At 41.4% G+C, this 134,985-nt stretch overlaps 2 protein-coding genes across 3 annotated transcripts in view; both read right to left on the bottom strand.

Moving 5' to 3' along the window:
- Nucleotides 1-28,576: 28,576 nt before the first annotated feature.
- On the bottom strand, nt 28,577-106,609 carry ano1b (anoctamin 1, calcium activated chloride channel b). 2 transcript variants are annotated; one of them, XM_079265767.1, is made up of 24 exons: nt 106,303-106,609; nt 85,040-85,432; nt 79,850-79,948; nt 72,880-73,031; nt 72,628-72,682; nt 72,087-72,135; nt 69,379-69,434; nt 69,088-69,129; nt 67,307-67,371; nt 65,449-65,583; nt 61,146-61,306; nt 59,768-59,850; nt 56,541-56,615; nt 56,306-56,374; nt 55,998-56,199; nt 51,486-51,597; nt 51,295-51,352; nt 41,631-41,731; nt 41,070-41,212; nt 39,596-39,748; nt 39,320-39,372; nt 35,642-35,826; nt 32,204-32,309; nt 28,577-31,499 (listed from the first exon to the last, which is right to left on the bottom strand). In XM_079265767.1, the coding sequence occupies exons 1-24, from the start codon at nt 106,405-106,407 to the stop codon at nt 31,242-31,244; spliced, it is 2,910 nt and encodes a 969-aa protein (XP_079121893.1). In that variant the 5' UTR covers nt 106,408-106,609; the 3' UTR covers nt 28,577-31,241. The 2 variants fall into 2 exon arrangements, with proteins under 2 accessions (XP_079121893.1, XP_079121894.1); XM_079265768.1 differs by lacking the exons at nt 28,577-31,499; nt 35,642-35,826 and having other exon boundaries at nt 32,242-32,309.
- A 19,023-nt stretch (nt 106,610-125,632) lies between these two features.
- chka (choline kinase alpha) overlaps nt 125,633-134,985 on the bottom strand; it is a 47,212-nt gene continuing 37,859 nt past the window's right edge. Inside the window, exons 9-12 of the mRNA XM_079277270.1 lie at nt 130,517-130,625; nt 130,331-130,437; nt 130,156-130,237; nt 125,633-128,314 (exon numbers count right to left, since the gene is read on the bottom strand). Of these exons, the coding sequence (XP_079133396.1) occupies nt 128,255-128,314; nt 130,156-130,237; nt 130,331-130,437; nt 130,517-130,625 (358 nt within the window). The 3' untranslated portion in view covers nt 125,633-128,254. The remainder of the gene's footprint in view (nt 128,315-130,155; nt 130,238-130,330; nt 130,438-130,516; nt 130,626-134,985) is intronic.

Below are 134,985 nucleotides of genomic sequence, written 5' to 3' on the forward strand. Positions count from 1 at the left end.
ATATATATAAAGTAATTGTGTAAACACAGAAACACTGAGATAATTAATGAGGACGTTTCTTTATTTACAGATGTTTCCTGGTCATTCTTCTGCAGGATTGTGTGAACTGCTCCGACTCATTTCTCAACTTCACTGGTTTGGTGTTGCATTCAATAAAACACTCGAGTCCTCTAAAGCAGGGGTTCTTAACCTTTTTGACCTCGGGGCCCAACTTTTCAAGTACAAAGTGTCCCGGGGCCCACTCTGACTATATGCATCAAAAGTGTCAGAAAACCTGTAGGTCATACAGAAACAGAGCAGTGGGCCTTTGGAGTCAGTACAAATTCAAGATTTTTGTCCGCATACAATAAAAAAAGTATCTTTCAGTATAAATAACTGTCTGTGGCTGTATCTGTACAGGTAAAGGACAGTATAGGGCTGTAACTACACTATCAGTGAACAACTGCCTCAAATTTGAAGAATTGGACAAAGTATGAACATTCTACAGTGTTTCTTCCATGAAGAGATCCAGGCGGAGCTCTAAAAGGACATTTGGAGACCCAAATGGACACATGGTACCCAAATGTTATCAGTTATCAAGCTCCTCTTCTGTGGAACCAGCTTCCCGTTTCAGTCCGGGGGGCAGACACACTCACCACATGTAAGAGTAGGCTTAAGACTTTCCTCTTTGATAGTGCTTATAGTTAGGGCTGGCTCTGGCTTGCCTTGGACCGGCCCATGGACAAACTGGTATAGGCAAAAACTACAGGGGGACTTCCTACACTGAGCACCTCTCTCCTCCTCTTCTTCACCTCCGTCTGTATGCATTGATGTCCCATTAATGCTCATTACTAACTTTACTTTTTCCCCGGAGTATTTGTGCTTTCTCGCCTCACAGGATGACCGCAGTTTTATCTGGACACTGGTTCTTCAACCAGCCATGGCCCTGCTGACACCTACTACGATCATCATGATTAACATTATTAATCCTATTACCGATACCATTAATGCACAGTACTGATTTTGTCTCTTCCCCGGAGTCCTTGTGCTTCCTCTCCTCACAGGTTTCCATGGAGCATGGTTTCATCTGGACCCTGGTCCTTCCTCCTACCATGGCCCTGCTGACTCCAACTGCTAATATCACTTTTATTATTACTCACATTACTATTTCACATTACCGATACCATTAATGCACATTATTGACCTGCTTCTTCACCAGAGTCTCTGTGCTTTCTGGCCTCACAGGTTCCTGTGTATCCGGGTTTACCTGGACCAGGTCTTGCCTCCTGTCGTGGTTGTGTCATACATTGAATGTGCTGTAATTACATTGAATGTGTTGTAATTCACTGTCCTGTTCTACACATGACGTCATTGCACTTCTGTCCATCCTGGGAGAGGGATCCCTCCTCTATTGCTCTCCCACAGGTTTCTTCCTCTTTCCTCCCCGTTAAAGGGTTTTTTGGGGAGTTTTTCCTGTTCTGATGTGAGGGTTCCGGGACAAGAGGATGTCAAATGTGTACATATTGTAAAGCCCTCTGAGGCAAATTTGTAATTTGTGATTTTGGGCGATTCAAAAATAAATTGAATTGAATTGAATTGAAAATGATATTCTGACACACTAAAGGTGTTTCTCCCTTTATATTTTGATGTTATATTATTTTCCTTTTATTTTTAGCCTTTGCAAATTGCAAAAACTATGTATATATGGTTGAAGACATGGTGTGTGAGTGGCGGACTTGCTGTGCTTAAGGGCTGCGACCGAGCGCACAATCGAGCATGAGAATAGCTCAGTTACGCAAACGTTGGTTGACGGCTTATATAAGAGGAAGATACGGTTTGTACTATAAGTACTAGCGTTTTCTGAAGCTACTAGCTCCATGGTGACATCCGCTAGCGCGTTGTCGGGTCTGTAATGTGTCTTTTTCCGTCGGAATGCTGCAAGATACGACTTGCAGCGGTTATGGCGACTTGGGACAGTGTGTGTGTGGGCTCCTTTTGTGGAGAAACCATGAGAAATGTTTTGTGACGTATTTGCGCAAACAAGCCGTAGGAACGGAAGGGGAGGGGATCGAGGATGCCGGTGTCCTCGCGGAGTTGAACAGGCAAAACCCTTTTTAAATAAATGAGATGATAGAATGTGATGATCACAAAGACATTTATTATCATGTGTATGTAAACCTGCATACGCAACAAGAAGCCCAACAGGTTTTCCCACGAGCGTTGGATGTTTCATCGCTGGGTTTCGCTTTATTTTTGAAGGCTTCAGTGCTCCGTTTGATAGCATTAGCTCACATTCCACACACTGAGCCCTCGGCTCTGCCTCGTTGCCTCCGTTCACAAAGCCGTACTTAAGAAAGTCAGGATTGTACTTGCGCACACATTTAGACTTTGGGGAGGTATGGCACCACTGTCGTCTTCATTTTTTCTTTTTAATAACTTATCCATAACTTTCGCTACAGGCTAGCGGCTAGCTGAGTGTCTTCTTCTGCTTATTGCAGCTTGTTAAACAACTGACTGACGCATTACCGCCACCAGGTGGTGGGAAGCTATATTGTAACTGAGCGTCTCATGGATAACAGTAATATCTCTGGTGTCTTCAATTGATAACCTATGCGGTCCCGCGGCCCTCGCGGCCCACAGGTGCAAAACTGAAAGTTTTTCGCGGCCCTCTAGGTGGCGCTCGCAGCCCAATCATGGGCCCCATGGTTAAGAATCACTGGGCTACATGCAGCGAAAGCAGCTGTCGTAGGTATTATATTTGTTTAGGTTAAGTAATAGAAGACGTAGAATAAAGTAGAATACCACCAAGACATTAAATATGAATTGGCCTAAAGTAGAATACCACATAGTTTCAAAGATTTTCTTCAGAAAAGTGGCTCAGGACAGTTGATTTCACAGTCTGATGTCATTTTCATGAATATCTGCAGCTTTCAGCACTTTACTGGCATTGTCACTTTTTTATACTCTTAAAGGACGTTTCAGGCAGAGAGGAGGCCAAAAGTGGATTTTGTGAAAGTGAACATAGTTTCAAAGATGTTCTAGAAAAAGTGGATTTTGTGAAAGTAAACGGTTTCAAATATTTTCTTCAAAAAAGTGGATTTTGTGAAAGTAAACATAGTTTGAAAGATTTTCTTAAAATAAGTGGATTTTGTGAAAGTAAAGTTTCAAAGGTTTTCTTCAGAAAAGTGATTTTGTGAAAGTAAAGTTTGAAAGATTTTCTTCAAAAAAGTGTCTCAGGACAGTTGATTTCACTCTTTCGTGCTGTTTTCATTAGTATCTGATGCTTTACACACCTTTACGGTACATTCTCAGCCTTTTATGTTCTTAAAAGACGTTTCAGGCTGTTAGGTTCGAGAACCTCTCGAAACTGTGGGAGAACCGCATGTTGTCGATCCGTGCAAAAAAGTCAGTCGGCTCAAATTATAATCAAAAGTATTTAATACTACAGAAGCTAAAACAATTGCAAAGTGAAGTACACTATTTACAGAATCTATAGAAATATTTACAGTATCGATATGGAAATATGATCCACGTGGAAAAGCGGCCATACACACCACAGCCAGGAAGCTGGTTACCTGCCTGGATGAAATGAGATGAACAGGCCGAATTCTCAATCTGAATTTCCTTATATAGTTCGTAAAAGTTCTCAAAATGCCCGTGTTTGGTTAAATCGTCAATTGGTTAAATCCAGCTAGCTCCTCCTCCTCGCATCAGCCAGCTGGAGGACCCTTGGCCTGATGACCCTGGAATGCCTGTCTAAAATCCCTGTCTGTCCCTCGACTATTCTTCAGTTTTATACATTCAATATAAACATATTGAGTGGCTTAACACTTCTATGGTAAACATACTGTAAACATACTATACATTCAATAAGAATTTGCAACTTTGGCAAAGACCTTGACAAGCTTTACAAGCATATTTGGTATAACCCTAGTACTTGCTAACATTTTACCAACCACCTCTAAGGGTGCTATAAATCCTACTCGAAACACTTCTAATTACAAATCGTAAAACACATTTCTAAACCTAAATTTCCTACAAGGCCTGGAAGAGGCCAAAAGTGGAGAAACATAGTTTCAAAGATGTTCTTCATGAAAGTGGCTCAGGACAGTTGATCTCAGTTCCATGATGTTTTCATTAGAATCTGATGCTTACACACAGATTCTTTGAAACCATGTTTACTTTCACAAAATCCACTTTTGGCCTGTTCCCAGCCTGAAACTTATATTGAAAGGGTTTCCTTTCTCACACGCACAAGCACACTTTTCCGATACAGTTCATGCAGTGTGGTCCTGTGCACTGCTAACCTCTCCATCATCTACTGTCTGTCTGTCTGTCCGTCTGATGAAGAGAAATGTATTTCATATTATAAATCTTCTACATAGGTTAACTTCTTACTCTGTGCAGGTGGGTCCACCATTATATTTCTTCCAGGGCAGATATCTATTATTACTGATCAAAGAGGCCAATACCAATATTTGAAAAGAATATGTTTGCAGTAAAAAGAAAACCTTTGTATAAAACTCAGGAATAACACAAACTCCATCACAAAACTTTGTTCAAATGCCTTTAAAGCATGTTTAATTAAATTCTGTAAAAGATAACTTTTCAACATTAACTTAATTTAAAAAGTCACTGCTCTTCCCATGCCGATACCTTCTTTGCATTCCGTGGTGTACGGTTAAGTGAAACACTCCCACACTGCATTTTTAGACTTTCTTTGTGCATCCAGGGAGAGAGAAAGCTTTCTTTGATAATTTTACTGTCCACTTCTAAGGTGTAACAGTGAGGCATATGAACTACACTGCAGACTGAAGTTTCTACTGAGTGAGACAAAAATTGATGGTTGACTTATAAACGGGTCCAACGTAGGTCAAATGTGCATTGGTAGGTCCGTGTAATATACGTATAGTGTATGAATTGTCTTTATAATCACTGCGCTGCAATCTTATTCACAATGATAATCTGGTTATGATTCATATCTGCGGTTGTACGTTCAACTATATCTGCTTGCATGATATATGGTATGATCTCACTAATTTTTAAGTTATCAACTTATCATTCCATATATGGACATGACCTCATCCTTTTTACGATACTGACTTATCGGACATGACCCTAATCATTTTTACATTGTTGTTTTATTGAACAATATTTAGATAGATCTCAATAATATTTACATTATTGACTTATCGTACAATATATGGACATGACATCTAGCGTTTTCGCCTACCTCTGTTGTTGTTTACATGCGTGTTTGTTCACATATGAATGTCACGATCACTTGCCGACATGATGCCACAACGGACTTGGGCATTGTGCAGACATTGCACATTTTTATTAACAGAGCCTGAGAGATCATTATATTTATTGTTTTGGTTGCATTGTTTTATTCTAGTAATGTCCTATTTATCTAGGATATCTATATATTTTTTCACATTCAATTTGCATTAACTGAAGTGCTTTCGTACTAAAAAGTTCATTGCTCTTTTAAAATGGTGTACTTGCATTGTTAAACTAATATATTAGGAATGTATCAGTAAAAATTACAATAATGTTTATTGCAATTATTTCTGAGACATTATATCGTCCAACAACATGAATTTCGGCTACCGCTCACATACTGGAGCAGCTGCATTAGAGGCGAAGTGGCACATTTCTTAAATTGATCTATTATATCTGCAATTGGATAAAATAATAAAGATTCCTATTATCTTAAATATGCTGAATATTGCAGCTAATAATTAGTCGATCATTGGTTTGCAGAATCGTAATTACAAAATGATGCGTTAGTTCTAGTTCTAATTCAAATTAGATCTTTTACAAAATAATTAGCCCAATTGCGTACATATTTCAAATACATTCATGCTGTTCCTACCTTAACCACTTAATCCATATTGGGGGGATAGTAAGACATTCAAAGTGTGAAATTTCTCATCAGAGTTTCATTTACTGCTGCTGCTCTCAGAAAGACACTTATGAATTTTCACACGAGACTGTCTGGTGAATTTTCTACCACAGACACGGCAACTGAATGACTTCTCCCCTGTGTGGAGCGTCATGTGTTGTGTCAGATGTCCTTTCTGAGTGAAATTTTTATCGCAAACTGAGCAGCTGAATGGTTTCTCTCCTGTATGGATCCTCATGTGTTTTAACAGTGACTGACTTAGACTAAAACTTGCATTGCACTCTGAGCAGCTGTAAGGCTTTTCTCCTGTGTGAACTCTCATGTGTCGGTCCAGAACTCCACTCCGGATGAACCGTTTAGGACAGAGCGAGCAGCTGAATGGTTTGTCTCCTGTGTGGGTTCTCATGTGGGAGCTCAAGCCTGTGCTCTGCGTGAATCGTTTGCTGCACACTGAGCAGCTAAAGGGTTTCTCTCCGGTGTGAATTCGTATGTGTCTCACAGCATCTCCTTTGTAGCTAAATTGTCTCTTACAAACTGAACATCTGAAGATGTTGTCCCCTGAATGAGTTCTCTTATTTGTGATTAATCGTGAACTTTGTGTGGATCTTTGAACACAAACTGAGCAAGCTGATGGTTCCATTCCCGGGGCACTTTTTCTGTTGGGTTTAAATGTTTTACCACACTTGGAGCAGCTCAGAGACTTCTTGCTGGTGTTATGGTCTTTATCAACTTCAGCAACGCCATTGTTTGTCAGTGTTTTTAAATCTGACTGAAGTTTCTTTGTCTCCTCCCAGTGCCCATCACTGTCTTCAGTCTCAGGCTCACAAGAGGCTGAAGTCCCGTCGTCCCTAGCTGGTTGACTGACAGAAACACCCGTCTGGGTCCGCTTTGATTTCACAGTGTCCACTTGTTCAGAAGACTCTAGAGTCTCATCATTAGCTGGTTGTGAATAACTATCTGGATCTAAGCTCCTGGTTGGTTCTGATCCTCCATGGTCCTCTCTATCACTCTCCATATCGCTCTGTTGAGCTGAGCTGCTAGCTGGAGGCTCTGCCTCGCTGTTCTCTTCTTGCATTTGATGAAGCTGTGAGGACTGAGCTTCGTCATTTTCACTCTTTACAGGAAATGGTCCTTGAAGCTGCTCTTCCTCCTGACTGCTCCAGCATTGTTCCTGTTCCTCTTTAATATGTGGGGGTTCTGGGTCCTGCTGAACATCTGCAGATAACACTGAAATAACAAAACAAATGAATGCAGACAAGTTAGGAAAAATTAGATTATATGTTCAACACAGTTTAAACACAGCATTACAGAAGTGAAGTGTGTGTGAGAAGAGGAGACACTACTGGGCATCACAGTACCACCAGCCTGACATCCAGTATGGAGACGTCATCTCAGACTGGAAATTTCCATTTACAGTATATTTATAATTTACCATGACCAGTCATTATCTAACCTTAAGAGAGACAGAGAGAAAAGGCTAGTAAAATAATGTGAGAAATGACATTGTTTTATCTTGCTTTCTTATTGACAACAAAATACAAAACCAAGTGAAAGAGAATCTGATATTATTATTAGGCCTGAGATTCAGATTCTTGATGTATTCTAAAATGTATTGATTTGTACACAATAATTGTGGAATTCCAAAATATGACTTATGAAATGTGACATCGAGACAGTGACACAAACTATTTTAAACAAATTAAAATACCACTTACACTTCTTCCAGCATGTGTGTGTGTGTGTGTGTGTGTGTGTGTGTGTGTGTGTGTGTGTGTGTGTGTTGGTGGGCTGACAGAGAGACCAGACACTCTCAGTTTTAGTTAGACTTTGGATGGATTCAGTGTTCTCACGACAATGGCTTTTGGGGTCTGTTTTTGTGCAATGACGGGGTCGGATTAAAAAGCACAAGTGGCATTGAAGTTAAAACGTCAACTTAATCTATGTTGTTCTGGAGATGATCAGGCCAGAACTCTGGACGGCTTCAGTCAGGGAGGGAAGAGACATTCTATATACAGATATTATTACAAAAAAATAGAATGAAATAATAGGTGAAAAGGGCTGGCCTGTTTTCCACATTACCAAATGTTCAACTGCGTAGAACATTTGCTATTGGAGGGGTTTCCTACATGCTCTCTCCAAAATCTTGTTATTGTGGCTGACATAAAGGAGGAAGCTGCTTCACAAAGTGTGTGATCAGGGAGGCCAGTAAAGTTCTTCACTGCATTCAGGCTGTGCAAAAATATCGATACAGCTTACTTTCACGATATGTTTTTTAACAATAGTGCATCGATATGTCGTTGACTACGATTGATACATTTTTGTAGACGATGTTAGACAATTAGAACACAGAGTTGAATGTTATGATTACGTCACACCACATCACGAGAGCTGTACAGGCAGTAACATCACAACTGAACCTGGAGGAATGGGGCATAAATGGAAAGGACCCAGGTATCGTGCCAGATAACTTTATTTAATGCACTTTATGCAATAGTCGGGTGCGACTACACATTCAGTGACAGTGAAGGGTTAAGTTCGTACACAAGGCTACTACATACAGTTTCATTACGCACATATGCACAAGTAATCACAGACGACTGCTCCTTAAAGTATAACAGAGTTTATTAAATCAAAATAGTAAATGATCAAATCAATTAATATTGCAACCAACAAACGTTATCACACAATCTTATATGCCTAATACCTAAAGTCAAATGAATAAAATGGATGAGGATGTGTGTGTGTGTGTGTGTGAGCAAAAGGGGGGGGGAACGAGGGAACAGCTCAGCGACGTGTGACGTAGTTAGGACGTGGTGACGTCTCTCATGCGTGCGACTCAAAATGGCGGTTAGCCAACAGGGGACCCGGCGTCTACATGTGGTGGCTGTTCAGCACGTAGCTAGATTAGCTCAAAGCTATATGTGTGTGTGAGGCACCCGAGGGCACGGGGTTACCCAAGGGCTGCTGACTATGTGTGTGCAGGTTAGTGAGAGAGAGGGAGCGAAGAGAGAGAGAGAGAGAGAGGAGGGGGGTCATGGATCAAACTCTGTGTGCGGTCCACGTTGTAGTGTAAATAAAAATATACATTCATTCAATGTTAAACACAGCTTATACGCGGATATGTGTGTTCTAGTACACGAAGGTCAAAAACGCCAGGTGGGGCACTCTCGTACTCGCCTGAACAAAGTGGAAAATACTAGAACTCTGAAGGATAGCTTTTGCCCCAGTTAAATGTCACATAGTCTTACAGAGAACCAGTCTCAACTGCCTGCTCCATCTTAGAGATAGAAAGAGGCGCCCTTGCATATCTAGCGCCTAGCTTATCTAGTTGGCCGAACATAACAATATGCTGCTGAATCAACATCTCACACACACTGACGTTCCAGAGAAGGCGGATCCCGGACGTGAGCCAGTGTGGGCGGAGATGCTCAGAGCTCCAACAGGTCATCTTAATGCTAAAAACAGATCCACCTCCTACTTTGCTTTGACCAATAGGCTCCAAAAGGAGGACCTAATATATGAACGCATGCGCACTCTGTCTAAGCGCCTTTTAGCTTTTCATTCACTCCTACAGAGTGAACTTTTTAGGTCCGTGCACGTTTAACTGCTGGACATAATACTTCTGTCACAAATAAACCTTATTTGCTTGAATTGAGCTAAACGCCTCGACCTAAGTCTGTTCACCTGAGTTTTCTCCTCAACATGAGATTTATTCTCAACATGGTAGCAGCGATGGTTTTAACGATCAGTAGGAGATAAATCTCGTGACGGACTTTTTCTTCTGTCCACAGACAAAACAACAGGTGTTTTCCCGAGAGGCTGGGGAGGCCGGAGGCCTGCCGGAACGATTCTTATCACCTCGGGAAACTGATCAAACAGCGCTGAATCAAAAGGTAAGAGCAGAGCCTATTTAAATGAAATCTGCAGAATTGTATGTAGGACAAAAAACCAAATTGAATTGATCAGGAGTACCGGGTGTGAGTAATGAATTGCATTGACTAAATTTTTAAAAGATAAATTGCCGAGCATTGTGACAGGATTGTTATGACAGCAGTGGGTTTTTTTTAGCATAGCATGTACATGTGTGTGAGTGGATCTAACAGAAATTAAGGATTGTTAACATTGCATAAACTGGCATCGTGTTCACCGTGTAAGTTTTGATAACTGTTCGGAGGTTACACAGCCGTGGCGAAAGCTTCGGTTCGCTGACCAATGACGGTCTGAAAGACTGAATTCCGGGCCACACTGTTGATTTATGCGAAGTTGCAAACTGAGGTTTGGATCAAGTATATAGAAATTGTTGTTGAAATACGCTGATGTGAAAGTAGTGTGTCTGGAGACTGCAAAACGCCATTTCCTAAAGGGACCACGTTCATGCATGTTGTACACTGTAAAACGAAGATCCATCCAGAGAATTTTAATTGAGAAAAATAAATTGATGAGGTCAAATTGATGAGGTAATTGATGAGGTTTGTGTACCAGTATTGCAGAAGTGGCAGTGTATGGGTTTGCATGCAGCATAGATGATCTCAGGGAGACATCGATTCAATTGTAGCACAAGATATCGCCACTTTCTTAGGAACCGTGCTCGCACAAGGCGTACACTGTAAACAAAAAGGTCAATAGACCTTTCCTGATGAGGTCTGTGTGTGATTATTTGTGGAATCACGGCTGTGTATGGTCGATTGAGTGTTGAGTAATGCCTATTAGGTATCCATTTCCTTCGGGGACCGTGCTCGTGAAAACGCTATAAGAACAGATCTATATGTGATTTGTGCGTATTTCAGTGACGGCAGTGTATGGTTTCAATTTGGTATGGATGAGAGTGATTGTGTGAAGCGTACATGTGTGAGAGACAGCTGAGATTTGGAATTGAGGTGTTGCACAGGCTCGTGTGCTTTTCAGAGATTGACGGTCAGTGGAGCAGAAAACACGCATGAGACACAAACTTTGCACTCAAACACAGAAACACAAAACACTAGGATAGACTGAGGGAAGCTGAGGGTTAATATACGTGTCAGTTTTACTGGTAGAGTTAGGACGATTACAGATTTATTGGGAATTTTGTTCCTTAGGGACCGTGAACAAATTTAGGAGCGAAGACACAGCAGGCAAAAGCACAGAGGCAAGGGAGTGAACATCTTAGATAAGGAAGACAGCTGCAGCCAGCCAAAGCAGGGAGAGATAACAACTAGGACAGAGGGCACAAGAACATTTGACAGGAGCTTTGGCTCCCTCTGTTGGTACTTCAGGAACTGCACAAGAACATTTCACAGGAGCTTTGGCTCCCTCTGTTGGACATTCGGGAGTACAGCATCTAAAACATTTTGAAAAGAAAAAAAGAGGATTGGAACTGGAAAAAAGGATTGGAATTGAAAAAGATTGATTGAAAAAAAAAAAAAAAAAAACTTGAACTGAAAAAAAGAAAAGAAGAACACAAGAAGACATGGCTGGAGCTGTGGCTCCATCTGGTGGCTACTCAGGAGCACTGCGTGCAAAACTGAAAAAAGCTGTAACAGACACAAGAGGCAAGACTGCATGGAAAAAAGACAAGATTCATTGGGATAACTGCATGAAACGATGGACAAAGGAGGGATGGTGGAAGGCGGCTAGTCCACTGCCTCCATCAGCCAACAACCTCCGATTCTTTGCCAAAGATTCGACAAAACGAGTGGCTTACGCACAGACAGCAGAGAATAGTCAAACCAAACGACGTGTGTTCGTTAACCCCCTGAAGCAAGCCCGCAAAGACAGAGAAGAGGAACATCGAGTGGCGATGATAGCATTAGAATTGGCCATGACAGATCGGATACAGGTGGACATGCTGACCGGAAAAGAACAAACCAGGCCCCATCAGTTACTCGACATCACCCCCTTCGACATCACCCCCCTCGACACCACCTCTACCACACAAGCCCCGGTAGGTCTGGAAAAGACTGCACAGGAACCGGGCCAGGCATCTCTGGCCTCGGCCCCTCCCCCGCCCTCAACTGGCCTGTATCCAGCACTCCCTCCAGTTGCTCCCCCATACTCCTCCAACAATCCGTTTATACAAGCACCAGTGAGAACAGTGAAAGGAGGAATGCTCACAGGAGCATTCAAGATGGCACTAGATGATGGGTGCACCATCGAGACGAGCTCCACCCCAACAGAGCAAGCAATGAAAGGCATGATGAAGAGGATGGAGATGTTGGAAAGAGTTGTGACAGGAGTCACCAGTGGGGAACACAAGGAGGATCTTCAAGGAGCAGCGGGAGGCCAGTGGTACAATGAGGAGGAAGGAGACGACAAGGGGCAGCGAGATTTCAATCAGGAGTACATTCAGCGACTTCGCGACAAACTCGCTGACACATCACCTCGCCCCATGCACTCAGAAGATACCTATGTGACAAACAACCTGTACCATAATCCTGCAGCTGAAAGACAGCCATCACGAAGAGCCTCAAGCGGACCAACTACATTGGAGCAGCTCTCTGTCGTGCGAACAGAGGCAGAAGAACTAGTACAGACTCTAACCTCAATTATGGGCGGCGGCAGAGAGTCCAGCAACCAAGGAGCACCGGTGGAGCGGTCAACATATGAGGTGGAGGGCACTCTACACGGAAAAGTCACCCCCCTTCTGGCAGGGACTAGAGCTACTCCCCCCCACCATTACCTTCGGTCCCATGGCCCGCCCCCCAAAGCAAAAACAGAGGAGACTGTCAGTGAATATCCCCTGAGAGCAGCCCCCACCCTCACGCAACCACAGCGTGTTCAATTTGTGCCTTTTGGGTTTGCAGACCTGACCAGCATAGTACAACAGCTTCCATCCCTCCATGCAGGAGCCGATCCGTGGATTCAGCTCACGGAAGCTTTGACAGCTGGCCGTCAGCTGGCGGTAGGCGACCTGAGAGCACTTCTCTCCCGCTGTCTGGACCCAATCAAGTGTACCACCCTACTATACATGGCAGGCGCCGATGTGGCACCAGATGCCGACCCCTTTGATCGATATCGTACAGCGTTGTGGCAGGAGCTCAGAACTAAGTTCCCCACTCCAGTGAACCAAGGTGCAGTGGCAGCATTCATCTGGGCCCCGGCAGAGCCCCCGCCCCTGTACTTGGCCAGAGCAGAACGGGTGTGGCGCGAGGCCTTCAGAGAACCACATGATGCAAGCATTACCACAGTGGCACTATGGCGCACAATGGTAAAACGAGGCCTACCTGATGGACCTCGCCAGAGCATGGACGCAGTGGTTGGCCTAGAGGAAATGACACAAGACATGTGGAACGCCCAGCTCCGACATTACCTCTCCAAGCACATTCAAACTGAGGCTGGAAGTGAAACAGAAATTAAGACCTTGCAGAAGGCCCTACTCAAGAAACAACTCAAAGAACACGACGCGGCTGAGGCCGCCGCGAAATCTAAGGCTAAACAGCAACAACAACTGGTAGTCCAACCTGCACCGGCTCCACCTCCAACGGCACCTACTCCCTCTGTCACACTGGAGGCCATGATGGCTATGATGTCAGCAGGCTGTGAACAGTCACGCCCATGGGTCCCTCAGGGCCAATGGGGTGGAAGAGGAGGAGCCAGAAGAAGAGGAGAGCCTGGAGGCAGAGAAGCGTCCTATTTCTGCTACAACTGTGGGAAACCGGGACACTTCGCAAGACACTGCAGGGCAGCGCCACAGCAGACACAGAGAGGAAGAGGACAATACTCCAGAGGAGGAGGCGGACATGGCTATGACGGACAAAGACCACAGCAAGGGGCCCATCAGCCTCCTTGGGACGAGGGACATGGTCCCCAAGGAGGGGCCCATGCCACACAGGCAAGTAGCCAACAACAATGGCCCGGAGGTTACAACAGTCCTCCCTATTGACACGCCCCTCAATCACTGGCGTCACACACTCTACATTTCGGCCTCACCAGCGAACCCTTAATCAGGTGCTCAGTAAATGGACAGGATCACACCTTCCTCGTCGATACTGGAGCCACCTATTCGAGTGTGATGACTACGCAACCGTTGTCGGACCGGTTTGTGTCAGTGGTGGGAGTCTCTGGCACTCCAGTTCGACAATGTTACACCGCCCCTCTCCCCATCACATTTCAAGATGCAACCCTCATGCACAGCTTTCTCTCTGCTCCAAACTGCCCTGTCAACCTGCTAGGACGCGATCTGATGACTCGCCTCAATCTGATCATCTGGATGAACCAAGACGGTGTCCATGTCTCGTCCAACCCACCAACTAGTACGTTGTCCATGCCAGTACGCATTCTCTCCCTTGCTCCCATTACAGAGACAGTGTCCCCCACAGACGAAGAAGTTTACTGGCTACGCTGTCTCCAAACTGGCCCCCAGACCCCTGCCATCCAATATTGGTTCAACATTCTCAAACCAAAAATCACTCAGCTTTTCCCATACAAAACTCCCCTGGACCACGTCCACTGCACTCTAAATGTCACACCAGATCCCGACGACCCCTACACAGAAGACTGGGATGAAAACATGTCTCACCTTAGACCCACCATTCAGTGTCTACACATCTATTGTGGCCAGGAAGGAGTAGCATCAAGAGTCATTCTATCTCCCTTCCTTCGCTCATGGTACCAGCTGGATGCGGACTCATCACCCCATGTCACTTTGGCTGTTGGTTTTGGCCACGAGGCCAGAGGTCTGGGGCCTATGATCAAGAGAGCACTAACTCTCACTTGGGAACCAACCACTACTGAAGGTCTGCTCAAAGCCAAGGAGGAGACCATGTGGAGATGGACAGCCCCTGACACTGTTGAACACACTTTACCGGAGCACCTCCCTTTGCCTCGTCACCATGGCAAATCGTGTTCAGATCATCCAGCTACAACTGCCTGTTTGGCTCAGGTCCCAGGAAGGTTGTGGACCTCAGGGGCCTATGACGTTGGCCGCCTGACCACGGAACCCATCAAAGTCACATTCACAGACCCACAGCAGCTTCCAGTGTACAGACCCCAATATCGCCTGAAACAAGAACAACTGGAAGGCATTTGGCCAACGATTGAAGGCCTGCTCCAAGCCGGAGTCATTTACCCCACCTCATCAGAGTTCAACACTCCCATACTTCCGGTTCCAAAGGCAGGAGGAAAAGGCTGGAGAATGGTCCAGGATTTCCGCCCCGTGAACGAAATCACAGTTCCAACAGGTCATCCGGTTCCAGATCCCCATCTCTCCCTCAGCAACTTGAGCCCTGCACACTCCCACTTCACAGTAGTGGATCTGGCCAACGCTTTCTTCAGTGTCCCACTGCACAAAGACTCTCAGCCCATCTTCGCCTTCACCTTCAATGATCAGCAGTATACGTATGCCTCCCTACCCCAGGGCTACAGGTGCTCCTCAGGCCTATTCAACCACCACTTACGCCTTCATCTTGCTGACCTCGCCCTCCCAGAAGGCGTAGTTCTGATTCAATATGTTGATGATCTGCTTCTGGCAGCAACGTCAGCTGCTCTCTGTCTTGATTCCTCTGTCCGACTCCTCACTCTATTGGCCGAAAAGGGCTACAAGGTCAAACGTTCAAAGGTGCAGTTCACCAGACGCCAAGTGTTGTTTTTGGGTCGCAATGTTTCATCAGACGGGATCGGCCTGTCACACACGCACAGGGCCACCATCTTACAACATCCCCAACCGCTCACTGTTGCCACTCTTCTCTCATTTCTGGGTTTAACAGGCTACTCACGAGCCCATATCCCAGACTACACCAACAACACCACCATTCTCAGAGAGATGTTGAAGGAAGTGGGCACCAGAAATCTTACTGCCACCCTCACATGGACAAAAGAGGCTGAAGCAGCTTTCTCCCACTTGAAGCAAGCACTTGCACATGCCGCCGCACTCATGTCCCCAGACTACTCCCTACCGTTCCACCTTGATGTTTCCGAAAGAGACAGCCTACTCAATGCTGTACTCTTCCAGAAAAAGGGGGGTGAGAGACAGGTACTGATGTATCATTCTTCAAAACTTGACGCTGTGGAAAATGGTCAATCCACGTGCGCAAGATATGTTGCAGCAGTGGCAAAAGCGATTGAAAAGACTTCTCATATTGTCATGGGCCATCCACTGGAAGTACACACGCACCATGGCGTGGCGGCATTCCTGATGAGTAAAGAATTCACGTTCAGTGCCGCAAGGAAAACAAAGATTCAACACACTTGCACCATGCCACACATCACCTTTGTGCCAGCCACAAGAAACATGGCGGCTAACTTCACGGATGGACAACCACATGTGTGCGAGGAAGTTGCAGTACAAGAAAACAAATTGAGATCGGATCTCCAAAACACTCCCCACCTCACAGCTGAGGCCTGGCTGTACACGGATGGTTGCTGCGACAAAGGAGAAGAAGGGAACATTGCATCCTATGCAGTGGTCGAACAGAAGAGTGATGGCTATCACCAAACAGTGGAGTCAGGGATACTGCCACAACCCGCTTCAGCACAACTAGCGGAAGTGGAAGCACTGATTCAGGCTCTGAAGTGGAGCACGGACAAAATTGTAAATATCTTCACAGATTCGGCTTACGCCCATGGAGCGGCCCACATCGATGGCCCTGTATGGCGAAGACGGAACTTCACCACTTCAAATGACCACCCCATAAAACACGAAGCAGCTATGAGAAGGCTGGTAGAAGCAATCCAACTACCAAAGGGGGTGGCCATCATGAAATGCAAAGGACATGACACAATCGGATCACGAATCAGCGCCGGTAATGACGCGGCAGACAGAGCAGCCAAGAAAACTGGAGGCTACACACCTCGTCAAATGGTTATGAAGCCAACATCCGGCCCACCTGAGCTCACAATCGAGCACATCAAAGAACATCAGAAGAAAGCAGGACCTTATGAATGGTCCGAATGGACACGAAAAGGAGCCTCAAAAGACAAAGAAGGTCTGTGGAGAGCCCACGACGGCAGAGTGGTTGCCTCAGCAGAACTGTGTGCAGCACTCCTACCAGGGGCCCACGGACCTACACACGAGGGAAAGAGACGGACATTGGACAATTTAAAACAACTATGGTGGCATCCGCACATGGAAGCGATATCTTTCCTCTTCTGCGATGAATGTCAAATTTGTGGAAAACACAACCCAAGAAAACCATTCAAGACACCGATGGGATCCTATCCCGTGCCCTCTGCCTGTTTCCAAGACATCAGCATAGATTATACAGATATGGGACCAGAGAACAGAGTGCAGGGAAAGAGGTACATCTTGGTAATGGTAGACAGATTTTCAAGATGGGTGGAAGCAATTCCCACCAAGAGAGAAGACGCGCAGACAGTTGTAAAGTGGCTGCAGACAGAACTGATTCCCCGTTACGGAGTGCCGAGATGCATCCGCTCTGATAACGGATCACACTTTAGCAACACCATGCTCGCACAGGTAGAGCAATTTCTGGGAATCACACACCGATTCGGGTCAGTCTATCACCCGCAATCTCAGGGCCTAGTGGAACGAGCGAATCAGACCCTTAAGGCCAAAATTGCCAAAGTTTGCGCGGGCTCCAAATTAACATGGGTTGAGGCCCTGCCCCTGGCCCTTATGGCCATGAGGTCCGGAAAAGGGGGAGAAACATCTCTCCCCACACGAGATCATGACTGGCCGGCCGATGCCAGGTCCACCCAGAGATGGAGGTCATATGCCACCTCTGGATGTACAGCAGATTGAAATGTCTGACTATATGAGTGCCCTAACTTCTCTTGCTGAAGCTCTCTCCAAGCAGATCGAGAGGACTCGAGCAGTACCTGAAGCAGCGGCAGCTGGAAAGCAGATACAAGTAGGTGATTGGGTCAGGGTCAAGGTTCACAACCGCAAGTGGACTGACCCCAGGTGGACTGGGCCGTACGAGGTGAAGGAGGTTACTTCACACTCGGTCCAGGTCAAGGGCAAATCAGGCGCCCCTTGGCACCACCTGACACATTGTGTCCCAGCACCGGTACCAACCAGAACACTAGGAGAAATTCGCACTAATTTGGAAAATGCATCAGGAACTTAGACGCTGTCTAGGGGACCCTTATGCAAACCCCGCCGACCGAGGTCGGCAGCGCTTCACCTGGGAAGGGGTGGGATGTGGGAAGAAAACTATAATGGGGGTGGGAATGGGCATACTAGTTGCCTTACTGATCTGGGGATTAGAAACCAAGTATCAGACACACCAGCACCCATCTCATTCAACTGCCCCTCTTCCCTCACCATCCCCGAATCAGACACACACCCGAACTAGACATAGCACCCCACCAGTTTCCGATCCAGACGATTCAGATGATAGGGACCTAAACATTGAGTTACAGCCATTGAATGAGTAGTTCCAAAACATAGAAGTTCACACCTAGCAGGTGTGAAAAGGGGGATTTGTAAATAAAAATATACATTCATTCAATGTTAAACACAGCTTATACGCGGATATGTGAGTTCTAGTACACGAAGGTCAAAAACGCCAGGTGGGGCACTCTCGCACTCGCCTGAACAAAGTGGAAAATACTAGAACTCTGAAGGATAGCTTTTGCCCCAGTTAAATGTCACATAGTCTTACAGAGAACCAGTCTCAACTGCCTGCTCCATCTTAGAGATAGAAAGAGGCGCCCTTGCATATCTAGCGCCTAGCTTATCTAGTTGGCCGAACATAACAATATGCTGCTGAATCAACATCTCACACACACTGACGTTCCAGAGAAGGCGGATCCCGGACGTGAGCCAGTGTGGGCGGAGATGCTCAGAGCTCCAACAGGTCATCTTAATGCTAAAAACAGATCCACCTTCTACTTTGCTTTGACCAATAGGCTCCAAAAGGAGGACCTAATATATGAACGCATGCGCACTCTGTCTAAGCGCCTTTTAGCTTTTCATTCACTCCTACAGAGTGAACTTTTTAGGTCCGTGCACGTTTAACTGCTGGACATAATACTTCTGTCACAAATAAACCTTATTTGCTTGAATCGAGCTAAACGCCTCGACCTAAGTCTGTTCACCTGAGTTTTCTCCTCAACATGAGATTTATTCTCAACAGTAGTGAGAATGGGGATCGCTGGCCGTATCGTACACAAAGTGCCGCTGTCGGTAGAACTGCCGGCAGTTATGTACGATAGCCGAGATTCCACATTTCACTCACAGAGCTGATTTAATGAGGAGAGAATATCACACGGAGTGTGGTAAAACAAATGAAAATAAATCCCAAATAAAACAGACCCTTATCACTGCGGTGAGATGAGGATTGTTTTCCTATCACCCTGAAACTCTGTCGGCGAGACGAAGGTCCAGCCACCATAGGTTCAGTCTTTCAGTGATAAAACACAAACTCTCCATTCACTAGCAGCGATGGACCTAATTGCAGACAGTTACAGCAGGCAATACACAATATAGCGGGGGTCCGTGGTCCGCGTTGATTGCGCGATGGCGCGGTGTAACAAGACAGTGATTTAACACAACAGGATGCGGGAATAATAACACATAAATGAATAAGCTATGCTATGCTAAGCTAAGCTAAGCTAAGCTAAGCCCAGATGCAATGAACCTTACTGTGAGAAGCTTCATTCGATGGGGCTCGTTCCCGTGATGGGAATCGATCAGTCCTCGAGTGTTGACTCGGGAGCGCGACTCTCGGAGCGGGCGCAGACTGTGAGTAGCTCGGTCCTCAGGAGTCGGTCGCACCCGGTAGCGTGGCTCGCTCTGGAGTGGACGCAGGCTCGGCGGGCATCGGCGCGGCGTTTGAGCTGGCGCGGATGCGGGCTCGGCTGGACATCTGCGCGGCGTTTGAGCTGGCGCGGATGCGGGCTCGGCTGGACATCTGCGCGGCGTTGGAGCTGGCGCGGATGCGGGCTCGGCTGGACATCGGCGCGCCGTTTGAGCTGGCGCGGATGCAGGTCTCCTCGCTGCAGAGGGGAGGCCTGTGGGTTAACGTCGGTGGGGTATGTCGTTCGTACCTCCCGGTAATCATCGGCTGAGGAAGGGGGTTCGTCCTCGTCTTCCTGCCGGAGGATTTGATGAGGCCTGTGGTCCTCAGGGGCCTTCCGTCGTCAGCGTGGTGCTGGGGGGGGGGGGGGGGGGGGGGGGAGAAGGGCCCGGTGCCTCTTCTGGTCCCAGGACGAAGTCCAGAGGGAAGAGAGCGTTTGTGTGCTCCCTAGCTCGACTGAGGTCGAAGGGAAAAAGCATTGAGGTGTGAGCTGCAGGCAGTTTTGTAGAACAGTGGTTGAACCACAGGGGTCCTGGTGCTGTCTTGGCTCTCGGCCAATGAGATTGCAGCGATTCAGGTGACTTCAGGAACCATAGTTTTTTTGGGGGGGGGGGGGGAATTCACACCCTAGTGTGAAATTCCTTCTCGGGAGGTTTGCTCTCATCAAACCACAATCAGGATGAAACCTTTGCTTGCAAAAGGGAAGGCCTGATTCTCTTTGTTCACAGCACATGTTGAAGCCATATGGTCAGACCCCAACACATATTAAACCGTTCGGTACGAGGCTTACGAACCGAACAATGCATTTGAATAATACCAGTGCATTTGGAAAATGCAGAAGCTTAAATTGTGGGAAATATAATGTTTTCGGTGGACTTTGCTCAAACTGGCAACCCACATGACGTAACAGACAGTTGTCTGACACTTGTCAAAAAGAGTTGAGATCCCAGGAGAGCTGCCTTAAATGAGGAATATATAAATTAGGCTAAAGGGACACAAAGCGTAAAATTAAGAGTTAAAAGATGAAATCTAATAATCATTTTAAAGCAAGCATGTATTACATAACAAATGTAAAGTGATTTTAACAAATGTCAACCTGATAATAATAATGACTAAAAAATGCATTTCCTGCTGAAAATGCGTTGGAATGCTGAAAGCTGAAATTAATTGTGAAAACATTGCTGAAAATTAAGAAATGGGAGACGATCTGTCTGAAAAATGTTGAAGCCCGAAAGCATTTAAACTGCACTGCTGAAAAACCTTCTAGTTGAAATGTCTAACTATGGTGTCTGTAGCTGAAAGTATGAGGAAGAAGAAGGCTTTGAAAGTTGAAGTTTAACAGGATTTGAAGATTTTCTCCATAGAGATCCCATTCAAAAGAAAATTGCAAAAAGCTTAATTCACAAAGTTTAAAGATTACAAATATGAAAAGTCACAGCACCCCTCTCCTGAAAGAGCTGAACATTTTGATATTTGAACAATTTCTGTAGCTTAAACAAATTTCAGAAGTAGTGATATTTGTAGTAATAGTCGTAGAAGTTGAAGTAGAAGTATTATTAGTAGTAGAAGTATTAGTAGCATTCGAATAAGTAGTAGTAGTAGTAGTAGTGATATTTGTAAAAGTAGTAGTAGAAGTCGTAGTTGTAGTAGAAGAATCATTCGTAGTAGAAGTATTAGTATTTAGAAGTATTAGTACTTAGAAGAAGTAGCTGCCTAGTAGCAGTAGTAATAGCTGTAGTAGTGGTCGTAGTATTTAATACAACAGTAGTAGTAGTAGTAAAAGTAATGGCAGTATTTGAAGTAGCAGTAGTAGTAGTACTAGTAGCAGTCGTACTAATAGCTGTAGTAGTATTAGTACTGGTAGTAGCATGAATAGCAGTAGTAGCAGTTGTAGTATAAGTAATAGTGGTAGTGGTAGTAATAGCAGTAGTTGTAGTAATAATATTGATGGTAGCAGTAATAGCACTAGTAATAGTAGCAACAGCAAAAGTTGTAGTAGAAGTAGTAGCAGCAGTAGTAGTAATAATACTAGAAATATTAGCAGCAGTAGTAGTTGTCGCAGTATTAGTCAGAGCATTCATTATTTCAACAAAAAAGCCTAATTTTGAGTTTAATGTTTACATACAGTTAATCCATGGGGCTTTTATTTTGAAAGGGTGGGGCTGGGTGGGGGAGGGAGGGGGAGAGGAGACATAATCATGTTTGACACACAGAAACAGAGGTTATTAAATGACAGGCTTCATCACAAACAGTTCAGTTAGAATTCACTCTCTGGGGCTTTTATTTTGAAATGGGGTGTGGGGGAGAAGGGGAGAGGATACAGAATCATAATGTTAGATAAACACAAACCGGTTATTAAATGACAGGCTCATCACAAGCATTTCAGTTAGGATTCATTCTGTGGGGCTTTTATTTTAAAATGGCGTGTGTGTGTGTGTGAGTGGGGGGGGGGGGTGGAGGAGGGTGGAAAGACCTCTAAAGATCCCTAAGACCTGAAAGACTGTATGAGAGAGAGACACAGAGAAGAAAGAATCAGTGAGAGAGAGAGCGAGAAGAAAGAATGAGTGCGAGAGAGTGAGAGAGAGAGAGGGAGGAAAGAATGAGCGAGTGAGTGAGTGAGTGAGTGAGTGAGAGAGAGAGAGAAAAGAATGAGTGAGTGAGTGAGTGAGTGAGAGAGAGAGAAAAGAATGCGTGAGTGAGTGAGAGAGAGAGAGAGAGGGAGGAAAGAATGAGTGAGTGAGAGAGAGAGAGACACCTCTAAAGATCCCTAAGACCTGAATGACTGTATGAGAGACACACAGAGAGAGAGAGGGAGAGGAGTGTATGTGCGCGTGTGTCTGTGAGTCTGTGTGTTTATCAACATCACTAATTGGCTCAATCGCGAACACCTGTGTGCCTGAAGCCATTTGAAAATATTCTCCATAGAGATCCTATTGAAAAAATAAAAAGCTTAATAATTCAAAAAGTTTAAAGGTTAGAAATATGAAAAGTCATAGCACCCCTCTGGTGAAAGAGCTGAACATTTTGATAGTTGAATGGTTTCTGTAGCTTAAAAAATGAAGGAGGAGAAGAGGGGCCCGGAAGAAATAGAAGTTGAATAAAGATTTGAAGAACAATAGTTGGAATGCTTAACAGCATTCCAACAATTAAGAAACAGGATAACAATAGTTGGAATGCTGTTAAGCATTCCAACAATTAGAATGCTTAACAGCATTCCAACAATTATATTGACATTTTCTTACTTCCGGACTACCTGTTTTGCTTTGCTCTTCAAAAGAAAAAACGAATAAACCACAAAACAGACTATCAAAACGTACACGGACCAGGGGGGCACCTACTACATATAAGCAGAGGAAGATATTTTCAGACATGTATTTTTGGATTGGACTTTTTGTGGGTTTTATTTTTAAAACGTTTTTATATCCACATATACACTTTTAAATGATAATAAAACGGATGATTTATTTTCATTATTTTCGCCGATTGTTGTAAATGACTATAAAAGTGACTATGAAAGTAATAATTTGGAAACCAGCAAAATCATATTTAAATAAAAGGAATGAGAAACAAAAAAGTACAACGTGGTTACTCTAAGGATGTATACAGAGAACGGGTGGCTCAGGTGACTCAACTAAAATCCATACTATGATAATAAAACAGATTTACGGCAGCTGACCTATCGTATAATATAACAATGGGTGTTCTCAGAAAATGTGGCTCCGCCCATTCAGCTCGGCAGCCTCTTGACGGTGCCGCTCGAGTGCTGCTCGCTTGCCGCTGTTGTAAGACCTGACTGACCCTTGCCACAGACTAGCCACTGCGGTGCCAGTGCCACAAGGAGGATCTCGGCCTTGCTGTAAAGGTGAGGACACGTCAAGTTTGTTTTTATAGATCACAACGTTTGCGTGGCAAGTGGCGCCTCTTTCAGACCGCAGCGGTTATAAATGAGAGCCCTGGTCTCTTTGAGGAAAGTGTTCTTATTCAAACCAGTAGAACCCGTAAAAGGAGACTCCCTCCTCCACCATGTCACTGTAAAGCCAAACATCATGACTATTATTCAGTCCATGTCTTCAGTATCGGCTAGAACATTGCTTGTTTTCTTTCTTCTGGTGGCTCAGTGTTAGCAAATATTTAGTCCATCTTGACAGTATTGTCTTACTGTTTAAAAGACCACAACGATACATTTGGAGGGGATTAACACCGGTAAAGTCTGTCCCTAGTGTTTTCCATACGAGGTCACGAGGAAGTGCAGTGTGTTGAGTGTTTAGTCATTTGTTGAGATTATTTGACAATATGTGACAATGCATTAAGGTCCTTGAAGGTATGACTGTTGGTAGTTGTAATTGTTTAGTAAAAAAATGCCGCGGGAAGTTGTGGCAGCTGCCACAAACATTGGCACATACTATATACGTATATCCAAGTCAATAGATTGTATGGGTTGTCATCATTCTAAAGAGTACAACGCATCTCATCCATATTTACAATTTGCATTCATTCAGTCCGCTGCATATAGATATTCCGATATCAGCTTAGTTTAATAACGAGTAGCCATACTATTACAATTCAGCATTTTTTTTACTAAACCAATTACAACAACCAACAGTCATACCTTCAAGGAGAAGCAGGTGTTACGGTTCAACTCGGGACCCTGTTAACTGGCGACCTTCAGCCGAATGCGTCTGTTGTTGTCGTAGTTATGGCAGCTGTTGAAAACGAGAAGAGAACACGTAGCTGTCCTCGTGAATGCCACATTGTGTAGTTTTGCAATACAGTGCCAAACCTTCTCATTTACAGTCTGTGGTCAAAACATACCGGATTCGACGTTGGAGTCTTTTGAGGAAACTAGTCCACTCGAGTTTGAAACGTCGCTTGCTTGTTGTTGTGTTTGTGTTGAAACAGGAAGGGAGCAAATTCCCCTTCCTTTGAAATAATAAAGTTGGAAAAAAAAATACATAAACGTTCTTTGGAACCTGTTTTGTGGAAACATCATTGTGTTACGTAGAAGAACTCTGTGGCACAGTTTTAAAAAATTACAATAAAAAAATAATAAATAAATAAAAAGTATATACGGGTTTCGAACTCATATCATTGAGTGGAAAAACAATCAGCGGGCACTGCACCACGATAAGCACGACCTAGTTGTTGGAGGCATACAAGAAAATGTAAAACACAGTCAGCAGTCGCTCCTAAGAGCAGGGGTAACCAGATCAACTTGTGACCGCACTGCTCGTTTACCATGCAGCATTTTGAAGTGTAACACGGATCACTTTTGAACACAGCTGGTTTCCGAAACAAATCTTTGTAGCGCTGCAAATGAACGAGGTCAACGTTTGTGATATTGTCATGAGGTGAAAATACACAATGTGGACAATAACGCATCAGAGCAAACCATAAATGGCAATGCCATAAAATTAAGAATTTCACCAGCCAAGAACACAGAGATATCAAGTTGAGTTCATTTGACTTTAATAAGTCAAAAAATACATAATCACATTCAATTTGTCAAAATGTTTAGATTCATTTTCAATTGCAAGCTGGACACAGCTAGTCTTCGTCTGTGCTGGGCCATGCTACACACCCAGTGGAACACGATATGCATTAAATCTGAAAGATAGAGAAATTAGCTTTTTTGTAAATAGATGCAATCTCCACACAGAACTTTAAGGCTTCCTACCCAATGATCAACAGGTGGCTCTGAGGTGTCTGCAGAGCTCCTTTCACAGTTCTGTCTGATTGTCAATTAAAAGATATTCCAATTTAGTGGGTTAAATTAAATTAACTCAACTTGATATCTCTGTGCTCTTGGCTGGTTAGATTCTTCATTTTATGGCATTGCCATTTATAGTTTGCTCTGATGCATGATTGTCCACATTGTGTATTTTCACCAGTGGTGTATAAAGTACTCAAAAGCCATACTTGAGTAAAAGTAAAGATACCTTACTGGAAAACTATTCCAGTAAAAGTAAAAGGTCACCTATTAGAATACTACTTGAGTAAAAGTCTTAAAGTATCTGATATTTATTGTACTTAAGTACAAAAGTACTTAAGTACAAAAGTAATTTTCTGATATTAAATGTACATCATAACCTGAACATTAAATGAACATCATAACCTGTTCATTGAAAGTAAAAGTACAAGTAAATGCTGTTAATAAAAAAGCAAAGGGTCAGAATTGTGAGAATGATGAAGTTTATTCTTTTAAGTGCTGTGGCCACCATGACCAAGGACATGGAGCTGTGTTGACAATAATTGGGTTGGCTGTGATCCATCCAGGAGCAACAATGTTCAACATAATGTATTGTACATAAGTATACTTTTGCATCTACTATGAACTTATCATCATAATTCTCTGAAAAGAAATATGACACTGAAGGAGTTGTAACAGTGCGTTTATAAGTCTGCTCATTCCGACTAGAGGATGTAGAGGCCAATGCATAATATTATGTTCAGCAAAACATATCCACTTGATGCATCAGGTCAGTGTTTAGAGAAGAGGACTGCCTTGTAAACTCCTATGGGCCTGATTTGAACACAATAGACAAAGGTTTTGCTGAAGCTGAATCTGCAATTGGGCGACTGCTACCAACATAACTCCATCTGATCATCCACAACATGACTCAAATATCAAAACATGATCAATACTAAAGCAGCACCGAAAGTAACAACCCAGTCATTACTTGAAACTGAAAAATGTCCTGTTCATCTTCAAAAGAAGTTGGTTTTCAAAATTGCGAGAATTCAGTCTCGCTCTTCTTGGGCTGAAGACTAGTCCTGCGATGCTAAATAGTCTTTCACAGGCCGCTGAGGCAGGTAGAGGTGTGTTCAGCGTTACACACAGCTTGCGCACAGCTGCGAAGGATTTCCCTAATGCTAACGCTAATGCTCACGCTAATGCTGCGCTCTCTCGGCTCCCGTCAATCCTATGGTGTCACAACTGTCAACACTTCCTCAGCTCACTAACTCGCGAGCGATCCACTGGTGTTGGTCTTCGTCACCACCGTAGTTTGTTGCGGGAGTAGCAGGTGCTTCCATTTCTGCTTCCATCATGAAATCAGTCATCATAGAGTGGAATTATACTCAGGTAGTCGCCCGCTAGCTTATAGCATGTAGCATCCTGGGAATCAAAACACCGCAGCTTTGAGAGCACTTGTTTGCAATTGTGCATTAACGTGACGAACCAATGATTTAACTTGCTGCTAGGACCACTGATTCACCAAACCTGCTTGCATGCAGTCTCTGTTCCACCACAGTCACCGACGCTGCTCTCATGATTCATTTTTTTCTTAAGATAGATTTGATTTTGCAGCGAGTAACGAAGGTTTCAGGGGAAATGTATCAGAGTAAAAGTACCGGTTTTCTTTGCAAAATGTAGTGAAGTAAAAGTCAACAGAAATATAAGTAGTAAAGTAAAGTACAGATACCCAAAAAAACGACTTAAGTACAGTAACGAAGTATTTCTACCACTGATTTTCACCTCATGACAACATCACAAACACTTGCCTCGTTAATTTGCAGCTCTACAAAGATTTGTTTCGGAAACCAGCTGTATTCAAAAGTGCTCTGTGGTACACTTCAAAATGCTGCATGGTAAACGAGCAGTGCGGTCACAAGTTGATCAGGGTTCCCTCTGCGGTAACCAGTTGATCTGGTATCCCCCTGCTCTTACCGGTGCTCGACCGGTGTGAACGCAGCTGACTGTGTTTTACATTTTTCTATATGCTTCCAGCAATTCTGTCTCGTCTGTCGTGGCGGAGCGGCACTGCCTCTGCTTGCCGACTGTTTTTCCATTCAATTACATGAGTTCGAATCCCGTATGTACTTCTTATTTATTTTTTTTATTGTAATTTTTGTAAACTGTGCCACAGAGTTCTTATATGTAACACAATGATGTTTCCACAAAACAGGCTCCAAAGACGTTTATGTATTTTTTTTCCAACTTTATTATCTCAAAGGAAGGGGAATTTGCTCCCTTCCTGTTTCAACACATAACGTTACACAACAAGCAAGCAAGCGACGTTTCAAACTCGAGTGGACTAGTTTCCTCAAAAGACTCAAACGTCGAATCCGGTATGTTTTGACCACAGACTATAAATGAGAAGGTTTGACACTGTATTGCAAAACTACACAATGCGGCATTCACGAGGACAGCTACGTGTTCTCTACCCATTCTCAACAGCTGCCGTAACTACGACAACCGACGCATTCGGCTGAAGGTCGCCAGTTAACAGGGTCCCTAGTTGAACCGTAACACCGGTAAGCTTGCAACAGGAAGTGCCTCGACTAGCTGCCGACCGTTGCCACGATTTGAGCCAGCTCCTACTGAGTTTATTTGAGCGGCTCTTGAGAAAGATAAAAGCAGCTACGCCACAGGGCATTCGGCCCGTTCTGAGCATACAATGAGTGGCAGGACTGAAATAACGTGTAGCTAAATTACGTTTATATGCTACTAACCTACTCTGTGTAACCGAACGTCAGGCTTCAAAACGGCGTCCAGTAGTTTGCGTTGACACTCGTTATCTCGCTTCGAACGACAAAGTTCCTCTTCGTACTCCGCTAAGGTTCTTTCAAAAAGTCCAAATAGCTCCTCGGCAGCCGCGGTGAGACGCTCAGTCACCACTACTCTCAACATTTCCACTTTAGACATATTTAAACTGTCGACTGGACAGCACTGTACAGTTAACTTAGAAGTTTAAACCACTTCCGTGTTTTTGAGCAGTAGCGACGGGGCGACTTCCGGCCCGTCTTTCAGAATAAATCTACATCCCCGTTAATATTAACTGGCTCGAAACTTTTAAGTCTGCACAGGTGAACATTGTTTTTCAAAATTTTTTGAATCATTCATTTAAAGATGTAACTTTTAAGGTAAACACTGAATACTGAAGTTATTTCAAAACCATTTGTAATTATAAATAATATATAACTAATCTCCTGACCTGTTTCAAAGCAAGACAAGTTTATTTATATAGCACATTTCAACATGGAATTTCAAAGTGCTTCAAATAAAAGCATCAAAACATAAGCTAAAAGAAAAGGACATTAAAAAAAATTAAGAACATTCATTGAAACATTAAAAACAGTCATTAAAACACTAAAAATTAGTGTAAGAAATAAAATACAGTTGTGAAATGCAGGAAATTGATTAATATCATTGAATCTGGTTCAATTAAAGGCAGCAGCAAACAGAAAAGTCTCCAATCTTGATTTAAAGTAGCTGAGATGTATAATGATGGAAAAATTATGACTACTTATAATAGCAACAGTAGCAGTCATAGTAGACATTTTTACAAGTACAAGTACAAAAAAATCTTTGTATGTGCACATACTCAGCCAATAAAGCAGATTCTGACACCATATGTGTCAACAACTCTTTCAGATGCTTTCCATATTACAAAAAAAAGTAGACTATTTTAAAGCGCATCAACAGCTGACAGTCATCTTATGAATAAAAACATTCTTATAGAAATTACCGAAATAAATATTTCAAATGTATCAATGCCAATTTATCTCAGATCAACATAATATATAGTAAAAAACAAAATAATCTTAAATCTGTGTTAAATACAAATTTAACAGGTCATTAGTACCCATTTTGGGCTTTGTTGTGTGTCATTTCTACACCACTTTTTGCTTGTAACTCAATGCCACAACGTTTCTGTGAAGCAGTTGGGGGTTATATTTAGGCAACGGCTGCCGTTTTGTTGTTCTGTACTGACTACGTGTACAAGTATACGCTTGTTATTCAAGTACTTTGTAAACCTCACTTTGTCAAAATCCTTCTCTGGCTTTAGCTGCCGTTAGTAGTTTATTCAGTGGTTCAGGTGTTTTTTTGTGGTGGGCCAACATGAATGATTGAAGCAGAGAAACATATGGTCCTCAGTAAAGATGCTATAGAAATACAATATTTATTCAGAGTATACATAGAAACTCACATTCTCCTCCATATATTATATTAAGGAGGAGAGACCGTGTCATTGCTTCACTCACAGTACACAGTACAAGCAATACAAATTCAAAATAGTTAGAAACATTTCTGGAGAGTAAAACAAGTCTTTTAGTTTTCAATGTCAGACAAAAATACCAAGCTACAGCTGATTATAACATCATAATAGAGAACTAATACAGAGCTACACTTATTAGAAAATAAGCAATGTCTGAAGCAACGTCTGCAATAATGAGACATTTTTCATTTTAATCATCTGTTACATGAAAAAGTGCATATGCGTTGTACACATCACATCACGTAGCTACAGACGCTGTACTACACCTTGGAGCCAAATATGTAGCAAAGTAATTCGCTAATGTGTGTTAAGAGTTGTTAAACTGCTTCTTGTTCCTTAAATGTGCTCAGTTCTGGAATGAGTTATCATGTTTGTGAATAGAGAAATTAGTCAGTATTGTTGCACTATTGATGCTAACTTCCTGTTTGCCTACAAAAATACTACATGTAGACACATTTCCAGATATCTGTACTTGTTTGTAAGATTCAGAAAACACGTAAATGGCCTTTTATTAATAAGTGAAACATTAAAGTATTTAACTTCAAGAGCTGGAAAAAACAGCTTTGTGTTCCACCTCAAGAGTGCCTATAAATGTCTTCTGACATGTGACTTTTGTTACTCTCCTGTTGTTACTGAGATATGTAAATGTGAGAGGTGATCCGTCTCACGCTAGTGCTAGGAAGTGTCGCTTCAATTATCTTCAGTGTACTGCCTCTGTATACCCGGGTCCATTCCTCTAAATATATCAAACTTTAGAGTTGTTGTTTTTTTGAGTATTTGGCATTTTCTATCAGGCCACAAGAATGCAGGGCACAGTAACATGATGTGCTGAGTGAAAGCAAAGCATTTTATGTATTTGTGCATTATTTTACAGTAAGTATGTGAGTATCACCTTTGCATATCTCAGAAACTGTTCATCCGATCTACTTCACACTTGGCGGCTGAAACGCAAGGCACTCTGCGTTTCAACTAAAACTCCAACCAAAAATAGACGCCAAGAGATCCTGACCAAGCATCCTTATGTGAAGAGTTGGGAATGAGAATGTGTTGACACGACACAGAGCAGCAATGCTACAAACATGTTATTGTTATGTTTTCTTTTACATGACTTTACCTTTTATGTTTCTGATAGCTGCCTCTTGCAAGATTAATACACAAGTTCCAACTCTGTCTTCTCTTCAACAACAGAAAAACATTTCTTCTGCATTTAGTCAGCAGCACTTTGTGTGACTGCTCTCATTTACATTCTTGGACTTTTCACTGATTAATAAAAATCCATTTACAGTGAGTACACATTCTCAGATTCTTATATATAAATCATAATATGTACATTTAGAGATTCTGAGCTGGCATTATTCTTGTACATATTATTAACTCTGTTTGCTAAATTACAGATTTGTGAATACATTCACAAATGCTGATACACACGCAAAGCTACAGCTTCCTGTGCTCATTCACAAATGTGAGTACTGATTGAGAAACAGGTTCGGAACTCTCCGCACACCTTGCGACATATTTGGCCTCAAACATTCACCTTCTCTAGCACCTTATCAGCCAGCTGCTCTGCCCAGTTGTTGGAATGTTCTGAACAAGGACAAAAACACAGTTTGGGGTGGGCTGCTAGCAAGACTCGCTAAAGGAGAACTGCTCCACTGAAGGAAGAGTTCAATGTTGCTAGCGCTAGAGGCTATTAGTGCTGTTGGTGTGCAGACCCGAGTGTGGCTGAGCGACCGTGCTGCTGTTGTTGTTGTTGCTGCTGCTGCAGTTCTTCTTACCCTCTGTACAGGACCTGCTCTCAAGATTACGGGTCTTGCCTTGCTCCTCTTTCAGGAAGAGGTCCACCAGGAGAATCTTCTCCTGGTGGATCTGGAGGCTGATGTCTTTTGGGATGTCTGGAATCAGCCAGTCCACAATGTCGCTCATGAGCATCACAACGTTCTGGTAGAAATGAATGCAAGAGAATCGTGTGACAATCATTTTCTCTAATTCATTATGAAACATGAGCAATGTTGCAGGAAACATGATTTAAATGATTTTAGATTCAGATTCTTCCAGTGTGTAAAACAAAGTAGTGAGTAGAAGTTACAGAAAACATAAAATAACTAAAAACCACCATTGTTTGTCCTGACTTTACTCGCAGAAGTCGAGAATCGCCACGTGGCAGATTTGGACCCACAGTAAATCCCAAAGCCTGAAGGCCTTTCGCTGGTATATATTTTATTCAAAACTGTTGTTTTTGTCATGAGAAACTAAACCAAATGGAGATACAAACAACCAAAACCCTTATTAATATGATTAAAAAAATGATCACGATAAGAGATCACACCAGCAATCCCCCTGCCATAGTCTACGCACAGGGTTACAGTCCATTAGAGGTGAAAATTAATTTAATTAATACAAATAATTTATCAAAAATAATTCCTCCGTAAGCTCACATTGTAAGAGTTTATAGTCTATCATACACGTTCAGTGTTGTTTGGGTTCATCTGACATGTTGAAATGATTGCTGTATCAGCCAATGATGTAATAGGATTGATGAACAGTTCCTTGTCAGACTTACTGAGTGTCCCTAAATACAATTTCTAAAAATCCACAAACAGTTCGGTTTACCGATTCCTACTTTTCTGCATGATTCATCTTACCTGGAAAACAATGACAAAAGCCAGTCGGACAGCCAGCACTGCCCAGAATTCCTTTGATATCTCATATGGAGTGGTTGACCAAGGGGGTTCTCTGTAGTCCTTATACCTTTAGAGATAAAAATACATGTTCTGGTTTCATCTTAGAGTCTGAAGAAAGATTCTTTCTAATAATATCATCCACCAGTGTGATCCAGTGACACAGAGTTCCACAGAACCTCAGAAACTTCCTTGATGAATTAAATCCCCCAACACAGCGTCAGGACCTCAAGGTTTTGTGTTTTTCTAAATATCAGACTGGCAAGATTTTACCAGCACAGTCGCCAGGAAAAAATGTTTGTACGTTACTGCAAACCGTGGATAAGTTCAAAGCTGTAATTTCTTTTGCGTTTGCGCTGAGCAAGTATTGAAAGCTAGTTACGTGGTATAATAACGAGTATAACAAACACTAAAATCCACTGAAGAAGACTTTCTGTCACGATCAGGCTTTGCCCTGTGTTCTGTGTCTTTCTTTCTGTAGCTCCTCACTCCCTTCACCTGTCCCTGATCTCTAGATCAGGGACAGGTGAAGGGAGACCTCTAGAGACCTGTTCCCCGTCTGATCTCCAGCGTCTAGAGACCTGTTCCCCATCTGGTCTCCAGCCTCTAGAGCCCTGTTCCCCGTCTGGTCTCCAGCCTCTAGAGCCCTGTTCCCCGTCTGGTCTCCAGCCTCTAGAGCCCTGTTTCCCGTCTGGTCTCCAGCCTCTAGAGCCCTGTTCCCCGTCTGGTCTCCAGCCTCTAGAGCCCTGTTTCCCGTCTGGTCTCCAGCCTCTAGAGCCCTGTTCCCCGTCTGGTCTCCAGCCTCTAGAGCCCTGTTTCCCGTCTGGTCTCCAGCCTCTAGAGCCCTGTTTCCCGTCCGGTCCGCAGCTTCTAGAGCCCTGTTCCCCTCTCGATCCGCAGCTTCTAGAGCCCTGTTCCCCTCTCGATCCGCAGCTTCTAGAGCTCTGTTCCCCTCTCGATCCCCAGTCTCTCGAGTGCAGTTCCCCTCTCGATCCCCAGTCTCTCGAGTGCAGTTCCCCTCTTGATCCCCAGTCTCTCGAGTGTAGTCTCCCTGATCTCCAGTCTCTCGAGTGTAGTCTCCCTGATCTCCAGTCTCTCGAGTGCAGTCTCCAGAGTTCCGTCCTCCGGACCCCCAGTCTCCAGAGCTCCGTCCTCCGGATCCCCAGTCTCCAGAGCTCCGTCCTCCGGACCCTCAGTCGCCTCAGTCTGGCAGTCCGGCCGTCCCTCCTCCGGACCCCCCTCCACCCACCCGGTTGTGGACTCTGACTCTCGGCCTCGGAGGAGTTATGTTTTGTTCGTGAGTTATTAAAACCCCTTTTCACTACTCTGACTGTCTGCACTTGAGTCCTCATCATGTCCCGTGACAATTTCACCCAGGAGTATGAGCAGTATGAGGAGATAATCAGTATCTACAAAGTAAATCATCTTCCATCTGTACTGTGGAGGGGGAAATCTAGATTCTTTGCTGTGGTACCAAAATGTAATTGCAGCTATATTGTTATTCTGCTTGTTGATCATTGAGTCCTGTTCTAACCTATAACTAATATTTAGGGATTTTATTAAGTAAGGAAAGGGATACAACTAAGTTGTTGTTGTTATCACTTTCTGTTGTCATGTTTAGACACAGTCTAAGAATATGTCCTAAAGCCATCTACAGAAAATGTGTTCGTCACTGATCTTTACATTCCATATCTTGTAACTTGGGGGTCAACCAAAAGCTTTGTACTTTAGAGTACTTTGTACTAATAAATGATGGATTTTAAAAATTGCAAAAAGCTTAATAATTCAAAAAGTTTAAAGATTCCAACTATGAAAAGTCATATCACCCCTCTCCTGAAAGAGCTGAACATTTTGATATTCTAACAGTTTCTGTGGCGGGGGGAGGGGGGAGGAGGGAGAGGAGACATAATCATAAAGTTTGACACGCATAAACAGAGGTTATTAAATGCCTGGCTTCATCACAAGCATTTCAGTTAGAATTCACTCTTCTGGGCTTTTATTTTGAAATGTGTGTGTGTGTGTGTGTGTGTGTGTGTGTGTGTGTGTGTGGGGGGGGGGGGGGGGGTTCCTCTAAAAGTCTCTAAGACCTGAATGACTGTATGAGAGAGAGGGAGCAAGAGAGAGAGGAAAGAATTAGTGCGAGAGAGAGAGAGAGAGAGAGAGAAGAAAGAATTAGAGAGACTGATATCTCTGGCAAACCTTATCATTTGGAGATTGTACTATGTTTTATCTTTTACAGCTTACATGACTGTTGTCCTGCTCTGCCATGTCTTTCCTTGCCTCTCCCTCTTGTGTCGCAGTGTGTGTAAATGTCACTCGAATCAGGAAACTCATCAGAATACTCATATCTGATTGGCTGAGCTGCAACACGTATATCTCTAAATCATGTGTGTGCAGCTTTTATTTTAAAATGGGGTGTGTGGGGGGGAGTCCTCTAAAAGTCTCCAAGACCTGAATGACTATGAGAGAGAGAGAGAGAGAGAGAGAGGGGAGTGCATGTGTGTCTGTGTTTATAAACATCACTAATTGGCTCAATCGCAAACACCTGTGTGCCTGAAGCCATTTGAAAATATTCTCCATAGAGATCCCATTGAAAATAAAAAGCTTAATAATTCAAAAAGTTTAAAGGTTAGAAATATGAAAAGTCATAGCACCCCTCTGGTGAAAGAGCTGAACATTTGGATAGTTGAATGGTTTCTGTAGCTTAAAAAATGGAGAAAAAGATGTGCGACAGAAGAAATAGAAGAAGTTGAATAAAGATTGTTGGAATGCTTAACAGCATTCCAACAATTGGGTCCATTCTGCCCTTTAACTTTCTTCAAGGAACTTGATTATTTGGCTTAATCCATCCCAAAAAGGCAGCCATTTTAAAAGTTAAACCTCCATAAGTGTAAGTTTGAAGTTAAAACTGGATCACAGTTTTAATTGGATTTTAAAGTTTTGGTACAACAGAATTAAAAATAATGTAGGTTTAGAGTGAAAGCTAAACTAATATTTAAAGAGAAAGTGAATCTTCGTCTAGTTTTAAAGTTTGGTGCAATATGATTTAAAGTTAAACCATGATTTAATCAGGTATAGAAATGTATCCTTGTTGGTGCAGCCCAGCCTTAGTATGGTCAAATTTACAAGCTATGTCAGACTTTGGAAACACCAATAACACTCGTTAGTAGAAATATATTGTTACTTGTTTTTTTTTTTCTTCAAATGAGCTGGTAATAATATAAATTTTAGATGATTATTGTTCTCCCGTCTTAGTTATTCATGACTGCATAGGATTTTTAAACATTGGTTTCACATGATTAATTATATCACATTAGAAATGACAGCGATATGTTGATGTTTAAAATGGCTAAATGTGGTTTTATCGTGAAATTGAAGGTCGTGAACAGACTGATTTCCCACCTGCACATCTCGACGGGGTGGCCAAGGTACAACGGATCCATGGGCTCTTTGCCTTGCTGGAAGTGACTGACGTTAAAGTAGGACAGCGTGTTGTTGACAAATCCATGCATCGAGCCGTCGGGGCTGTACATGTACTGGTAGACCATCCGAGGGATAAAGTCTGAGGTGAAGGAGATGACAAACGCCTGCGTGGATGGGGAGGTGGTGGTGATGGGGGACGGGAGTCAGAGATTAGGGAAGGAAATGGGAGTTAGAATGTGCAAACAAGACAGTGTGGAATGTAACAACATACAGTGTCAGGTTGAAATGAAACAATCCAGTCATGCAAGAGATGATGTCTCTGCTGGCTGAGAGTAGAACCCTCTACTCGTTCACAACCCGCTGAGACACATGACCAGTTTTATATTCGCGCTTGGTGCCGTAGCGTGAGCCTCCACAGACGCTGTGCGAGTTCCGAGTATGTACGGAGGCAATTATACTCTCTGCATTGTGCGCTGCATTATTCTCTGAAATGCCAGAGGGCGAACAAACAAAATTGACTGTGAGGTACAAGTGTAGCCCATAGGTGTAATTGGCAAAAAGCCATAAACCAACCTCCACAGTGCCGAGGAGGGATTATAATTATCTGTAAACTCACATCTCATATTCATGGGCTAGTTTATTGCCTTCAAAGAAAAACAGTCAAGTATTAAATCATCATAAAGAAACAAAGGTTGAATATGATTTGGCTGCAAAATATTTACTCAAATGAAAATTTGTAAGACCTCCTGTTTCTAAAGCATTTAAGAGCCAATCACCCTTCTTTGTATAATCCTTAGACATGTAAATAGTGCTTTATAATAGTCTCATAGTATTCCACAGGCTGTTCTCTATTTTTGCCACCAGCAGTCACAAAGTGGAACCCTCCTCACTACTCTGCAGTAGGGAGTCCTAAAGCAATGTTACTGTAATTATTAACACTCTGCTGTGGTTCGACAAGCAGTTGAACCTCTGATTAATTACACAGTTTAACCATCTGAAATAAAGTTTTACTGCTGATCACTATCGGCTGATATTCAGTGAAGATATACGATCAGAACATTGGCATTAATGCTTCCTAGTCGCCGAACCCTGATGATGCTACATGTTGTGGCAATTTATCATGTTGTTCTTTTTAGATTTAACTTGTACCGCTTAACTTTGAACATTGAGTGCATGCAGATGTTGCAAAAGCAGAACTCGCCATCAAAGAAATCCAAAAAGGGAGTACGCCTGCGAACGGGGGGGGGGGGGGGGTAATGTGCCGTTTGTGGTGAAACATATATACTCTGTAAAACCTTTGACTTTTTGTTAGACCTCCGAACCATCCTTGGGGAAGGAGCTCTATCCATTCAGCTGAATTATTCTAAATGTCTGTTCAATAAAATACTTAGACATTTGAGAGCTTTCTCATCACGTTTATTTCTCACAGGGAAATTAATGAGATCAATTTCCACCACACTACATTGTGAACATCATCCATGTTGAAATCGACAGGAGGATAGCTAGTAATTTAGCAGCACCAGAGCTAACAGCCAACGTATTGAGGTTCTATTGAGTTACAGTATGATGAGTTCACGGTCTATTCAGTAAACATGAGAATTGGGCGAAGGTAAATTATAAAGCTGTCATGATGTTTTCAAATGTAATCTCGTAAAAAAAAGTTTTTGGTGAGAAACTTGAATAAATACAGTTGCTTGAAGGAGATGATTTCACAGCAATATGAAATAGATATTACAAAGGAATTATGACCTGTTTAACTTCCTAACACTAGCTCTAAGGAGCTTATAATACATCATTCAAATTGGTGCTACTCATGCCAAGATTTCTTTTTAATCTAAGCATTTATTCAACTAAAAAAAGCAATCATGTTACAATCCATTTTACCGTAACAATGCAGTACAGTGCTTGAAAAGACAATGCTAGCAAAGTAAAAAATAAAGTAGTTAGCCAGTATTTAGCTGGTGTTTGACTATATCCAACTCTCTCATGAACACACATTTGAAACCATTGCTCTCCTAGCCAGAGTTGAATCACAAACTTTAAACCTTAAACAACTGAACCAAACATGCAAACAAATTTAACATTATTCAACCATTTTAAAGAAGTTCGGAAGAAATCAACGGCACGTAAAGTCATCCAACTTGCATGTGCTACCATGTGACGTGACACAGGATTTCCACAACATAACCACGAGCAGCATATTCAAAATATTCTGGGTCATAAACTTCTATTTAACCTTTTAATATGATCCTGAACATGACTTAGCACATTCAGAAGGTAATGTTATCCGTTTTGCTGAGTTCTGATTGATAGACTAGAGAAGATTTTCCAGGACATCTTGTGTTTTTAATGACTTGAAAATAGTTTTTCAGGTTTTCCAGGTCACGTGGGAATCCTGTTCACTCTGGACAGGTTGTCAGACTAGCATTCACACCTAAAGGCAATTTTTTAGGTGACGTAGTTAAGTACGTAAGGTACATAACAAATGTAAGTCAATGTTAACTTGGTTTCACAGGGGACATGAAAATCTGTCTCCTAGGTGAAAGTCTGTGTTTGTTTGTCCCATCCATTCATCCCGACCTCCTTCCTAAGCGGACTTCCTCACTCTTTATACTAAGGAAGTTGGTGTAACCATCTAATAATAGTGGAGTTAGTTAAAAGCCTGGTGTGTGTCATACAAGAGCTAAAGTGTGCGTCGTATCAGAGACCAAGGTCTGCTGACCGAGCGTCAGCGTTTGACAAGTTAGGAGTGAGGACACGTTGGTTTCAGCTCACACAGTAAATTCAGCCGCAAGATGTATAGGAGCAGATAGAGTTGTGTCTGTCTGTCTTTGGCCAATGTTCAATAGCATTTAAAGTTTACTGTTTTATAGTGCTGGGCAAGTTAACGCATTCATAACAACAAGCGGATGACAAGAACAGTGGGATAAAAGCCAGCAAACATCCTATAGTCAGACTGTCTCATGTTTATCGTTTTGTATTGGAGATATGATGTCCCTTCAGGGTTTCCGTAGAGAAAAGGCGACTTCCGCTGCTCTCCATGGAGACTACTGGACATCGCTGCGGTAAAGTCAGCAGACACTCCGATCTCCGTGGTCAACTCACAGACACTCACATGTTAGTGCACCTATATGCTGAAATTCACGGTAAACGCATTCAAACGGCACAGATCGGCAGCGAGCGAAGGACTTTGAAAGTTAGCGGAAACATTAACGTGAGACAACATCCGGTTTCTTCAGCCGAACATCCGGTTTTCAGAATAAGATGCCAACAAAGTATGAATTATATTCACATTAAGTATAAAACATGCTGCCTGCATCTCCTGAACCAAATGTTGTTGCACTTTTGTTCATATAGCAGTACTTTTAAAATAAAAGTGCACAATACACTACTTTATAATTCATGATTGAACTTTGCCATAATGCGATTAATCGCAAAAAATCCATGCGATTAATCGCTTTTAAATATTTTAATCGTTGCCCAGCACTACTATTTTACTGTACTGATAAACGTTCACACGTGGATGTGAATGTGAACACCCTCAAAGTGTGTTTCAAAATCATTGTGATTTACAGAGCGAAAACAATTGGGAAAACCTTCACAGTACACTACATGCATTACAGTCAATACAATTGAATACATGCATGTTTTACTTACATTAATGATGACGGCCACATTTGCTACCCCTCTTAGTAAGTTGTACCATATACCTGTAGACACAACAATATGTATTAACTGCTGGATTTACACATACACCTTGTTTTTTCTACAGTGAAGGAAAAAGTTTCTTTGCATTTTGTTTGTTGTAATGAATATGTTTTCAGGAACATTTACAGGCACATTTCACCAAGATCTCACCATTACTATCAGATACTTTTATGCATGTTTTTATGTCTTTGTGCAAGAGCTACAGTATGTTGAGTATAACCCCACCAATGTCTTTGGCTCTTGCTGCCACTGGTCTTCGCAGCTCCGTCACAAATTTCTTGGCGTCCAGTCGTATTTCAATGATGTTGTTGAGCAGAGCGAAGAGCGGAGCCAGGGGGAAGGATGCCACGAACAGTGTGACAAAGCCAAACTGGATGACTGGACATAGAGGAAGAGAGAATAATATATCATGTTATATACCGGTACTTTCATTTATCAAAGGCCTGTATAGTAGATAAACAGTATAACACCTTTTTGGCCATAACTCAAGAATTGATATACCAATCATGGAAGTTTCACACAAATGTCTATCAGGATAAAACACTTTCTATGACACCCATGTCTATAAATGCATTATCAACATACTATTAATGTGTTATAATCTGCTTATTACACTGTATACGTACTTCATAATTGCTGGTCAATCACTGACCTTTTTTTGCAAGGATAGTGTATAATAATTTCCATAGTTGTAATATATAATTATCATTTTATAATGTATTATAATGTGATTAGAAGTTACTCTAAGTGCTCATTGTTTGCATTAAGAAAAGTAAAACAATTTTTTATAAATTGTTGTTCTTTCATAGACTTAATTATATATTTTTCCTTTACTTTAAGTCCAAGTGAAACTGAAATTAGACGGAAATTAGAGCGTCTTTAGCTTCTGTACTGTGAGTAGAACGTAAATATGGGAGCATTTGGTGCGTGTTTGTTGTTCCGTCAGGTCATGGTGTTAGATATGTGTCGCTGAAAAGCAGTGGTGGGCCATCAGGGCCTGCAAAGCCTTCTCTGCTGGCCTAAACAGAATCATAAAGTTATAGCTATTTTATAATGACTATCATGAAACAATCACGTGATGCAGCTCAGCCAATCAAATATGGGCATTCTGACAAGTTTCCTGACTCCAGTGAGATGTACACACACCGTGACACAGGGGGCTGAGACGAGGAAAGAGATAGCAGAGCAGTAGATTCCTTATGTCAGTTGTGAAAGTAAAATCATAAGACGGACTCAATTAGAGAAGAACGGGTCATTAAGGTTTGTCATTAAGGGGTGTTGGTGGACCATGCAGCCAGACCAGTTGAGAACCACTTTTCTATTTGAGAGCAGAAAACAATATATTTCCCACAATTTAACATTCTGCATTTTCCAAAATGCAATAGTATTATTCAAAGGTACTGTTCGGTTTGTAAGCTTTGTACCGAACGGTTTAATACGATTACGTAAATGGTTACAGTCCTAGAAATGAATAAAAGGAGAGGATGACTTTATTTTTAACTTGCATGCTGTGGTCTACCGCAGCAGTAGGACACTGGCACATGATCTAATGAGTCATCATTCAGTCTCATGATTCAGACCAGTTAAACATTGGTAGTCTTTGATTCACTCTCAGGTGTCAGCCAGGCATTTATCTATAGAAGATCCCATAACAATCCTATTTTTGTCTTGTGCCGAGGACACAGAGTGTGGTACTGACTCATTTCCATGTATTCCGGTGTTAAGCCGGCAAATGGCTCCAGGAAGTGGTCAGTTTCATATCTCTGCAGTTTCTTCTGTCTTTCGTCTTCTTGAAAGGCCCCTTGCTTTGACCGAATGTAGCGAATCAGCTTCTTCAGCTTGCTGAGGAACACACACACACAAACACATGTCAGACAGACTGTCTCTCTTTCCCTTCGTGGTATGCATCCATGCATAAAGGTTTGGATTCATTTAGTTTTGTTCTGTTTATTATTTTGCTGATAAGTCCTGAGAGTCTGTTTTTGTGTTGAGCTAGGATTCCCCCCTAGGGCGTTGTAACAATTATTACTAGTTCTGTAGTCATGTTAACCTACTGTCAACAATGTTTATTCCTGTTTCTCAAAACTAACATGCTGGTTTCTGTTTTACCAGCTGATTTGTTTCACCATCTTGGAACGGAAAAAGATTTGTTTAGTTGACTATTGGAGGCTCTGTTCCTTTCTTAAAGGAAACAGTGATTTCAGCTTCATGACTGTTATTTGTGATGATAGACGACTAGTTCAAAGTGATGCATACTTACGGTACGCCAATCTCAAAAAGATTGTTCTGAATTAGCTGCTTTCCCAACATGGTGATGCTCAGCTGGATGCAGAGCTCCATCAAACAGCCTCCATGAGCACACTGAAAAAAAGAGACCAAAACATCAGTCCACCATAGCAACAAGGTGTTTTAACAAGTGGCGAATGACAACATACTGTATGTACTGTACTGTATGTGTAAGTTTAAAGGATTGTTGATCAAAGGAAATAGTATATCAGTGACAGCACTTGGCTACGACTTCTGTTCTGAAAAAAATTCTAAACCCAAGTAACACTTCTAAGATTGATTTAAATCTGCAGCTCACAGCTCGAGGAAATAATAAATAGTTTAAGTTTATTTGTAAAGTATAAAATTTCTAAAGCCATGCACGGCAATATATTTTTCAAACTGTTGTTTTTGTCATGAGTACTTTCACACAATATTACGCCGCAAAAAAGTAAAACAAATTCCGAAACAAGGTTGATTTTTGAAGCTTTCATATCGCTAATAAAGGCATCAACCAACCCCGTTGTGCGGAAATACATATTCTATATGTACACAATACTGTACAACAACATGAAAGCTCCATAGTCTGAACCAAGACAGCACACTTTATTACTCCTTTCAACATTGACAAAGGCAGCACAGACCAGATCCACTCCTTCTGTTCGTACATTTTCGCTGAAAGGAAACTCAATAAAATATCTTACAGTTGCTTAGAGTATACAACAGTTTAGCTCAGACAGACTGACAGACGCTGCTCTGAGTCAATAGTGTCCTGCCAGTTGGTTGAACAAATCTATTGCAACCTTTTATTGAAAAAGTGTTGGTGTCGCAAATTGAAATCACTATGAATAGTTTTGATGTGAAATGTTCCCAAGTACGTGTCGTTTATCCATACTCCCACTATTTTGCCTTGATCCAAATGACTTGATTGATGGTTGTTATTTTACTGTCTGGCTGGTGGCAGCTTCAGCCCTGGTAGGTTGTTAGTATGTCAATATATAAAAGTTGACAAGGATGGAGGCGGTGAGAGCTTTAGTCAGTGTCTGAAAGGTTGTACAGCAGGGGTCACCAACCTTTTTGAAGCCGAGAGCTACTTTAAGGGTACCGAGCAGTACGAAGGGCTACTTGTTTGATACAAACTTCCTGAACAACAAAATTGCACAGATCACCTTTTAATAATAATAATATATGTGACGAGACTGTGTGATCATGTTTATGTTAATTATTCCTCACAATAATTAACAATTATTTCCACAACAATGATGGTAGGAACCATATATATTTAAACATGTAACATTGTGGTGGTGGGCGTGGGTGGCTCAGCTGTGGAGGGGGCGGAGTGTGGGAGTGGTTCGGGGAACGGTGCCGGTAAGGGACTTAATTAGGCGCAGCTGGAAGGGATCCTGATTGTCTCACTCACGACTGTATTTAATCCCACAGTAGAGACTGAGGCGAGGAAAACGGACAGGACGAAAAGCTCCTGCGGCGTGTGCTCGGAGGCGAGGCAGGAGAGCACCCGGCCAGGCCCGTTAGGGTTTAAACAATAAAGAAACATTGAAACCGTCATTCCACCGTGTGCTGGCGTCATTGTGCTCCCCAGACCCACCGGGTAGCAGAGAACCTGCTACAGTGGAGCCCAACGTGGGGCCGAGCACCGAGACATGGACGGAGCAGCACCGGAGGCGCCGGCGCAGCCGATTATGATGCTGGGCCAGATGCTGGGAGGGATCGCGGCCATGCAGCGGGACCAGGCTGAGGCGAACCGGCAGTTCCTGGGGGCGCTCCAGGCCCAGGCGGAGCGGCAGGCCCACGCCCTGGAGCAGCTCGCGGTCCGGGCAGCGGCAGGCCCGCCGGTGACTGCCCCCTCGCCATTGGCGGGGGTGGTCCTCCACAAGATGAGTGCCGGCGACGATGTGCAGTCATTTCTGGACACATTCGAGGCGACGGCAGAGGCGTGCGGCTGGCCCGCGGCAGAGTGGGGGGTCCGGCTTCTGCCTCTCCTCATGGGGGAGGCACAAACAGCAGCCCTGGGGCTGCCACCGCTACGAGGACGTGCGTAAAGCTGTCACCGATCGCCTGGGCCTGTCTCCGGAGGACCACCGGCGGAGGTTTCGTGAGGCCAGACTGGGACCACTGGACCGCCATCACCCTGGCAGAGGACCACCTGGCAGTTCATCCCAGCGGCCTGGGAGACAGTGGCCGCCCGCTGCCTCCGCAACTGCTGGCCCCTGCCCCTGGCTCCGCGGGCGGCCCCCTTCCTCCCCTCTCCCGAGGCACCGACCTCCGCGTCTGCCGGCACTCTTCCCAACCCACATGGGGGCCCTCAAGCGCCAGGGCTGGAGTGTTGGAGGCGGGCAGCCCGGTCACTTCCGGAGGGAATGTCCACAGATGGAGGTGGGCCAGGTGGTTCGGGTTGCCGGCCCTCCAACGCCCTCCCCCGGTCCAGGGTCAACGTACCACATTCCGGTAAGGATTCAGGGGGGTATACATCAGGCAATGGTGGATACTGGCGGTACGCAGTCGATGATTCACCAGAGCCTGGTTCGGCCCGGGGCATTGGTGGAGGCATTGTGGGTAAAAATGAAGTGTGTGCATGGGGATATTCACGAATATCCCGTGGTGCCAGTAGAAATTAGACACATGGGGAGAAAACGTAGTCTGAAGGTTGCGGTTAGCTCCCGCCTTACGCACCCCCTGATCTTGGGAACGGATTGGCCAGGGTTTGGGAAATTAATGGGGCGGGGTGCGGGGGTGCGTTCACGACAGACAGGGTCATGCGGTATGTGTGCTGTGCTCAGCGGTGACGCGAGGTTGTCCGACGCTGCAGATGGGGAGGGGGAACCAGCGGAGCCTCCCGTGGAGACTCCGCTGGGTCCCGAACTACACTCCATGGAAGATTTTCCACTTGAGCAGTCTCGGGATGCACTCCGCTCAGTCTCTACGCTCAGCCTTTGACCAAGTGATACGAATTGATGGTCAGTTGGTGTGCCCTGACGCAGCACAGTCATACCCGCACTTTTCATTGATTAGGGACAGACTGTATAGAGTGAGTCGTGACACTCAGTCAGGTCAGGAAAATACCCAGTTGTTGGTGCCGAGAAGCCGCCGTGAAATTATTTTCCAGGCGGCTCACTATAACCCGATGGCTGGCCACATGGGATATGAGAAAACACTGGACCGGATAATGGCCCGATTTTATTGGCCGGGCATTCGGGGTGAGGTGCGCCGTTGGTGTGCATCCTGCCCAGAGTGTCAGTTGGTAAACCAGCCGGCCATTCCGAGGGCGCCTTTGCGTCCTCTGCCGTTAATGGAGGTCCCATTTGAGCGTATCGCCATGGACCTCATCGGGCCATTTCACCGGAGTGCACGCGGATATCGCTTTGTGTTAGTCCTAGTGGATTACGCAACACGATATCCCGAGGCAGTGCCGTTGCGCAACATTTCTGCAAAGAGTGTCGCGCAGGCTCTGTTTCAGGTCATCTCCCGAGTCGGAATCCCGAAAGAGATTCTGACTGACCAGGGCACCTCGTTCATGTCACGCACACTGAGAGAACTTTACGGATTACTGGGCATTAAATCTATTCGGACCAGTGTGTACCACCCACAGACCGACGGTCTGGTGGAGCGTCTGAATAAGACTTTAAAGTCCATGATCCGTAAATTTATTCACGACGATGTCCGTAATTGGGATAAATGGCTTGATCCTCTGTTGTTTGCAGTGCGGGAGGTTCCCCAGGCCTCCACGGGATTTTCTCCCTTTGAACTACTGTTTGGCAGGACACCACGGGGGGGCTCGACCTGATTAAAGAAAACTGGGAGGAGGGTCCGAGCACCGGGAAAAGTGAGATCCAATACGTCCTGGACCTGCGAGCAAAACTCCACACACTGGGTCGACTGTCACGTGATAATTTGCTCCAGGCCCAGGACCGTCAACAGCGGCTGTACAACAGAGGGGCCAAGCTGAGACAATTCGCACCGGGAGAAAAGGTACTTGTATTGCTTCCTTCTTCCAGCTCTAAACTCCTCGCCAAGTGGCAAGGACCCTTTGTGGTCACACGGCAGGTGGGGGATGTCGACTATGAGGTGGTGCGTTCTGACAGGGGCGGAGCTACTCAGATCTACCACCTCAACCTCCTAAAAGCATGGAGAGAGGCGGAGTCTGTGTCTCTGGTGTCCGCGGTTCCTGAGAGGGAGGAGTTGGGGCCGGAGGTTCCAAAATCCTCCGATCCAACCTCGCTCCTTTGTGAAGCCCACCTCTCCGGGACCCAGAGAACAGACATTGCACAGTTGCAGGAACAGTTTGCCGATGTGTTCTCCCTCCTGCCAGGGCACACAAACCTCATAATGCACCACATTGAGACTCCTCCGGGCGTGACGGTGCGGTTACGACCCTACAGGTTACCTGAACACAAAAGAAAAGTGGTTCAGAGGGAATTAGCGGCTATGCTGGAGATGGGGGTAATAGAAGAGTCCAACAGTGCCTGGTGTAGCCCCATTGTTCTGGTTGTCAAGAAGGATGGGTCTATACGGTTCTGTGTGGACTATCGCAGGGTGAATGATGTGTCACGATTTGATGCTTACCCAATGCCCCGGGTCGACGACCTCCTGGACCGACTAGGCACTGCACAGGTTTTTACGACACTGGATTTAACCAAAGGCTACTGGCAGATTCCTTTGTCGCCAGAGTCCAGGGAAAAAACGGCCTTCTCCACTCCGTTTGGGTTATACCAATTCACCACACTTCCCTTTGGGTTGTTCGGTGCCCCAGCCACTTTTCAACGCCTCATGGACCGGGTGCTGCGTCCGCATGCTGCGTATGCTGCCGCCTACTTGGATGATGTGATCATACACAGCACCACCTGGGCGGAGCATGTGCAGCGTGTGGGTGCGGTGCTGGAGTCCCTGAGGCAGGCGGGGCTCACCGCCAACCCGGGGAAGTGTGCGGTTGGACGGAGGGAGGTACGGTATCTGGGGTACCACTTGGGTGGCGGGCAGGTGCGCCCTCAGGTGGACAAGACTGCGGCTATCGCAGCCAGCCCGCTGCCCAAGACTAAAAAAGAGGTTAGGGGGTTTTTGGGGCTGGCGGGTTATTACAGGCGGTTCATCCCCAACTTCGCAGATCTGACCAGCCCCTTGACCGACCTGACCCGGAAAGGTGCCTCAGATCCGGTCCAGCGGTCGGCGCAGTGCCAGTTGGCGTTTGAGCAGGTAAAACACGCCCTCTGTGGGGAACCACTCCTTCTTACACCTAACTTCTCTTTGCCCTTTACTCTGCAGACTGACGCATCGAACAGAGGGCTGGGGGCCGTTTTGTCCCAGCGGGTAGAGGGGGTTGACCGCCCGGTGCTCTACATCAGCCGGAAGCTATCCGAGAGGGAGACCAGGTACAGCACGGTGGAGAAGGAGTGCCTGGCCATCCGGTGGGCAGTCGACTCCCTGCGCTACTACCTCCTGGGATGCTCTTTCACCCTCTGTTCGGACCACGCCCCGCTCCAGTGGCTCCACCGCATGAAGGATACTAACGCCCGGATCACTCGGTGGTATCTGGCTTTGCAGCCGTTTAACTTCAAGGTGGTCCATAGGCCGGGGGCGCAGATGGTCGTGGCCGACTTCCTCTCTCACCCTCAAGGGGGGGGGGGGGGGGGGGGAGTAGGTCAGGCCGGATGGCTCCCCGGCCTAAGTCGGGCGGTGGGGGTATGTGGTGGTGGGCGTGGGTGGCTCAGCTGTGGAGGGGGCGGAGTGTGGGAGTGGTTCGGGGAGCGGTGCCGGTAAGGGACTTAATTAGGCGCAGCTGGAAGGGATCCTGATTGTCTCACTCACGACTGTATTTAATCCCACAGTAGAGACTGAGGCGAGGAGAACCTGCTACAAACATGTATTTGTTAATCTCTTTCAACATTTGAAAGTCAGAGGACTGTAACATTTTTGAACAAATCGTGAACTCTGTCCCATGTTTATACAAATGATAAATAATAACAATAAAAAAATCAACTCTTTCACTTTTTTTAAAATGAATCCTATCACATTAGTACTAATCACCAAATCTGTAGCATTTTTAACAAATCAAAATCTTTGAACACACTTTTTGAACATATTTTTCACATTTTTGTACAATATTTGAGTTTAATGTTGTCATGGTGTTTTCAATGAAAACATTATGTTATCTCTTTCTTTGTCTGTAAATGTTAGTGGGAAGCCTGGCACTGCATACCGTTTACCAACGCACTGTCATCTGGTGTATAATGAGACACTGCAGCTGTGAGTGAGTCTTGTAGATGTGCATCAGTGAGGCGTGTTCTGTGTTTGTTCTTGATGAAGTTCATGTCAGAAAAGGCTGATTCCAGAGAGGTTGAACCAAAAAGGCAGCAACTTTCATAGCTGCTGTGCATACACCTTTGTATTTGTCTGTGTCCACAAGGCACCAACAGTTTGGTGCAGACTGATGGGCTTTGAGGTGGAGGTCATTTTGAAACGTTATGATTTCAATCTCCACCTGTCCAGCCCCCAAGTTGAAAGTAGCACTTAGTTGCTCAGCAATGCATGTCATGTCCACTTGCATGAAAGGATTTGAAACGAATGACACACATGGCTCAAGTTGATCAAAGTCACAAAACCTGTTCTCAACTCTTGCCCGAGTCTGTTTATGACTTGAGAGGACTTTTCTACTGCTTTGTCAAAAGCCACAGATGCTGAAGCATCGTCATTCAACACTGACTGTACGGAGGGAAAGTGCAGCACTTTTTTTCTCTATTCATCTTAGCTTTAAATGCGTTTACAGCACTTATCATGTCAGCAACAGTTTTACCGTTGCCTTGCAGCTCACAGTTCAGATGGTTCAGTTTCCCAGTGATGTCCGTTAAAAAGGAAAGGTCAAGGATCCACTCAGGGTCCTCGAGCAGCAAGTAGTCTTCCCCTTTGGATTGCATGAACTCCTTGATTTCGCCCCAAAAGTGCCAAAAAATGCTGCAAAATCCGTACCCTGCTGAGCCATCGGATTTCTGTGCGTAGTAACAGGTCACCATATTCAGCTGACAGCTCCTCCAATAGCACCTTGCATGTCCTGTGTTGTTTGGCTTTTTATGATCTTCATTTATGCCATTTATGATCTTCACGACAGGAGTCATAACATGATCAAAGCCGGTCACTTTTGCACACAGCGCCTGCTGGTGAATGATGCAGTGGTAATGGATACATTTTGGGAAGTCTGGGTCACCTTTGCATTGTACAATGAAGCCGACATGCCGGCCCGTCATGGCGGGAGCCCCGTCTGTTGTCACAGACACCAGCTTTTCTAACGGGACCTTTTTCTCCACAAAGAAACTCTTCACCGCGTTGTAGATGTCGATTCCCCTCGTTGTTGTCTTCAGGGGCAGAAGTGTCAGGACTTCTTCTTTTGTGGAGAAATCATCGAACACCATTCGGATAAACATCATCAGCTGAGCTGTACTGGTGCTGTCCACGGACTCGTCGCACCGGATGCTAAACCACCTGCACTGAACCAGATCCCGGTCCAGTTGCTCCGTTAAGTTTTCGGATATAGCCGACACTCTTCTTACCATCGTACTCGCCCCCAGTTGCACATCAAAGAAAGCGGAGATGGCATCGGGACCAATCTTCTCGTCTTTGAGCACAGTGTTTGCAACAACTATCATCATTGCTTCTTTCAAGACCTCCCTGTCCGAAAAGGCTTTCTTGTTCTTCATCAAAATGTGCAACTCTAAACGAAGCTTCAGTTGTTTTTTGTGATTTTATGACCGGCCTCGTGAAAGAAGACTGTTGTTTGCCCAAAGCTGCCTTTTAGTCACACGCTTTTTCTGTCCGTAGTGCGCCGCCAGGTGGGTAGTTAGCATGGAAGCTATTGTGACACGTACTGAAGTGTCTCTCCACATTGTGCCGCTTTACCGTCGCAACAGTTTCCCCGCAAATGAGACACACACATTTGTCTTTCACTGTCGTAAAAAAGAACTCTTCCTCCCAATCATTGTGGAAGTAGTATGTTTTCTTTCGCTTTTCTGCCATGTTTTCTTTAGTTTGGGGGGTAAGAACCACATCTAGCGTCGTAGCTTCCCATCGTAGCTGAGCCTGCTTCCTTGTCTCAGCAAAGAGTGAGATGGCCATTTGACATGCGCACAATATTGAACTTTGACTTCAGACAAGGTCAGAGTTCATATACATAAAACATTTTAGTTTTTAAAATGTTATATTAAATAGTGTGATATTACATGAATTACATTAATGCAAGCATTTTTGATTAAAAAAAGAAGAGCGACTACATTTTTTTTAGATGGAGCTCCATGGTGACTGGTGCTATTTTTAGAACATGCCTCGCGGGCGACTCGCATGGCAACAGAGGTAGCCAACACGGTGCCCGCGGGCGCCCAGGCATACAGGTTGTACAGTATGAAAATGTAAAATCCAAATACACACCAGGTGTTTTATGAAATATTTCCAAGAATGTTCACAAAGGTAAGAAAGAACAATGTAAATGTCAACAAAGTGGAGTACAATCCCAGTGAGCACCAACCCAGATTACAACGTTGATTTCTGGTTGAAATTAGATATGAACGTCTAAGATCTATTTTCTCCGTCTTTTCAACCGGCTAAAATGCAGTTACAACATCAACGTGTCACAAAACACCAATTTGCTTTAAAATATTGATGATTTGTTCAGTTGTAGGTTGAAAGAGACACGATATTGGTTACTTTGAACGTATTTCTCCAAAGTTATATTACGCTGCTGTATATATACGTATATATATATATACGTATATATGTATATATATATATACGTATATATATATATATATATATACGTATATACATATATACGTATATACGTATATATATATATATACGTATATATATATACGTATATATATACGTATATATATATATACGTATATATATATATATATACGTATATATATATATACACGTGTATATATATATATACGTATATATATACGTATATATATATACATATATACGTATATATATATACGTATATATACGTATATATATACATATATACGTATATATATACGTATATATATATACATATATACGTATATATATATACGTATATATACGTATATATATACATATATACGTATATATATATATATACGTATATATATACGTATATATATATACACGTATATATATATATATATATATATATGTATATATATATATATATATATATATATATACGTATATATATATATATACGTATATATGTATATATATACATATATACGTATATATATATATATATACGTATATATATATATATATACGTATATATATATATATATATACGTGTATATATATACACGTATATATATATATATATATATATATATACATATATGACTGGTTCTTATGACTTTGCGGTTGTCATTGTGTTAATTACGTTGATTTGACCATGCATTGTCCGTTAATGACGCAGCGTCCCGTCATGCACGGATTCATGTATCTGTACGGTAGCTGTTCAACTGCAGTAGGACAGCACAGCAGGCCTTTTAAACGTATTTTCAACGGAAAAATGCTCCCTGGAAAGGGTGTTAATTGTTGTTCTAAGCAGGTGAAAAAGCACTTCTGTGTGTGGTCACAACAGGTTTTGTTTGCAGATAATTTGTAAAGATTTGTGAATTTACCTCTTCCATTCTGTAGGATTCAAACACATACAGGTAGCTGCCTGGTCTGCCTACCAGTCTAGAGGAAAAATTAATGAGCAGGTTTAAAACTGTTTTCATTTATCATCATGACATTTGTTGAAATTATATAAGAGTGATTAAACATATTACATTGACAAAATTACACTTTAAAATACAATGAGGGGACCAACCTTCCCCTGAAGAAAGCAATGTAGATGATGGGGGTGAACGCGTTGACAAACTTGAGAATAAAGGTCTTGAAGATCAGTCGTTCCTCAAAACTCTTGTCTGTTTTAGGAACCTCTAAAAACAAAGAGAACATTTTGCAATTTGCAGTGAAAAACAGGCCAAAACATAACCTCTGATTATAAGCACTCCATTTTTTGGCCACAGGTATTAAGGTTAATATGTTTCAAAATGCAAGAGCTTGTGGGTTGATGTGAGAATTTGTAGAATACAATGTGAGAGCGCGTAGAACAAAAATCGGTTTCAATTTTAACAGAAATATTTACATACATGAGCTGAATGTGAATTCACAATCAAAAAAAACAAAAATATGGGAGCTTGTAGGAAAAAATGGGAACTTGTATTTTGAAAATTTCAATCAGAGAAAATATTCACACACGCATCTTCTGGATCTGAAGTCACGGATTAAATATTCACAAATGTGTAAATTCATATTTACATAGATACAATGACAGCTGCAAACTTGTAATTTTATCATTTAAAATTTTTTAAGGTGTCCATTTCTCCAGTAAAACTGGTATGATTCAACTATCCAGTGTGACTGTGTTGAGGATATACAATTTAAAATATACAGTTGTAATGATCAAGTCTGTCTGGGTTAAATTGATCACTATGAGCGGACAATTTTGTTTATATTTATTTCTCATGCAGATTTAAGTTTATATATTTTTTTATGAAATGGACAGCTTCACCATTCATACTATACATACATACCATACACTAGACCTGTTGTCTAGTCACTAGACGAGAGGTCGCCTGAAGTTTCTCTGTTATATCTCGTTGGCTTGTTTGTCATAAGCTTCAAAGAGACTACGTTTTTTATTGAGAGAAAATTATTTTCTCTTCAGGTAACCAGCCGGAAGCAAACAAATTACCGCCAGGCAAAGTATCATGGGAGTAAGAAAAGCTGCGAGCAGCGATGAACGGGCCCTCACAATATGCACGTCGGGGTGCCAGCGGGACTCAGGCCTGCGCGTCCGAGAACGTCCGCGACCGTCGGACTGCGCGACCACGACGTTTTCAATCCCGCGTGGATCGCCTGATGCTGGAAATGATGCTTTGCAAATAGTAGCCTGGTGCTACAGAACGCGTGCATCGTGTTGCTCTGTATCAAGTGTGAACCACGTAGTGTAAAAGTCACGTAAATCGGATGCTGTTTGTCGGAAAACGCAGATTTCCTTTCGCCAGCAGGTGGCACTGTGAGTATTAGGGGAAATCAGCTTGTAGACATCCTCAGGCCGTGAGTGTTATCAAGCATGTGAAGTTTGAGACCGTTTGGAACAAGTCCAGCTGAGTTACATCAGCTTTTTTCATGGGGAGTCACGTAAAGTAGCCGCCCGCTACAACTAAACGATTCCGTCAAACGTAAAGCTTTTAATAACTTTTAATCACAACTGTCTTGCAAAGATTGTACTGACAAAATTTTAACTGGATCTGATGAAGTCCCTAGGAGGAGTTCATTAAAATATAGCGACTAGAAATAGGCCAAAATCTATCGAAAAATGACACAAATATCAAAATGGCCGACTTCTAGTCGGGTTTAGAGCATGGTCCCAAGAGACTTATTTTTAAGCCTCCATAGGATACATGTGCCTACCAACTTTCATACATGTAGCTCAAACGTAGCGCTGGGGCTGCTGTTTTGACATATTGTAGGGGGCGCTATAGAGGCAATTTAAAACGGCCAAGCCCAAAACCCAGATACACTATGTCTGCCTATGACCTATGACACATGTACAAAGTTCCATGAGTTTTAGAGCATCCCAACCCAGGCCCGACGTTGTCGGTTGCTCGGGCCCTAATTACCGCAGTTTTCCTTTATTTTCTCTCATATGTAGTCGTGTATGAGAAGAACCAAAACGAACACTGTAAGCAGACTACTTGATTAATAAAAGCTAATTATTTAAAAACATAATTTGTAAAGGAATGATTCTGTCCCAAGCTTTTTGATCCATATGAGCGGTTGATCACTATAAGCGGTTTCCACTGTATGTATATAAAACATCAATTGAAATGGGAATTTTGAGTGTGGAAATAATTCTGGAAACAGGGCTTCTGCCCACTTCCAGACTATTTAGAAAAGTGGTGCACTTCCTGTAACAAGCACCTGCTAGTTTACTGATCTCAAGCTAGCATTATTGCTACTGAGCAGGTGGTTTCTGCTTTAACTCCCAAAAGGAATTGATTGCAGATCTCATGAGTTTCAGTTATTTCCAAAGTTGAAGCTGATTGCAAACATATCAAATAAAGATTTGTTAAGGGGATTCCCTATTGGATTACGATTGGATAAAATGCTATTAAACCCCACTGGGTGTAACAAAATACCTGCTATATAACATAGATTTGAAAGGCCCTGAAATGTGTATTATGTCATGCTAATTCACTGTTCATATGAATTATATGTTTAAGATGGCATTTGAGCAATATTGTTGCATGGAATTGTCACCATATACATGAATTATAAAAACACCTGAATACATTTTTATGTGCTACAGAGTCAGAATGCTTATGAAAGTGAAATTCCCTTTCAAAACAAAGCCTTGCATCTCCAGAACCAAAACTCTACTTGCCTGCGTTGAGCAGTGAACATTAAGTGAACGCCTTGACTCTCTCTGACACACTTTCTGGATGCTGTTTTCTTATCGCTGCACAGTCTATAAGATATTTCTTTATTCACAAAATCACAGACACAATATCAAATCATTACAATCATCATACATTAAGCAAAAACAGTCAAGAAGAAGGTGACTCCACAATAAAAAATAAAATGGGTACAAGAGTGACCCACTCATTTTTTTTGTTGTTAAAAAAGTCCCATTGTCCACTATTACAAAGTATCCTCATACATCAGTTCGTATGATGTCTTAAGAAAGAAAAAGTTACTCATTTTTTGTGCGTTTTTCTACAAAATTCCAGCAACACCTGCTTGTTGCATCCTTACAGTCTCTTCAAATTAACCTGTCTATACAGGAAACAACATAGTTATGTTTAGGAAAAGATTGTGGTTTAAAACAACTAGATGTGCCATTAGTTAAGTATGTACGCTTTGTAGTGGTGTCACGGATCACGGATCGATCCGTGATCCGTTCGGATCACCCCTCACGGTTCGGATCACTCGTGAACCGCGGATCAATCGAGTATTTTTATTTTATTTTTTTACACTGTAATCATCATAGTGTGTAATAAAGTTCTACTGCTGCTGTTCAAGTAACAAGTCCCCGAATATCAATGCAGAGTGTCAGTGAACAGATATAAAGCAGTCGTGTGTTCAAGTCATGGCGAGCGGAGGAACGTCAGAAGCCGCGGCGTCATTTATGTCGCAAGTTTGGGAACATTTTGTCTTCCCTGTATAATGACGGATGAGGGTGGTGGACAAAGCGTTACGGTATGTAGGCGTTATTTAAAGAGAAAGACACACGACAACGGCAACACATCGGCATGTCCACACATATGAAGAGACACCATCCCGTCTGTCAGCGACGGGGACACTCCGGTGTAGAAAACAAAGGATTTCTAAATCTGGTTAAAATGCTTGAGCCACGCTACGAAATCCACTCACGCACCCACTTCAGTGCTGTAGACACGCCCCCTCTGTGAGCGTCACACACACACACACACACACACCTGGTTCAGGTGCTGACAGAAGCATCAGAGTGAAGCTAGACACGCCCAATAATATTCCAGTCACCACAGAAAGGTCGACCTTCTCCCCAGACAATGGAGATATTCTCATCTGTTTGAAAATAATGTCACAGTAATGTAACATTATTGTGTATTTGAATGACCTGACAGGAAGTAAACACAGACCCAAGTTGTTGCTGAGCAGTTCAGTTCAGTGGAAGCAGTGGAAGCTCACTGGCTGTTTCTTTCTTTCAGTATTGATCAAAGGACGAGGATATCGACATAACTCATGTTGCACTTAAACTTAACAGAATTCTTGAATGTATTGTTTTTATTTATTTCATTTTGTTTCAAATTGGACATCTTCAATATTTGTGTTTTCATGTAAGACTATAGGCCAAAGTTCTTTGCTTTAAGTGTTCTTGAAGTTCTTTAATAAATGGAAAGCAAAGTTATATTTGACTCCTCCCCTTTTCTTTATTGATCCGAAAAATGATCCGAACCGTGACTCCTGAACCATGATCCGAACCGAACCGTGAGGTTTGTGATCCGTGACACCCCTAACGTTTTATGATAAATAAATGAACGTTGACTTCTCGATTAACATGGGGAATGAACAGCGGCCTCCTGGTTAACAGCCCACCTCCCCTCTGGTCCACCCTGTGTTGGTTTTTGCTGTCTTCATCCTTCCTGGTTCATGATTACGTGGATCACATGCAAATAGATTTTTTGCGGATATCGATGAATTACAGTGCATTTATTTTCATCAGTATAGCTATGAACGCTGGATGAAAACAATCTGACTATTTTCAGAGACATGTGACCTAGTTGCTTACCTAACACAGTGAGCCATCGTGCCACAGCTCCGTACACCTCATCCAGTATGAGGATGACCACCAGGTTGATGATGGCCGTGGTGGTTTTAACCGTCAGTTGTGCGTTGCTCCTTGTGACCGGATTGGAGCTCATATAAAGGGCGGCTTTGGTGGAGATCCGGTAGAGGATCACGCCAAACACGATGGCAAACGTAACACCGATCTGACAATGAAAAGGTTTTCAGGATCAACAAACAGAATACGATTGTAAGGGGAAGAGAAACAAACAATCCACCCTGTTTTAATGCAGAGAATTGGCTTCTTCTTACCATTAACAGCATCATGACAACGTTAGTCATGTAGGCTGGAAGGCGGTCTTGACATGTGAGCTTTTCAATCTAAAAATAGATAAAGAAAAATCAGAAACAAGGCATGTAAACACACTGACAGAAATGCCGAGGTGAAAAACAACTGAAAGGCTGTAAAAAGTGCTAAAAAAAAATAGGAACTTGTGACACACACAACTTGAATGATACAAATATATGGAGACTACCATGTAATTACCTTGTGCTGTGATTTCTGATCTTTGCTCAGCGACTTCTGCATGACTCTGAATTCATACTCGGCCCTGGGGTGGTCCTGTGATGGTGGCACACAACAGAAATGACAGACAAAGACAGTGAAACATAAGTGGTGGATTTTTATGTCTGTGGAAGAAGAGACTAGTCTGTTGTTGGGGTCTGACAAATACTTGGCACCATGTGCTTTAAACAAAAGAAAAGACTTGTTCAGCAAAAGGCCTGATCTGGGTGGAAGATAACAGCAAGCTCCAAGGAATGTTTCACATGGCCTTAGATGCATAAGCAATAAAACATCAAAACTGCGATCCCATTGGACAAACAGCCACAGACACCCCAGGACCCCCCGTGGTGCAGCCCTGCTTTGTAGAATAGTACAAATAGTACATCTCACCGTAAGATGTTTAGCTTGGTGTCTGGGCTTAGTTAGGTCATTGTTTGTTTATTATCTTGTTTGATTTGCTTAAGTTACTGTATTGTTATAACGTGGTGTTGTCAATCCAATTCACTCCATTGGCTGAGAGGTGCTGTGGCGGCTGCAAACTAGCCAAACCATCAACCAGGCATAGGGAAGGTTCTGTTTCACGATTCTTTAAATTATGATGCGAGACATAAAGATACTTGTTGTGGCTGACTTTATATTTCAGTGTTTTGCAGCCGACCATCCTTCTGGCAAAAGACTGAGCAGCTGCATCACACCTCCCTTAATTGATTAGCCTGGACAATTGGACTGTACCATTCTACAAGAGCAACCCATCTATGAGAGAAAAAGGAAGAGAGGTCTCAAGGTTTGTTTGAACATCGATCAGCTACTATTGGCCGCTGTATACTATCAAAGACAAGCATTTGCGTGTTATGGCACTATCCAAGAAGGCGGTGACGGGAGATATAACTGATCAGTCATGTGAGTTAATGTTGCCTTATATCAGAACTTATGCTCTTTACATAATCCATTTATCACATCAATGCTTTTCGACAGAGGCAAAAAAAAAAACTCAAGCGAGCGTGAAAACGTTTTTGCACAATTGAGGAAGTTTTATCACATTTTGTCACGTCCATACAGCCAATCAGAGGGATTTCTCTCGCAGACTGGTTCCGCTGGCAATTAAACATGCTTTATCAGCCAAAAAGCTGACAATATGGGAAGACTAGTACGAACAGTGCGGGACTTGCCGCAAAAAATGGGCCGTCAGGCACGAACCGATGTCCTGAAATTGTCAGAAAGTCGTCCTGGTCTATCAGGTTGTTTACAGGTGGCAGCTATTTTCTCTGACACGCTGTTTAATGAGCATTACAGTAGAGTCCATACTCACCCCCCGAACCACTGGTGTGTTTAAACATAACATCGATTTTAAATGAAACATTGTCTCAGAAAATGAAATGAACACTCGCGGTTAGAATAAAAGCGAGCAGGAGAAAGAAATGGTTGAGTTGAAAGGTCAGGAAATAATGGCAGCACTTCAAGATAGGAAAAGTGATCATATTGTAAAGGTTGACAGCAGCATTTTATGGAGCCTGGGAGTGGGACTTTTCTGTAATTAACTATACATATATTATTGTTATTTTCCTGAAAAAAATGCCTTCATACTGGTGAATTAATGTAATTATCATATATATTTCTGACATTAATCAGTAACAATAATTTCCTCTGTCTGACTTTTTGATTCCACCCTTTAACTTTTGAGGCTGTAGTTTGTGTGTTGAATTTAACAGAAATATATGTTAATGTGATCCTATTTGCCTTATTTAGTTTTAAATAAGCATCCATCTCAGGCTCCATTCAATGTGATAAACAGAAAGAAGCAACAGGTAGAAAAACAATATTGAAGTCAAGCAAACATGAAGACCTTGTTTCTGTGGTATGATCTCACGAGAGCGAGATGTAGTGTTTCAAAAGATGAGCTATTTATTTCACATTTTACGTTCTTAATAATTGAGGGAATTTGTTCTTGTAAATTGGCTGCTGTCATGTGTGTCACACACACACACATTCGTACCAAACACTCTTGTGTGCGTGAGATGTATTGTATGCATAGTTAGGTGGGTAGCAACGCAACACTATAAAGAGGCATATTGTTGTCGACTAGTTTCACAGTTTTCCATGTTAAAACTTGCCTTTATATGACTATATAATGCCTCATCAAGAGATAGCTATACAATGCATAAGCACAAAAATAAAAAAATGAAAAGCTCTGTTACGTATAAAATTGATTGATGACGTATCATTTTATTCTTCTTTATATTTTATATAATCATTCATTTTAATAAATGATTAAAGGCATGTGTATGTCCATGTATGGCTCAATGTGGGATTAAAAATCAGTTCGATACATGTGTGCACAATGTTATCATGAGATAGCTTTATAAAACAGAACAATGCGTAAGCATGGCTTCATAATTCTGAAAAGAATCATGCGTATGCATATTACTGTGTGCATAAATAGAGTTTAATGTTGAATCAGTGCTGAGGGATATGCATGTGGCCCCCTGAAGTCTAGGTTCCACAGTTTCTGAATCTTTTGACAAGTGATTGCGATCACTTCTCCTTGTTGCAGTTTGTCTAGATTTGGAGTTCAGGGTTATTTTAGAATGCTACATGTTAAGTGTAAATCATTTTGACTTTTTTTTGTCACTGAAGCAATTCTGATAATGTTTGGCCTCATTCTAATACCTATACGAATGGACAAAACCTCAGTTATGTTGTGCACCATGTAAATAGAACAAAGACTCCATTTGCAAATAGAATTCATAGTAACACACATATGTCTTGTGTTATGATCTGAGTTTGGAAGCTGCAGCAGAAAGACTAAAAGAGTAAAGAGAGGACTTTATCAAGTAAAATGAATTTATCCAAACCTTGAGAGCTTCCTGTGAAAAATAAACCCAGAGAGACAGAGAGCGAGAGAGAGAGGTGGACAGGGAGATGGGGGGTGTTAGTAAAAACTACAGCATCAGATTATTACATTAATTTCACTTCATGTCTCCATATTGTTTGAAAATACTTCTTTGGTAGCTTAAAACATTTTCTACATCATTTTTGGTTGGTTCCCATTTGTTTTAAACAGAGAATGTGTTGATTTGGCAGCATCTAGTGGTGAGGTTGTAGATTGCACCCAACTGACACTTCTCCTGTGTGCCAAAATGTAGGAAATCTACGGTGGTCAAAATTAAAACGTGAACGGCGAATGGTTATGTTATTTGGTCACCACTCACCTCCTCATCTTCAAACCCAGTCAGGTCCCATTCATAGTTCAGTCTCATCTGCCTCCTCTTCCAGTGCTCCATGAACATGGCAGCTTTGAACCAGACAGAATATAATTAGAGCAATACAGAGGCACTTTTTATTACCCTTCAACTTTAAATCTTTTGTATTTCGCTGACCAGGTGCATTGGCTAAGGGAGGACGGTGGTCGTAATAAGTACATGGTCAGTCAATATCTCAAACTATCTGTTGACGATAAGACTCTGGAGGCAACGGACAATATTTTGGGGGTTCCAGTGTAGACAGCGGACATCAGGGGCAAGACTTCCTCTTCGGTCTACTGCTCATTGTTGACAATATTAGTGGAGTTTCATGGGTATCCAGTTTATACTCAGTTAACATTTTATTTTTTAGCTAATATAAAGCTAAATAGCTGTCAGACGATAGCCTGTTGGTTCCCAAATTGTGTTTGCTCTCACACGGACTGTTTACCTGCATGAGGCCAAAGCCCGCTCGAATGTGATTGCTCAATACAACTCTGACTACAAACGGAAACCAGAACACTTCTGACACCAAAATCTAGTCCCGCAGCCTCCAGATTCTGCATTCAGATCCAGATTAATAGTTATGTACTACAGGTGAAGACTGGTGGTAAATGCCTTCTATCAGCGTCTCTGATATATTTTTTATTTTATTATTTGGATAATACTAATTACGTATATTTTTTCACAGGATCCTAACAGGATCTGGGGTGAAATTATTAATGTGAAGTAGAGCTCAGTGTTTTTGATTAAATATTACACTTAAGCTCATATTTGGTTGCTTTTCCTGATGTGTTCCTTACACATGACGTGTTCGAGGGCCGCTGGAAAGTTGAAAATCCTACGATAATGTCTGTTTTTGCAGATTCCGGCTTTGATAAACGATGTATTTTTAAAAAGTCCTCGTCCTCAAACATGGATGTTCATTTAACCAGGGTCTATAAATATTAGTTAAATATTATATTTAATTAATATTTTGTCCCTTTTTACCCTCTCCAAAACCAAAAACACAGGAGCAATATGAGGAATAGATTAAACAGTGTGTTTGTTTGCCTAATGTAAGCCGCCCAGCTAACTAGCTTACTACAGTCGTAACCTAGTGATACTTCCAAGGCCAAGAGTTAGCGTGTCATTAGCTATCTATATTTTGTCACATTTAAATAAGTAAACACTAAGTTCAGGACTGGATTATTCACTGTTGGGGGGGGGCAAAATCAAAGAGCTGACTATGAGAGGCCTGATTTTGTGTACCTTTGCCTCAAATGTAGTAACAGTAAAGAAGGGCAACGTGGTTTAATGATCCGTCGATTGAAGAAAACGTCGAGAGAGCTGATGTTCGTTCCCTCACCCCACAGAGCCATGAATATGGAGAAGAAAACGGTGGTGGGGTTGTCAAACAGGTGACTGGCCCGGGCGGTTGCACAGGCCGTGCTAAGCTTCCAGTAGCTGCACACTCGGTCACACAGAGGACACATGGTGATGTTGTACCTCGGGTGGCAGATCTCCATGCTGGAAAACAAGACACACACACACACATCAAGCCACATGTACACAAACACACAGTCCATATCACACATCAACATACAGATTCATATTTCATAAATGAATGAGAGAGAGAGAGAGTGAGAGAGCATTGACGGACTGATGTTTTTAACGTTTTAGCTGTGAATGTATTGGTGCAATGCTAGAGTCAGTGAATAAATGCTACAACACCTCTAGATTCCGGCTTTGATAAACGATGTATTTTTAAAAAGTCCTCGTCCTCAAACATGGATGTTCATTTAACCAGGGTCTATAAATATTAGTTAAATATTATATTTAATTAATATATCACTGTCTCACTGTCAGTCTCACTGTACTGTCAGTACACCTGTATTTATTCTGTGATTTGGATGTATTATAATAGCCGAGCGTTGGCTAAGTGTCCGTGTTTTTGTTACGGTTCTGACACTTGCCCGACTGCTCTCATCCCCCGGCTCTGAAGCTCTGTGTTCGTCGTTGTCGGCAGCACTGAGGTCACCAAGGAATTAAATAGTAAAAAACGTATTGCCACACAATCATAAGTTTATAATGTATATTTAAAGTATGTAAAAAATATTAAGTTGGTGTCTTCCAGATCTGAAAAGATTGAAAGATTAATATCTGCTATTCTCCCTTATTAAGTTATTTATAATGTCCATCAGGCAGTCTCAATGACCACAGACAGACAGGCGGTCTGGTTTATCTCTGTGTGGTTTGGTGTCTGAGTGAGACGCTGACATTAACACTTGTACTGAGCCTGTATGGTGTGTGTCTGCGTTGAGTGTAAAAGTGTTCCGTTAGCGTGTGTCATAATGTCCTGAGGATAATGAGAAGCAGGTTGAGGAAGGGGACGAGGCCCTACTTTCCCTACTCGTTCATCAAACCTTTTATTTTGTCTCCCTCGCTCTGTATTTGTTCTTCTTTTCTGTATCCACTTTGATTTTCTTTAAAAGAGGGACAATTTTAACCTTTTATGTGGCTGTCCAATCAGTGTTGATGGTAAATGTTTGCCGTTGAAGCAATAAATTCCTCTGTGTGCTGTATTGACCAAGAAAGCTGAGGTCCTGCTTGCAGAGCCAAGCCAGCGGTGCCCACATGTACCAGGATGCTTTGCACGCAAGTTTCTGAAGCCCCGAGGGCCCCCCCACCTGTGTCCTCTTGCACAGCTAATGCACCCGCAGTCTCTCTTGGCAGCATTTCTTCTGCCTCATACTCGAGCTCAAAAAACATGGCTGTATATTTGATTCAGCCAAAACACTGTGAAACGTATTTTCATCCATAGCTTCCTCTGCACTCGTTTTATAGGATGCCATTTTCAGAGTTTGAAATGTAGCTAGTTGGTTATACAAGCAAAGAGAACAAGGAAGTTTATGTTTTGAGTGACACTAGAGCACGGCGCCCCCTGGCTACGCAGAAGCGGAGACTAGAAATCCAAGCTGAAACAGCAGCATGTTTGCATCAAATTACGTCACTGTCACGTCAAATGATGGAGTGAGAACAGATTTTTCAGCTGCAAACTCAGCTCTCTGGGCAAGTACAGCACACGTGGAGGACGTTTTGTATGGGGTCAGATCATTCTCAACAATTGCAAATGCACACAGAAAGACTCACAAATGCACACAGAAAGACTCACAAATGCAAACAGAAAGACTCACAAATGCAAACAGAAAGACTCACAAATGCAAACAGAAAGACTCACAAATGCAAACGGAAAGACTCACAAATGCACACAGAAAGACTCACAAATGCAAACAGAAAGACTCACAAATGCAAACAGAAAGACTCACGAATGCAAACAGAAAGACTCACAAATGCACACAGAAAGACTCACGAATGCAAACAGAAAGACTCACGAATGCAAACAGAAAGACTCACGAATGCAAACAGAAAGATTCACGAATGCAAACAGAAAGATTCACGAATGCAAACAGAAAGATTCACAAATGCAAACAGAAAGACTCACAAATGCAAACAGAAAGACTCACGAATGCAAACAGAAAGATTCACGAATGCAAACAGAAAGATTCACGAATGCAAACAGAAAGACTCACGAATGCAAACAGAAAGACTCACGAATGCAAACAGAAAGATTCACGAATGCAAACAGAAAGATTCACGAATGCAAACAGAAAGATTCACAAATGCAAACAGAAAGACTCACAAATGCAAACAGAAAGACTCACGAATGCAAACAGAAAGATTCACGAATGCAAACAGAAAGACTCACAAATGCAAACAGAAAGACTCACAAATGCACACAGAAAGACTCACAAATGCAAACAGAAAGACTCACAAATGCACACAGAAAGACTCACAAATGCACACAGAAAGACTCACAAATGCAAACAGAAAGACTCACAAATGCACACAGAAAGACTCACGAATGCAAACAGAAAGATTCACGAATGCAAACAGAAAGATTCACGAATGCAAACAGAAAGATTCACAAATGCAAACAGAAAGACTCACAAATGCAAACAGAAAGACTCACAAATGCAAACAGAAAGACTCACGAATGCAAACAGAAAGACTCACGAATGCAAACAGAAAGATTCACGAATGCAAACAGAAAGATTCACGAATGCAAACAGAAAGATTCACAAATGCAAACAGAGACTCACAAATGCAAACAGAAAGACTCACAAATGCAAACAGAAAGATTCACAAATGCAAACAGAAAGACTCACAAATGCATTTTTTTCAACATTCTAATTGTCAACCAATCACATGAGCGCAGCTCCCCCCTCCCCTCCCTACGAGGCTGCTAGCGTTAGAGTTGCGCAATTTGCGGAGGCGACAGGTCAGAAGTCGAGAAAGGGCAAGCTCAAATCGTGGCAGCGGCAGCCAGTAGAGGCACTTCCTGTTGCAAGCTGCTGCTGTCTTGGTGCAGATTCCGCGGTAGTTTATCCTTTATTTGTCATTATTTGACATTATGTGACAATACATTAAGGTCCTTGAAGGTATTTCTGTTGGTATGACTTTCTCGACTTCTGACCTGCTTCAATTGACTACATTTACCATCAACACTGATAAGACATCAACGAGGTGGTACATTTTCCCTTTAAACCTGAAAGCCTTTACACACCAGGGATGAAAAGGCAAAACGAAACGAATATACTGCACATTCACGTTCCATACATTCCACTGAAATTGAAAGGTTTGCACCGACACAGTCATCGATGCACTGTAACTGTAACAGATATAAATTATTTAATGCTATCGCTTATCCTGTATGGTCAGGTTTTATACTATAACTTTATCAACAAATAGGCTACATTCAATTTCATATTATGCCCAAAGCACAGTGTAAGCTAATGCAATTGGAAATGAATGGTTCTCTATACGATGTTTACCCCTCTGCAAGTCATTATTTTAGTGGTTGGCTTGTTTTTATCAGTGTTGAAACAGCTGTGAAAAAAACCCCTGCACTGCTAAATACAAAGGTTCCTGATTCGGAGGGGATAGGTTCAAAGAAATAAATGGGTTCGAATTCATAAACTGACATGCGCACAAATTATTCGCATTTAATCTAAAAAGTATTTTTCACTGTATTGTACACAGTGCATATTGCTGAGTCCTAATATTTTAACAAAAAAAATTGTCGAACCTTTTGGGAATCATCATCAATTTCTTTACAAAAGAAGATCAATATGTTGCAGCTGTGAACCAGTTTTGCTCGCCGTACAGGCATGATGGTACCAAACCAAACAACCTGTTTGACAACAAGACACTGTGGTGCTGCACACAGTCAATGCGACAGACATAAGACTGAAATCCATCTTCTCATCCCACTCAGACTGAGAGCTTTGAGTACTTCCCACAATGTCAAACTGTTCCTTTAAACCACACGTGTCAAACTCAAGGCCCGCGGGCCGAATCCGAGTTTGACACCCCTGCTTTAAACTGTTATATTAGGGGTTTATTTACAATGTGTCTAACCATTCTAGTGAAGTCTCTGTATGTCATATTAGATTACTGCACATCCTCAGATCTCTGAAAGTAAAATATTGTCACAACTAATGAGATTGATGCCCAAAAGCAAAACATTCCAAAATAGCTTCAGGGAGACGAATAGCAGCAGAGATTGAGTGGTTATAGAATTGAGTGAGTGTGTGTGTGTGTATGTTTACCTTGGTATGTTGTCATCGACTGTTGCACATCCATACAGAAACACAATGACCCCCACTAGAGAGGCAGGAATCAGCATCTGGGTATACAAACCCAACCAGGCAAAGTACAGACCGATCTTTTCACCAAAATACTTCCTGAACACAAAAGATTCAAATCATTTAGATTATTCAGACAAAGCTACAATAATGCTATCAGGACAGGGAAACCTGAACTGTACTGATGTGCTTGAAGAGTAAGCAGCGATTCAGACCGTAAACAATCCAGCGTTAAAACAGCACAGCTCGTTGGTGATGAAACAATGAAATCTGATCCAGGAAGTCCAACCTGAGTCACAAATGATGCTTTCAAAGGCTTATCAGATGTCAAAACAACTTGAAGGGTATCTGATTTAATGCCTTTAAAGACCTTTTTAGACCTCAACAATGAAAATGTATTCCCTTTTCTGCAGAACAAAAAAAAATTAACATTATGATGTTGATACAGAATGATATCCAATATTGACATGCAAATTATCTCCACAAACAAACAAAAATATTTCAATACAATGAATTGTATTCCACCATAACATATTAGATGAAACAAAAAACCTTAACACGTAGACAGCTAAATCTTTTTTGGTAGCATTTATATACAATTATCTTGAACAACAGAAATTTGTAAAAAATGTAATCAAGTAATATGGAAAACAGTATTATTGCCCAGCCTTAACACAAATACTGACAGCACTGTCAAAGACCAAATGAGCTTGAGACTGAGTGAAGACCAAGGTTGTAAAAAAACAGTCATAGGTCAGGACAAAAATCAAAACTAAACTTAAATCAATGGATGGGACTGTACTTTTAAATCATGTTTCAGAGTTAGAAATGACATGACCTAAACATCACTAAAACAATGCAGTGGTTTTAATTAAACATTCAGGATTAGGAAATCTTCAGGGCTGTAGTCTGTCTAGTGTAGTGAGCGATAAATAACTTGTTTACTTAGCAAGTAGCCAGGTGATCATGTACACGCTGCTGCCAACTGGCTCATCACACTAACTCAATTTTATTTAATTCTTCTTCATTGGTCAGACTTTGTCACCTTTCCTAAACTGAGTACACGCCTAAAGTCTTTTGAACACATTCTAAGGACTTAATTTTTTTTTTTTAACGAAATTTAAAACCTTTTAAGATTTGTTTAACGATTGGAGGGACACAAATGGACTTTGATGGGGGGGGGAATCTTAAGATGGAAAAAAATATGTGCTTTTGGAAAATCTTAAATTTGATTATGTAATGTCTGCATTTTTCTTTAGCCTTTACAATTTGTCTCCAGCCACATTAGCACCTATGTGAGGGTGTGCAGAGCAGTGCTTGGAACTAAATGCTAATGTCAGCTAACATGCTCACAAGCTGATGTTGAGCAAAACGCATCGTAATGAAAGCAACAAATCGCATCATAATGAACGTAAACACATCATAATTAACGTAAATGCATCATAATGATGCAAACGCATCATAACATGAGCAAATATATCCTAATAAACATAAATGCATCAAAATGAATATAAACGAATCATAATCAAAGCAAATGCATCATAATGACAGCAAATGCATCTTAATGAATGTAAACGCATCATATTAAGCTGGTCGCAAACATACACGTGGTTAAAAGCTCTTAATTGTTTGCATTGTTGCAAAAGCACAACATAGATACAACTTGCTTACCCCTGACGAATTTAGCTGTGACATCACCAAAAATCTGTCAATGCTATTGATTTACTAATGCCAAATTCACACTCTACAATTTTTTGCTCTGATTTTTACCATACAAGGAAGATTGAAAGTAAATAATACACCTAAATAAATATGTCCTTACCGCACAAGTCCGATGGGCTGGTACTTGTAAAAGACACTGTAGTTTGCCCACTCTTCATACAAAAGCTGAGGAAGACAACCAAACGTATTTTGTTGCATTATTTGTACAGTTTTATCATGCCTTAAGACTTTCTACTGCCATATTTGTCTTTGGGCAGACTTCCGTTTCCTATTAGTTGGGTTAGCCCCTGGGTGAATGGTTCATGTGACAAACACAAATGTCTCCCCCTGTCATTTAGATCCATCATTTTACATCATTTAAGTCATACATTTGTTCTAAGTTTAATCTGTACTGTTGGTTGATTTAATGTAATTATAAATATGCTGTAGATAGTTCATTGGTTTCGGGACTATGTTCATTCGTGGATTTATATACATTTGGTACTTGAGTATTCTCAGAAGCAGGACAATGTATGTGGGACTGACTGGCTCGTGTTTTTGACAACAATGGAGCTCTATGGCTCAGAAAAGAAGACGTATCAAGCTTTGGATAAACACAATACTTGTAGCTAGAAGCTAAAGCTACAGATCACAGTGTAAAAGTGAACCAACACATCACCTGGTGATCGAGACAGAACATGATTAAATAAAGGAACAACACTGTTCCTGTGAAGCAGAGTAGGTCTTTATTCACTGTTATGGCGTGAACAAAGACCTACTCGTTTGACGTTTAACCATGACTATCTCCAAATCCACTAAACCAGCCTGAACATGAAAGACATCTGAAACCATTACATGAGAGTCTATGGAGCAGAGCCGGATAGTTGGCGAACACTGGATACTCCGCTATAATTGGCCAGTCTGCGTTTGAGGGGCGGGACCTAGCAAAGGGCCAATTAGCATGTTCAAGCAGACCAGAGTGGTGACAGATTATTTTGTGGTTCTAGTGTGCGTGTCGGTTTGTACAGTGGTGGAAAGAAACTAAGTACATTTACTGACGTACTATACTGAAGTATAATTTTTAAATACTTGTACTTTGCTTGAGATTTACTATTTTACTGTGGGCTACTACACTACATCCATTTTTCAGCTTTAGTTACTAGTTGATTTTAAGGTGAAGATTTTACACAATGGATAATATAGCATGCTTTTAAAACCAGTGGTTTCCAACCTATTTGACTTCTGATGTCTTACAAAAAGCAGAACAGTTCAAATGTCTATGAGTTTTCAATTGCTCCACCAAAAAGTTATTTCTCAGTCTGAACTTATTCATATGGTTTCACTTCAAATAAATATTCAAATAACCCAACATCTCACTTAAAAATCTAAGATTAAAGGAAAAAGTCCAAAAACATAAAGCAGATTTGTCTATCAGAAGTACTATTTTTCATGTGGGACTTGTACTTATAATTGAGTATTTTTACATTGCTGTTTAGGTACTTAAACTTTAGGTTACTTAAAGCTCTAGTGCTTAGGATTTGGCGCCATCTAGCAACGAGGTTGCAGATTGCAACCAACGGAAACTTCTCCCTTGTGCCAAGTGTGTTGGAGAACTGTAGCCAACGAGAAAGCACAAAAACGCAAACTGCCCTATTTAAAGCCAGTGTTTGGTTTGTCAATTCTGGGCCACTATAGAATCATGGCGGCTGGCTCTGTGAAGAGGACCCGCTCCATATGTGACTGATTCTAAGGGAAAAAAACACATCAACTCCTTTTTATCAGGTGATTATAGACAAATGAAAAACATACTCCATATTCCATTTCTGTCAATATATATCCCTCAATACTACACACTCATTTCAATAAAGAATCTGATATGTAGTTTAGAAACAATTTTCTCACCTTTCTGTCATTGGGGACTGCGCTCTCCTCATTAATATCTCCCTGAAAAACGAAAGAGAAACACGACTAGTTACCGCGCTGACTGTAAACCGAGTTTAATCATCTGAGATGGACTAGTTTGAAGAGGAGGAGAAACTACAGTGGTTTTCTAGTGCTGGCATTGTTTCACCTCATCATCTAGTGATTACAATTATGTAACTGATAACGGCTACAAAACACAAACATATGAATGTGATTTACTAGTACCACTGATAATATTAAACTATTAGCAGGAGGATTAGTGGTACTCACATCATGGAGAGGATAAGCAGCTGTATAGACACCATTACCCAGCAGAGTGGTGATCCCTGCCGAGAAAAAACAAACACAGGAGTTAATGTGGGTTCTACATATTTATACCCAAGCTCAGTAAACGTTCCCACCGCTGAGTCATTGAGGCTTGCACAACTCTGAATTATATTACTTATAAGCAATGTTGGACAACCTACCAGAAAAGTGTGGTAAACTAAGCTGCCATTTATTCTACATTGAATGAAGCTTCACCACACTTAAGATACCCCCAGACAAATTTAGAAAGCTAAGCTACAGCAACATGGAAAAAGTAGTAACCACATCATATATATATTTTTGAACCAACTTTAATCAAGTAAATGTTACTAGGGGCCAATAGTCAGTAAAAATATGCCATCGGTAGATCTTCATTAATGCTTTTTAATCGACGATCCCTGTTAATGCTACATTGGGAACAACAAATCAGTTGAAATCAGCAGGAGGAAATATTCCCACAGTAGCAGGTTGGCAGCACAGTCTTGCTTGGCTACACAACGAAGCTAACAGCATCCCCCTGGGGATAAATAAAGTTTACATCTATCTATCTATCTATTTGTAACACCTAACTTAATCAGAAATGTATGCCTATTAAATTGTACTTCATTCGCATGCATGCAGTATATGCAGTGGTGTATAGTAACGAAGTAGAAATACTTCGTTACTGTACTTAAGTAGTTTTTTTGGGTATCTGTACTTTACTTTACTACTTATATTTCTGTTGACTTTTACTTTTACTTCACTACATTTTGCAAAGAAAACCGGTACTTTTACTCTGATACATTTCCCCTGAAACCTTCGTTACTCGCTACAAAATCAAATCTATCTTTAGAAACAAAATGAATCATGAGAGCAGCGTCGGGGACTGCGGTGGAACACAGACTGCAAGCAAGCAGGTTTGGTGAATCAGTGGTCCTAGCAGCAAGTTAAATCATTGGTTAATCACGTTAATGCGCAATTGCAAACAAGTGCTCCCAAAGCTGCGGTATTTTGATTCCCAGGATGCTACATGCTATAAGCTAGCGGGCGACTACATGAGTAGAATTCCACTCTACGATGACTGATTTCATGATGGAAGCAGAAATGGAGGCACCTGCTACTCCCGCAACAAACGACGGTGGTGACGAAGACCAACACCAGTGGATCGCTAGCGAGTTAGTGAGCTGAGGAAGTGTTGACAGTTGTGCAGCACTAGTTGGCTAACGTTAGCTGTAGCTATATACACGGATTGACAGGAGCCGCGAGAGCGCAGCATTAGTGAAATCCTTCGCAGCTGTGTGCAAGCTGTCTGTGACGCTGAACACACCTCTACCTGCCTCAGCGGCCTGTGAAAGACTATTTAGCATCGCAGGACTAGTCTTCAGCCCAAGAAGAGCGAGACTGAATTCTCGCAATTTTGAAAACCAACTTCTTTTGAAGATGAACAGAACATGTTTCAGTTTCAAGTAATGACTGGGTTGTTACTTTGGGTGCTGCTTTAGTATTGATCATGTTTTGATATTTGAGTCATGTTGTGGATGATCAGATGGAGTTATGATGGTAGCAGTCGCCCAATTGCAGATTCAGCTTCAGCAAAACCTTTGTGTTCAAATCAGGCCCATAGGAGTTTACAAGGCAGGTGTCCTTTCTCTAAACACTGACCTGATGCATCAAGTGGATATGTTTTGCTGAACATAATATTATGCATTGGCCTCTACATCCTCTAGTCTAATGAGCATACTTATAAACGCACTGTTACAACTCCTTCATAGTGTCATATTGCTTTTCGGAGAATTATGATGATAAGTTCATAGTAGATGCAAAAGTATACTTATGTACAATATATTATGTTGAACATTGTTGCTCCTGGATGGATCACAGCCAACCCAATTATGTTCAACACAGCTCCATGTCCTTGGTCATGGTGGCCACAGCACTTAAAAGAATAAACTTCATCATTCTCACAATTCTGACCCTTTGCTTTTTTATTAACAGCATTTACTTGTACTTTTACTTTCAATGAACAGGTTATGATGTTCATTTAATATTCAGGTTGTGATGTACATTTAATATCAGAAAATTACTTTTGATACTAAAGTACTTTTGTACTTAAGTACAATAAATATCAGATACTTTAAGACTTTTACTCAAGTAGTATTCTAAGAGGTGACTTTTTACTTTTACTTGAGTAGTTTTCCAGTAAGGTATCTTTACTTTTACTCAAGTATGGCTTTTGAGTACTTTATACACCACTGAGTATATGCAGTAATCACAGTGACCAGCTCTTCTGCTGACAGCCCAGTGTCCCTCCCAAGCACAGTCCTGCTTATAACAGAGCTAACAGCTCACATCAACAGAGATTGCATTTTAGTCAATTCGGGTGCGTTCAAGGGAGTATTGGGCAAAGATAAATCACAACGCTATCATGATGTGTTCAAATGTAAAATTATAGAATTCAGATTTTTATGAGAAACTTGAATGAATTCAGTTGTAAAAAGGAGATGTTTTCACAGTAACACAGGCTGGCTACAGGAGTGACATGGTTGGTATACACAAGGCAGGGCAGAGATGGGTGGTGTGGGACCGATTCTGGTTAGCCAGCCTGGGTCAAAATGCCAGGGACGATTTTTTGTCCGATTCCAGTCCTGCTCAACAGAAGGAGGCCTGTGAGAGAGACCGAGATCCAGACTCACCCATGCTGTACTTGGCCTTGCATTTTGTTCTTTTTAATATTTCAAACACCTGAAAGGAAATGATAAACAGAAGAACTGAACTTTATTCACCATGCTGCTGAAGAATATCTGCACATTAAAGCATCAAAAAAAAACATTTGACTTTGAGACGAGGGAACTGGAAGTGCAAAAATGCCGACTCATATCCGTGTTTTAGGTCTCATTCATGCACCACTCTTTTGACTCCTGGTTTTACACAGGACACAAACAGTGATCCTGTGTTGACCTACCGCCATCTCCCTACACAGATTTGTGTGCACTATGATTAGAAAGATATTTGTGATATGTCAAAAACAAACGCAATCTGAAACGTAATTGACAATGCAGTTTCCTTGTATGAGAACGGCATTTTTAAGAGACCAGGTTGGGTTGAAAAGAACATGTTTTACGAAACCTCTTTGTTGTTGCTAGCATTTCTGTGTTTGCTACAAAACCACAGTCATGTATAAAAGGATATTTTGATGTTGATAGACAGATCACAGACAAACTTCCGTGGACTTACTATTGAACTCCTCGTTTTGCTGTCGAAGAAGTAATCTTTGTCTGAGAGGTCAAACCTGTTTGTTAAAAGCACACACAAAAGCACACACACTTGTGACTGTATGCTAAAGTTTGGACATCTTACTGTAGTGTGTACCACAGTAATAGTGCCGTGACACTTTTGAAAATAACTTATGATGCTCTTTACATGTACAACTACGTTAGGCTACAAGGATCCAACTTTTTTCCATCAAAGTGTAAGAGATGCACTTACAGGTGCTGTTTCTCTCTGGAGAAAGTGTGTGACAGGTGTTTGATGTTCTTGGGTTGATGTTCCTCAACTTGAGGGTGGAGAGGTTCCACCAATTTACTGACCAGGGAGCTGATCTTCTCCACCACACCGCACAACTGCTTGACTTCATACACCTAGAAATAACCCACAGAACACACACACAATCACACACGATTCAATCAAGGTTACCTTCTGTGTGATGTACTTTAAAAACACAAAAGACATTGGTAGAATAGTTAATAGACTTTTATAATTAGGGGTGCAACAGATTGTTTCTGTTTAGTGCAGCCATGTCCAAAGTCCGGCCCGCGGGCCAATCACGGCCCGAGGTCAGATTTTATACGGCCCGCGCCTTCTGTCTTAAAATGCATTATTTATGGCCCGCCAGCACAGTCAAAACGGAATGAATAAATCATACAAATTCAACATGCAATTCCTATTTTTACCTCATGGTGGCAGCACCACTCTGTAACTGTCTGGCTGTTTGAAATTGGCTCTGACCCTTGAACTGTCATGGCTACGGCAAGTAAAAAAAGGAAAGTCGATAATGAGGGACAGACTAAGAGACAACTTGATTTTTTTCGTGAGCCTGTTTCATGTGTGTTGAATTTAAATGTTCGACAACTTTTCATCACCCTCACTAAGTCATATTTAAGATTGTCTTGAGGTGAGAATATTGATCGGTTCCTATGTAATTAGCTTTTAGATGGCTTGTTCTTTGTTGTCTGACTTTCAAGATGTGAAAGAAAGGCAGAATAGTTGTTGAGATGTGTTCACACATGAATGCTTACATTTGGTTACATTGCTATTTGCTGTCATTGAAAATAAAATGATAAAATAACAATGTATGTATAGGCTACTTGTATTGTTTAAAATAATGTCAGCAGGGACTGTTGGCCCTTGGGCATTTTCACATTATCAAATCTGGCCCTCTTTGAAAAAGGTTTGGACACCCCTGGTTTAGAGCTAGTGTTAGGACGTTAAACTGCTCATAATTTACTCTCTTAATCACCGCTCAGCTTCAGTCACTGATGTTAAAACCCACAAACCAAGCCAGAAATCTAGGTGTAGTTATGGATTCAGACCTCAACCTGAACAGCCATATCAAGACAATTACAAAATCAGCCTACTGTCACCTGAAGAACATATCAAGGATTAGAGGACTTATGTCTCAACAGGATTTGGAAAAACGTGTCCACGCATTTATCTTCAGCAGACTGGGCTACTGTAACGGTGTGTTTACAGGTCTCTGTAAAAAGTCCGTCAGAAAGCTGCAGCTGATTCAGAACGCTGCAGCTCGAGTCCTCACTAAGACCAGGAGGGTGGATCACGTCACTCCAGTTCTGAGGTCTTTGCACTGGCTTCCTGTCCAACAAAGAATTGACTTTAAAATCCTGCTGTTGGTTTACAAAGCACTGAATGGTTTCGGGCCAAAATACATCTCTGATCTGCTGCTACCTTATGAACCATCCCGACCCCTCAGGTCGTCTGGGACCGGTCTACTTTCTGTTCCCAGAGTCAGAACTAAACATGGAGAAGCAGCGTTCAGTTTTTCTGCTCCACATATCTGGAACAAAGTCCCAGAAAGCTGCAGGTCTGCTGAGACCCTCAGCTCATTTAAATCAAGATTGAAGACTTTTCTGTTTGCTGCTGCCTTTAATTGAACCACATTCAATTCACATATTAATCAATTTCCTGCATTTCTGCATTTTACTACTGTATTTTATTTCTTACACTGTTCTTAATTGCTGTTAAATCTCCTTTTCTTTTGCCTTATGTTTTGATGCTTTTAATGGTTTTAAAAGGACTGCACAATATATCGCCATTTCCTCCGGGACCGAGTTCGTGCAAGGCGTACACTATAAAACGCAGATCGGCAGAGATCTTTTCCAGACGTGGTTTGTGTGCGAGTAGTTGCAGAATTGCGGCAGTGTATGGTTGATTGCGTGCAGCGTAATGTCTCAGGGAGACATCGATTATTGTTTCAATGTATGTTTTAAATCTCCTTTACTTTTGCCTTTATGCTTTTAATGGTTTCATGTGAAGCACTTTGAATTACCTTGTTGTTGAAATGTGCTATACAAATAAACTTGCCTTGCCTTATGTTACTGTGAAAAACATCTCCTTCAAACAACTGGATTTATTCAATATTCTCACCAAAACTAAATTTAACCAGATTATATTTCAACACATTTTGATATTATAATTAACCTTCGCCCAATACAAATTTTCATGGAACAGAGCCTGAACGCATCATAATGTAATTGAACAGAACTTCCGCATGTTAGCCGTTAGCGGTGCTGCTAACATTACAAGCTCTTTTCCTGTCAATTTCAACACAGATTTGTTGTTCACAATGTAGCATCATCGGGGATTGGCGAACAGACTTGATCAGGTAACTTTATTGAATATCGGCTGATGACGACCGGCAGTTAAACTTTATTTCACACTATGATGGTTAAAGTGTGTAATTGCTTGCCAAACTGCGAGAGGGGATCTGTACGGATCAACAACGGTTTGTTACACAACTATTCACAATGCATTTTAAACAAAGAGCAATCATGATATACCATGAAACATTTCTATTCATTATAGGTTTGGAGGTGAGGTAGAGAGCAACTTAATGTGGTTGCGCCAAAGTAAAATGTGTATTCAGTTGGATCCTATACTGTAGGGATCACTAATAGGCGGACCGCGGTCCTGATCCTGAAATGTGGTCAGAGAGACCAGAGTCTTTAACCAAGAATGGACAAACTCTTATAGGTTAATTCTTCCTACGGACAGTTTAAAACCAGTATGTCTCATATGTTCAGAGACTGTGACGATTATTAAAAGTGGTAATGTGAAGCGCCACTATGAGCCAAAGCACAAATAGTTTGAGCAAACACACAAATCCGAAATGAAGGCACAGAAAAATAAACAATCTAAGAGCCCAATATGATCAGAATCCTGACACATTAATTCACTGTCCAACAATAACCAGTGGTTTCAATAATCACATATATAGTCGCTACACACAGATTTCTCTTATTAGAAGACGAGAAGAATATTATATGGTGGCTTTTCACTTCACTCCTCAATTAACTGAATTAATGAATTCAGTCCTTTATTTTAAGATGCACAGTTTCCATAAGCTTTCTGTTATGTAATTTATTCTTAAATGCATCCCTTATTTTACTTGAAACGAGAGAACATGCATTTACCATTAGATTATGTATTATTTATAATTCATCTACTTCAATTTAAAAAACTGACGATAAATATTGTTGAGATCATATTCAATTGAACTTTCTTCATTTCTTAATTTTGATTTGATAGTCAGTTGTTGAATAAACTCATGTTAAACTCAGACAAACCTGAAGTTATTGTACTAGGCCCAGAACACCTTCGAAATCAATTATCTAATGATAGATTTTCTCTAGATGGCATTGCTCTGGCATCCAGCACCACTGTAAATAATCTCAGTTATCAGGATTATCAAGATCAGGATTTGTCCTTTAACTCCCAGATAAAACAAATTTCACGGATTGCCTTTTTTCACCTCCGTAACATTTCCAAAATCAGGCAAATCCTGTCTCAAAGCGATGCAGAACAATTAGTTCATGCATTTGTTACCTCTAGACTAGATTACTGCAATTCCTTATTATCAGGCTGCTCTAATAAGTCTCTTAAATATCTCCAGTTGAAAACAAGTTATTAGGTCAAACTGCCAGTCAGAGACCTTCTTCACGCGTCAACAGGAAAACATGTTAAACACAAATATACAGACAATCACTTGACGAGTGCTGGTGCAAAGCACTTGTGCTACTGGACAATGTCACCACAGCAAAGGTCTTTAGGAACTACGATCTCAAGCTCTAGATAGACGAAAGTCGACACAATGCATTCAAAATGGAAGTATTGAAAGAGACAATCAAAAACATTAAATGACACAACCAGCATCAATAGATACATCAGCTGTCCATCATAAAACAACATTCAGCTTATTGGTGTCCTTTAGCAGTGATAAAACAATTGAGTGTCATTTAAGCAGGGTTCATTTTTATCTTGGAGCCCAAATTCAAGCTCCTGAATACATATTTAACTGTCATAATATCAACAGACCATTAGCCGACTACCAATAAAGACAAAACATTTATTAAAAACCAAAATCTTTAGAACTTCAACAAATCATCAGACATGTCATTTCAGCGCCCATGTTATCAGGTTAGAGCAGCCACACGGCCGGCATGAGCAGCAGGGTTTGTCAGCGTCCGGTTTCTTCAAAGGTGTCGATTCTTTTAAGCGTAACGTGATTCCCAGTTTGGCTGTGGCCAAGAGGTGATACAAAGTTTGAAACATAAACAAAAAAAAACAGGACTTTGATAACCTGACACGCCGTATAGTTTGTTACATATAACCATCTGAGAAGTCATCATTGGAAACGGTTTGATACTTGGCAGGTGATTAGATGAACTATCTGTCAATCATACTACGAAGTCAGTTGGGAGAAAAGGAAAAACATGTTACCCATCATGTGTGTTGTTAGATTAAGGCAACAAAGGCTAAAGGTAAAGGGCCAGCCATGAAGGTTTATCAAGAGTCTGCAACCTAATACATTTTTATCAAATATTTGAAATGAGTAACGAGTTAGTAAATTATGCTATTCAGTATGAAATTAGCCGCAAAAGTAAATGTATTTTGTAGATGTTCCAGCCATACAATACACACTAATTCAACACTGGCTTTCTAGTGATTTTTCCTCCATCTAATACGAGTAAATTGGTATAAAAAGATTAGACCAATACAACAATGGAAGTCATGAGGAACTGGTCGAGCAGCCTATAAAGACTCCACACAAGAGAGGCTATCCCTTTGTATTTCAACTGCTTTTCATTCAAGAAGCAGAGACTTTTATCCACTCTATTAAGAAATAAAGAGTTAACTTAGTTCTAATATTTGTCTATTTGCAATATTAGGACCTCTTAATGCAGAGCTAAATCTGCAGTAGTAGATAGTAGTAGTAATAGAAGTAGTCTATAAAATCGTTTTTTGCTTGAACTTAAATCAACACATTCAAAATAGTATTTGAATGGATTGAAATTAAATAAATAGATTTAATTCTAGATTAAGATTCAATAGAATGTAAACAAATCTCAAACCTAATACAAAGCCTCAAAATAATTAGCCAAAATCCGCATTTGAAGAGTGAAGTACAACTCATCCTGATTCTTTGTTAGGTACTGAGTTCATCCAATGTTTTAGGACCTGAATCTTGCAGGGGAAATTACTTCAAACTTTTAAAAGCCTCGACAGTGTTCCACACATTGTTGGTGCTCCTTATTGTCTAACAAATATCAAGGACGTTCACCTTTATATTTGTGTTTTTACAGGTCTATGTTTGGCTCTGTTTGATTTTGTGAGGCCTGAATCTGAATCAACATCAGCATTGAAAGAAAGCTAAGTGAAAGCTAAGTCACAAAGCTAAGTCACTTAGCTGTGAAGTGAGCTTCACAGCTAAGTCTGAAAAGGATCTTGAGAATACATGTTGAAAACTATCCATATGGGTAAAAACACAAGATTTGTACAATTATGTGAGGACCCACCCTAAAGAGCCTACAACCTTCCTAGACACATAATAATAATAATAAATATTTGTAGAGAACCTTTCAAGCTTAAGCACAAATTGCCTTCCAGATTAAAAGATTTACAGAATTAAAATTGCACTTACATTGCTCTAAAGTATGGATTCAAGATAACTCTTTGACATCTAACATTATTTCCTAATAATGTCTCGAGAAGGTTCAACAACTCAGAACCTAAGAGAAGAGATGGGGTGTGAACCGTCATTGACTGCTATTTAAGTATTTCAGTATTTATCTATGTCATATGGAGTATTTATGTGCATCAGAGACAAGCTGCAATTAATGTCAGTAGAAAGAAAACTACTGCGAGATTAACAGATCGTTCAGTCCATGAACTTCTTATAATACTACTAGTTGGTCTTCCTGTAGACAAAATAGTTTCTAGCATCTGGTCGAACGCTGATACTTTGGCCTGAGAACAGGAACCCTTTCACGTATTTTCTTTAAATAAATGACAAATGAAGGTATCCACCGCACTGTGCCGGTTATGCGTAAAATGCACAGGTTTGTAGAGGTTTCAATTGTCCATAATCCATTCAAAACATAGAGGTTCTTCTGCTTTTTAAAAATGTTTTGCTGCCTTTAATTTAGGTATTACGTTTTAGTATATATTTCCTTTGGCCGTTGTGAGCTTTTGGCCCCGAGCTTCTGCTTACACTGCCCAGCAACAGCTCTGAGCCCAGTTGATTACGGATCAGGTTTCATTCAGCAGCCTCCCTCTTAATTTCTGTTGAGCATTAAAGTACAAAGTACTTTACTGCCCTTAACAATCGCGCACACATTTGTGAAGCAGGTCTCTCCTTTATGTCAGTCACACAAACTACATTCCGGAGGTAGGAATCACCCTCCCATGGCGGTTTTTTCAACCAACCCAGAGACTAGTTTCACTCTCAATTCTTCAAATGTGGCCCTACGCTTCAAACTATAATTCTCTACGTAACCCTTGAGCGTTTGGTTTTGGACTGTTACATGAATCGTGTCTTTTCAAAATAAACATCCATGATCACAGGAAACACACTTCCGCTTGTTACATGCATAGTGCCTTTTCACAATACAGTTCTGTGTTCACAGGTAACGCACAGTTTCAGCTCGATCCATGCATAGTCTCTTTTCAAAATAAAATTACAACATGGGTTCACTTACTAACTGGGAAAACAACGATTTACTGTAAAACTGTACAGTCATTGCAATCAGCGCAGTTGTTTTCTTTATATTGCACACATACATACAGACAGTAGCAAAGTTGGGTTACTTGAATAGCTGTAAAAGAAAAGTGTCTTCTTTATTCTTTACCCAGACAGAAAATGGAACAAGACACTGAGTCTTACCTTCTTGGTGGGCATCTTCAGCTTCATTAACTCGGCCTCTCGACAGAGAATGTTCCACGGAGCATGAATCTTCACAAAGGCCACCCCTGAAATCTTGGTCTAAGAGACAGACAGCAAACAAATACCACTCAGTTGTAAACAACTTACATATGTGTTGATGTCATCAGGAATGCAAAATAGAAACTTTTCAAAATGAATAGAACGTCAAAAATCTGAAAAATGACATACGAGGTGGGACAAGCAAAACAACCCACTGAGCAATGTGGACCATTACTGGAGAAAGTTCTACAGTCCACCTTTCTGTTGGACCATACTGTATGTCACTGTCTTCACTGCCACGTCATTTGCAATGTTTCTCTCAAGGGCGACAGCAGAAATTCATGCTCGGGGAGCCTGAAACAGCGGAACACAAGAGCTCTCGGGATGGAGGGTGATCATCACTCAACAGTCTTAATTCTATTCTATCACACGTTGTAAATTCTCATGCCATATTACAAAATGTGAAAAAGCAGTGTTTGAACCGAAATGCATTTCATGAATAAAACACGAAAGTCGGAAAAAAACTGCAAAAAGTAAAACAGGAATGAGGTCATGCACATGGTATTAATGATTATAATGATGCCTGATAGTCAGCATGAACAGAATAACTGACCAGTTTTTGATGTGTCTAGGGGTGTGTGTGGTTATTGAGCAGTGGTCTGGTGTCATCTGCATATAAAGTTAATGAATGTGAACACAGCAGACGGCAATGCGTTCACTGCGCGATGCGGCACTGCGCTCTGACGTGGCATGTTTTTTGCAAGGGAAGTGTCTTAAACCTGCATACGAGGTGGCATGTAATGGCCATCAGGGGGCGTGATTGTCTCTTAAAAAATGACTCTACTTCTCACTTGATTTATTATCTCAGTTAACATTGTAAACACGAGTTTAGTCTTCCTTAATACAGCATGTTTATTGCGTAAGTTATGGTCCATTTTGAGTCAAATAGACCATAGAGGCAGAGTATGATTTAGGATGGGCATACTGTGATTGACTGGTTGCGTATACAGCGTCTCTACGTCACTCCTCCGCAGTTCAAATATGGTAACTTCCGTTTCCGCATTTCAGAGATTTAGAGAAAGTGTTTCTGGCTGCGTGTTTTAATAAAAATATTGATATTTGGCACCATCGTATCGATAAATTATTACAAGATGAATTAATACAATATATTAACATATCGATATTTTGATCCCACCCCTAGCATTCAGCTTCTCTCCAGCATTACACTGGGCTCAGCCTTGTTTGCTCTACCACCTATGGCCACCAAATTATCAAAACTGACTTGGTCACACACGTGTTTGATTACAGTGCGAGTTTGTGTTTGCCTCACGCCCAGTTTCAGGAAAATAGGAATCAAGGCATTCTATGAACAGGCCACCTCAGGTCAGCCCTTTCAACTGCTGTGGAGAGCCATATTTTCTATTTATATGCTGGCATCAGGACATCTTATACAGACATATTACTTTACAATTTTACACGCCTGATACACAAATATATCTAAGCTGCAACCCTGCAAATACTTTCACAAAAATTGTCTCCGTCCTAATCTGTTGAAGACGTTTTGAAGTGGATGTCTCCTAACTTCTTGTACCGTAGTTAAATTTAAACAAAGCTGTGTTGTTACTAAAAAAGGCTACTTGTGAAAACGACTTCACAAGAGGTGAAGTACTGCGTTTCCTCTGGCACTGCTTTGTAGACATTCTTCAATCAATCATCTGATCAACTTCCTCCATACATACGTTTGTCACTGCGAAGCCAGATTCCCCTTAAAATAACTATACTACGAAGTGATTGTTTACCTTGATAGACAGAGGGGGCAAACATACGACAAGGGGATGGAAGAGGACAGGAGACCTCAGTTAGAGACCGATGAGGCGAAAGAGGAGAGGAGGCAAGGAGGAGAGGTTTGAGTTTTCAAAGTCCCTTTTTGAACCTTTGCAGGTACATACCAGATCACTGTCACTTCCTGAAGGCCTGTATATTGTCCATCACCTGTTCCTCTGCCCCGATGAGACAAGCTTCCTAAAAACGTCCAAACACAGGAAGTCTGGAGGGAACCCAAATTTGTCTGAAATAGCAAGGTCCATGACTGTACTATGCTTCAAATGATTTTCACGCTTTAAAACTGCATCTTTTTGCAAGTACCATATTTGTTTAGAAGGTCTTGCAAAAGGACTTGGTAACACTTTATAATAACTACGCGCTATGAAGCATTAGTTAAGTATGATTAGACACTTAATCATTTAAAAAGCATTGTTCCTACATTAACACTCATTAGTATACAATTCATAACATTTATATCTATAATGATTTAGACATGCACGAATGGTTATTAATTCAGGTAGTTACTCGTCGTTAGTTAAGTGTTTTGTGTGACCTCATCTAAAGTGAGGACCAGTAGCGGGCCGTGCATTTTATACCTGGGCCTTCTGTGCTGTCCTACCGAGCTACGGTTATTTGTTTATATTGGTGTAATAATGCACGTATTCGTATTAAACCGTTCAGTACGAGGCTTACGAACCGAACAATAAGTTTGAATAATACTAGTTTATTTGGAGAATGCAGAAGCTTAAATTGTGGGAAATATAATGTCGGTGGACTGCGCTCACGTAACACAATGGGATGTGTGATCTTTTGAACCCGGAACAATAACAAAAAACAGCTGAGGCCCCGCGTGTCTTCAGGGAGGCTAAGCTAGCGGGGAAACAACAGCAGTTAGCTGTTCCCTACTGACTCAAAGAGAGAATCATGTCCGAAATAACCCTGCGATAACGGGATGCTTCGTCATGAACGGACAAGTCAGAATCAATGTAATTAACACAATGACAAGAACCAGTCACATATATTATATTCATATTATTCATAAAAACGACACGACAGACAAATTAACAGTAGTAACGTTACTGCAGATGTAAAAAAGACAAACGCAGTTTGTCACTTACCGAATGCTGTTCACTTAAAAAAAGAGTTTAATACCACGGTTGTTCAGTACCAGTAAGAAGTCCTTCTCGATTCATGGACGCCAGTGACAGTCGAGCCTCCCCAGTTGCGGACCGGTGTGCGCGATCAACTGGTTTTGGATTAACTGGTTTATGTTCGAATGCGTAAAGCAGATGTGTGGTCGGAGTGGCCTTTCAGGACCCACATGGAAAAAACAGGAAATAAACATTTCGATCGTTTCTCTTCTCTCTTTCACGTAGTTTCTACGGTTTCGTTTGAGAGAATATAAACGGAACACTTTGCTGGAAAATGTAAGACTCGTCCGCGAGGCTGTGGTTGAGATTAAAGACACATAACGAGGACCAGAGTGAATGATAAAATTGGTGGTCGGTGTCGATGCCTGTTCAAAATACTTACGTCAATAAATCCTTTAAGAAACGCTCTGTTGTCCGTCATTTGTATCATATATCGTTATTAATCTGATGTCAAGTCGATTTGAGACCTGTCTGTGCATCCATACAGCCTGTGAGTTAAACATATGAGCTCAAACACCGCGTACAGATGACTGTCAACCGTGGGAAGCTGCGATCCACCCAGATTAACTTGTGATTCAACTTCTGTAGGCTATCTCACATCGCTTATGTTTTATATTAAAGACTACGGACATGCATCTTATGTTAACGATATTCTACACTGTGCAGCTCACATTCATCCAGATTAGACATGACTGGTAACTCTCGTTTTGTTACTCGATCTGTCGGTCTGAGGGACGTTCTCAAGGTGCGCAGATCGGGAGCAAGAAAGTTTTTGAAAGTTAGCGGAAATATTAACGTGAGACAACATCCGGTTTCGTCAGACGAACATCCAGTTTTCAGAATAAGATGCCAACAAAGTATGAATTGTGTTCACATTAAGTATAAAACATGCTGCATCTCGTGAGTTAAAGGGAAAATACACCTAAATTGGCAGTAAAGTTTCTTTATTATTATATTAATGAACAGTAGAGCTGCATTCACATGCTCTGACTGTCATGAAGACAGAAGACAGACATTTTGCTGAAACGTGCTGAGCAGTGGAACGTTTCACATAAAGTCACACACTGAGCACAGATAGTGAAGAGATAGAACTGCTACTGTGTAAAGGGAATACTGCTGTTAAAAAGCACCTGATTTGTTTTAAGAAGTGTTTGCAAACCAAATGTTATTGCACTGTTGTTCATATAGCAATACTTTTAAAATGAAAGTGCACAATACACTACTTTTGAATTCATTTTTGAACTTTGCCATAACAATGCGATTAATCGCAAAAAATACAAGAGATTAATCGCAATTAAAAATTGTAATCGTTGCTCAGCACTAACAATAATACATCATAGTTTATTCTTTGACATTTTTTTTGTATTAAGGATCTGAATCTGCAATGCTAATAACAAATATTGTTAAATAAAAGTAGTGAAGTTACAATATTTACCTCTTAGATGTATTGGAGTAGAAGTATATAGTTGCATAAAATGGAAACACTCAAGTAAAGTCCAAGTACCTCAAAATTGTCCTTCAGTTGCCTACTTGGTTACATTGTCATTTCCCCACTGCAAGTTGAAACATTGTTTACAAGTGTCATAGTAGACTTGTCATAGAATTAGCCTCTTAGTTTTTTAGAGTTACAATTATGCATTTAACTTTAAAAAAAGTAAATTTTCTTCCGGGAGAACATGCCCCAAAAGTCTGAGGTCCACCCACCATAGTCTCAAAAGATCCTGTGGGAAAGTTACATCTTATTTGATGTTTCTACTTTATATCATATCAAAAAAGCTTCTCTGCATATTTAGTCTTTAACTGAGCTTGTGGTCACCCATCTAATCATTTGGCTCGCACTGGCAACCAGGAGCGATATCATGCTATTTAATCACTATAGAGCCATGCTACATCACAGCTCAATGTGGTCACCAGTACAACAGATCACCAACTGTGACCCAACATCACAGCTGGTTCCAGCTTTGGTTTTTCCTCCTTCCAAAACTCTTGATGTTTACTCTTTAACAGTGTCTCCTACTTTGGTACATTGACTTGTGCTAACTGTGATACCTTTGCAAATAGAATGTTTTTTATACAAAAACATGTCTGTAAAGAAGATTACAGACACAGCAGGTATAGCTCTTAGGTGGATGTGAGTGCTTCTGTAAAGAATGAATGAATAAAGAAGTAAACTCACGTCCTCGTCTTTCTCCAGCTCCAGCCCCATGTCTCTCAGTTTCCCCTCAAACTCCGCCCTCCTGAGAATCTTGTGATCCTCTTGGCCATTGAGGGTCTCTGCTAGACAGCCCAGCTCCACGTCTGTCCCCGGTGACGACGGCGGGGACGATGGGTCCTGCGCCCTTGGTGCTTGGTGCTGTCGGATGTGTTGGTCGCGGCTCTGGTAGCCACGGCGTAGGCTGCGGGCGACGGCATTTTGGGTAAGCAGGTGCGTCGCCTGTCGACCAGAGCGGCCCACGGTCGACTTCTTCACGGGGTAGGTGAGGACGTAGTCCACGTGCCGCTGACCGTCCAGGAAGTAGAGGCCTTGTTGAGACTGGGTGTTCTCCTGTGGGGTTAGAGCCTTCAGCAGCTGGCAGTGTGCACATGGGGACAAGAGAGAAAGAGAGAGAAGGCAAGAGATACAAAAATATCAAGATGTGTTCTAACAAAGTACATCTTTCACCTGGTTTAGCAGACAATATCCACAACCTTGCAAGTTATTTTTATTGCAAAATATATTACAATTTGGGTGATTACCAAAACACCTAATTTCATTCATACATTTTCTTAATACCTTTTTTTGCCATAATAAAGAGTTGACAGCAAAATCCTTAAATATGCTGTCAAAATAGCCCACAGGGAAATTCAAAATAAAACAGGAAACAAAAGCCAAGACTGTGACACTGTGGGCCATGCAGTGGTGGGCCGTCAGGGCCTGCAAGGCCTTCTCTGCTGGCCTAAACAGAATCACAAAGTTATCCATTTTATCATTTTATAATTTTTCTTAAATACACTACATGTATTATAATTTATAAAAATATTTTCCCATTATCTTATTTTCTCATTGCAAAGCTACTGTCTTCCTCAGTTGCTCTGCTTCCAGTGTAGCTTGTTTTAAGTAGAGCTTTTATCCAATCAGATTCCAACTCTGTGTCTCTAGGTAAGAAGAGAGGCAGAGGCCTGCAGACTGAAGGTGCGTTCACACCGGACGCGTCGAAAAATCGACGCGCGTCGAGATTACATACAAAGTCTATGCACAGACGCAAAATCGCCAACGCGTGAGTTGAAATTTTTCAACTTCTGCGACATAATCGCGTGACGCTGTGGCGCGATAGCCTATCAGCGTTGAGTTGCTCCCCCTGTCATCACTGGCTAGTTATTTCGGAGTCCATTTTTGTCGGTTTATTGCCGTTGAATCACAGCCAAATCAGTTTATTTAGTGTTCCTACAGCTGTAGTAAACAGCGACCGGTGGCTTGCTAGACACAGTGAATACAGCTCGATACAATCCACGGAGTTCCTCTGAACAATATTATGAACCAGACATGACGCCGTTTAGTTTCCCGGGATATCTGTGACTTCCACAACACGTAGAAATGTAGGTTATTTTTTCGGAATGCATGTTTTAGCTGAATTGATTTTGACTCATTGTTCGTTAATGCCGCTGCATCCCGTCATGATCCCGTCAAGATATTCATGTATCTGCACTCATAGTGTATTTGTAGGTGTTGAGCTTCATTTTTACGAGTGCAGGCCCAGGTATAAAATGCACGGCCCGCCACTGGGGCCATGTGCGTGCACCTTTTTTATGTGGCTCATGAGTTATTTTGAATTTAAAATTGTGCGTCTGTTTGGGCCGTTACGTTACCGGTACTTGGAGCCAAGGAGTGCTTCTATTTTAACTGGCACAGCTTTTCTAGCCTTTACAGCACTCGTTCAGCGGTCCGGGAAACACAAAAACCAATCACATGCATTGTTAATCGTATCACGTGATGCTACAGGCCAATTAATGTGTATTCCAATAAGCATCGCGGCTTGAGTGAGATATAAACAGACGGGAGAGACTGGACGAGAGACGGACAGTTGGAATAGTACATAAGTTAGAGAACTTATTTCACATGCCGTTTTCCTAAAAGAGAAAAGTTGATTGCGAGACCAGAGCCTTTAACCAAGAACTCACACCTGAATAAACTGCAACACAAAGACAATTCAGTTCAATACATTTTTCTAAAATGAAGTACTTTATTTTAAGATAAACATATTTCAAAAGCTTTCCGTTATGTTTATTTATTTTTAAATCCAGCCCTTATTGTAATTGAAATGAGACATTTATATAACATTTATGTATTAGAGTATGTATTATTCACAAAGAAAATGTCTTTGTGTTTAAACTCTCATAAAATCTTCTTATTTGGTAGTTTGCTGAAATGTTTGAATGTATAATTGTTCAGGATGACTGACGATGACCATGTAAAGTCACTATTTCACTCCTAACTAAACTGAAAAGTTGGCAGCTCTGGAACAGGCTATCATAGTCATAGTAAGTGATTGTGCTAACTAGCTACCTGAATCATCCATTGGGCTGTATGAGGATTTGTGAGTGAGGAATATTTTTGTTTGTGTGTTTGTTTTAATATTGTGAAAGCTGCTGTGTTCTTGCCAACTTCAACAGGGTAACAACTGCAGTTACTGCATACAGAGTTCTTATACAGTCTTGAAGGTGATATTTTCTGACCTATTGTTATCTCCGCCAGGAGAATCTTGCAATCACTGACGTGTGTGCTTGTGAAAGAAGCTCCAGACACAACATATTTTAAGTTTAAGTTACCTTTTAAGTTAATATGGGGAACTTGTTAGCAAACAGTTGTCTATTTACACATCCAGCGGACATAGAAAAACATTAGCATTCATTTAGAGTCATGTTTCTGGCCACTGGATGGATATACAGCCCAGTCTCATTACCAGGTCGTCAAGAGAGGCATCGATCGAAACCGGACAGCTTTCAGCTCATCTGCCCTGACCGATCAGTCTCATATTTTCCATATTTTTTTGCCCGTCACATTTACTTGTGTGGCGCACAATATTTTTCTTTCTTCTAATCTATTTATTTTCAGTTTACACAGGAGTGCGACACAATATTTTTCTTTCTTTCAATCTATTTATTTTCAGTTTACACAGGAGTGCGACACAATATTTTTCTTTCTTTCAATCTATTTATTTTCAGTTTACACAGGAGTGCGACATGCCACTCACAAACAGAACAGCACGTAACATACCTGCCAACCACACAAACAACCAATCCCGGACACAAAAAAACAACAACAACAACAACAAATTTAAAAATATATAAATAAAATAAGTAAATAAACATAGATCATCATCCTTCTAGAAGGAATCCTAGTATTCCTTCTACTAGATACCAATGAACATTGTGAACCTAGCTCCCTGGGCGTCCCCCGGAACCCGAAGTTACAAAAACCTCCCTCCTACACACATCCACTTTTCAGCCCACACATTTTATATGCCAAATATTGTCCTCCACATGAATTACATACAACCATACAAACAGGTGCACACAGTGACAAACAAAATATTGTGGACTTTCTTCCTTCACTGAGTCACTTGGATCCCATGGTTGCAAAACCTCTTAGTATGATTTTGGCATATTCCTCTCCAATAAAATCCATAACAGGGTTCCAAACAGAGAAGAACCCATCTATGTCTCCTTGGAGAACATGTGTGAGCCTTTCCAGTGGGATTAATTGAAGAACATTATAGAGCCAACTTGAAACAGATGGTTTTGCATCATCTACCCCGGTGGTTCTCAACTGGTCTGGCTGCGGGACCCACCATCACCCCTTAATGACAAGCCGGGACCCACGACCCAAATTACATATATAATTTGGGTATATCTATTTTCAAGAAGTCTAGTAACGTCTCTGTGTAGTAAACTCTCAAATCAAATAAAGAAAGTACACATCAATTACATTTTAACAAATATTCTCATTTTTCGAATTTAACTGGATGGATTATAAATATTACATAGAAATATATGAATAAATGTTCTTCTCATTTCAAGTAAAATAACGGCTGGATTAAAGAATAAATTACGTAACACAATTCATTTTAGATAAATTATGTTCACTGAATTGCCGTGCAGCTTTAAATTCAGTCCATTCAGGGTGAAGTGAAAAAGCCATAATATTATATTTTTCTCATCTTCCAAAAAGAGAAATTAGTGTTTGAAGAATTCACCTCTATGAGTCTGTCCAGTCAGAGTCTAATGACTCTGGTCTCTGGTCATTTTCTCTTTTGGAAATCACCCTATGATTTGACTTTCAGTGATGCTTTCAGGAGCTTGTTGTTGTGGCAGTCGCTATCAGTCTGTGGTGCTTCCCTGTAAATTCTATATGAGATATAAATAGTGTGTGAATTGTGAGCTGTCATGACCTGAGCCTACAGTATTTCTCCCCATGAAGTCTACTTACAGTATAACGGTCTGGCTGTAGATCTTAGGGATCAAACTACACAGAGAGCACACACCAACATCAGTTTACACTTTAAGCTCAGTTTACTGGTCACGGGTAGGGGAGGGTTTTCTAGCTGGTTCCCATATTGGATCCAGTTCACAGTTGGCAAAATACATAAACATTCACGGAGAAGCTTCTCTTTTCAGTGGCAGCAAAAAGCTCATAACCTCAGCAAAAATAAGGAACGAAGTCACCAGAACACGTGCTTAGATTTCTCAGCTCATAAAGCTGCCATTAATGTAACAGTAACACTAAATATAGTACACTCTGTCCTTTTTTCCCTTATGATGTCCCTTAAGTTGGGAAACTCCTTTTCCTTGCTACTTCAACCAACTGAGGTTGAGTAAATAACAAATACAATTTAATAAAACCAATGTTCATCTGCCCGGACAGTGTGTTGTTTTTTTCCACTCAAAAATCCAAATGAACGACTTTGCAGTAACTTTGATATTACTATACAGTCATTCCTCTTAGCTGGCACACATGTAAAACCCTGGCGCTAGCAACGCAACCAGCATTTTCTTAATTCATTATATTTATTGGAGTCATAATGTAGTTTTGTTGCTTTCTTTTGTTTTTGAGGGAAACACGGGGTGGGTTTACACATGCAGTTCTGACATTGAACAGTGGGTGGCACATTGACCTAAAAGTGCATACCGGTAAGGGCCTGGTAATGAGAATCAGTTGAGTGTGGACAGGAAGCTAACAGTTTTTGACCGCGTTAATGTGGCGTGTCGGCTAGCGTGTCAGCTTGGAGTTTCAAGGTCTTATTTTATCCTGTCAAGTATCCTGTGGTGTTCTGTTATGGTGTCAATGTGCAAATGGAATAAATAGATCAACGGATCGAAAGAAAGACAGCGCACTGGACAGTGAAATGTTTGTGGAACACGCGTCCGAAAAAGTTCTCCCGTTCGCCCCCCAGTGGCTTTAAAATATAAAATGGATATTTGTTAAAGTCACTACAATATGTATACTTTAGTTTATACAACTTAAGTCATATTTGACAATGTACTTAGTTAATTACTTATCAAGAAAACCCAACTCAGCTAAATGAAATGAATTCTTACCAAGAGAATTGCTTACTCGAACAAAATACACTGACTTAACCATGTTAGTTATGTTAGCTACGTTAGCTAGCACAGAATGGTAAATACACAACAAACATTCACCGGGGAATGGAAGACAATTCATTAAATCCTCGGCAGAACTTCGTAAACTTGCTCCCTGTAACCCATTTTGGGACATATTTCGTTCATAAGAACAAACTTTTATGTTGCGTTTTTACTCTGCCTGGTTATTTCCTTTCTGCTTTTAGCTTGATATCTGACGTGAAGCGCTGTTATTGTAATGTCTCTGCAGCGTCACCACTGCCCTCTGCTGGACTGAAATAGCTATCGCTGATGGGCAAAAGGCTCGTAATGAATTCACCCGTGTTATAGGCTATTTGAGTGGGTTATGTAAGAAATGTGAGCAAAAAACTGTAGTTAGTAGATATAATAAAAGTGTTTAATAATTCATAATTAAGAATTGTTATATTAATGTTATTAATAATGTTTTTTATACCTGAGGAGCTGAGTTGAGTTTTTTTGCAAATGGGGTTTTATTGATTTAATATTTCATAGGAGTATGTACTCCAATGTTTAACTGTAATCGTACTTGCATCAGTGGAATTAAATTCCTTATAATTGTAAACCAGTCTTGGTAGATTTCTTATTGGAGCGTGTCGACTGCACAAAGCAGCCGGACACACGTGCTCCGGCTTTCTCTCTGTGGGGTTGAGTTTCAGCCCAACAAATTTGGCAAATCACGAAGGGACACCCTTACCGGCCTCGCTGTGTGTGCTGGAGGCAGCGTTGGTCAAGCAGACATCCTGGGCCCATAATATCGGTAAGCAGAGCCGTTTCATGAAATCTGTGAGTTAGCTTTCTAGGATCTTAGGGGAGGTCTGCTTGGCTAAGCGTTGCTAACAGCTAGCTCTGCGGTGCCGGCGAGGACGTTCCACGGAGAAGGCCGAATTCCGCTGAGGTAAGCTACGTTTTACTGTCTGAAGTATGGTGAACTAAGGGACTAGTCCAGTGTATACAGAGGATCCTGAGAATAAAGAAATTAAAGGCAGAACAGCGCTGTAATTAAATCACCACATTGGAATCAAACTGTTTTCTATAGGGCGAACTGCTTTGCTTATTCTGGGAGTCTCCTCGGCTCAGCGTGAGTATTGCTAGGTCTGCAGATAACTAGTTTAAAGCAGTTATGTAGCTTGGCGAACTGAAATATCGTGGCTTTGAGGGGCTTAGGGGTGCAATCCTTTGCAGGCTTAGACCACGAATTTTGGGTCTTGTCGCATAAGCTGTTTAGAGAAGCTAGGCTAGCGGGAGTCAGCTTCTAAGGCTGCGGTTCACGGGTGATGAAACACCGATCCTGGAAGACTATCTCGCTTGCTTTGGCCGTGCATTAAAAGTAGCGATCGTGTGGGTGATTCGGAAGAAGTAGAATAATGGGCTTTTGGGGGAACTAGACTGACTGGGGGAGTGGTTGTGTCGCTGGTAGTGTATAACTCGCTCATAACGTAACGGTGAACTCAGGTCTGGAGGAGCTAATAGCCTGTTAAACCAGAGGATTTGAGGTTAAATAAAACCGGACAATAAGTCCAATAATACGTGTGACCAGTCTGTGTTTTAGCAGCGTGGAAATACGTTTACAATGATGAATAACATTGCATGATCTGTAGCCGCGCTGTGAGGAGCTAACGCTAGCTACGTTTAGCTCCGGTTTTGCGGTACTCTGTATGTAAAATAAAAGTGCTTATAAAATAAAATAACCAGTGGATTGTGAGAGGACCCAGAGGGCGTACCAGTGGAATTAAAGTGTGGGATTTTGGTGAAACTTGTGTGTGCGTATGCTTTATTAGAAGCTCCGTTTTTGTCGTTAGCATAGCTGTTAGCATATGCGTTAGCATAACATCAGGATAACTTCCTGTCGGCGAAAAATAGTAGAAGAAGAGCACAACGCCAGAAAAGCAACTCCATTACCTAGCGGTGAGGAGGAGTAACTGCTAGATGATAGTAATAAGTGTTTAGAATCTGTGAATTTTTTAGAGCTTCATTGTCTAAGACCTGTAAGCTTACATCCTGACTTTAGTTTTAATTAAGCATTATAACTTTAGTTGTTGACTTTGTTTTTAATTCAGCATTTTAACAAAGATTAATGGTTTCAGTTGTGCTTCTTCAATTCTTGAACTTAATTGTGATTCATTAGTAAATGAGATTCATTATTGTGCAGACCAGAGTGTAAGTGCAGTTCAACAGTTTGACTTGCATTGGTATTTCTGATTGAATATCTTTGAATACAGTTATTGATTTTTTGAAGTTGAATTTAATATTTAATTGATTAATTATTCATTGTTTTTGAATTCTGATTTGGAACTGGATTGTGATCTTGATTTTGATTCTGATTTAGATGTTGAGTTTGATTTCGGAATTCTAACTTCAATTTTGGATTCGAGATTCCTTCACATATCCAGTATTGACTAATTTTGGTACATTTACTATTTTACATCGTTCCTAAGAATCTATTTTGACACGGACGGCGCTAACATTTGAGAGATCGTTGACCTCTCATACACTACAGACGTATGCTAACATTTACTGCTGAACTTTGGGCAGTTTTGTGTTTGTTTTAGTCAAGGTGCGTGGTTGAGTGGATCCAGATCTGGGAAGTGGAGCAGTGGATCCCAGTTTTGGAGTCAACGACCGCACACAATACAGCACAGAGGGTGAGTTGACTTTGATTCATGTGATGACAAGCGTGCACATTCAATACACACATTTGAATACTCCTAGGCTGCATAATGTTTACATTAAAGAAGCAGAGGAAGGGAAGTAGGAGAACTGGTGGGAAGACTAAAATGTGAAGTAAGAGAAGCAGAACGCATCAGAAAAGATTTGCAAACAGCAGATAGAGGAAAGACGAGCAGAAAGTAAAGAAGACGAGGAGATAGAGAGAATGCAGCGGCGACTGCTGAAACTGCAAGTAGCAGAGGTCGACAGAGAATTAAATAGAAAAGTTCAGGCCAAGAAACAGATGATAGCAGCAGAAGCCCAGCAGCAACAAAATCCAGCAGTACCAGCCTCCACGGTGGTGTACAATCAGCCCCCACCACGATGAATGAATGAATGAATGAATTTTATTTATATAGCGCTTTTCACAGACAGTACTATCACAAAGTGCTTAACAGAGCAGACATTTAAAAGCATAAAAAACACAATGTGACCCTACGGTCAATAAATTACATACACAGAGTGAATAAAAAATGTTAAAGAATAAAATAAAAATAAAATAAAAATGTAAAACAAATGTTAAGAGCAGGTCTAGGACATGGGTTTACTTTTACACAAACGCCAGCCTAAACAGGTGGGTTTTGAGCTGGCTTTTAAAAGTATCCACAGTATCGGCGAGGCGTAGAGTTGCAGGCAGAGCATTCCAGAGCCTCGGGGCCACTGCCTCAAAGGCTCGGTCACCACGGGTCTTAAATCGTGTGCGTGGGACTGACAGAAGACCTAGAGCATTTGACCTGAGAGTGCGGGCGGGTGAATAGGGGCGAAGTAGATCAGCTACATAAGTCGGAGCCTGACCGTGAAGTGCTCTGTAAGTGATGGTGAGAATTTTGAAGTGTATCCGAGATGCTACAGGAAGCCAGTGGAGAGATCGGAGTACGGGGGTGATGTGAGACCGTCGGTTTGTCCTGGTGAGTAATCTGGCGGCAGCATTTTGGATGACCTGCAGACGGTTAAGAGCAGATACACTGAGTGATGTAAAAAGTGAGTTGCAGTAGTCAATGCGAGAGGAGATAAATGTGTGTATGATCATTTCTAATTCAGGCGTTGATAATACAGATCTCAGTTTACTGATATTTCTTAGATGGAAGAAACATGACCTGGACAGCTGCTTAACATGAGGGTCAAATGACATGGAGCGATCAAAGAAAATCCCAAGATTGCGCAGGTTGCAATGGGAAGCAGAGGAGAGAGGACTAATAATCTGCCTGATCATGGGGACAAACTCCTCTGGAGCAATAACTAGGACCTCCGTCTTAGAGTCGTTGAGTTGCAGGCAGTTTTCTGCCGTCCAGTCTCTGATGGCATTGACACAGTCCAGGAGCCTAGTTAATGTGAATGCCTCGCTGGGTTTGAATGACAGATGAAGTTGGATGTCGTCTGCATATAAGTGATAGGACACATTATAGCTTTTTATGATCGGTCCCAAAGGTAACAGATAAAGTGAAAATAACAGAGGCCCCAGAACCGAGCCCTGCGGTACACCACAAGACAGTGGAGAGGTAACAGACACAAAAGCACCCACAGAGACATTGAAACTTCTGTCACTGAGGTAAGATGTAAACCAGTCTAACGCTATGCCAGTTATGCCCACCCAATCACGTAGCCTCTTAATCAGGATGTCATGGTCTACAGTGTCAAATGCAGAACTGAGATCCAGAAGAACTAACACAGAGCAGTCACCTGCATCAGCACACATGAGAATGTCATTTGAAACCCTCAGGAGAGCGGTTTCAGTAGAGTGTTGCTTACGAAACCCAGACTGGAACTTGTCATACATGTTGTGCCTCTCCAGTGCAGCAGTAAGTTGTTTGGCCACCACTTTCTCTAAAAGTTTGGACAGGAAAGGCAGTTTTGATATGGGCCTGTAGTTCATGGGCAAAGCTGGATCTAAGTTAGGTTTCTTTAATATGGGCTGGATAGTGGCATGTTTGAAATAGGAAGGGACAATTCCTGTAGACAATGAGGAATTGACAATAGATGTTACTGCAGGGCCAATAGTTAACAGAACGTTCTTAAATAGAGAGGATGGAATTATATCCAGAGGGCAAGTTGATGGCTTTGTATTGTTAATTAAGTCCATCAGGTCTTGAAGGCTGATAGGCTGGAAAGAGCCCATAACAGCAGGAGATTGCGAGGAGCTACAAGTAGCCGAACAGATCCCAGGCCGAATGCCAGACCTAATACCTGTTACCTTATCATTAAAATAGATCAGGAATTTGTTGCAATCGTCAACAGAATAGCATGGTACAGTGGAGACAGGTGGTGAAACAATTCCTCTAATTGTGTCAAACAGAATCTTGGGATTTTTCTTTGAAGAAGAGATTAGGTTGGCAAAATAAGCAGTTCTAGCTTCCTTTACTGTGGTATTAAAAGAAACTCTGAGGTCTTTCAGATATAAACGATGCACTTCTAGCCCAGTAGCTTTCCAGAGTCGCTCTGCCCTGCGACACTTCTGTCTCACGCTGCACACAGCTTCTGTCATCCACGGAGTAGTGTTATAGGCAGCCCTGGTCCTTTCCTTAAGAGGTGCCACTTTATCCAGCAAAGTGGTGCAATGTTCATTAAAGGACTGTATCAAGTGTTCAACATCATTGAGATTTGTGTAAAAGTCACAGCAGAAGTGCATCGAGAACTGATCAGCTGTACTCTGAGTAATAATGCGTGAGTGGAATGTTTGTTTCAGACACAAGGGGTCAGCATTGACAGAAAGATCAAAGAAAATACATTTATGGTCACTGATCAATAGGTCCTCACAACGGGTATTATCAATATCAAGACCCAGAGAAAACACAAGGTCCAAGGTGTGACCACCCCTGTGAGTGGCGCCAGAAACATGTTGCGTGAAATTAAAAGATTCAGTAATATTGAGAAACTCAGTAGCTATACAGTCTGTGGTATCATTGACATGCAGATTAAAATCACCAACCAGAAGCACTTTGTCTAGCTTGATAATAGAGGTCAGAAAGTCTGTGAATTCTGATAAAAACTGACCTGCAGGACCTGGAGGTCGGTAAATTAAAAAACAGTAAAACGGCTTTTGCCGGCCCACTTTAGTCAGCTGTAGTTCAAAAGTAGCATAGGATTCTGTGCTCCCCAAGTGGCAGGAAAACTGATTCTTCCAGACCACGGCGAGGCCTCCACCGCGGCCTGTCAGACGCGGTGTCCCAACATAAGAACAGTCCACAGGGCAGAGTTCATTGAAATGGATGCATTCCATATTCTGTTGCCAGGTCTCGGTCAGAAATAAAAAAGCCAAATTATGACTTGTGAACAAGTCATTTAAAATGTGAGCCTTGTTTGTTATAGAGCGTGCATTAATCAGACACATTTTGATGGGGGAAGACACTGTGTCGTCATCAGCACAGGAAGCTTTGGGGGTATGTGCAATAGGACGGATCACTCGTGCAGCACCTCGAAACCGACCATAACTAGGGCGTGAGCGCGAGTCTGTGATTCTCACGGGAATGTTCATGGGTCGTGGAGTGGAAGTTACGTTAGAGGCTGGAGATCCTCCATGCCGCCAGGGGGAGCTGGTGTTGCTTGTAGGGGATGAATGCGGCTGATGATTTATCGTAGAGGAAGAGTGACAGCGGACAGGGGATCCAGGTGTAAACAGTCAATCATGTGAATGGGAGTGAACAGCATACTGTAAATTAGCCGCTAGCAGGCGGCTACCCAGCTTGTTAAAATGAATACCATCCTTCTTAAAAGCGGAAGAGCGGCCCCAAAACAGATTAAAATTGTCAATGAAGCTCACGTTGTTGATCCTGCAGGCGGCCTGGAGCCAGGTGTGGAGGCTGAGGACTCTGCTGAACCGCTGTGATCCACGGCCGAGTGTTGGACTTGGACCACTGATAAAAACAGACAGTCCACAGCTGTTTAAAAAGCTTAAAAGATTTGTAAAATCCATCTTGGTCAACTCGGACTGGTGGAGGGCTGTATCGTTGATTCCCACATGAACGATAATTCGCCGAATGGAAGACGGGAGGGCGCGCATCAGGCCAGGCAGTGTCAGCAGGATGTCTGGAGCCGTTGCTCCGGGGAAGCAGTGTGTCTCCGCGTTGAAGAAACGGGTGTTCCTGATGATTGAGTCCCCGACTATCAGCGTCGTCGGGGCGAAGAGGGGACGAGGCGGCAACACTGCGCGTGCAATACGCGTGGATGGAGGCGAGGATTCAACCAGTGGTGGCGGAGCAGACAAGCAAGGACTGAGAGAACGGGCGACCGAAGCAGAAGTGGTGCATCCAACAGAGGGAGAGGTACTGATAAAGGGGGGCATGAAGGTCTTGTAAGTAGAGGAGTGTGCTACGTATGTGGGAGAGAAGGTCATTGGGTGAGAGATTGCCCACATAAAAGAAGAGGAAGACAGCCCAATGCACCACCACAACATGCTCCGTTCCCACCACAACATCAGCAGTACCTACGACCAGGTCCATCTGGACCTCCTCCCGTGAGACAACAGATGCCCATGCTGTCACCAGGACCATGGGGAGGTTCAGTGTATAGCCAAGATACATAGATGATTACCACGTGATCTTACAGCAGAGATATCGTGGTGAAGGGGAGATATGGTAAGGTGTCAAACATTTTTTGTAGATCCACATTTAGAATAGTTTTCAGTAAAGGTACTACTCACAATTTGAGATTAATAACGTCATGATAAACCACAACTTTTGAATTTAAATACAGCAAAATCCAAGTCTAACTCAGTGATAGGTCTTAGCCTAGACTTGCTAACTCTAAATTGTGAAATATACTGGAGCTCTAACTAACATGAGCCGAGTTTTGTTTTCTCAGGTGACAAACGCAGAAGCAGCAGCTGACGAAAGGAAGCAGGCTGACGTGTCACCAGGCAGTCTGGTGTGGATAAGAGTCCACAAGCGCAGGTGGAGTGAACCAAGGTGGACCGGTCCATGGGAGGTAGTATTGGCAACCTCACATGCAGAAAAGGTAAAATGGGAGCGACTTGGCACCACCTCACTCACTGTGCAGCAGCGAAGGTAACGAGTGAGACACTCGCAGAGATAGGATTGAACATCAAACAGGAAAAATTTGAAGCTAAAGACACCTCAAAAGAGGGGTTTAGACAGCACTGAGAATGATGTTTCCCCCACAGTTTAAGCGAGGGCTTCCATTAGGAGACTCTAGGTTCAGTGGGTTATGGAAGTCTGTAATTATTTGCTTCCTGATTCAGTAGTTTCCCTCTTAGTATGGGGAATTAAACACAGACAGGAACCAGAACACATGTATGACTACATCAAGATTCGAAATTTAGCCTCAGTAGCTAATCAAACCGATCTCAGACCACGTAGAGAGGCTTCTCTGACGACACTCACTATGAAAATGTAACTCTCACTCTTATGTTCAAAGAAGGTACAACATCAACGGTCCAGTTCGACTTCTGAGAAGTAGTTTCCTAACCTTGGGCATCATAACTGACCAGTGTGGGCCCGCCACAAATAAGTATGGGAAGCTGTTATCATATTATGACTGTGATGTGTAGAAAGGGGGTGGGTAGATGTAATCCTTTAAGACTTACCTTAACAGACCCAAAATTGACTGACTGAGGACTTTACGTAGTACAGGGAAAGGCAACTACTGATAGTCCTGCCCCACAAGGACTCATTAGGATTATTGTTAAGATCTGCCAAAAAGATCATGGAAGACCAGGTTCGACATACGACTGACTCAGAGAATGAGGTAAGGGGTGGAAACTGGAATGGCAGATGGGAATTTATGGTGGGTACAATATACGGCTTCAAGTCGGAGAAGTATAGATTGTATTGTGTGTTCAGGACCTAGACCCCTAGCAACACCAGTTCCTTCAAGATTCAGACCCCTAAGTCCTGAATTTAGTTGTATTTTAACTCTGTTTACTGATGACACTTTGTCACAATGCTAGCGACTATTTATATAACAGTGTGTTAAGACAGACAGCACCTAGAGCTGATTTATGGTGGTGGTGTGGAGGAAGAACCATATATCCAATCCTGCCTAAAGATTGGACAGGTAGATGTGCGTTGGTGCAACTTATATTGTCATGCTATATCTTGCCTGTCAATGATGCAACTTATAGAGAACTCATCTCTCCACGCCCACATGCTAACAGAAGATCCAAAAGAGATACCGGTAGCTAGAAGGGAGCCTTTGATGACCAAGTGTACATAAGATGTCATAAGAGTGCCAAGGGGGGTGTCTAACAACTTTCAAGCCAGAAATCAAATAGCAGCAGATTTAGAATCTGTTTTCTCTCAGAGGGTGACGATTAATAAAAATGTCGATTGGATCAACTACATTTACTATAACCAACAGCGTTTTGTAAACTTCACCAGGGACGCCATATCAGGACTGCATGCACAGCTGGTGAAGACTAGTTTATGACCTTGCAGAACAGAATGGCATTAGATATGATTTAGCAGAGAAAGGTGGCGTTTGCCAGATGTTTGGGACTGTGTGCTGTACTTTCATTCCAAATAACACAGCTCCTGATGGATCGGTGACCAGGGCTCTGGCAGGCTTGACAGCACTCAGCCAAGAGCTAGCGGACAACTCTGGTGTCACAAATCCATTCACCGACTGGTTGGAAAGTATGTTTGGCAAGTGGAAACATACATTTTTGTCAATCGTAATTACTCTGTGTGCTGTCGTCGTAGGCCTCCTAGTCGTTTGTGGATGGGGGTTCCCTTGCATCCGTGGACTTGTACAGGGGTTTATTGCTTAAACGATGAGCCAGACACCAGTCCAGGGCAACCAGTTATGTGTCGAGGATGAGGGAGAATTGGAGCTTCTGATGGCCACAGTCTAGATGAGGCCACCAGAGGAACTTCACAAGCGGTTCCTGACCATCCTCTCGGAGATCCTGAAGGACCTGATAAAGGCCCAGATGGACTTCTAAAACATCCGGTGAGATATTGGAAATTTGGGAAATAGACGGATTGTTTTGGATGAGTATTTTGAGATTTTATTTTTTGTTTAATTGGGTTATAAGGGGATTTTAGGGTGTAAAGATTAAGAAATGTAATTTTGTCAAGTGTAAAAGAACAGTCAAGGCTTCTCAGTATGTGTTCTCTAGCCTACAGGCTGTATCCTGATCCTGCCAGCCCCAAGACATGGACGGCAGTGATTTTCAACGCATTCAATTTTTCCCTTTTTTACGCATTCGATTTTTTCCTTTTTTGCGTAAGCGAGGCAAGCGTAGGGTGAAACGGACTGAACAGGAATACTTGAAATGATATCTGTATGCATGAATTGTTTGCTACTGTTTAGATAGATAGGGAGCCTCTCCCTGGATTGAGTAGGGGGGAGGTCTCCAGGGACATTTGAGTAACTAACTACATTTGAGTAACTAACTACATTTGAGTAGCTAACTCACAGTGAACTGTGAGTTAGGGGGGAATTGTAAGACATTTGAGCAAAAAACTGTAGTTAGTAGATATAATAAAAGTGTTTAATAATTCATAATTAGTCATAATCATAAGGGTTTTGGGAATGCATAATTAAGATAAACAAAGTGATGTAGGATTAGTAGCTAAAAGACATGAAGCTTCTGCCAAGTTGCAGAAGTTTAACTTTCATACTGAAGGATTATTATAGAAGGGATTAAACAATAACTGACAGTCATTGAATGTGTTAGAAACTCAGGGAAAGAGAGTCATGGAGACAGGCGGTTACTGAAGTGCATAGAGAAGTTAGCCAATAGCAATTGAGATAGACGGAAGGGGAGGAGTCGCGAACGAATGTGTGGGAGGTTTGAATTAAGTCTTTTTTCTCTCTCTCTCGGGATGGCTCTCAGACGACGGATGTGTTTTTTATACCTGAGGAGCTGAGTTGAGTTTTTTTGCAAATGGGGTTTTATTGATTTAATATTTCATAGGAGTATGTACTCCAATGTTTAACTGTAATCGTACTTGCATCAGTGGAATTAAATTCCTTATAATTGTAAACCAGTCTTGGTAGATTTCTTATTGCAGCGTGTCGACTGCACAAAGCAGCCGGACACACGTGCTCCGGCTTTCTCTCGGTGGGGTTGAGTTTCAGCCCAACAGTTACATGGGTTAAAATTACAAAGATTACGTTTTCTTTTTTTTACAAAACTTTTTTTTAAACAAAGTTTAAGACAAGCAGTAACAATTTATTCAAACAATAAGATAAGATCTTCATACAACCCTGACAGATACACTTGGATGTGTGAATTGTTAAGCAGTTAGGGTGACAGCTCTGTGTATCACATGTTTGGAATAGCAGCAATGTTCCCTCTAAGCTGCGCGCTTGAGCAATCGCGCACTGCTCGCACATTCTCAGCGCACAAGAAAATCTATGCAGCGCATAAAATAAAATTCAACATAAACGTATTAATTAATATCTAATATTAGTCCTAATCTTATCTAATCAATTAAACCAATAATAATAATAATAATAATTTTGTTTTCTGTACTATTTTGCAACGTAACTCAGTGAGTGACAAGTGTCCAGCCAATGATACGATTCGGTTCACTTACGCTACGCAGCCAATCATAGCATTGACACTATTGCCCTGCCCATTCGCGCCGTGCAGGTTAGCTAGCTATCAACAGTGCGGCGGAGTTACGAGACGCAAATGCCCCTTATCATGGCGAAACGAACGGGCAGCGACATAAAGTCAAAGCAAGAAGCAGACGAAGCCATCAACCTGGACAAAGTGTACAACCATTGGAGAAGTGAGAAGGACAGACGTGAAAAATAAGGTAAAATTTAAGTCAGATTTGTGCATATTCTAGTGACATTTATTAAGATTTTTTACTTATGGATATTAATCATTAAATTATGTTACTACTAGATAATTTATGGGTAGTATAAATGATAATAAAAAACTGAGTAATTACATATTTTACAGACAGAGTTACAGGAATTTACACTGTATCACAAGCTACAGCACACGTCATTGTGCAAAATGTGAATGTTTTAATGTGAACAAAATGTTATGTCTGAAAGGTATATATGTATCATTTCTTCCAGAACAGGACCCTCACACAGGCCACAACAGGACCTCACACAGGCCAAAGCAAGACTCTTCCCATGGCCAAGCAGGACTCTCACATAAAACATACTACACATCTCATGAACAACAAGATTTTTGTCTTTTTCCTTTAAAGTTTGTCAAATCACTTATATTAAAAGTAAACTAGTGAAAATTGCTGCTGTAATTTGATTCTTTTAATAAGCCATGTAACTTGCTATGATCCAAGGTTTTGAACAGGTGTGATACTGGTGTGTGGCCACAGCGTGCACATCTGATGTTGCTCACAGTGGTCCGCAGTGTGCTCAGAGAGCTTGTGTGTATGCCCAGACACATGAAAAATTAGAGGGAACATTGAATAGCAGTGTTATTTAAAATTAGCAACCAAAAAACATCGGTCAGCTGTCAGACACAGTACATGACACTGATCATTGGAGAAATTGTGGACACACCTACAGCACTGGAGAACACTCTACTCAGACCAGGCACCACAGTTGGGTATTTAGTGTGGAGAATTTCAGTATTAAACACATTATGACTACTACTCATCACACAGTGATGAGTAGAAGTGTCACAATAATAATATGTTAGTCACAATATGTTTACAATATTCTTGCTTATAGAAGATATTATATGTTACAGTATATTAACCAGTGGTGTATAAAGTACTCAAAAGCCATACTTGAGTAAAAGTAAAGATACCTTACTGGAAAACTACTCCAGTAAAAGTAAAAAGTCACCCATTAGAATACTACTTGAGTAAAAGTCATAAAGTATCTGATATTTATTGTACTTAAGTACAAAAGTACTTTAGTATCAAAAGTAATTTTCTGATATTAAATGTACATCATAACCTGAACATTAAATGAACATCATAACCTGTTCATTGAAAGTAAAAGTACAAGTAAATGCTGTCAATAAAAAAGCAAAGGGTCAGAATTTTGAGAATGATGAAGTTTATTCTTTTAAGTGCTGTGGCATCATGACCAAGGACATGGAGCTGTGTTGAACATAATTGGGTTGGCTGTGATCCATCCAGGAGCAACAATGTTCAACATAGCATATTGTACATAAGTATACTTTTGCATCTACTGTGAACTTATCATCATAATTCTCCAAAAAGCAATATGACACTATGAAGGAGTTGTAACAGTGTGTTTATAAGTATGCTCATTCCGACGAGAGGATGTAGAGGGCAAATGCATAATATTATGTTCAGCTAAAAATATCCACTTGATGCATCAGGTGAGTGTTTAGAGAAAGGACACCTGCCTTGTAAACTCCTATGGGCCTGATTTGAACACACAGGTTTTGCTCAAGCTGAATCTGCAATTGGGCGACTGCTACCATCATAACTCCATCTGATCATCCACAACATGACTCAAATATCAAAACATGATCAACACTAAAGCAGCAACACAGTCATTACTTGAAACTGAAACATGTCCTGTTCATCTTCAGAAGAAGTTGGTTTTAAAAATTGCGAGAATTCAGTCTCGCTCTTCTTGGGCTGAAGACTAGTCCTGCGATGCTAAATAGTCTTTCACAGGCCGCTGAGGCAGGTAGAGGTGTGTTCAGCGTCACAGACAGCTTGCGCACAGCTGCAAAGGATTTCACTAATGCTGCGCTCTCGCGGCTCCTGTCAATCCGTGTATATAGCTACAGCTAACGTTAGCCAACTAGTGCTGCACAACTGTCAACACTTCCTCAGCTCACTAACTCGCTAGCGATCCACGGGTGTTGGTCTTCGTCACCACCGTCGTTTGTTGCGGGAGGAGCAGGTGCTTCCATTTCTGCTTCCATCATGAAATCAGTCATCGTAGAGTGGAATGCTACTCAGGTAGTCGCCCGCTAGCTTATAGCATGTAGCATCCTGGGAATCACAACACCGCGGCTTTGAGAGCACTTGTTTTCAATTGTGCATTAACGTGATTAACCAATGATTTAACTTGCTGCTAGGACCACTGATTCACCAAACCTGCTTGCAGTCTGTGTTCCACCACAGTCCCCGACGCTGCTCTCAGGATTCATTTTGTTTCTGAAGATAGATTTGATTTTGTAGCGAGTAACGAAGGTTTCAGGGGAAATGTATCGGAGTCAAAGTATCAGTTTTCGTTGCAAAATGTAGTGAAGTAAAAGTAAAAGTAAACTGAAATATAAGTAGTAAAGTAAAGTACAGATACCCAAAAAAACGACTTAAGTACAGTAACGAAGTATTTCTACTTCGTTACTATACACCACTGATATTAACTAATTTAATGTATTAAATCATAAAAGTATAGTCACTAAAGGTATTAAAACACTAAGAATAGTTTGAGGGGCAGACAGGGATTCTGAATGGGACATGCAGCAAATGGAGGAGGGGCAGTGGGGATCGGTCAAAAGCCAAATCTAACCGCGACGGAGATGGGGAGTCAAGATGTTTTGCGAGGAGAGAAGATGTTTCGCTGAAGGATCGATAATTGGAGGGGACAGAAGTCAAATGGAGCCAATCACTAATCGCCACGGAGGGTCATTCAGATGTTTTATGACTGTTTCGGACATTTCCAACTGTCGGGGCACATAAGAGACTGTTCTGGAGAGAATTCCTGAGACCACATCCGCTCTCGTGTTTCAGTACCTGAATTCAGACCTGTGAGTGAGATGCGTGCGTGTGGTCGCTGTTCTCAAGAACATTACCATTGATAGTTAATTCAGCTTGTAAGTGAACTTTGTGTAGTACATTAAATATTGTTTAATTTTGAAACCGGATCCAGTTCCGTTTTTCTTTACTGAGGCAAGTAAGGCCAGTAAGAAAAATAAATTCTGGTGATCTATTTTGATCTTTGTTTTCTTTCCTGTTTTTATGACTTAAAGGGACAGTATGTAGGATTCTGTAGCATCTAGTAGTGATATTGCAGACTGCAACTAACTGAATATCCCTCCTCCCACCCCTCCTTTCTCCATGAAAACAAGTGAAATTATTTATCTTTCTTGTTCAAAATGTTTTTTTGTGTCTATCCAAAAGAAAGACATGCCTATAATGTTACATAGATTGTTTTCACAGATAAAAAACGAACTTGGAAAGATTATCCTGGAAAAACCTTTTCCCCCCTGTTTTTAAGTCATAGACAGGAGAAAAAACAATTCAGATCTGATTTAGAAAATGAATCACCAGAGTTTTTGTTCTCTCACTTGCCTCTCGGGGCTTCCGTAGTTCTTAGTTTGTTCGTACATACACTGATGTTTCATGAAGGAGGCCCCATGTCCCTTTAATTTTCTTGCCGCTCTTTTACAGCACTTCTTTTATGAGCCCTCTGCTGCCCAGACCACAGAGAAGACTCATACTGTAGCTGCAGTTAAGTGCAGTGTGACTTCTCCCATCAGTAAGCAGAATGACCTTTGCTTTTGATCTTCCTCTTTGATTGAGGCAGCGATGACGGTCCAGGGTGACATATCATCAACGCTATCCAGAAGGTCAGGTGCGTTACGTTTACTGCTCTGTTTGTTAGTAAAAAGGCAAGTAATTTATGTTTCACTTCATTCCTGATTGGTGCCATTGTTTAGTACTCATGGTATTGTTCTGCCTGTGTAGTGGTCTTGAGTCAAATCTAAATCAGAAAATTGTAAACGAGTGAAATATTTGTTTTTTTTGGCCGCAACGTACCATTAAATGTAAACATTTCTCTAATGGCTTGTGTATTTTTTTATACACATATATATACTAAATATATATATATATATATACTTAGTATATATATATATATATATATATATATATATATATATATATATATATATATATATATATATATATACTTATATATATCCTCAAAATTCTGTCTGTCTTTGGAAATTGAATTTGTTATTGTAAAAAATACTAATAATTTGTTAGCGCTTATCTTAAAATAAACAAATGTTGGACATTGTGATTTTTTAAATAAAAATACTAATATCCCAAACCACAATATACTTCCTGTCTTTCAAGTATTTGTGGACAGTCCATACTGTCTACAACTCCACCTGAAGAGACTTTATTTCGTGGTTCTGTTTTTTTTGGTATTTTAACTCAATCGCTGTCAGTCTCTGTACGCTCTTGTCTGTCTCCTGGAGACACTCACCTTAGACTTGCCGTGGAAGATGACATCTTGTAGAAAGTGCGGATCCTGTTGTTCAGACCCAGAGGTCGGAGAGAGGCCGACTCTCCCTTCTACTTCCTCTGCCATTGTCCAGGTGGAAAGCAGAGAGAACCTGGTGTGGTGAGGAGATGTTTCCAAACAGAATAGTCCGCTTTGTGCTCCTCCCCCTCCTCTCTCCTTCTGTGTCTCCTGTCTGAGACGTTATATGATAGCATCTGGGGTTAACAGGCCCCTCTCCTCTCCTCCTCTGATTTTTTTGCGACTTGCCACTTTTCTGTGACTTTACTTGTCTCCCTTTAAAGCTCTGTGTGTTTCTGTCTCAGTGTGGAGCGGCTGGACGCAGCCTTGTTACTTGAGAAGCCGTCTGTGAGCCAAGATCTAAACTTAGACAACGATAAAACTCTGATGAACACAAGGTGCCCTCCCTCAGTCTCTACTCAACTATACTCGAGGATCAGCCACCCCGATTCACACCCAACATCTCCCTCTCTCTGCAAATGGCTACAAATCTCTGCAAATGTGATGCTTTGCATGTACAAGAAATGACAACATGGCACATAAATTCCCAAACATCTCCCTCATATGTCAACAGAAGTGTCTGTGTGTGTGTGTGTGTGTGTGTGTGTGTGTGTAGGTGTGTGTGTGTGTGTGTGTGTGTGTGTGTGTGTGTGTGTGTGTGTGTGTGTGTGTTTTTGCTACATGATATGAGGCTGCGGACTGAACAAATGAATGCTCAGCTCTGAGGACTCTTAGTGATCCATTGACAGGCAGCAGCAGTGGCAGTGCTAGAAAACAGAGATGCCAACTGTACTCCTTGCTGTGGTGGACAACGTGGACAACTTCTGCTGGACCATTACTGTTCCACCGGACCAACCAACTCTCACACAGCTCTCCTCTCCATTCCTCTATCTTTCCACTAGTTAGTATGCTTAAGTATCACTATTGGATGTACGTATTTATGTATGTATGTATCAGTGGCGGGCCGTGCATTTTATACCTGGGCCTTCACTGCCGTCTTACCACCTAATAACCTCATGATGGCGCCACAGCTACGGTTATTTGTTTCTCGGGGTGTAACATCACGTATTCGTTTTAAACCGTTCGGTACGAGGCTTACGAACCGAACAATAATACTGGTGCATTTGGAAAATGCAGAAGCTTAAATTGTGGTAAATAAAATGAGACACCTGTCTGTCTGTCTGTTTAGTTTCCGGGTCAGCTTCTGACCCGGAAACTAAACAAAACACAACTGAGGCGCGAATGTTCTGCGAGGCTATGCTAAACTAGCTTAAGGAAAACAACACGCACAAACTCGCGCTACAAACTCTACCCGCAGCGTTTAGGCAGCTGTTCCCTACTGATTCAAACAGGGCTAAGCAATCGCCACACAATCCCCATTTCTCCAGACCATCATTATTGTTTGTAAAAGAAAACAGCCCAAACTGATTCAATTATCCGGACCCTAAACCCACGCAGGACGGGACGCTTCGTAATTAACGGACAATGCATATGGTCAAAATCGATGTAATTAACACGATGACAAGAGCGAACTCACAAGAAAGAATCACATTTATTTAAAACAAGGCATGACAAAACAATCCAGCAACACTCACACTAAAGAGCAAGAGCCATTCAAATATTATTTACATCAGGGAACGCTATCCATAAACGACACGATAGGCAAAATTAACACACTGCAGATGTAAAGAAAACAAAAGCAGTTTCACTTACCAAATGCTGTTCTATTTAAATACAAAGTCCATCCTTCTGTCTTTGTTCACAAAGAGTTCAATGACGCGGTTGTACAGTACATCCGTGCGTTTCAGTTCCAGCTAAGCTCAGGTTACTAAATCCAGCATGGCTCCATACACCAAGACGTTCAGTCGCAAATAACAGGCATTCCCAGCAATACAATTTGCAGCTCTTCTCCGACCCCGTCAGCCAGGAATACCGTTCATAGTTTGTTGACTGAAAGTGGCGCACAAATCCTTTTCCTGGCTGTGTCAGGGCTGCTAGCTGTGGGGTTGGCCGGCCATTTCTTACAATGTCCAGTTTGTCCGGAAATGTCCTTCTTGAGAAAGGCGTTCCCAGTAACTCCGCCACTAAATCAGCTTCTCGTCCTTCCGCCATTTGATGTTAAAAAAACAAAGCTAAGTAAAAAAAAAAAAAAAAAGTGCCATCATTTCTTCCCACTTGAACTCTGACTGCGAACAACCTCAGTTCTGCTAGCAAGCACAAGTTTCACTTTAGTCACGTGCTCGCCCACTGACCAATCACAGCACACTCTGCATCGCGGCAGCGCGTGCACCTGGACATGAGCGGCACGTAATGCTGACGTCAATATAGGCCGCTAGCAGGCGCTGACACGACAAAGAATATGCCCAACATGTCAAACTAAAGATCTGATTGGTTGAACACTATGACAATCAACAATATCGTCCCCATTTACTTTAATCTGCACTGGCTGCAGGTGAGTCTGCAGGCCTCGGGCCTCTGTTCTACCTAGAGACACAGAGGTGAGATCCGATTGGATAAAAGCTCTACTTAAAACAAGCTGCACTGGAAGCAGAGCAACTGAGGAAGACAGTAGCTGTGCAATGACAAAATAAGATAATGGGAAAAATATTTGTACAAATTACAATACATGTAGTGTATTTAAGAAAAAATATTAAATTATAAAATAGATTTGTTTTTTAAATATATATATCGCTTTGTGATTCTGTTTAGGCCAGCAGAGAAGGCCTTGCAGGCCCTGACGGCCCGCCACTGGTATGTATGTATAACTATCGCGAAGCAAATACCAAACTGAACCAAGCGCTGACTACAATGGTGTATGCATTCTCATGTCTGCAGGAGAAGAGCCAGTTAGCTGTTAGCAGCTGGTAGGCAGCAGAGTCCTCTGGTGTGTTTGGCTAACAGAGCTAACAGCTCACGTGGCTAATACAGCTAACAGAGCCAATAGCTAACAGCACTAAACACACAGCAGGACTGACAGTTTCTGTTCAAAATAAGTGTTTAACAGTCAACATGAAGTATTGCTCAGTGACCAGTCGTTCAGCTGCATAGAGCCGGTGCAGACAGCTGCAAATGTGATGTCAGTGAAACAGGAGAGAGAGAGAATGCTCTTGTTTTCCTTCTGCAACCACAAGTATGTCACCACATCGATCATAAATGTGCTGCAAACGTGTCTTCAACATCAGATTGAACGAGTACCGCTCTGTGTAATTGTCATTAAACCTACCAGACTGCCACTCATCCAAGACTGGATTCAAGAACAAGACCCGACTTGAGTACTGGTTAATGTTTCTTAAATATGTTTCATAGCACGAGTATACCGGAATTTAAACATTTTACAACTGAGTCCTCTAACTGTTCTTCTTCAATGTACTCAAAAACTAACTTACAACACTACTGAAGCAGGCACTTTGAAACTCTTTTGAAGCAACTGTTCTGTGTCTGTTATCTACATCGTTTACTGAACGAATCAAAGTGTATAAATATATTTTTTCTCAGTGAGAGCAATGTTGTGGTCAACAGAATGAAAGGGAAATAAGAAGCTCCTGACTGTGAGTTTCCAGGGACAAAGCAATGTCCTGGTCAATGCTACAGTTACTTTTTCTTTCCCCCAAACATCTGTGTTGTTATGTCCTGGGGCCTCATATCCTGATTCCTTTTCATTTCAACCACATTAAGCTACTGACAGAAATATCATATAGAAACTAGAAAAAGCATTTCCTGCTGAAAATGCGTTGGAATGCTGAAAACTGAAATTAATCGCAAAAACATTGCTGAAAATAGATATCCAATTCAAAAACAAATTGCAAAAACCTGAATAATTCAAAGAGTTTAAAGATTACAAATATGAAAAGTCATATCACACCTCTCCTGAAAGAGCTGAACATTTTGATATTTGAACAGTTTCTGTGGCTTAAAAAAATTCATCAGTGGTGATATTTGTAGTAGTAGAAGTTGTAGTAGAAGTATTATTAGTAGAAGTATTAGTAGCATTAGAATAACTACCAGTAGTAGTAGTAGTGATATTTGTAGTAGTAGTAGAAGTTGTAGTAGAAGTATTATTAGTAGTAGAAGTATTAGTAATTAGAAGACGTAGTATCAGTAGTCATAGTAATAGCTGTAGTATTGGTCGTAGTATTTAATATCACAGTAGTAGTCATAGTAGTAATAGTAATGGCAGTAGAAGATGTAGCAGTAGTAGTAGTACTAGTAGCAGTTGTACTGATAGCTGTAGTAGTATTACTACTTTTAGTAGCATGAATAGTAGTAGTAGCAGTTGTCGTATAAGTAATAGTGGTAGTAATAGCAGTAGTGGTAATGATATTGATGGCAGCAGTAATAGCAGTAGTAGTAATAGTAGCAACAGCAAAAGTTATTGTGGAAGTAGTAGTCACAGTAGTAGTAATACTATATTAGCAGCAGCAGTAGTAGTTGTCACAGTATTAGTAAGAGCATTCATTTTTTTAACAAAAAAGCCTAATTTTGAGCTTGTTTAAATACAGTTAATCCATGGGGCTTTTATTTTGAAAGGGTGGTGCTGGGTGGGGGGGGAGGAGATATAATCATAATGTTTGACACACATAAACAGAGGTTACAGAGGTTATTGACAGGCTTCATCACAAGCAGTTCAGTTAGAATTCACTCTCTGGGGCTTTTATTTTGAAATATTCATTTCAGCTTTCAGCATTCCAATGCATTTTCAGCAGGAAATGCATTTTCTAGTTTTATCATTTTATTTTCAATGACAGCAAATAGCAATGTAACCAAATGTGATTTGAGTCACTTCCTGCTACGTGTCTCTTTGAACGACATTTTGCAGGTGAAGACCAGGCTCATGGGCCTGTGCCCTGTAGGCCCATTCAGTAATCCATCCATGTCTGTGCCACCAGTCCATACTCTACTAGTATGAAATTATGTTATGTTTCTAACACTGCCATTTCCCGAGTAACAATATGTATATTAATATATCATGAATATTTGTTGCCTTTTTTTGATCGTGACAGTGGAGAGAGACAGTAAATTTGGGGCAAAAAACAGGGGAATGGTATGCAGTCAACTGTCCTTTTGTCCTCAACTCTACAGTTGCATAGGGAACGTATGAGAAAGAAAGGTTGATGTTATCCAGGATACATTTGTGGGGATGAAGGAACATTTTTTCCCCCTGACACATCAAATTCTGGAATATAGACTAAATACAGTACAGTCTGAGTGATTGACTTTATTGATGTTCGTGTTAGCTTTTAAAGTGGAGCCCAGGAAATCTGTGACATTTTTTCCTCAATTACATTAAAAAGTGACCAAAACACAAAGCTCCAAGTGAATTCTGAGTAGATATTTCTCTGTGAAGCTGTTCCAGGAAACTGTCCCTTCTTCCGCGATCGTTTACTTTTCGAGAACTGAGATCCAGAAACTTTCTGTATAACCTCTTATTCCTGACACTTCAATCCCAAATGCTTATGTAACAGCAGCAGCAACATCCGCACTCAAGTGTATTTTTAGACTTTCAGAGTTAAAAACAATATACAGAGAATGGCGCAAAAGGAAAGCGGGGACCTTGTAGAGCACATGCCGTTGAACTCCCGGGGGACGTCATGTGTCTGACTCAATGCTGGGAGCAAGATGTAAGGATCAAAGGTTGGTTCTCACAGGAAACAGAAGGAAGTGGTGTTTGTGTTCACATAATGTAACTCAACTTTTACAACAACAGTGACCAGAACTTTGTGTACACCAGTCAAATCAAGTGGGTTAAGACCAATCTGGATCTCACAGGTCAGTTCTGACACCTCTTCAGTGTTCTAGCCTCATACCTACTATATAGTATTTTATACTGCATTGTTCAGGAACTACTAATTGACAATTTCTATTAATTAACCAAGTTTAATTTATGCAGCCCAATATCACAAATCACAAGTGTGCCCCAAGTGGCTTTACTATAAGTACAGCATAGGACACCCTTAGTTCATAAAGAGAGAGAGACTGCTAGTGAGAACCAAACAGAGGGTTATTGCGGTGCAATGGCTTCTAGGAAGTTTACATGGTTCTTGTCGGCAGCATCCATAGCCTGTTTCATTTCAAAAGACCCTTATAATGTACAGCATTGTGGAGAATGGATTTCAGTTTATGTTCTACAAAATTTAAGGATGTCATCCATCAAGTGGCACCTCAGCTGTACCAGACGACGAAAGGGACTCTCTGGGAAGCCTGGAAGTCACCAGAGTAGCATTTGTCTGTGATTTGCATCTCGACCTATAGCCACGTTTGCTGCTCACCACGTTAAGGTTGCCGGGCAGCTGTTCTACAAACTAGCCACACAGGTGAAGAAGTGGTTGGGTTGTTTCACTTTGTCGGAGATGAGTGGCAGCTTACAACGGACATCCGGTAGTTGTCAATGAAAATGTACTAACGTGAGGTGGACAAGCCGGATAACTGGATGCATGGAGTTTGGCACTTTTTTGGCACACACCCTCAAGTTCAAAAGAAATAACTGTAACAGTCCAAATTTTAGTGAAACAATATTTTTAACAATTTATCTAAATTAGAGCATTATGAAGAGCGGCCACTTGTTTTTTCCTATTTTTGTTAAAGAGGGAGGCCCAAAAATAACTCAAGCTACTAGAACAGCTTAAAACATATAGGTTTGGAGGTAATCAGAAGGCAACCCATTACTATTTTTAGCTTCAGGACCAGAAATTAAAACAGAGTTCATAAGTTTGACCTCTGGCAGCCCAAAAAATTACTTCCAAATGAAGCCGACTTTCTTAAATCATACTTAACTATGTTTTAGGGCCCCTTTAGGAAGGTCAGGTGCATCTCAACACTGGTGCCTATTTGCCTAACATACAGAAGCCCCTGCAGATTCTCCAGCGTGGCTGGACAGCACACAGAGAAATCAGTTCCAGCTTCAACTGTGGGCCCGCCATGAGCATGATGCACAGCAGGACCATATACAACAACATTACCCACCGTATCAGATATTACACAACTGAAGTGTTTCAATTGACCCTTTGCTAAGCCCTGTCCCCTGCTGCTACTCCTTCAAGCAGTTAGAGCAGGGGTGTCAAACTCATTTTCACTCTGGGGCCACATCAGCATCACGGTCGCCCTCAAAGGGCCGGTTGTAAATGTAAGACGGTGTAAATGTAACGACTCCGAACATATTTAGTTTAGTGTCCCGGGATATCTCTGACTTCCACAACACGTACTAAGCAGAAATAGAGGTTATTTCTTCCATGGTTAATGGCGGACAGTTGAACGGCTTTCAGGGTGATAAGCCACGACCCGTTTCCGGCGCATCCAGTGCATGAATAGCCGCCGGCGCGAATGGCTCAACTCACATCTCACTTACTGAGTGGCGTAATAATCGCGCGACAAGAATCGAAAATGAAATTCGTTGCAAACTCTTTTAATAATCGATATCCATAGATTTTATCTGTTCGTTGTTGCAGCCCTACAGACAATTGGAACAGCAGCTTACTTGATGACATCACCACCTCAGCTGGTCTCATGAGTTTAACCCGTTTTTTTTTTCTGTAAAGTATTTTTACAATCAAACTAAATATGACAACCCTGCTGTTTTCGTTTTCATTTAAAATCAAAAATTATATATTATTATTTATATATACATACAATTATATATGTACATACATATATAAATAAATAGATGTATGTGGATCAGATCGTGCTACCAACACCTCACATCTCCGAAATCGTCGGTGCAGATTTTTAAAATCGGCTGAATCTTGACAAACCGACCACAGATTTGGTGCTTAAACAACTAACTTTTCGCCTCAAAACATCCTAAAATTACTTTCTGTGACTTAACAACTGTAGTATTTCGAAAGTTTCAACTTCCAGTTGTGCGATTTCTCCTCCGCCATTGTTTCCTGGTCCCAAGTACAGACAAGTCACCTCCAATGCATCCCCGGTAAAATGGGCGGAGCCACATCCGGGCATTTGGACCGTGCTTGGCTCGATGTGAACTTTGAATTGGAACAGTACTTGGGCTGAGACTGACGTTTCACAAGTCCACAAGTACAGAGAAGTACGCATGTTGAGAAAGGTACGATTACTTGTTGGAAACCTCTTTATGGGTTGTTACATCTCCTGTCCACCTGTTGTGATAGTTTTAATGTCGGCACACAGACAACATGCTATCTCATCACTTTGACTTTCTATCTCATAATTTCGACCATGGGGATATTTTTATTTTCACATCTAACTTTTAATTTTTGTAAAAAGAAATTAAAAAAAATTCTCTCTTTTTTTTGCTGGCGGATTTGCGGGCCACATAAAATGACGTGGCGGGCCTCACAAGTGAATCCCTTTGCAGTTTAAGTGAATGGGGACGATTTTATTGATTGTCATAGTCTTCAACCAATCAGATCTTTAGTTTGACATGTTGGGTGTATTCTTTGACGTGCCAGAGCCTTCTAGCTGGCCTACAAGTGCGTCAGCATTAACGGGCAGCTCAGTTTTAAGGTGTAGCACTGCAGTGAGGTGCAGCGTGTGCTGTGATTGGTCAGTGGGCGAGCGCATGACTATTGTGAAACGAAACTTAAAGTAGCCATCAGAGACTTAGTCTGAGTAGTAAGAGTTCAAATTGAAAGATATGGAAGAAATTATGAATTTTTTTGCATTTTGCTTGGTGTAGATTATTTTTCTTTTTACGTAGCTTTGTTTTTTTAACACTCAATGGCTGAAGGAGGAGAAACGGATCTGTGAGTTGGGATTTAACCGTGGGATTAAACTCTTTGTCAACAAAGACAGGAGGATGGAGTTTGTCTTTAAGTGAACAGCATTTGGTAAGTCAACTGCATTTGTTTTTTTTACATCTAATATCTGAATGGCCCTTGAGTGTGTAGCAGAATGCGTGTTCCACTGCAGGTCTGCTGGATTGATTTGTCATGCTTAGTTGTCATATGAATATGTGTGTGACTGGTTCTTGTGAGTTTGTTGTTGTCATTGTGTTAATTATATAGATTTGGACTATATACATTGTCCGTTAATAACGAAGCATACCGTCATGCGCGGAGTTATTGTTTGTTAAGCTAGTTTAGCGTAGCCTCCCAGAAGTGCGGTGCCTCAGCTGTCTTTTGTTTTTTTGTTCTGGGTTCAGAGGTCACAAAGCCCGTTGTCTCCTACGTGAGCGCAGTCCACCGAAAACATATTTCCCACAATTTAAGCTTCTGCATTTTACCAATGCTCTAGTATTATTCAAACGTATTGTTCGGATCGTAAGCCTCGTACCGAACGGTTTAATATGAATACGTGTATTGTTACGCCCCTAGAAACAAATAACCGTAGCTTGCGCGTCATATTGAGATTATTAGGTGGTGTTTCAGCTGCAGGACAGCACTGAAGGCCCAGGTAAAATGCACGGCCCGCCACTGAATTTTAGGCTAACTGACGATTTTCTTGGTGTCGGCCATGTTGTTTACATGAAGTGGTTAAAATGTACAAACTCATGTTAGGGGTTTGTTTCTTTGATGTTGATCTTGGAACTGATGTCCCAAAATTCAGCAGTTTATTCTTGTGAGCAATTTCTATGATGAATAGATCAAACTGGGACCACGGTTGTTTTTCCCTGAGTCTGTAACATTTCGTGCCCATCTCTCCCCCCTTTTGATGTACTCCATATAGGATTTTTTTACTTTATTGTGTTGCTGCAAAAAACAATCGCCCTTCAGGGAAAAATGAAAGTTGAAGGGTTATCTTACTTCTGTTTGTTGTTTTGTTGTTGTTTTAGACTAAGTGAGATTAGCTAGAAAGCGTTCCTTGCTGTTTTCTTACTTTGCCAAGGCAATCAGTTTTAATTATGTCTTTAATCTCCTGCGTTTTACTGTACATGGTTCTTCACTGCATTCTTATAACATCGTAGCTCTCTGTTCTCCATATTAATCGTCAAAAGAAATACTCTAAAAGTGATTTACTTTCTCTACTTTTGGCTTTTTATGAAAGGGAAATAAATACAACTCTTATTAGGAGTGACATTTCTTTTTTATGTTATTTGTCTCATTCCCCTTTATCAGTGTGCGTGCGTGTGTGTGATTGTGTGCGTGTGTGTGTGTGCGTGTGTGAGAGAGTGATTCCCATGAATGCGTGTGGATACAATCGTATGTGAATTTGACACAAACAACAGCCAAGTTTACTTAGGACTGCACTGTTTATCATGATTTGTCAAGTGTGTGTTACTCCACATGACACACAGGAACAGGATGGCAGGAAATCAGCGTACTTGAATCTATCGTGTGCGAGAGAGACAGGAGGGAAACAACAAAAATGTGTCAGAATGGAGCAAATCCAGTGGTGGTGAGGAAGAACAAAAAAGTTGTACAGTCGGCAGTCAAAAGCAATTTCGTTACCTTGCAAGTAAACTTCTTGACAGTGAAGAAATTGAAGCAGGCTGCTGGAGTTTGAGGTGGGACAATGGCTTGTATCACTATGGATCCAACACTGTGAAAGTAGTTTTTTTTTATATTAACTGTTAATATAGTGCTATGCTACATTGGTGGAGTACAAAACTCAAAATGTACAGCAGGCTATTTAACTTTAAAATAATAATGAAGGTGATCCAGAATTTCCATCTGAAGGAGAGTACCAAACTAAAATAGAAAAAATACTTTCTGCTTCACTTGGATGGCCAGTTTATAACAGTCTGGATACAGTAATCAAATGTGTAATGCTTATTTAACCACAGCAACAACACTTGCTATTTTTTAAACACTGCAGGTGAACTCATCCATGAACACTTTCTTACTTTGAGTGCAGCTTATTTGATGATGAAATCTAAGATAAGTGGTATATCTTCTCCAAAAACCCAGCATATTGAGTCCACTGCATCTTAACTCTTCTGACAGAACAGGACTGGAGCAGTCGGCAATGAGAACAGTGCACAGCACATAACAGCAACGACCAAGGTTCCGTTCTGACCATGAACCTGCACCACAGGTCAGACTGCTGGAGCCTCAAATTAGCTTCAATGAATGTTGGAATATATTATTATTGTTATTATTATTATTATAATAATCATTAACATTATTACTATTATCATTGCCATGCCCACTTCTGCTAGAATGTCTTTTGCAAATTTGTGAAATATGCAAAACTCACTTTTCATACAACGCTATGGTTTTTAGCAAAATTGGTTTCAAATGATTTCTTGGAAGCTTGTTGTCAATATCAATTTTTATTTCGAAAAAAACAAACCAAAAAAGGCTCTAAATCTGGCACAGATTCATTATGAAGTCATAAAACATACGGCCCATGGACAAACTGGTATAGGCAAAAACTACAGGGGGACTTCCTACACTGAGCACCTCTCTCCTCCTCTTCTTCACCTCCGTCTGTATGCATTGATGTCCCATTAATGCTCATTACTAACTTTACTTCTTCCCCGGAGTATTTGTGCTTTCTCGCCTCACAGGATGACCGCAGTTTTATCTGGACACTGGTTCTTCAACCAGCCATGGCCCTGCTGACACCTACTACGATCATCATGATTAACATTATTAATCCTATTACCGATACCATTAATGCACAGTACTGATTTTGTCTCTTCCCCGGAGTCCTTGTGCTTCCTCTCCTCACAGGTTTCCATGGAGCATGGTTTCATCTGGACCCTGGTCCTTCCTCCTACCATGGCCCTGCTGACTCCAACTGCTAATATCACTTTTATTATTACTCACATTACTATTTCATATTACCGATACCATTAATGCACATTATTGACCTGCTTCTTCACCAGAGTCTCTGTGCTTTCTCGCCTCACAGGTTCCTGTGTATCCGGGTTTACCTGGACCAGGTCTTGCCTCCTGTCGTGGTTGTGTCATACATTGAATGTGCTGTAATTACATTGAATGTGTTGTAATTCACTGTCCTGTTCTACACATGACGTCATTGCACTTCTGTCCATCCTGGGAGAGGGATCCCTCCTCTATTGCTCTCCCACAGGTTTCTTCCTCTTTCCTCCCTGTTAAAGGGGTTTTTGGGGAGTTTTTCCTGTTCTGATGTGAGGGTTCCGGGACAAGAGGATGTGAAATGTGTACATATTGTAAAGCCCTCTGAGGCAAATTTGTAATTTGTGATTTTGGGCGATTCAAAAATAAATTGAATTAAATTGAATTGAACTTCACATTTAATGGATTTGATAATATTAGGGCAAACAGTGGTGCAAAGTGTGGCAAAGTATTTGACGATATACTAGTTTACAAATACTTTCTCCAATAACTCATGCTGGATGTATTAAAGTAGCCATGTTAAAGCTTTTGACGTTTCATGACAAATGACACATGACACTTCACATTGCTATTCCACATTGCCAGATCATTGTCATGTCAACCTGCTCGGTTGGCTCGGCCTGCTCCTGATTTTCCAGTCTGCCTGTCCTGCCTTGTCCTGCTGGATTTCCTCTCTCGTCTCGTCCTTGGATTACCTGCTGTGTCCCTATAAGTAGTGATGGCGAGATGACGCATTGAAGCTTTCCATCCAATTGGTTCACTCATGGTCCGAGTGTATTTTTCAGGTACACTTCGGACATGTAGCAGCAAAGCCGACTTTGCGGCTACCGGACAACCCTCTACCCATTGAGCCATGGACGAATGTGCTTGTGTTCCTCGGTTTGTGACTCTCCTTATGTTACTAGGGACAACACGTAAAACATTTTATTCATTTTTATTTAAAAAGAACAACTTTTCCGCAGTTCTGGGCTGCAGGCGGTTTCTCTTTTCTTGTTTTTTTGATTATTTTGCCTGCTTTAGAAAAACCCTTTCGCAGGGCACAGATGAAGCGGGGTACAGAGAATAGTTTGCTTTCATGGTGATATATCCCATAAGTACCCACGGTGACACAGTTGTCACAGACACTTTAAATATCCTGAAAAGCTCCTTATACAGTTGTATCCTTGATTTTAACTCTTCAAGTCCTGTAATGGTATTTTTTTACCTAGTATATATTTCTACTCAGTATATTGTATTCATGCATAAGTCATTTTGCTCTGAACTTTGTTGAAGTTCACCGTGTCCCTTTCCTGTTCACAAAGATAACTAACCGTGTTGTATGAGAATGTTCCAGCGCCAAGGCCTTTGGGACGCTTGTTTTGGTTGCTGGCCGTTTGTCTTTCATTGTTGTTCCTATCAGTCTGAGACCAAAGGTCTGAGCCATCGGCCCCCACCTTTGCTCATTCTGTATAAAGAAAGCTTGTTCACTTTGTTCTTGGTTCTTCCTCACTGAGACTGTACGCATTCTGTTGTGATGATTGAACCTTCTCTGCGCAGAGAATAAATACTTAAAAGACAACCTGGTTTTTGGTATTATGTATTTCAGCATTAAAAGACTCGTGCAAAGCGGGTATAGGAATTTTTTCCACCACAGTCCCTAAGTGACACATACAGGTTTATTAAACTAATTTATGTTAAAACGTTATGAAAATATAATTGTGACAGATATGTCACACGTCGGGCTTTTAAACTTATTGTCTCAGAAAAAGACAAAGAATGTGTCACAATAAGAAAAATAGTAATGAGCTGCTCAATTGATTTAGCCGATTAAGTTATTTTTTATTAAAATGTGTTCTTTTGTTGAATTCAAAAGAACATTTTTTTTAATTCAAACCAAAAAAATGTCAAAATTATTAGTCAAATGAATTATGAAAGAATTAGGAAATTATGAAAGAAAAATGTACATATCAGTAAATAAAACACAAAAACAAACTAGATTTAACAGTCCTATTTTGGTCCTATTTCAAAGTAATTTCATTGTTGTTTTCGCAGTATGTGTTAGTATGAACGATAGTGTTCAGGATCCACTGAAGATCATCCATTTTTGTCTTGTAAAACAAATCTGAAAAATATGTTTTGTTTAAATCTCACCAGAAAGGTTATAATTTTGATCTGTGTTGCAAATAAAAAAGCAAATATTTGTCACCAATTTAAAAAATGTATACGTAAACGCTCAATGGAGCGGGTAGTATTTTCGAAAATGTTTTCAGAAATGTGTTCCATGTGGTCCATTTAGTCTGTTGTCTCCTATAATTTTCCTTGAAGGAAAAATGGGTGTGGGTTCTTATGGGATCCATTCGTTAATTTTCTTTACCCGATTCACATGTAGTGTCTTCAAAATGTATATTATTTTATAAGACATTTATTTAAAGGCCGTTTTCTCTAAATTCTCAGACTCTGAGCCAGAAATCTGCACTTCCGTAGGTCTTACATACACCAAACTTTCCACTTTCATTCCTCTCTATATTCTGAAGGTTTCTACAGATGATATCTATTTAAGTTTTGACTTAAAGCGAATGTTTTAATTCACATAGGGTCCCTTAAAGTTTAAAGAATTACTGCTAACTGAGTATTTCTATAGTATTGCTACTTTTACTTGAGTAAAATAAATATGTTTCCACCACTTGAGAGATATATTTTAGACCAGTTGTAAAAGACAAAATAAGAAAACAACATAAAACGTTTTTAGAACATACCTGCCTGAGCCCTTCTGCCTGGCTTACCAAAGTCTGTGATCAGTTGTCTACATTAATGTTATGAACTACATTTGTTCAGAAATGACATCATTAAAACGTGATGATATGGTTCAGGCTCTACATATGTGCTCTGCCATAAAGAGAAAATAGAGAGAGGGAAGTTGAGATTGTTCATCTGCCACCAGATGGCCCTGTTAGACTAGGATCACTGGTGAGTTCATATTATCATTATTTTATAAATCCACTTACATGTTTACTCTGTTTACTTTATTCTTACTTGAACACTTCAGAGTCAGTCAGTTAGTTGTGTTATTTATTGTGTAATGCAAATTTTTTTTGTGTGCACATTTTGAAAAATAAATGAATCATACAAAATAGAAAGATTTAGACTTCAGAATAGAAATAATTTCATGATGATCCAGGAATGCCTATTTGAAGAATGTCCCAGCTAATGATCTCTGTTCGGACATGTTCCCCAAGACTTTTCCAAAGTCAAATCATCCCACTTGTGTGTCCAACGTCCATATCACCACTGATGGACAAAACTGGAGACAACTTGGGTTGGAGGTGATGATGAAAAATGTGCACACGGGCTTGGTTTAGGCAAGAAGCACCAAACTGTACAGCAGAGCATAACTTCTGATTTTGACATGCAACATTATTTCTGTAAATGTTATCCGTGGTCTGTGTCACTATGCACACTCACTGTCAATTCCTCTGTTTATTCTATCCAATTTTCTGGCACCGGGGCTGAAAATGCAATCCCTGTCTTCCTCTAAAATGAAGACTTCTTTTCAGCAGACGCAGACCAGCAGCAGCAGATGTTTTCGCTGTTCCAGTCTGTATCTTATTTAACAAAAGCAACAACTTCAGGCAGGCCACATGGATGTAAACAAGCAAAAGCCCCCCAGCTGATCATTCCAACCCTTTGCGCTTTGTCTCTGTGTTGACATTCCTCCACACTGCATTCTTGCCACCCTGTTTGCCTCTCTCTCTGTGTGTGTCAGGGGACACTGGGAGCCAAGGCCTCAGCGTGACTCTGGGACGTACACGGAAACTCTTCCTCGCTGGTTGACAAGACATTTGCTTGTTTACATGGTCCCCCAACATGAAACCTGGCCGACGTTTGCATGTACAACCAGTGTGAAATTTACCGACCGCCATGACCCACTTTTCTGTCTCTCCCGTGGATTTGCCAACAAAGGGAAGGACACTGATACACACACAGCAGAAAGAAAGATTCCAGCCCCCTGAGCAGTGGCCAGTAACCCCCCCCAGTCTCTGCAAGCTGTGACTTTGCATTCATTTTACTCTCCAAACCACATCTATAAACTCACACACGCCTCCTCCTTTCCCTGACTTTTACCTATTACCTTCGCCTCTTCTTGTCCCTCTGACCTTTGTCTCTCTGTCCTCTATGCTTCATTGTCAACAGCGAAAGGAATGTTTGGGAAACAAAAGGGGGCTGTGTCATACATCAACTACGCTTACACAGAAACTGTAATTGCATAGTTTGAGGTGAGGTAACTTCAGAGGTGCTGGTGGGCGGAAACAGCCAGGCTAGTTTCCCCCCAGTTTCGAGTCTTAATGCTAAGCTAAGCTAACCAGCTGTAGCTTATATTTAACTGACTGACATGCAATTGTCAATCTTCTTATTACCCTCTAAAAAAGTGTATTTCCCAAAATGTTAAACTATTCCACATTCAAGTAGACACAGACAAACACTAACATTCAGTTGGAGTTGTGTTTTTGACAAAAGTATTAGTATTCTAAGTTCCACCTTATATCCTACAATACAGTGGCGGCTGGTGGAACATGTTCTAGGTAGGGCCGTCCTATCAATTTCAGCAAACATCCCAGTATGATTTAATGCAAAAAAATGTAAGTATCAAACACGCATTATTACTTGGCAGTTAAATATTTAACATTTATTCCAACACAAAAAAAAGCAGTAAATAACACTTATATAATATAACATGTTCATTTATTGAGATGACCCTATGGACCTTGTTATAGGAGGTAAAGATCAGGAGAAGTAAACATGACGTGTAATTATGAATACTGATGTTAAATTAAGCTATGATGAGTTTTCACTGTTAATTTAACATCTCTATTACATGTTGATGCCTCCATGACCAAGTTAAGCAGATGAGACTGAGGACAGCTATGTAGAAGAAAAGATGTTCACTTTGCCTAATATGTAGCTTGACAGAGTTCTCATGTGTGTCCTGGTGTTCTCATGTTTCCTTACCTCCTCAGCCCTCACTCCCGTAACTGTCCGTGCTGGATCTGTCCCCGTTGTTTTAAAAAGCTAAATAAATGATTAGCATGATGTCATCCAGCTAGCCAAACCTGTCTGGTGTACAGCTAGTAGTGAAGCTTCGCTTGTAGTCTGCTGTCTGATTGTGAGGTCAGGTTGATCTGATATCAGCTCTTTGGCTGCAGAATCTCCAAAGTTCTCCTCTCAAACGGGTCTTGGAGCTGACGAGAACGCGCAGCAAGGGGGGCCTGATCGTTCTGGCCCCACGCTGAATCTATTTGAGGGCGCTGATTGGCGAAATTGTGTGTCACTCATTTATATCTTGAATCAGCAATTGGCTAAACTGCTTCATAGACCCAATGGGCCAAAACGATTAGGCCCCCCAAGCTGCGCGTTCTCAGAGTGTCTACACACAGGTGCAGAGCACGAGCGGACGAGCACACAGGCGGAGAGGACGAGCAGGAAAAGCATATATTTTGTGCAGATATCATATTTTACACACATTACTGGGTACATTCCATAGTTCAAAAACACAAATATTGACAATTTGTATAATTTATGATTATTATAATTTTTTTTTTTTGTTGTGTGCCGCATGGTGGGGCCATGCCCCATGGCCCTCTATTGACCAGCCGCCACTGCTACAATATCACATAGAGACATGCATTATTATCAGACCTGGCTGCGGAGCTAATAAACATTTTATCTTAATATCTTAATTCATTAAACACACCATGATAAAAACCAGACACATGAAAACTTTTTTCCGACTTTGTTGCACAACACGTTATTCGATCCACTGTTGGCAGTATTACAGAGCCATGACACTGCAAAAAGTCAAGGAGCACAACTTACAATGGTTGGCAAATGAGCTCAGTTGGCTGTCTGTTATTTTCTAATGATCTAAAAGATAGACGTCTTGTTGAGGACTGTGAATCACAGTTTGCTCAGTTTATTAATCTTTGAAAATAGAATTTGATCTGGAAACATTAAAAACATTATACAACTTAAAGATAGTCTTTAGATTCGTTTTTTTACATTTTTGTTATGTTATTCTCTATACATCGCAACAGCAATCAAATGCCCTTACCGAAAAAAAGAATAGGACATGAATTCAGTTGGTTGCCAATCATTGATTGTATGGGCTACCTTTGTGAATAGTTATGATGCAAAATATTCCCAGGCAAGCATTTTCCATTTGCTGTAAAGGTACGTCTCATCACTGCTCTCACTGCAGCATTCCACAGTCCCAGCTGTCCAGAGGTTTTAGTTTATGAGCAAATAGGCTACCTGCAAAACTAATGACACACCCATCAGCCTCGTCTGTTGTGTTTAATGCTAATTAGCAAATGTTAGCATGCTAACATGCGGCGCTAATATGCTAAACATGCTGAATTGTATGGCTACAAAACATCAGCATGTTGGCATAGTCATTTTAAGCAAGTAGCATGCTGATGTTAGCATTTAGCTTGAACCCCTGCTGTGGGAGTCAGATTGGAAGGTCATTCGTTTTGGAGAACAAAATCAAAATGTTAACTTGATGCCAATGTCAATAAATGTCACAAAACAGCATGATAATAGCATGCTATGGTTGCCATGACATATCAGTCTAAAGCGCTGAACTAACAGACCAATATAGGTGTTCTTAGAGCGGCTAAAAACTAATATGTCAAAAGAAATAACTGTCCCCTATGGCCACCAAAATGCTGAAGCGTCAAGTGATACAAAATATTTAACCAATATGGTTCCAATAATAAAAAGCTGTGCTTATTCAACACAACAAGCAGCAGTTCCCTCCAACACAATAGTTTATTGGACCTTTCATGTAAAGTCTCAAATATATTATGGGTACAAAAAAACACTGGTCAGTTAGTTGTTTTCTCTTTATTTTTTGTTTGTGCAAAGCAGAAAAGTACATTTACAGCAAAGGTATTTTCTATGCTGCAGCAGTTCACCCATTATATCTCTATGAGTACATATGCATTCAGTATAGCTGCATAGATAGCAAAGGTTATCAATGTGAGTCACATGATAGTGTAGTTGTGGGTGCTTTCACTGAACAGAATGTTTTTTTTTTTTAACAAAACAAAAGGGTATTACATTAAGACCATGAACAGTCATTATGAATGAAAAGGTACAAATTTGTGATTCTTTATATTTGGATATTTTTCAGCATGTCCCTCTATATTTTTGTCAGTGAATAGTACATATATTTAATTACAGGTATAAACAGAAGCGAGGGTAGTTTGTTTGTTCTCTACTGGGGACTTCCACAATTGTATTAGAACCAATCAGATCAAAATGTTGTTATTTTGGTTGAGTGTACTGAAGGTTAAGTATGGAATGTACTATAGTTACAGATCATGTTTCTTTCTATCACAAATATAACATAAAATATCATGGAAAGGGACAAAAAAAAATTGAGAGACAGCATGTAGGGAAGGTCAGGACAAATACATTTCATTCATAAAAGAGAGAAAAAAATGAAAACTAGGTTTGGTAGAAGAAAGAGCCACTGAACGGTATTGAAAAAAAGAAAGAATAGATACTAAAATAAAGACGATTGCTACAAAGGGAATGCCCCAGTAATACTTTTTTAATAGACCACCAGTATAATCCACGACACATTCTGCTGGCACGACCCCTAGTCCCACTGTATCGCAAAATAAAATGTTAAAACTATACAGTAAGCCCATTCCAAAGGAAATATCACAGTGAAATATACAATAAAAATATACCTGCATGTAAAATAAAACTAACATTTCAATAACAGTCACAGTTCAACAACCCCCAAATGTTTCACACACGAAAACGCTCAAGTAAATATATCGTACATATTTTGTTTTCCGGTCCTCAGATCAAAAGTGCCTCAGTAGACATTCCAACACTTCTGGATGGTTCCAGTATCAGGTGACTAGTGTTGGGTTTAGTTTAGTTACATGATCCAGCTCAGTTCCTTCAGCTCTGTGTACACACCTGTATAGCCATTTTCACAAGTATGAGGTAATGCTTACTGTACGCTTCACAAGAGTCATTTGGTTGCTTCCACACCGAAGTCGCAATGCTCACAGGTATACAGGAAATACACCCTGGTGTATACACAATGCTACAACCTAACAGCAACGAACATGGATATGCATGACAGCCTTTGGGGCGGTCGCACAGCTTTCATTTGTCAATCAGACATTTTGTGGAAAACAAGTATCTCCTTTAGTATTTCCATGCAGTATTACTTAAAACTACCTAAAGCAAATATTTCGCTTTTCAATTGACCATTGCTGAATCCCTATCCCAAACAGTGATTGTCCAATCATGGTTTAGCAATTGTAATTAGGTATACGGCTCTGGATTTCTCCACATGTTGTGCATGGGGGTCGTAATAAGAGTGACACTCAGCATTAAAGAGTTTGGAGGATGATGCCATTTCATACTATGTGATGAAAAAGTGCCGTCATTTTTTTACGCATCGCTGCCGGTATGAATCATTTTGATGAAATATTCGCAGGCGAGTATTGTGTTGTATATTCGTCACGCCCCCAGTGTAAAGGCCTTTAGACCAAAAAAATATTCTTGTCATATATTTTTCTTCAGCATTGGCGTAGCTCAGCAGAACCGTGGGTTGCCATTTGGGTAGAATTGGGGTAGTCTCAGGGTGTTTGGGTGAGAGACAGCACGATGCATAAGTCACAGTTCTCTCTCATTTGAAACTATTTTGAACTCTAATCCAACTGCATATCAGAAAGACTAAAAGCAGAGCCTATGGGGCGAGCCTGTCACACACAGGGCACAGTGATTCCTTTGTTACAGGTGCATTAAGTAAGTATTTTACCATGCTACAGCAGACAATGGCCAGAATATGAGTGTGTGCTTGTATTGACAAGGTGATTACGCTAGGACTCAGCTCTCAGTAGCAGATGCTAAATTTGCTAAATGCCCCTTTAACAAAGTGACTGTACAGCTGTCTAGTCACAACTCGTCTAAGTGAGTAATCTATGCTATACAAGGTCATGGATACGATGATAGCAGTAGGCATAGTGATTGACCACTGTTGTGCACGTATGTCAGTGCAAAATATTTAAGTAAAAAAGCAGAAATAGGGTCAGTTAGCTGTTTAGCAACACTTTCCCAGGCTTATGAAGCATGGCTGGAATGTCTTTTTGGCTAAATCAGACAGTGCAGATGTTAATACCCAATGTGTAAACTACACAGAGATGTGGATGTACTTGTCACAGTTATTCATATTAATACCATAAACCTACCAAACTTCAGTGAGTAAAAATGAAAACAGGTTGAGAAAAAGTCACAGCTGGTCAGCGTGATCGCATTATTAGTTGGGAAGCCACCAAGAACCAGACCTAATATCAATGACGACACCCGATGTTTAACGTCTTCGATTTGGTTTTGGCGGAGTTTAACCAGCTGCCCAGAAAAAGGAACTTCGACTATTCACATACTTGACAATACCACATAACTGCATTTGCCCTGGCCTGAAGAAAATTTCAAATACAACGATAAAAAAATAAAATCGAACAAGCAGCAAGTGTGTAATATCTACAAGTGTAGACATCACTCCGACCTGTCGATCAAGTCAAGATTCCACCAGCAAACAAGTTGGCCCGTCACAGACTGGGCCAGGTTACTGGCACACTGAGGTCTATATATAATATATATAGTTAGCAACTGGCTGCTTCTGTGAGCAGCAATCTACCAAGAGATGTTCACATTTTGGTTATTTCCAACAGAACATTTCCATAAGGGAATGACCAATACATATACATTGATGCAATGTCAACATTTCCAATCTAGCTGTAACCCCCTCTCTCCTGCTCTAAACGTGTTAGTGATATGGTTCCAACAAGGCAGAAGCGGAGAGCAGCTTTGACCATTGATGAAGGTTAGTACAAGTCAGTTTTTTTTGTATTTTAGTTTTCAGGGGGAGGGGCTCTCTGGGAGTCTGACAGTGTAAACTTTGAGCTGCAATGGATTTTTTTTGGGGGGGGGGGGGCGTACCTTAAGCACCTAGTCACGTGATCAAGTTTTGGCATTTGGTCAACACAGCACTAACAGTAGCCAGCGAATCCCCTCAAGATAGGGAGCATAAGTAAAGCTTGGTGTGTGGAGTCTTTGTCAGCTTGCATGTCCCACGTTTGGCTGGACATGCTGTCAGTCCATCCCATCATTTGGCTCCATTAGACCGCCCAGATCTTCTTCTGCTGGAAGTAGGCATCAAATCTGGCCTGGGCATACTCCTAACACAGAAGAATACACATGAATACATATGTACACAAGTACCATTCTGAATAGATCGTAAAATTCTCAAATTGGAATGACTTGTATTCATTGTAACCACACATCTTCATCGTCATACTCATCACTCTGCCGCTCCAAGTTTATTTTGACCAGAAATACGGTTTTCTTTCACTAATTCATTCCTCCTGCATCAATGATAACAATAAAAGCCTACCCACAAGGGGATGGAATATGGACTTTGACCAATTGGAGGACTGTTAATGTGAGACGCCAGTGCAGGAAGTTTTGAGTTTCAACGAAGTTAGTGTAACACCAAAAAAAACTGCAAAGTGGGAGCAATTGGAGAAAAGAATAGTGAATGAAAACTGTTCAGTCACAGAGGCATAGTGATGAAAATGGCCTGACTGTTGTTTAATCTCTTTATATCCACTTTATGATGTTTACAAGTCAAATATTAAAACCCAAGACTTTTTTTATACCTGCATCATTTCATCAAAAATAAATATTCTCAATGTGTTGTTCATTAGTTTACATACAAATATCCCCAAATTCTAGCCGCGTCTACCTGCACTAGAATTTCAAGTCAGTTGACAATAGTATGAAAAATGCTGGAGGAAGAGTTTATTTGTTAATGGCAGCATCAATCTTATTAAAATCTGATGATACATATTTGTCAAACGGGGAGAAAGCAGCTGACTAAAGGCTGCAGCTTTTTAAGAACCCACAGTATGCAAAACAATTTCAATCTAAACAGAGCATTGTATTAAGGAAGAATGCAGACATGGGTTACTTTATGTGGCCCTGTCATTATATTAAACTAAATGTAAGTAGTGGAATGTATGAATTCATTTGTGCTTATATTCATCCTTAATAGTACCACACAATGCACATTAAACATTTCAGCACATTCATTAATACAACCACAGACATGGGTATTGAGAAGTTTGCACATTTACAACATTATTGCACATTTATGTATGCTGGTATTGTATTTATATAGTTCCCTTATTTTATGTATTGCATTGTTTTTTTCTATGAGTCCCCATTGCCAGTTTGTGTAACTGTATACAACTATCATTTCATTCTGATTTAAGGTGTAGTTCTCCTAATAGTTTAATCAATAAAGTATTATCTTATGTATTTGAATGTTGTGATTTTCAAATATCTAAAGCTGGACTGCAGTTACAACTTTTACAGCATATTTTGTATAAGAATGTTCAAGCTGGGTTAAATCAGCGATTAGTATATAATCCTGTTATGTCATATCTGAAAGAGTTGTTATGTGCATTTAACATATAACGACATCAATCGTAAAACTTTGCTGATATCCTTACTTTTCTTAATGTGATTTTTTTAGTGGTACCCAGCTCAGCAAGTATACTAACAAAGATAACCTTTACACAGTAAATATTGACACTCCAGTATCGCCCTCCAGGGCAATACTGTTTCGGTCTTTAACTGCCACAGTGCAGTATTTCCTCCTTTTATAAGTTGATAGTTAAAGGTGCCATGTGTTCCGTCTGTTCACCTGCTCCCCAAGGTTTATACAATCTCAATTTACAGTCATCATTCTTTTAGTCTTCAAGTGTGGTGATGGCCTAAAGTTTACGTTAGCCGGAAGTACAAGGGGCTATTAAAAGACAGGACGGGCCGGGGCTAGCGTGCTAATTTCCGTAGATATCTCTTAGACGTCTTTTACATTACATCAACACTCGAACCTCTACACAATCTGTTGAGAATGTTAGCTCCCTTTTAGAATGTTCTAAACTAAAAGCCCACATCTTGGACATTGCACCTTTAAAGCTATAAAAAACAAAAAAGTGCTAAAACTTTTACTCACCAGGTATCCAAACTTGATGGTGGAGAGCCGGGCCTGGATGATGGACCACAAGCACCAAAAAAAATGGGAAGCTAGGGAGAACCTAGAGTCAAAAAACACACAGTCCCTTTGTTTTCACCTTTTCACTGTTTCGAACTGTGTCGGTTCACACACCATGTCCCACATCTGAGCTCACCTGTTGACCTCCACGTGCAGCTCCTCCTTCAGTTTCATCTGGTCCTCTTTGCTGAGATTGTCAAACCCTCGGTCGGACTCACGCAGGTAGCTTTCAATGAAGTGCAGCTGTGCAGAGACACAACAAGTTAGCAACAGTATAAACCAAATAAAATAAGATGTAGGTGTGTTAGCATATTGTACACACCTGCTGGGCCTTCGAAGGGTAGGCCTGAGCGTTCACTTTAAAGAAGGGAAACTCCTCACAGCTGTAGTCGTACATCCATTCACAGAAATGGTTGCCAATATCGAATCCCCTGCAGGATTAACAGAGAGACACTGATGATGCCTTTACATTAATAAACACGTTCTAAATGATATCTGGGTTTGTGCTGCATAGCTCAATGTGTCTTGAAAGTTTGAGTTAAATGGTATTTCCTTCCTTATGTGATGTCCAGTCAATTGCACTGGAGCACTTTGTTTTATGGGTTAAACACAGCTGATGCTGGTTCACTGGTTTTCCACCCTTTAGAGATGTTAGTAGGCCAACAGAAAGTCAGCATCACACTGGTTCCCTCTACAAAACTCAAATGGATTTTCCCATTGGATTACTGCTGAAAATAAGGGGGCCATGGCATCAAGACTTTGAAAACCCCTTGTCTAGAGCAGTAGACCAAAGTCCGGCCAACACTGCGTCCCGACATCCACGCTGCTCCTCTTTCACTATGAGCAACTATTTAAGGAATTACATTAACGCTCTGTGATTTTGACCAGAACCAACGGACTGCAACACTTTAGCATGTTGTGTTCCCACACTGTTATCAAGAGCCGAGAATTATCAAGAGCCGAGAATCACAATCCTCCCACTGCTCCAAGGGAGTCTATGAACCGGACTCATCCCCTTTCTGTTTCCACCTCCAGCTCATATCATCGAATGAGAAAAAACTAAAATGTGTGTATGAGCGTTCTGCCTGCACTTACGTGATGGCACACAGGCACGGTGGATCGTTCATACAGACTGTAATTGCAGCGAAAGGGGGTTCTACCAAGTATTGACTCGGGGGGAGGGGTGATGCTCTGAATCATTTTGAAATCCATGTAAACTTTCCCCTGACTTCCAAAATATGGACTATTTTGTGTTGGTCCATTACACAAAATCCCAATGAAATCCATTTTAATCTGTGGTTATACCATGACAAAATGTAGAAAAGTCCAAGGGGGGTGAATACTTATGCAAGGCACTGTATATATATATTTTTTTAATTCAATTCAATTCAATTCAATTTATTTTTGTATAGCCCAAAATCACAAATTACAAATTTGCCTCAGAGGGCTTTACAATATGTACACGTTTGACATCTTCTTGTCCCGGGACCCTCACATCAGAACAGGAAAAACTCCCCAAAAACCCCTTTAACGGGGAGGAAAGAGGAAGAAACCTGTGGGAGAGCAATAGAGGAGGGATCCCTCTCCCAGGATGGACAGGCGTGCAATGATGTCATGTGTAGAACAGGATAGTGAATTACAACACATTCAATGTAATTACAGCACATTCAATGTATGACACAACCACGACAGGAGGCAAGACCTGGTCCAGGTAAACCCGGATACACAGGAACCTGTGAGGCGAGAAAGCACAGAGACTCTGGTGAAGAAGCAGGTCAATAATGTGCATTAATGGTATCGGTAGTATGAAATAGTAATGTGAGTAATAATAAAAGTGATATTAGCAGTTGGAGTCAGCAGGGCCATGGTAGGAGGAAGGACCAGGGTCCAGATGAAACCATGCTCCATGGAAACCTGTGAGGAGAGGAAGCACAAGGACTCCGGGGAAGAGACAAAATGAGTACCGTGCATTAATTGTATCGGTAATAGGATTAATAATCAGTACTGTGCATTAATGGTGTCGGTAATAGGATTAATAATGTTAATCATGAAGATCGTAGTAGATGTCAGCAGGGCCATGGCTGGTTGAAGAACCAGTGTCCAGATAAAACTGCGGTCATCCTGTGAGGCGAGAAAGCACAAATACTCCGGGGAAGAAGTAAAGTTAGTAATGAGCATTAATGGGACATCAATGCATACAGACGGAGGTGAAGAAGAGGAGGAGAGAGGTGCTCAGTGTAGGAAGTCCCCCTGTAGTTTTTGCCTATACCAGTTTGTCCATGGGCCGGTCCAAGGCAAGCCAGAGCCAGCCCTAACTATAAAGCGCTAACTATAAGCACTGTCAAAGAGGAAAGTCTTAAGCCTACTCTTAAATGTGGTGAGTGTGTCTGCCCCCCGGACAGAAACGGGAAGCTGGTTCCACAGAAGAGGAGCTTGATAACTGAAGGCTCTGGCTCCCGTCCTACTTTTTAAGACTCTAGGAACCACAAGTAACCCTGAATCACTGGATCGCAACTCTCTAGTAGGGCAGTATGGTACTATAAGCTCTTTAAGATATGATGGAGCCTGACCAGTTCGGGCTTTGTAGGTCAGTAAAAGGATTTTAAATTCTATTCTAGATTTTACAGGGAGCCAGTGCAGAGAAGCTAATACAGGAGTAATATGATCTCTCCTCTTAGTTCTTGTTAGTACACGAGCTGCAGCATTCTGGATCAGCTGGAGAGATTTAAGAGACTTATTAGAGCAGCCTGAAAATAAGGAATTGCAGTAATCTAATCTAGAGGTAACAAATGCATGAACTAATTTCTCTGCATCGCTTTGAGATAGGATGTGCCTGATTTTTGAAATATTACGTAGGTGAAAAAAGGCAGTCCTAGAAATAAGTTTTATCTGAGAGTTGAAAGACAAATCCTGATCAAAGGTAACTCCAAGATTCTTGACGGTGCTGCTGGATGCCAGCGCAATGCCATCTAGAGAAACTATATCATTAGAGAACTGATTTCGGAGGTGTTCTGGGCCTAGTAGAATAACTTCAGTTTTGTCTGAGTTTAACATCAGGAAGTTGCAGGTCATCCAGGTTTTTATGTCTTTAAGACACGCTTGCAGTTTAGCAAGCTGGTTGGTTTCGTCCGGTTTGATCGATATATATAATTGAGTATCATCTGCATAACAATGAAAGGTTATAGAGTGTTTTCTGATAATATTGCCTAAAGGAAGCATATATAAGGTGAACAAGATTGGTCCAAGCACAGAACCTTGTGGAACTCCATAACTGACGTTGGTCCTCATTGAGGCTTCATCATTTACATAAACAAACTGAGATCGATCCGATAAATAGGATCCAAACCAGTTCAGTGCGGTTCCTTTGATGCCAATATAATGTTCCAGTCTCTGCAACAGGATGTAGTGGTCTATAGTGTCGAACGCAGCACTAAGGTCTAACAGAACAAGAACAGAGACGAGTCCTTTGTCTGATGCGATTAGAAGGTCGTTAGTTATTTTTACCAGAGCTGTCTCTGTGCTATGATGCTTTCTAAATCCTGACTGAAAATCCTCAAATAAACTATTGTTACACAGAAAGTCACATAACTGATTTGCAACTGCTTTCTCAAGGATCTTAGAGAGGAAGGGAAGGTTCGAGATCGGTCTATAGTTGGCCAACACCTCTGGATCCAGAGTGGGCTTCTTAAGAAGAGGTTTAATCACAGCTACTTTGAAGGACTGTGGTACATGACCTGTTACTAAAGACAGGTTGATGATATCTAATAAAGTTGTGCTAATTAATGGTAGCACTTCTTTAAGCAGCCTAGTCGGTATAGGGTCTAAGAGACAGGTGGACGGTTTAGATGTAAAAATTGTTGAAGTCAGTTTGTCAAGGTCGATGGGAGTAAAGCCATCTAAACATATATCAGGGTTTACAGCTGTTTCTAAGGTTACTCTATTTGTGGAAAGATCGGTCGAGGGCAGGAGATTATTAATGTTGTCTCTAATAATCATAATCTTATCATTAAAGAAGTTCATGAAGTCATTGCTACTGAGGTCTATAGGGATACTCGGCACAACAGAGCTGTGACTCTCTGTCAGCCTGGCTACAGTGCTGAAGAGGAACCTGGGGTTGTTCTTATTTTTCTCTATTAACAATGAGTAATAAGCTGATCTGGCATTACGGAGGGCCTTCTTATATGTCTTAAGACTGTCTCGCCAGAGTAACCGAGATTGTTCCAAGTTAGTGGAACGCCATGTTCTTTCAAGTTTTCGCGATGTTTGCTTTAATTTGCGGGTTTCAGGGTTATACCATGGAGCGAATCTCCTTTGTTTTACCAACTTCTTTTTTAAAGGAGCAATAGAGTCTAGTGTCCTTCTCAGTGAGCTTGTAGCACTGTCGACAAGATGATCAATCTGGGTCGGACTAAAGTTAGCACAGGAGTCCTCTGTCACATCGAAGCATGGTATTGAGTTAAATACAGACGGAATCGCTTCTTTAAATTGAGCTACGGCACCATCAGATAAACATCTAGTGTAGTAACTCTTGCTTAACGGTGTAAACTCAGTTAGTAAGAATTCAAAAGTTATTAGATAATGATCCGACAGAAGAGGGTTCTGTGGATAGACTATTAAATCGTCTATGTTAATGCCATAAGTCAGAACCAGGTCGAGAGTATGGTTAAAACAGTGAGTGGGTTTCTGTACATTCTGACAGAAACCAATCGAATCTAATAATGAAATAAATGCAGTACTGAGGCAGTTGTTCTCGACATCCACATGAATATTAAAGTCACCTACAATAATTAC

The sequence above is a fragment of the Melanostigma gelatinosum genome (assembly GCF_949748355.1).
Source record: "Melanostigma gelatinosum genome assembly, chromosome: 1".
In the NCBI taxonomy this organism is placed as follows: domain Eukaryota; kingdom Metazoa; phylum Chordata; class Actinopteri; order Perciformes; family Zoarcidae; genus Melanostigma; species Melanostigma gelatinosum.

What these genes read in the sequence shown, in the direction of transcription:
- ano1b (XM_079265767.1), bottom strand. Translation starts at nt 106,407, where the DNA reads ATGGCAGAGGAAGTAGAAGGGAGAGTCGGCCTCTCTCCGACCTCTGGG. An exon ending in TGAAGATGCCCACCAAGAAG is followed by an intron (nt 73,032 to 79,849) that starts GTAAGACTCAGT and finishes GGTTATTTCTAG; the next exon opens with GTGTATGAAGTCAAGCAGTT. An exon ending in ATTGCTTTCTTCAGGGGAAG is followed by an intron (nt 51,353 to 51,485) that starts GTTGGTCCCCTC and finishes TTTTTCCTCTAG; the next exon opens with ACTGGTAGGCAGACCAGGCA.